Here is a 144,179-nt window from a genome sequence, read left to right as displayed (position 1 = left end):
CTAGCTTGGTTTGTTGTACAGAATTATAGTTTGCACAGCATATGGCAAACAACAACTCACATAGTCTTAGAGTTGCCTAGCTTGACTCCTGTGCCCAGCCATCAACCTGCTTGGCCAGCAAACAGTCTGACTGGGTTAGTATAATGAGAGATAAGCACTCTTCAAAAGCATAATAGCGTTACCTGAGAAAGACATAAGTCAGAAAGCACCAGCATCCTTGACACTCCTGGCCTAACATGGAGTTTAACCCAAGACTATGGTTCAGTGGTGCAGTGCAATCTTTACTGAATGGTGTTCAATCTGTAGTCTCTCCCCCAGAGAAGTAGATCCTCCAAACACGAAAATGCCCTTTTTCCAACCTTAGTTACTAACGTATAAACTAGGCATGCTACAGGACTGGGATCAAGCCAGTGGCCAAGGGCCAGCAGCAGCTCTAGTTTCAAGCTATTAACTTCAAACCATCACTGTGGCAGGCCAGCTGCAGCAGTGAAGAACTGTAACAGCCCTTTGTGTTCAGTCTGGGTTCAGTTACAAGACCCACAGTGTGGAGGGAGGAAATGGTCCAATTGACCGGTACTTACATCTATACCTCAGAACATCAGCACAGAACATGATCATTTACTGTAGAAGTGTAAGAGATATTTCCTATACTCTGTAGACAGGGGAGAATAAATAACATTTCGGGAAATAATAAAAAAGTGCATCTATCCCACACTATACCCAGCTACTCTTTGCCCCAGTGGTCTTGGTCTCTCCACCTCCATCATTAGCCCCATACAGTGACTGATAACAGTTCTCCTGCTGCGGATTCTGCTAACATTCCCAGCCATTCACCCACTGTGGTCAGCAGTCCCAAATCCCAGGGACCTAGTAAAATCAAAACTCTAGAGGCTTGTAATTTGTAAGCCAGATTTATTTCAGTAAAGTCTTATCCACAAAACATCCACACAATATACTCAGAGTCAATTGATATTGATACAAACTGCCCACCAAGATAAGACAAATAGCCCTATAATTATCCATCCTTTATATGATATTTATAGCTACCTGTGGCTATTTAAAGCCACACAAAATCTGGATCATCTTCTTTTTCCTCCATCTTCCTTCTCCTCCTCCTCCCTTCTCTCCTCTCTCCTTCCACCCACCCCAAACGTTTCCCCTCCACCTTCCCTTCCACTGCCTAATCACTGGCTCTACCCTTTATTTTACAAGTTAAGGTAGGGAGAAGGTTCACAAGAAGTCACCTGTGTATGTGATTCACTCCTTGTCCTCAGTCTCTCCTGGGAAAGCAGAATTAGCATCAATATACAAGCAACACCAGGGCTATCCACAACATTTCCCCCTTTCTGTCCAATTAAAAGACTCTTTCATCTCAGATATAAATTGAGCATAACTATTACCATTTTGTAATTTATAAAGTACAAGATAGAACTAACACCTAGCCCATCACTTTTGTCAAATAGAATAGAACACTCTGTCATCTATCCTAACTTAAAAGACTTATAATTCTACACCTGACTTATGTCCTGGCTTTTGATTGTATGCCATCTGAAAACTATCCTCTCCAATCTGTTCTCTCAATGTCAAACAGCCTGGGTTGGCTATGAGACTATAAGAAGTCTTACAACCCCATCAGAAATCTGAAAATGACCAACATTATCTGAAAATATAAGAAGCCTAACAGCTTCCAGAACTGAGACAAATTGTAGAGACAGCTGCCTACCTATACAGCCCCAGTAAGTCAGGAAGTTGGAGCATCAGTCTTCAGCCTTCTGGCCCAGGATATTCTGACAGACCTTTATAATGAAGAATTTTGAAGGGTTGATTATTGTGTCTTGGCGGAGATTAACAGTCGACTATTCCGCATAGTGTGTCCTTTATCTGGACAGTAATTTTGTCTGTAGATAAATTGAGGCAATTCTTGGCCACTAAGCCACTAGGTCATCTTACCACAACTGGAGCAACTCCATTGATCTTCAATTTCTTCTTTGAATCCAAGAAAGGAGTGCTGTCAGGAGCAGACAGGTCTCTAGTCAAATGATCTTTAATAAAGAAATGTCCATAAACATCATATTCTGTGGACTTCTGATGCCTTTGAGGACTATCTATACAAAGCATTTCTGTTCTGTTAAGCCTTGATTACTCTTGATTTCTAATTGAAATATCACAGAAACAACCTTTTATTTAACTCAGAACCATGAGTTTGCTGAGTTGGCCCTTAACTCATATTGCTTAATCATCTAAAAACAGTTTATAATAGCAGTTATAGAAGAACTAGGTCTAAGCCTTGTCTTCTTAAATGTGTTATATAAGTGCAATGCCTATATGGGAGTAACAACATTAATCCCAATTTTTTTTTCAAGACAGGGTTTCTCTGTATAGCTCTGGCTGTCCTGGAACTCACTTTGTAGACCAGGCTGGCCTCGAACTCAGAAATCCGTCTGCCTCTGCCTACCCAGTGCTGGGATTAAAGGCATGCACCACCACGCCAGGCTTAATCCCAATTTTATATCAATAAGTAATTCATACCAATGAAAACTTTAAATTTGTAACAAATACATTCTGTAGCAATATAAAAGATTATAACTTCAACTTCATATCAATTATAAAGATTTTTACAAAATGAGATTATGGCTACACAATCAATTCTAGCTACTTTCTACCTTTTCCAATTATGACCATTTCGCAATTCCCTAGAAAGGTGACCTTAAAATAACCACCTCCAGCCCCAAAGCCCAGCGAACTGGGACGACGGCTCTTCATAAATTTTTCAAGCTTAATGTGGATATTGAGATATTTTTGAAGGGGGTGGGGAAAGCGTAGGGAAAATAGGGGAGTTGGTTGGCCTTAAGACAGCCACACCAATGATTGTATTAGTCTCTGATGTCTGTGTCCTGATTAGATACATCTGAAAGTCCAAGAGATCAGTAGTTCAAGCAGGTCAGCTCAGCATGTCTGATGATGCGACACACCAAGGCTGTATATTTTGTAATATACAAATCTCAAAACAAAATTTTAGTATCAAGATAACGTTTTTTGTCTGATTCTTTGGAATCTAGTTCTTCAGGGGGTCTCCCTTCATCATATCTGATCCATACCACTCTAGAAGGTATATAGACACTAGTCATCTTTATGTAATTAGACAGAAAGGGGGAAGTGTTGTGGATAGTGCTGGTGCTGTTTGTGTTTTGATGCTAATTCCACTTTCCCAGGAGGGGTTGCACACTAGGAGTGAATCACATACACAGGTAACTTCTTATGAACCTTCTCCCCACCTTAATTTATAAAATAAAGGCTAGAGCCAGTGATTGGGCAGTGGAAGGGATGATGGAGCTGTAAAAGCTTGGGGGAGAAGGAGGAGAGGGGAGAGAGAGGATGACAGGGAGAGAGAAGAAAGGAAGATAAAGGAAGAAGAAGTGATTCAGATTCCATGTGACTTTAAATAACCACAGATAGCTGTGAATATCTCATAAAAGGATAGAATAATTGGGATAACTTGCTGAGAAGATACAAGCAGTTCTGAAGCAGTTGGAAACAGAGCTGGGAAGATGTTGGGGCCCAAAAGGCCCTGGCATCTCAGCCTCCATCTTGTCCCTGGGGATCATCTTTTAATTAATACTCTTTTGTTTCTTCTACTATCTTGCTTCTGTTGTCTTGGGACATTTTACGATAGGGGCTTTCCAGACATTTTAAAATGGGGGCATTCCTTTAAAGTCAATGTGTTAGCAAGTGATAACACCTGTTTGGCCTGTGCACCTGAGCAAATACTGTTTGTGGTTCTCAGCTTTATAAGCCCTCTGTTTCCCAAGAGTAAATGAGACTTGAACAGAATATTTGTCTTGTCTCTTTCCTTCCCATCTCCTGATCACAATTTGTCATTGTTGCTCCTTTCTCCGAGTCCCCTGTTGCTTAAGTCCTGCAGGTTTGGGCACCTGGTGCCCAACAGTGAGACTCAAGTACAAAGGGACCAGTGAAGATCACTGCAGTGTTTTTGGTTGGCTGACAAATTTTGTGTGGAAGAAGGCTTATGCGGAACCTGCCTCCTCGACTAAGGATCCTGGTAAGTTTGTGATGATCATGGAAAAGGCACCGAGGAGCCATGAATTACTTGTGGAATGGTTGAAAAAGGCTTTAAAGGCACGAGGGATAAAGGATAAAATATATGATTTGCTTGCATTTTTTGATTTTGTAAAAGAGATTTGTCCATGGTTCCCTCTTGTTTTGTTTTGTTTTGTTTTGTTTTTCTTAATTAGGTATTTTCTTCATCTACATTTCCAATGCTATCCCAAAAGTCCCCCATACCCCCCCACTCCCCCCCCCCACTCCCACTTCTTAGCCCTGGCATTCCCCTGTACTGAGGCATATAAAGTTTGCTAGACCGATGGGCCTCTCTTTCCGCTGATGGCCGACTAGGCCATCTTCTGATACATATGCAGCTAGAGACACGAGCTCTGGGGGTACCATGGTTCCCTCTTGAATGTACCATTGCTCTTAAAAGATGGGAGCATGTGAGTAGCGTTTTTCCAAGATTATTACAAAGATTCCGGCCAGCGGTGAATAAACCTTGAAGAAGGACAAAGTAATGGTAAAATGTGTTTTGTGTATGTCTTTAGAGCTATGCTAAAATCTAGAGAAGTGAAGGTAATTCTCATAGGTGCTTTTAGTCTTTTGGACCCAGACTAGAGATAGTTTATACCTGAGACGTGAGAGAATGGCTTTGAGAAAAGCAGTCCTCTCCGACTGTCTGGGGATGCTTTGGTGGAAGAGAAGGAAAATGAACATAAGCTGTTTCAGAGCTCACCTAGGGACAGCAGGAGGTTGGGAGACTTCCTGCCTCCTCTCTGGCTCCTACTAAAGGAATGCTTGGTTCTGGGTCTCTTAGGTAGGATATCTGAGTCCCTTTGGGGACGTCTAATTCTCTTCCCTCTCTGTCTATTATCTGTCCTTGGTGCACCAATCCATCCACATCCATCAAAACTGACTGTTTTATGTGAACTCCCTGTTTTCGTTTTGTGGTTTGATTGTTGTTCTGTGTTCATGTTCAAAAGACAAAACGGTTAAAACTTTATCTGCTGTAGCCCTTGATTTAGTTTTAACTCATTTTTTAAGACAGAGAGAGAGGGGGAGAGAGAGAGAGAGAGAGAGAGAGAGAGAGAGAGAGAGAGAGAGAGAGAGAGAGAGAACAGTCTCAATTGGCCTTTGGAGCCCTGCACCTGTAGTTAGGAGTCTAACAGCTAGAGAAGCCCTGCCAGGAGTTTCTCTGAAAAGCCTCTATTAAAGGGGCCAGCAGTTTCTCTCAAGTTCTATGGTAAGGGAACTGCTGGCTGTTTCTTCTAGAAAAATCTCTGTGCTTGTGATTATTGAATTCAGCAGGTGACAAGGTGTTCCTTTCTTGAAATTACAGCTAGAAAAATTAAGAATTTTGTCTTGTTTAAACAAGTAAATGTATGCAGCCACTTCGTTTTTGTTTCTGAAGCATAAATATGTTATGCACATCTTGGTTATAGATTATTGGCTTATAAGTTATTGGGTATGATTAGAAATTTGTAACATTAGTAACAGAAAGTTGGCTTAAAACTGGTAACTCCGGGTTGGAGTAATTCAGAACTACAGCATGTGGCATGAGCTAATCCAAGGAAACAGGTCTCTAACGATATGCTTCAATTGGGTAACATATATGTAATTCTTATCCTAAAAACCGGACTTATAAAAGATAGGATTTAGGGCAGTGTCTCTTTCAGGTATTAGAGGCTGCACTTTGTGTTTGTGTGCAGGAACGGGCAACCAAACTTTTTAACATTGAGGTGATTCATTTGGTGTTTTTGGAGAGACTGGATTTATAGATGTTGAGTTTTGCTTTACAAAGTTATTGCATGCTCTGGGCTGCTGTCTCAGAATGACCCAGGCTCGCTAACTGTAGTTCAAAAGTAGGGAGACAATTAACTTTGTAATGTAAAAGTAATGCTTTTGGTGTTGAATTTAAAGAGAATAGATTGTTTATACTGTTAAAATTGGGTTCTGCTTCCCAAAATTGTGGTTGTACTCTGGTGTTACAAGAGAAACTTAAAAATTATGGTTAAACTGTCAGTGTTCCATTGGCTGCAGCTGGCAGTTCAATCACAGGCTCAGGATTTTAACTCGCCCATATTTGTAGTTAAGATGGTTGCTAGAGTAATGAAAGTTAAAAACAACTGATGCCAGTATGGGCCTGCTGCACCCTTTTACACAAGCTTTATTGGATATAGTGGTAGAAACAAATTTAATACACACACACACATACCAAGATTGAAAAGGAGATCAAAGTGGGAATTTATTTGGTATTAAACAGGCTCCTGGTGAACTGTTTCAGGAATTTGTGGATAAACTACAAAAAGGGGGTTGGGGGTGGGGGGAAGCAGTTAGAATTTTTGGAGATCCTCAAGCAAGGGTTCCTTTTGTTACGCAATTGTCTTATGAGAATGCTAAATTAGTCTGCCATGTGGCCATCCAGCAAAGCAAAGACAGACTTCTATTCCACTTTGTGCAGAAATTGGACCCTCATACAATCAGGTTCTAGCTATGGCTTCTGCCTTGCAGAGGACCACAGTACACGCAATGTTTTCACAGCGCTGAGGTGATAAGGAATGTTTTAAGTATGGGGCATACATTATTTTAGGAAAACTGTCCAAAAAATTAAAGACATAGACAGACAGTAGAATAGCTCCCCTGCAATCTGTCCTTGCCACAGGAGAAGTAATCTTTGGGCCTGACCTTAGGTAATAGGTTCAAATTTAGAAATATTTACATTTGAGTTGATGCAAAGCTCAGAGCAGCCTCACTGAGTTTTGTATGGCACTGTCTTTGTCTTGCAAATCCCACCTGGGAAGTTTCAGGCTGGAACAGCATTTTTAACAGATCTATCCAGGTGTTGTTCAAAATATAGTTCAAACTTAAGATTTATGAAAGGTTAATGAGGCTATGGAACTTGTAGAGACATTAAAATCAGGCCAACCTACTCCATATAGAATAGTTATGGTTTTAGATTGTTTTTATTAATCCTTTGCATCCTGATAATTGTAAAGGGTTTGCTTCTAGTGAGCTAATTTTAAAGTTTTGCTTTTAGTGAGCTAATTTTAAAAGAACTGGTGAAAGAGATATGGTTGGAAAGTTTTGCCTCTAGGAATGGCTAATAGCCTTACATTATGTAAAAAAAAATTTTTTTTGTCTCTGCTTCAGTACAATAAATTAGGACTTTGAATTCCTCAGTGTATATTATTCATGGAGTTTTATTATAGGCCTTTGCTCTTATCCAATGGGCTTTAAAATATTTGAAGTAGTTGTTGATTAATAGACTTACAATTGCTTGAAATTGTTCCTCTTTTGGATGCTGCTAATTCTCAAATTTTGCAATTGTTTATGCATATAGAACTGAAATTGCCCATGTGTATCTGGGATTGCCTGTGTGTGCAAGTGTGTGTGTGCGTGCTCACAGGCATGCATGTGGTTACCTATCGAGGCCAACAGAAGGTACATGGGCTTGACGTAAAGTCTGTTGTGTGCTGCCCTGTGTGGGTACTGGGTACAAAACCGTGCCTGTAGCACTGCAGGAAGCATTCTTAACCTCTGAGCCATCTCTCCAGACTGACCCATTAGATTTTTTTTTTAATTGTTATGGAACTCTGATTTGTGAATTGCTTTAATAGATGAGACACTTTCCTTCATTTAATCCATATGAGGCATGTACATACACATTTTAAAAATCTGACCGGTTGTGTGGATAACAGAGACTCGGTTTACAACAGTAATATTTTATCTCTTCCTGAAATAAAAAATGTGTCAACCGATGGAACTTTTCTGAATCCTTTCACCGGAAGCTTCTTGGTCATAGAACTTCCTCGTGGCTTTGCTTGTGCAACATTTCTCAAATTTCTGAAACTCTCTTGATTCCATTATACTCTTTTTTTAAAATTGGGTATTTATTTCATTTACATTTCCAATGCTATCTGAAAAGTCCCCCCCACACACTCCCCCACCCACTCCCCCACCCACCCACTCCCACGTCTTGGCCCCAGCGTTCCCCTGTACTGAGGCATATAAAGTTTGCACGACCAATGGGCCTCTCTTTCCACTGATGGCTGACTAGGCCATCTTCTGCTACATATGCAGCTAGAGACACGAGCTCCGGGGTACTGGTTAGTTCATATTCTTGTTCCACCTATAGGGTTGCAGATCCTCCCCAGCTCCTTGGGTACTTTCTCTAGCTCCTCCATTGGGGGCCCTGTGATCCATCCAATAGCTAACTGTGAGCATCCACTTCTGTGTTTGCTAGGCCCCGGCATAGCCTCACAAGAGAGAGCTCTATATGGGTCCTTACAGCAAAATCTTGCTAGTGTGTGCAATGGTGTCAGCGTTTGGAAGCTGATTATGGAATGGATCCCCGGATATGGCAGTCTCTAGATGGTCCATCCTTTCGTCACAGCTCCAAACTTTGTCGCTGTAACTCCTTCCATGGGTGATTGTTCCCAATTCTAAGAAGGGGCAAAGTGTCCACACTTTGGTCTTCGTTCTTCTTGAGTTTCATGTGTTTAGCAAATTGTATCTTATATCTTGGGTATCCTAAGTTTCTGGGCAAATATCTACGTATCAGTGAGTACATATTGTGTGAGTTCCTTTGTGATTGGGTTACCTCACTCAGGATGATGCCCTCCAGGTCCATCCATTTGCCTAGGAATTTCATAAATTCATTCTTTTTAATAGCTGAGTAGTACTCCATTGTGTAAATGTATCACATTTTCTGTATCCATTCCTCTGTTGAGGGGCATCTGGGTTCTTTCCACCTTCTGGCTATTATAAATAAGGCTGCTATGAACATAGTGGAGCATGTGTCCTTCTTACCGGTTGGAACATCTTCTGGATATATGCACAGGAGAGGTATTGCAGGATCCTCCGGTAGTACTATGTCCAATTTTCTGAAGAACCGCCAGACTGATTTCCAGAGTTAAAATTGACTAAGAACTTTTTAAAATGTATGACATTTGTTAACATTTTATGAGAAACTGAGAATATTAAAAACGGTCTTTGTATATGGCATTAATTAAAATAAATAGCATTGATATTAGTGTATTTTGACGTGTGTGTGTGTGTGTGTGTGTGTGTGTGTATAACAACAATTAAAGAAAGAATCCATGAATTTGAAAGAAAGCAAGGGAGTACATGGAATATTTTGGAGGAGGGAAAAAGAAGGGATAAATGATGTAATTATATTATAATCTCAAAAAATAATTTAAAAATAAAAACACAAAATACTAACATTAAACACATGCTTCTAAAATAAAAGAAATTGGGAGATGAGAATGCATCAACTTACAATTTGGCTATTACTTAGTCTGGGTTAAGAAAGGAAAGCTGAATTTTCAGAATTTGCTTTTGACACATAAAAGTTTTGGTTGGGGAACAAGAAAAAAAATCCAATTACATTTGACACTGAAGGACTCCGAGAGGAGCCCCTCGCTCAGGCCTCAGGACAATAGCAGACACCCAAGAACTCACGATAGACCGAGCTTGTTGCAAACCACATGAGGCTTTATTCGGGGAAAGCCAGAGCTCTAGGGACGACTCATATCCCACGCAGGGGTAGAGGAGTCGACCTCGAGGGGAATGAGGTCCCAGTTTTTATAGGCTCTCAGGGGGGGAAGGAGAAGGGGGAGAGTAGAGAATTTCCAGATCTAAACAATGTCTAGTCTCAAGAAATGGGTATGAGAGGGGTACAAGGAAAGAGTCTGGTGCAGGTGTAGTAACTCAGGATTGGCCAGCCTGTGGTTGCTGGGGAGATTTTTCTGACTCTTTCTCAGCAACCAATATCCCAAACACCTGGCAATGGGCTTCATCAGTGGGCACACACATGGGTTCAAGGAACGGTCAAAACATTGGCAGACACACGGGTTCAAGGAGTGGCCAGAGCATTATGCGCCTCTATTTTTCTAAATCAGTGAAGCTAGTTCTGCTAACAGTGACATCTATCTTGCCAATTTCAGGGCTTCTGTGACCTTTTACATTCTGTCAGGATCTTTCAACATTTAGTTAGAAAAAATGAAGACTATTTTACAGTCTTCTCAGATAATTGGACATTCTTCTTTAGTCACAGTGAAACTCAACTGCTAATGAAAGAACCTAGTGGGGAAACTCCCACTCAACTCCCGATTCTGCGTGCACCCAAGAATTATAAACAAACAGACAGTCTTGATGTAAAAACACGAGGTAGTTTAATGGCAGAGATCCGGGTCGAAATGTGTCTCATGCAGGAGACAGTGGATTCAACCACGAGGCTTGGAAGCTAGGGGTTTTTATAGAAAAGGGGCTGGGGCTGAGGCTGGGGGAGGAATTGGCGCGGTTTCACATGATTGGTTCATTTAAACAACAGCAGGGAGGAATTGGCACGATTTCACATGATTGGTCCATTTAAACATCAGTACATGCAGATAACATTTAACTTAGGTCAGAAAGGCAGGAAATAGTGAGGCACCGGGCCAGTCCAGACATGTCATTCTCTTTATCTTTATGGCCAAGCAGCCTCAGGAATGTCTTAATGATGGGTCTGCCCGGGCATGTCCTGGCCTGTTCTACTATGTTCTCAGCCCCAGGTTTCAAAGCTCACAAACAACTCTTTGGGCTAATTGACATAAATTACATGAATCACAGGTCTCAAGTTCTATTTCCTTTCACTGGTAACTTCCAAAGAGTGGTTGCAGTAGGGAAATCAAAACTGTGAAGTCTCCTCTTCTTCCCATCAAAGCCCAATAGCCATACTTTAGATCCATGAGTGAGTTCATAACTTCCAAATGTTGGCAAATTTGATTAGAACCATGTTAAAAATAATTTGTTAAAATAGTTAATCATCTCATTAGTACTCTTTTAATTGAGAGAATGATAAGCTCATGGTTACATATAAAGTATTTTTAACTTTTCCTCTAAATTCATGGAAACTTAGTCTCCTGGAACCGTGGCATCCTGTATAACGAATGTTCCAATGTCCTTGCTTTAGTTGGTAAACAGATCTGTGGGCCTTCCCTTAATATTGCTTTATTATAAGTGGTTCTAAGGATTGAGTTTTTGCATATAGCTAAGTTAGATTCTAGGCAGCCAACCCTGGGCATGGATAGCTAAGTCACTGCCCTACACAGGAATTTACCATTATCTAGGAAGAAGGAAGGTTGTGCTCTAGGGAGGACCCAGAGTAGATACTTAGAACTATAGATAGCTGAGTCAAACCCATACACAGGAATTTACAATGGCCTAGGGGGAAGGTGGACTATACAATAGACTAGAATAGAAACTATGGCAAGGGCATGAAGCCCTTGCCCCTGACTTCTACGATTAAGTGGACCTTAGGTGGGGCTGCTTTTGATTCCCAGTTGTTAACATTGAATTTTATCCCAGTTGGTTCCTGCCAGTCCTTTGTGGACATTCCTCTATTTTGTATAAAAGTCACTTATAAGACTGGTGCTTGCTTTGAGACAAATTACATTCAGACCAGCACACTCTCTCATGTCTGCATCTGTCTGTCAATTTCTGCTGACTCTATGCCCATCTTCTGGAACCCCTGATTCCCACAGATTGGGGGGGGGGCAACTAGGCCCGGTCCATGGCACATATATGTGTATGTGTGTATGTATGTATGTATGTATGTATATGCATGTGTATGTGTTTAGAGTTTGCTACATCTGAGTGCTTAAGAAAGAATTTTCTACTGATTATTCCACATATTTGTTCCTACTGTGATTAACCATCGAACAAATTCTTTTTTTCAGATAAATCATTCTTTGTTCTATTCCTCTTTTTATGCAAAAAAGTTGGCTATTATAAAAATCATATATTTGGACTAAAGAGACAGCTCAGGGGTTAAGAGTACTGGCTGCTCATCCAGAGATCTCAGGTTCAGTTCCCTACCCACATGGAGTCTCACAATCATCTGTAACTCCAGTTACAAGAGATCCAATGACCTCTTCTGGCTCCCATAGGAACTTCAGCATGGAAACAGGGAACTCACTCATACACATAAAATAAAATAGTAAATAAATTTTAATGAACTAAAAAAAAAAAACTTGATATAGGTCCACTATATAAAAGTCAGGAAATAATGAATAAGCCATAATTCTAACAGAAGTTACCCTTTTCTGCTATTTTGTTTCAAATAGCCATCAGGCAGGCCTTCTTAGGAAGAGAATAGGCCAAGATAACTCTTGAAAATATTTTACATATTTTGTCCTAATTAAAACCCTTAGCCAAGAATTCTCTTTCTTAAAAGCAGTTCCATTACCTCTTTCATGCTAGCTTATATAATTGTTTCCTATTACTAACATACCAATTACACACATTTAAGGATTTAAAGTATTGTACTTCTGGACTGGGGATATGGCTCAGTAGTTAAGTGCCTATTGTAAAACATGAAGGCTGGAGTTTAGATCTTCAAAACCCACTGAAAAGCTGGATGTGCATGGTGGATCACTAGTAATTTCAGCCTCAGCAAGCAAAGTAAGGATTCTAGAGTGAGCTGCCTATAGAGACTAGCCGTAACTGTGAGCTCTGGGGTCAGTTGAGAATCCCTGGCTTGTTAGATACAGCCAAAGATGATTTCCAACATTAATTCCTGTTCTCCGCATGCACAAAAATGTACATGCCCATGCACACAGACAAAAGAAAATCAAAAGAGACCAAAAAAACAAAAACAAGCAAACAAAAAAACCCTTTGCATAGGGTCTTACTGAGTAGGCTTCTAGCAGGGCCACTTTCCTTTCTGCGGGTTCCCAGGTACTCTTCTTGAGTCAATACTGTGATTCAGCTACTGTTTTTGGTTTGGTTGGTTTGGTTTGGTTTGGTTTGGTTTGGTTTGGTTTGGTTTGGTTTTTCGAGACAGGGTTTCTCTGTGTAGCCCTATCCTGGAACTCACACCAGGCTGGCCTTGAACTCAGAAATCCACCTGGCTCTGCCTCCCAAGTGCTGGAATTAAAGGCGTGCACCATCACTGCCCAGCAAGCTACGGGTAATTTCTTAAAGAATGGTTGCAGTTTAAAACTGTATCAGCAGAGTTTCCTTCCTCTTTATATTAAAGAAGTTTTCTCTTCTAGTCTAGAAAGGCTGTTTAAATCTCTTGACTTAATCCTTCCTTCTCTACCATTAAAACTAGCTCAGGTGGGACACATCACAACACTACCATCTCAGGATTTTCTCTGCATAATCTTGCCCCACTCTGACCACAGCCAGAGCAGGACCCACCTGATAAGTTCATGAAGACGTGTACAATTTGTGTATCAAGTGCTCCCCACCAGCTCACAAGTTGAACACTTATTCCACAGTTTGTGCTATTTGAGATGTTTAAAAGGTGAAGTGTACCTGGAGGGTTTATGGGATTTCTCTTTCTCTCTCTCTCTCTCTCTCTCTCTCTCTCTCTCTCTCTCTCCCTCTCCCTCTCCCTCTCCCTCCCCCTCCCCCTCCCCCTCTTCCTCTTCCTCTTCCTCTTCCTCTCCATCTCTAAGTTCTCAGTAGTGCATTTTCCTTCCTGTCTGCTGTGCAGTAAACCACCTGTACCACATGATCCTGCAGCTGTGATGTCCTTCCTGACTGCAGGCAAATTAGTGTCAAATAATTATGGACAAAAATCTTCTGAAACCGTTGAGTTAAAATAATTCTTTTCCTTTTTAAGTTGTTCTCATAAGTATTTTAGTTCACAGTAACAAACTTAGAACTGTCTCAGGATAATTTCCATATATTAAATGCCTCAATTTAAACACATTTAAATTTTACCTGTTCATATAAAGCAAATATTCACAGGCTATGACAACTCGTGAGCCGCTATTATCCTGCCTTCTACAGTTACTGGCAGAAGCCTGAGACAGCTTCACCATTCTTGAAAGCAATTCAAAAAGTCATACACTATATTGAGTAGTCTTCACAGGTACTTACTCATGTATCAGTGATAATTAGATTTATATGTCCTTTTCTTCCCTAAAGATGAATTAGGACTTTGTTCTAATTTCTAAACCCTAGATGAATCAAAAAACTGGTAGTATATCATTTATCTTCATGTTGTACCTACTATTGGCCAATTGCTTTTAAATAGGTATATTTAATATGTATTTCATTTATCAAAAAATAATCTAGTTTAATTGGAACAAAAGGTCCCAAACACTAGGTAAAGTACTGTCTCTCATCCACACAGCAACAAGTAAAGTCTAAATTGATCTCAAAACCTGTGAAAAGATCAAGGAATAAAAATAGTGGTGCAGCATTTTCCCTCTAGCTTATTTAGATATGATCCAACACATAATAAACTTATCATTTAATAATTTCAAGTATACAGTTCATCAACTTAAATGCATCCCATAACATAATAGTAACGGCCATCATCCAACACTAGACATCCATTCGTCTAGAGATTTAGACGTTCCATGTCCACTAGGCAGTTACTTCCCATTGTTCCTTCCTCTGGTCTTTGTAGTTTCCAGTCCAAAATCTTTTTTTTTTTCTTTTATTCGATATTTTCTTTATTTACATTTCATTGTTATCCCTTTTCCAGGTCTCCCCTCTGGAAACCCCCTATTCCACCCTCTCCCCCGCCTCTATGCGGGTGCTCCCACACCCACCCACACCCACCTTCCTTCCCTGGCATTCCCTACACTGGGGCATCATACCCCCGCAGGACCAAGGGCTGTTCTTCACACCCTCTTGTGGAGCACATCAGGCAAACCCAGGCTTTGCTGACATACCTTTTACTCTGGAACCCTGGTGAACCACCATGTGAAGTAAAACACCACAAAAACTTAGTTCAGAAACAATGGTAACTCAATAGCTGAGTGTAAAAACTAGAATCCTAATCTAGTAAGCCATATTAAGTCTAAATCCTCCTAATATCCACTTATCAGTAAGTGCATATCATGTGAGTTCTTTTGTGATTGGGTTACCTCACTCAGGACGATATCCTCCAGATCCATACATTTGTCTGTCAATTTCATGAAGTCATTGTTTTTAATAGCTGAAATAGCAGAAATGTACTACATTTTCTGTATCCATGTCAGCACAGTGATTGAGTAGGTGAACAGTCATCAGTCTCAGGCAGTAGGGTAGCGGGATTGAGGACAGCAGGGGGAACAAAGGTCACTCATTCAGTCAACAAAAAGCACTGATAATATGTCATACGAGTATTGGTCATCCATTGGTCAGGGTGTCAGATAATGCTTTCAAGAGCGTGGGGTGCCACTAGAGTTATTTGCTGTCCCAGAGTGAGCTTATCAGCATCCTTGACATGCAGAGCTACGGCAGCAATAGCTTTCAGGCTAGAAAATCACCTGCTGGCAACAGGGTCTAACTTCTTGGCTAGGTAAGCCACTGGCCTTTTTCAAGGTCCCAAAGTCTGAATAAGGAGTCCTCTGGCTACCCCTGCTCTCTCTTCCACATAAAGAGTGAGAGGCTTGGTTAGGGCAGGCAAGGCCAAGGCTGGCTGTCAGTAGGGCCTTTTAAATTTCTTCCAAGGCTTTCTGGTGATCTGGGGTCCACACAAGCACTTCCCCTTCCTTGGTTAGTGGTACAATGGGGCAGCTAACAAGGTCACAAACCCCGGTATCCAGAGCCTGCAGAAGCCAGCAGTGTCCAAGAATTCTCTTACTTGCCTTGGTGTAGTTGGGGTGGAGATCTGGGTTAGTCTTTTTTCTGGCTTCCTTTAGCCACTGCTTCCCATCTCTAAGGGTGTTGTCCAAATAAGTAACTTCAGTCTGACACAACTGAGCCTTTTTAGCTGAGGCTCGGCACTCCAACTCACTTAATTCTGTTAAACACATTGGTCTTCTGTTGCCCAGGTTCCTTATCTGTCTAGGTCCTATCTGTTTTTCTCTCTCTTACCACTGCAGCCAAGATTCTGGTCAAATTTCTCTCTTGTCTATGATCCCTCCTGTTCTCTTTCTTCTGCATCCCACCTCTCTCTCTCTCTCTCTCTCTCTCTCTCTCTCTCTCTCTCTCTCTCTCTCTCTCTCTCTCCCTCCCTCCCTCCCTCCCTCCCTCCCTCTCTCTCTCTCTCTCTCTCTCTCTCTTGTAATATACCTTCTCTTACCTTAGCCAAATTAGTGGGCTGTTTTGAGGCACCTCAGAGAACGGAGCCTGGCGATAGATTTCAAGCTCTCTCTTTAGCCATGTTGTAGTCCCAACCGGGTTGAGTCAAAGGGAATCCCATGTCCACCTCATTTTGTATCTGTGTGTTTGTATCCCGGCTCCCTGGATATTTTTTCTAGCCTCTAACAGAATTTTCTCTCACACTTCGGTCGTGAAGAACATCTGCAGCATCTGTTGACAATCATCCCAAGTAAGCTGATGAGAGAACATAAGGGACTCATCCAACCCTGTGAGGCGCTGGGGATCCTCTGAGAAAGGGCTGGTTAGTTTTCCAGTTATAAATATCAGCAGAGGGAAACGACCAGTACTGAAGGGGTTGAGGGGAGGGTTGGGCGGGTCCACCTGAGTCCATCCGGACTCTGCGCTCTCCGGCTCCATGTACCCACAGAGGGTCCGCCTCCCACCGCTTGGAGGGGTTCAGGGTTCCCCAGCGGCGGGGGTTGAGGCTGTGGATAAGGGGAATATGGTAGACAAGGCCACTCAGGAGGCTTCTCAATCTTGGGGTAGATTTTGGAGGAGCCTAGCTGGTGGCTCGGTTTCAGGAGAAGCCTTAACTTTCAATTTTTCTTGTAACACCAGAGCACAACCACAATTTTGGGAAGCAAAACCCAATTTTAACAGTGTAAACAATCCATTTTCTTTAAAAATCAACACCAAAAACATTACTTGCTACAAAGTTTGGCTGCCTGTTCCTGCACACAAACGCAAGAAGGTGCAGCCCCCAGTTCCTCAAAGAGACACTGCCCTAAATCCTATCTTTTATAAGTCTGGTTTCTAGGATAAGAATTACATAGAATATTACACAATTCAGGTATATCTTTAGAGACCTGTCTCCATGGGTTGGCTCATGCGACATGTTGTAGTTCTAAATTACTCCAACCCAGAGTTACCAGTTTTAAGCCAACTTTCTGTTACCAATGTTACAAATTTTTAATCATAACTAATAACTTATGAGCCAATAATCTATAACCAAGACATAGAAAACATATTTATACCTTTAAAACTATTCAGAAACAAAAATGAAATGGCTGCATACTTGCTTATTTAAACCAAACAAAATTCTCAATTTTTCTAGCTGTAATTTCAAGAGAGGAACTCCTTGTTACCTGATGAATTCAATAATCATACACACAGAGATTTTTGTAGGAAAAACAGCCATCAGTTCCCTTACCATAGAACTTGAGAAGCTGCTGGTCCCTTTAAAAGCAGCATTTATAATCAGCTCCTAGCAGGGCTTCTTCAGCCACACTAGACTCCTAACTATATGTGCAGGGCTCCAAAGACCAACTGATACTGGGTTTTATTTTTTTTTTCCACCAAATTATCCCCAGATAGTCAGAGAGTACTGCTTTTCTCAAAACCCATTCTCTCATGTCTCAGGTGTAAATGATCTCTAGTCAGGGTACAAAGCACCTATAAGAATTACCTTCACTTCTCTAGATTTTCACATAGTTCTAAACACATACACAAAAACACACAAATCAGAAACCAACAGATCCAGACACACACGACCCTTTCTCGTCTTCCTCAAGCAGGGAAAAGAATTAGACGTTTTCAGAGGGGGAAGCTTCTGATATATCAACAGAACTTGGTCCCTTTGACCGATCTCCAGAGACTACCAGACGTCTCTGGCTCTCCCTACTTCCCAGAGCATCCCCCAGAGTGGCAGCCTGTGGTCCTCCTAGCACATCTGCTGTCCACAGTCCTCTGGTCCTTATGGCCTGAGAGGACTGCTGCAAATACAAAGCACGTGCATTTCAGAAAACCCCATCTTCTACAAACACTGTCTGCTTCCACCAGGACGACCAAAACCAGAGAAACCAAACTCAGGCTGATCAGTATAAACTCAGACAGATCAGAATCCAAAACTCAGGCTGATCAGTATCTAAACTCAGGCAGATCCAAACTCAGACTGCACTGTGCTTCAGAAACAAAGGGCAAGACACAGACAAACAAACCAACAGCAAGTGCATGTTCGTTTCAGAAAACAGACACTCAGACCAGAGACACTGGCCGGCACACACACATTCCAGAGGGGATCCCCATACCTCCAAGTTGGTTCTCAGATGTGAGGGGTGGTTGCGTTTCCCGGCCAACGCACCAAATGAAAGACCTACAATATGAAGACTCCCCCACGTTCTGACTCAGGAGAGGTGACACCCCAAATCACTCACAAGAAACGGTCTTGCTGCAAACTGCAAGAGGAGTTTCTTTATTTCAAGAGTGCCCACAGTCATACACCACACAAGGGTAGAGGACCGTGGCGCCCCAAGTAGCTGGGTAAGGGGATATTTAAAGGAAGAAACCACAACTCAAGGAGGTGGGGAGGGCGTTGTTGGAAAATACCAAAAATACCAGTTAAGAGTCATGAGGAAGTGGAAAGTCAAAACAGTTTTCTAGGGTTCCAGCAATGGTCAGGGTGGGTCAGGGTTACTTTCTTTGAATGAACACTCCTTGAACCCAGGAAGCAGGTGGGTGGAGGAATGTTGCTATCTGTTTTATGATTAGCATGCCTTGGAGCATTGAGTCACAAAGGTCACATTCTCAAGCCTGGGCCTAAAGGCCTAGGATTTTGTTTTTACATTATACTTTTTCAGGTTAGGGAAGTTTTCTTTTATAATTTTGTTGTAGATATTTATTGGCCCTTTAACTTGGGAATCTTCACTCTCTTTTATACCTATTACACTTATGTTTGGTCTTCTCCTTGTGTCCTGGATTTTCTAGATGATTTGGCATGGGACCTTTTTGAATTTTGCATTTTCTTTGACTGTTGTGTCAATGTTATCTATGATCTCTTCTGAACCTGAGATTCTCTCTTCTATCTCTTGTATTCTGTTGGTGAATCTATGACTCCTGATCTCTTTTCTAGGTTTTCTAACTTCAGGGTTGTCCCCTTTGTGATTTCTTTATTGATTCTATTTTCATTTTTAGATCCTTGATGGTTCTGTTCAATTCCTTCACCTGTTTGGTCTTGTTTTCCTGTAATTCTTTAAGGGATTTTTGTGTTTCCTCTTTAAGGGCTTCTACCTATTTACCTGTGTTTTCCTGTATTTCTTTAAGGTGTTATTTATGCCCTATTTTACAGTCCTCTATCATTATCATGAGATGTGATTTTAAATCAGAGTCTTGCTTTTTTTTTTTTTTTTTTTTTTTTTTTTGGTGTGTTGGGGTATCCAGGGCTTGCTATGGTGGGAGAACTGAATTCTGATTATGCCAAGAAGCCTTCGTTTCTGTTGCTTATGTTCTTACTCTTGTCTCTTACCATCTGATTATCTCTGGTATTTGCTGGTCTTGTTGCCTATGGCTGTAGCTTGTTCCTCCTGCAAACCTGTGTGTCAGCCCTCTTGGGAGACCAGTTCGATCTGGGAGAAACTTGGGTATGGAGAGCTGTGGTACAGGGTCAGCTCAAGGGCGCAGATAGAAACAAAAAGGACTACATCCCAGGCTGTTCCTTAGTTCCTGTGTCCTGTGAGCTCAGGCGGGTCCCTTGGAACAGAAGTGGTGGTCTTACCTGTGCTCACAGGTTGTGTCAGCACTCCTGGAAGACTAGCCCTCTCCTGGCGGTATTTGGGTACGGAGTGCTGTGGCATATAGTGTGCTCTGAGTGCAGACTCCAGTCCACTTTCTGACCTTATTCTTTTTCCATAGTTTTCCATAGTAAAGATGCTGCTACCCGCTGAGAGGCTGAACATTCTGAGACATTCGTGAATAAGCAACACCCCTGGAGACCAAGTGCTGACAGCCTGGTGACAAAGCATCAAGAACCTGGCGTGGTGGGGGATGGGCCTTCAGACTTCTCTCATTTTGTATAATGTCTATCACACTTCAAAACATTATGGAATTCCATGTAATGGGACTGCAATGCATGAATTATAACCACACAATTACACAGTTGTTACCATATAACTCTAGTATAAGTAACAGTATACCAGAAACCAATAATCTCCTGGAGGTGACATGAAAGAAAAGACAACAAAAGACACATACATAGGACTTTGTGGAAATTAAAAATATTTTGCATCAAAAAGGCAACAGAAGGAAAAGAAGTCCTACAGACTCTAAGAGAATACCTTGTATCGAAAAGAGTAACTAGAGTGACTAGACAGAGGGAGGGAGAGACAGCATTGATAGAATGAAGCAAAAATGTGGACAATTCAATAATTCAGGCTACATACAGACTGAAAAGATATACTACATGTGGTATGTCTGTGGAGGACCAGCTATAGTTTTGTGTCCTCCATTTTCACCTTTAGGATTTCCAGATTCTGCTGCACACCGGTCTAGAAGGATGAAGTCTGGAATAGGTTGGGTCTGCAGGATCCAGTCCAGCAGGGAGTGAGTGCTGGGGACTCCAATGATCTTCAGTGAAACAGCTCTCTTAGAGGATCTTAGCTTGTGTGCATATCTTTTTCAGGATGGGCTTATACAGATAAACTTTATTCAAGGTGAACCAGAGCTAGATATGAACCTTGGACAGTAGAATGGAGTTGTCAGGGTAAATGAAAATAATTGGCTAGAGTTTAAAGTACTGTGAATGCTTCATTTGTATGGAGAGGCATTCCAGGCATCCCAGGTCCTTTCTGGGCAGGTTCTTATCAGGAAAGAGGAAGTTGAACTTGTAGGTCCGACAAAGACTACTCAACATTCTTCAGGTTGAAGGTATGGCTCTCCAAACAAGATCTCAGAGAAGGGGAAGCCCTGCTGGTAAAGGGAGTCCTTCATTTTGTGCTGAGCTCAGTGGAGCAATCCAATCATGGTGGATTTTGACCTTAATTAGTAAGGTTTTTCCACAACATATTCACATATACACCTAAGTCATTGTATCTGGTTAAGTGGATTTATTAGCGAACATAAAAAAAAAGTTTATAGCGTACTCTGAAACTTGAACAAAATAAGTAAAGTAAATAAAAGTAGTAGACTAATGGAATTAGAAGTCTATTTTAAGTCACATTCACTAAGGAGATAAATGTGGAGTAGATACACAATAGCTTGAAAGCAAAGGCAAGATATTTTTTACCCTTAAATATCTCCTCTTAGAATAAGATGACCATGAAAATAAGCAAATAATTGTGCTATACTATGTTCCATAATCAGGATGACAATAGGAAACTTGACTATTGGAGGTTCAGTATCTACTCTGGTCAACTTAGGGTATGATTGTATAGAATGGTGGTTAGTGATACCTAAATTAGAAGATGAATTTTGACTTGAATCAAGAATGACAAATTGGAGGAATCACTTAATTCACAACAGCTTTGCAAAGTCCTGAGCATATAAATGACCTCAGATCATTTGGTACAGTTCACACCTCCAGCAAGACTTCCCTTTCAGCCTTGTGAATATCATGAAGTAAGCAGTAACCAGAAACCACAGAGTCATACTGCAGTCTTCTCCAGCCTTGAGCAGGCTGGTTCAGACCGGTTCTGCCACTGTGAAGGAGACCACCTAGGGTGGAGCCTTCTGACCTAGATAGGTCTATTATTCTGCCACCTCTGCACTTTTCTCCAAGATGCTGCTACCTGCTGAGAGGCTGAACCTGTCTTCCAGAATAAGCAACACCCCTGGAGACCAAGTGCTGACAGCCTGGTGACAAAGCATCAAGAACCTGGTGTGGTGGGGAATGGGCCTTCAAGACTCTTAAACTTTGGGCCTTGATCAGTATCTTGTCTTGATCTCATTATTTCTTTCAGCCATTTCTTCCCATGCAGCCCCAGCCTCCCCTTTCAGAACCCAGTTCGTGTAGCTGTGAGTGGCTATACCATACAATCAATCCCATATACTATTCTCTTCTGCTACCAGCTCTTCACATCCCATCTATTTATTTCTGCCGTCATTAGAGTCTAAGCTTCTGGGGTCATCATCCACAGCTGGATCCCACCCTCAATAGCTTCTTTCCGTTCCAAATCTCTAACTCTATGTTCCTCATAAACCTGAGTTCTAATGCCCCGAGCATATGATGAACAAGGGACAGCTGTCTTCCTGACTTCACTTGGCTGCACCTAAACCATTGCTCTTGCTTCTCCTGCTCCAAGACCTCCAAATTACTTAAAAGTCAATGGCATCAGGCATATAGTATAAGAATTGTCATCATTTACTGACAGCTTAGGAATTCCAACCAGTACATAGAAAGAAAACCATTGACTCTGGCCCACTGAGCTTCTCTTTTCTTTATCTGGTCCCCACTCTTCATAGTATCTGTACCTCTGTATCTGGCCCATCCATCATCCTATCCTGATCAGAGTTCTCTCATATCTGAGCCAAATGATAGTGAACCAACTAGTCCAGGGGCACTGGACAGGTGTTAAGGACTATTAAGACATATGAAAAGCTGTTAAAAATCACAAATCATAGTAATGATAAGATTTTTTTTTAACCTTTGACCTGGCTTAAATGATAAGTTTGAAATAGGATCTCATGTATGTTGGCATCAAATGCTATATAGTCAAGGGTGACTACCCTGTCTGGGTTTTATGTCACGTTGACACAAACTAGAGTCATCTAAGAGTAGGAAACTTCAATTAAGAGAATGCCTCCATAATATCAGACTGTAGGTCAACCTGTAGGGTATTAATAAATTAGTGACTAATGTGAGAGGTCCCAGGCCATTGAGGGTGGTGCCATTCCTGACCTGGTGATCTGGGGTGCTATAAGAAAGCAAGCTCACAATCTATGATGAGCAAGCCAGTAAGCAGTAACCTTCCATGGCCTCTGCATCAGCTTCTATCTCGACATTCCTGCCCTAACTGCTCCTGATGATGAACTGTTATATTGAAGTGTGAGTGAAATAAATGATTTCCTTTCCAGATTGCTTTTGGTAATGTTGTTTCACCACAACAAAAGGAACTTGAAATCCTCATGGTCCAGCCTCCCACTCTTGAGTGCTGCAATTACAGATGTGCACTATTTGGTTTGGACAGTGTAGGGTACTGGGCACAGATCTTAGAGTAAGCTATTCAAGGATGCTTGACCAGTGAGCTACATCCCAAGCCCTGGTGCTTTAGACTTTCACAGAAAACACTCCGTTAGATCTTTATTGTCTTATAAATAAGCAAAAATGGCGTCCCCTTGAAGCCAGCATGACTAAGGCCAGGACCATATTCCTCTTCCAATCTCTTCTGAAGGTGAGAAAATTATCTTTATGATCCCACTGATGAGTGTTGTATAAAGTTCTCCCTGTTCTTGAAAGCACTCCTTTCTAGAGCAGTGCTGTTGTTTGTAGCAAGAAAATGTAAAGTTCCTATAGCAACACGTGTAATTATCACTTTTCTCTGAGGAAATAAAGCTTGATTCACTGGCCCTGGCAGCCCCTGTGGCCAGTGAGAAATTCTCTGAACTCTTTAAACTCTTTGTGGGTTAGGCAAGAAGGAAAAGAGAAAAAGGGGAAATCACACACACATACACACAGGTGGGGGAAGGGAATAAAGCAAGACAAGCTCCAACAACTTCACACATGCACATACATACAGATATACATACAGGCAGACAGACAGGCATATTGGGTGGATAGAGCAAAACTCTAACAACTTTATGTTTTCCCTTAGCCCTTTTATACCACATAAAACCAAAGTTTCTAAGTAGGAAAAAGATAACTTCATAGCCATAAGTTATACATTCTCTGATTACAATCACCACAAAAACATATTCTTCAAAATAAGATTGAAATAATTATACAAAAGGAAATTATGACAGGATTATTGATATTCTATTTTTCTTTTGAAACTCATACCTAACTAAACATTGCCCATCTATTTTTCTCTCCACAAATTCCATGTTACCCCAAAGTAATAATTCTTTTGTCACTGACTAACAAAGTATAAGTAAGCTAAGTCTATACTAGCAAGATATTTTCTATGCTTAGCTGATGACAATTTGTATTTACAAAGAAATAGATCATCTAGGTATTAATTTTGATGTCCTATTCAGCTAAACTGGCTAATCATCTATTCTCTATTCTTATATTCACAATAGATTTATTCTTTATTCATAACCCTGTCTGTTTATGGTACACACCAAAACCTATGGCCACATCCCTAGATCACAAGATACCAAAACTCAGACCCAACCCAGAATGAATGTTTTCTTTGGTCATTAACTTGTCTCAAGCCTATTTTTCTCTTCAAAGTGCAGTTATGTGCTTATCATGCATAAAAACTTACTGTACTTTTTTAACCTATGTCACCCTCATTAATCTACAAGTGAGGGGGCACATTCTACATTCTACTCGATTCTAACTTTATTATTATCTTTCTGGTAAAACAACTTAAACTATTTCCCTAAGTTATCAACTTCCTAAACTATTTCCTAAATTCCTTTTTTTTTTTTGGTTTTTGTTTTTTTCAAGACAGGGTTTCTCTGTATAGCCCTGGCTGTCCTGGAACTCACTCTGTAGACTAGGCTGGTCTCGAACTCAGAAATCTGCCTGCCTCTGCCTCCTGAGTGCTGGGATTAAAGGCGTGCGCCACCACCGCCCGGGTTTTTTTAAAAAAATTTTATTACTTATTTATTTATTAGTTTTCCTAAATTCCTAAAACTAATTTTATTTAAGTCAAATCAGGAATTCTGTGAATTCATTAGTTTATCTAAACAATACTATTTTATGAAAATTCATCTTCATATTGATCTGCAGGAAAATTTCCCAATAGAGCAGGCTATTACCCAGGATATAATCACACCAGGCTATAGAGGCAGTGAGGGTCTCCCCGTGGACAACCATGCTAGATGTATGAGAAGCACAGCAATGACAAACATGAGAAGGCACAGCAGCAGCAATAAGCAATCCTGGGATAAAGCCTCTTATGCCTTGCCTATCCATGATACACCATTGCAGCTATGCAAAATGGTGGCCCATCTCCAGGAAGCTCACTTGCCCAGTACAGCTCCTCCTGCATGGTGTCTGCCAAGGTCCTTCCTAGGGACTGGTTGAAAATTAATATCTGTTGGTCAGAACATATATTTACCCTTTCAGAATAAATACTGCTGTGGTTTGAATATGCTTGGTACTCTTAGGTGTGGCCTTGTTGGATGAAGTGAGTCATTGTGGGGGTGAGCTCTGAAGCTCCACCCAGTTCACAACAGTCAGTTTTCTCCTGGCTGCAAACAGATCTAGATGCAGAACTCTCAGCTCCTCTTGCCTGTATGGAAGCTGCCATTTCCCCACCTTGATGATAATGGACTGAACCTCTGAACCTGTAAGTCCTTTATAAGAGTTGCCTGGGTCATGGGGTCTCTTCACCGAATGGAAACCCCAACTAAGACAAGTAGTGATTGTTGTTGCTGTAAGCTTGAAATCAGGTATTTATAATACAGTCCATCAAACAAAGAATCAATTAAACAAGGATAGCTGACACTTGTCCGTTCTTGTTCATTCTTGTCATGTGAAGAGGGAATGCTTTTGAGAGTAGGGTACCACACCTGAGTCACAAAGTGGAGAGCAACTGTGTTGCTAGAGGGAGAGGGCTTATCTGTAGCAGATGAATTGTGCTAAAAACAACAACAGTAGCAACAAAACAAAAAATTAGAGAGTGTGTCTGTTAGTTCTTTCTAAGAACATTTGGGAAATTAAAGTTCCTGAATTCAGATGTATTTCCGGGGTTTAAAAGGATCAGAGAAGCAGTTGGCTTGAAGCATCTGACCTGTGAGCCCAGAGTCAGATTTTAAATTATACTTTGTGATGAAATTAATAGGCATTTCAGTGAATACTTAGATTTTACACAAAACTAGAAATTGAATTATAGGATCTAACAATTATGAGTATATATTGATATTTTAGACCAAATAGCTTTGGGAGTAGTGACCTTGGTGGGAATTGACAACACACAGCCTCAGCTGAGTTAAACATTGCTTTAAATATGTCTTATTTCAGCTTCTAACACAGAAATCCTAAAGAAATCGTTTTGTAAGTATAGTTTTTTGAGTAGCATCAGAAAGCATTGTTGCAGAGATCTGAAACATGGAACAAAGCTCAAAGAAACACTGTAGAAAAAAAGAAAATATGAGGCTGATGTCATGTCCTTAATGAAAATGGAACCCCAGAAAAGTGTTAACAGTAGTCATAGTGCATAAGAAGCCAGGAGAGCCCCACCTCTCTGGCTACAGCTCTTTGGAGTATTGACCCTGTATGCACCCTGACAGCTACAGCACTCAGGTGAGTGAGACCATTCTACCCACCTTGGCAGCATAATAGAGCTGGCCCTGGTAGTATGGGCACAGGAGAGCTATCAGGCTGGTCAACTCAGACTCCACCTATGCCCAGATGCAGGACTCTTGTTGAGGGCAGCATACCATGACATAGATGGCATCTGGGACCCTGAGAAGAAGGAGACACATCCCTCCAGACCTGCCATCAGAAATAAGGAACTACAGCAGGCCTTGGTGGGGACATCTCAAAAGCCCATGGAAGCTCATTTGTAAAAAAGTTCTTCCCATTTCTCCTAACCTTAGCCCTGGACAATGACTGTATAGATTTCGGCCTTGGTGTGCATAATTATTCTATTATATCTTACTTTCCTATTTCCTTCTCCTTCTGCTTTGGTGAATTCTGTGATGTTCCTTGATGTAATGATTTTTTTTGTTTGTTTTTTTGTTTTTTTTTTTTTTTTTTTTTTTTTTTTGGTTTTTTGAGACAGGGTTTCTCTGTATAGCCCTGCTGGCTGTCCTGGAACTCACTTTGTAGACCAGGCTGGCTTCGAACTCAGAAATCCACCTGCCTCTGCCTCCCAAGTGTTGGGGATGTAATGATTCTTAAACAATCAAAAATTGGGGCATAGGGGCACAGCGCAGCATAGTCCTAATGGTCCAGGTACATGCTATGAGTTCTCATCTCAGAAACAATGCAATAACTGTACAATGGTAGTTCCAAATTAATGCTTGACTAACAAAGAAAAGTTTGAAGAAATTATGTTTAGAAATAAATTAAGAAAATGAAGCAGAGCCAATATTATGACCCCGAGAAATAAAAGCTATTGAATTTATGAAATAAGTTTTACACATTTGACAGTGGTTCCTGCTCTCCTTTGGAAATGTATAGATAATAAAATATAGAATGCAGAAAATTATATACTAGTAAAACTAAGTCAAAACACTGGGACTCTTAGGAGAGTCATTGTGTGCAATGTGCAGAAGCAGAAAGCTAGCGGAACTGCTGAGTTAAGGGTTAACTTGGTTCTTTCTGGCCACTGCCAGGCAGCTTTGCCCATGTGATTTATCATTAGAGCTTCACAGAAAAATGCATGTAGTTGGCCTCAGAGCTCTTGAGTTCTGAAGTATAATAAGCCAAAAGTTTAAATAAGTTTACAATTATTATTTTGGCCATGGGCCTGGGATTAGTGGAAGCTTGAAACTTTGGAGAACAATTGTGATTCTTACTTCTTTGTGAGATGTAATCATTCTTTTGAATTTGATCTGGCAATGATTATACAATAACTTTTTTCCTACCTGCTTTTGGAGTAATAATAAAAGACTGGGGCAAGTTAAAGACAAGGAGAGAGTGTGAGGAGAGAGGTGGAGAGAGAGAAAGAGAGAGAGAGAGAGAGAGAGAGAACACATGGGATGTGTGCATGTGATGTGTATGTGTTTCTTACACACCTTTCCAGATATCCCTGCTTCCAAATGAGATGTGTATGTATTTCTTACACACCTTTCCAGATATCCCTGCTTCCAAATGAGAACCTAGATCCTGTGTCGAGGCTAGACCCTGACAGGCTCTGAGTTGACAAGCTCCAGCATCTACCCCATCCAGGAGAAATTGCTACTGTTCACAGATTACCTAAATTCCTGTGGGGTTCTGCATTCTGGAGAAAGGATGCAGTTCATGGTTGCTAGAATTTTGTTCATATAAATGTTTAATGTGCAGATATCCTATTCCTTATAAAATTAAGCCTCTGTTAACCGGAAAAGTTTAAATACATACATACATACATACATACATACATATATATATATACATATATGTATATATATATATGTGTGTGTGTGTGTATACATATATATGTATGTATTTAAATATATATATTTATATATAATTTTGTTCATTGTTCATTTAGTACAAAAAATGTATGTATTGTCCATTTAGTGTTTACATAATCCTGCAATATAAAGTGATTTACTTAACACACCTGTTCTTTAATTTGGATATATGCAGTTAGTTTTCAAAATACTTTACCTGACAACTAAACACTATCAAATAAATGTGATCTATAAGCTCTCTGTGTATAAAGTTTTAATTATTGTTCTTGATTTAAATGCTAGTAATAAATACCTTAGGAACATACTTTTGTTATACTGAAAACTATGTCTACTTATATTTTACTCGCAGACCTATTTACTAGCATACCTGTTAAGCCAATTCATTAAAAATATTATTTTTTAAAGAATGCAAAGATGATACAAAGTTGCAAGTCATGAAAAATAAACATATACTTCCAAATGTCAGTCATTATAAAGAAGGAAAGGACTTTCAGAAGGTTTCAGACCAGAGGAGTGAGCAAAGTGGACAAGAAAATTAAATCATAGATTTCTGGAAAGTGTCTTTTGGGTTCTTGCTCATTGCGTTTCGAGTGGGAAGGCAGAGTCTCTGTAGGCAGTTTCAGTGGCTTCCATGTGGACTGCTTGAGGGTTAGGCCATGTCAGCATTTCAATGGTAGAGAGCAGAAGTAGTGCTAAGGTCATAGTACACAGAACATGCTCTGGAATCTGGAACAGCCACTGCTTGATCCTGGACAAGTTGAAAAAATACAGAGATTAAAACACTTGGGACTAGAAAGCCATCTTTTTATTTCCAGTCAGTGGCCACGTCGATCCTTTATTTCTTGGGGTTCCTCATTATTTGAAAGAGAAGTCACTTGAAGAGGAACTCTGAAGCCCAGCTCCATCTGGGACGGCTCAGCAGGGGAAGGTCCTTGCTTACCAGCCTGACAGCCAGTTCCATGCTTGGCACCCACAAGGTGGAAGGAGAGAACTGACCACACTCGATCTGTGGAATAAGAATAAATCTAGAAAATAATATTTAAAGTCTGTTAGCTTACTGTGAGGGCCTAGAATAGTTTAATTGATAACTTAAACATTAATGCTAAATGATTTCCATTTAAGAGAAGAGGAGGAGGACTAATAGACCGCACTGGATATCTGAATCAGGTTTTGCCATTGAGACTCCTTATCATTCTGCTGAATTACTTTTTTATCCATTTTCTGCAAAATATTTTTAATTAAATTATTTTTAATTTTTATTTTAATATTTAAAAATATGGTTTGATCATATGTAATGCTCCTCAACTTTTCCCAGATCATGTTCTCTCTCTCTTTCCCCCTCTCTTTCTTCCCCAAAAAGTAAAAACAGGAAACACAATAAAAGAACCAAAATCATAACAGGCACACACACACACACACACACACACACACACGAGAGAGAGAGAGAGAGAGAGAGAGAGAGAGAGAGAGAGAGTAAATGAATGAGGCAAAACCCACCAAGCAAACATAACAAGACTCATTAAGAGGTGCCCAAGGAAAGCATGGGGTTTGTTTTATGTGGGCGGCTACTCCTGGGCACAGGGCCTGTCCCAGAGTGTGGTTGATATAGCCAGTGACACTCCATAGAAAAAAATTATTTTGCCTTTCTCAGAGAGCATCATTTGCAAATAGCTTCTTGGTTAGTCATGGGACTTAGTGCCCACTTTTTCTTTTCAGTGCTGGGGTTTTATCTGGCTTGAACCAGTGCAGGTCTTGTATGTGTTGTCACCATCTCTATGAGTGCATATGTCTACCAGTCCTGTGGTGTCTAATTAACACTGATTCCTAGGGTAAAAATGGAGGAGCTACAAGACCAAGAGAACAGGAATGAAAGAGGAGTAGTGTCAGCAGAGAGGAGAGGCAATGATGGCAGGAGAAATAATGACAACAGAAAATGTGGTAATGGCTGTCTTTAAGGCCAAGGGTCCTAAGGACCTAAGCTAAGAAGCTGATAAAAACAAAAACAAAAACAAAAACTTCTGTCAAGAGCTGTAGTCTCTGGGCCCTAGGTCTGGAAGCTCCACCAAGCAATATTAATTTCTTGAGCCTGTACAAAGAGCCTTAATGTTGTGTGAAATACTGAAATAATAATAATAAAAGAAAAAGCTGTTCATTCCTGCGCTTGTGCCACCAGCTCTGCCCTGGCAGCCTGGATGGCCATGCACTGGTGGGCAATGGCTGACCTGTTCTTATCTTGTGGCCTGGAGCTCCCAACAAGTCCCCACCCCATCCACTAAGTTCCCGCTGCAGGCCATTACCACCCCAGCCCCAGTGCTTTCAATCTCCCATGGCCTTTGTGGTGCACAACAGGCAAACCCATGCTTTGCCACCATACCTTTCTCTCTTGAACCCAGATGAGCTGCCACATGAAGGAAAATGCAACACAAACTTAGTTCAGAAACAATGGTAACTCAATCTCTAGACACAACAACTAAAACCTTATCTTGTAAGCCTTATTAAAATCTGATTCCTCCAGTAGCAAATCCTTGTGGATCTGCCATGATATCAGGAAACTCTAGCAGCTATGTCTTACCCTTATGCTGTCCCCATTCCAAAAGTACCTAATTCTCTCCTGCTTCCTCTCTTCCTCTGTCCAACCCAGAATCCTACCTACTTGCCTAGTGATTGGCTCCTTTATTCATTAGGGGATTGGTTCACAAGAAGCCACCTGAGTGCATGATTCATCCTCATTCCTCATTCCAGACAACCTCTCTGGAAAGCAGAATTAACATAAAAATACAAGCAGCACAGAGCCACCTGTAACACCTTAACCCTTGCAGAGCTAAGGGTCCTAGACCTGAGGAGACATAAGAGCTATGACACATTGGTTTCACCCAACCGCACCCAGCCCCCTCTGGTCCCACTCAGAGTAGCCACCCTGGTGGAGCAACAGGATCCCAGAAAACAGATTGGTTACACTCTCACCTCTAACTATGGATCTCACTTACCCTCGGATTGCCATAATCAAATACCATAGACTTGGCAGCTTTACACTATTTTCTTATAGTTCTAGGGATGAGAAAGACCAAGGTTAGGGAACCAGATCGTGTACTGTCTGGTAAAGAATCTTGGTTTTTGTTTTGTTGATGATCACTTCTGTCTTCACAGGGTGAGAAAAAGGAAGTTATTCTCTTTCTCTTCTATAAGAGCACAGATCTATCAGATTAGTGTTTTCCCAAATGGCTATATTTAGCTATAATAATGTCCTAAATAACATATCTCCAGATAAAGCTTCCCTGAGGGTTAGGGCTGGGGGTGGTGGGTATACAAGCCAACCTCAGGGAGCATGTTTTTCCCAGGCCATCTTAACCCTTAGTCTTTGGAGCTCTTGTCACAGGATGCAGCCATTTTAAATGTAAGAACTAAGACTCTGTGAGTCCTGTTCACATCTATCTCTAGTCCTTACCATCACAGAATTACTAATGAGTCTCGGGCTGTAGTTTAGATTGGCTTTAAATTCACTTTTGTAGCCTCTGGTGGCTCCAAAATAATAATAATTCTTCTGACACTGCCTCTCACAATCTGGAATTTTAGATCATGAGAAATTCTTATACCATATGCCATACTACATAATTGCAATGTGTTCTGTAAACATAGGATATCCTCCAGACAATGGTTCCGATTAGGTGGAGAAACATACATCCTGACTGAGTGTCTTAGTTAGGGTTTTCCTTCTGTGAACAGACACCATGACCAAAGCAACTTTTATAAAAAACAACATTTAATTGAGGCTGGCTTACAGGTTCAGGCCACTATCATCAAGGCAGGAGCATGGCAGCATCCAGGCAGGCATGGTGCAGGAGGAGTTGAGAATTCTATATCTTCATCTGAAGGTGGCTAGCAGAATACTCCCAGCCAGCTAGGATGAGGATCTTAAACCCACAACCACAGTGACACACCTACTCCTACAGTGTCACACCTCCTAATAGTGCCACTCACTCCCTGGGCCAAGTATATCCAAATCATTCCACTGAGATCTACATCAATGTTAGAAGTATATCCAAACCATCCCACTGAGATCTACATCAATGTTAGAAGTATATCCAAACCATCCCACTGAGATCTACATCAATGTTAGAAATATATCCAAACCATCTCACTGACATCTACATCAATGTTAGAAGTATATCCAAACCATCCCACTGAGATCTAAATCAATGTTAAAAGTATATACAAACCACCCCACTGAGATCTACATTAATGTTAGAAGCAGCTTTGTTCATAATACCTAAGAACAACAGACTCAAAGCCATCAACTGTTGAAGGGGGAAACTTGGTTTAGCTGCTCTTGTAATGGCTAAGGAAACTCTATTTTGCACCAGGTACCCTTTTAGTAGATGTTGGCCTCTGAACTAAATTCCTGATGATGAGCACCTGGCAACCTGTCTCCACTCCAAAATGGAGTCACTGTGGTGAAGTGACTAACTGCTTGCCCTGGCTTCTGTAAACTCACTTATCACTGTGTGCAGGGGGAGTGAAGCAGTTTCTCACGTAGCTGCAAATTCTGCAAAACTGAAGTAACTGTTGTCTTCACTTTTAGAAGCCCTACCCTCACCTGCTTCTGCATGATATGTCTGATTTGGCTTAGAGGTTGCAGTCCTGCTAGCAGTTTTAATAAATTTGTCTAATTACAATCTGTACTGAGTCTGGTGGTCTTTTCTTGGTAGTTTTAAACTACATCACACTCCGAGTGTCATTTCCAGCAATAAAAATGAACACACGTGTGTCCCACATATCAACTGTGTGAAAATCTGGAAAAAAGAAACCTATACTGACTGAAAGCAGATTGGGGTGGCTTCTGAAGAGAAGGGACGGCAGGGATTTCTTGTTATAGGGCACAAGAAAACATGTTTTGTATCACAATTGTGGTAGTTATAAGACTGCACACATCTGTCAAAACCCATCCAGTTCTCTCTGAAGAGAACCGGAGTCCAATTCCCAGCACCCACATGGCAACTCAGAACTTTCTGTAACCCCAATCCTAGAGGATCCAGAACCCTCTTCTGGTACTCTGGGTACCAGACACATATAGGATGCACAGAGATAAGTGCAGATAAAGCCCCCAAGCACCAATAAAATTTAAAAATGGACTTGCAAGTGCAAATTATTCTAAATGGCTACTATGAGAAGCTCAAGAAGAGGAAATGTTAAGATTGATATCACAAACTATCGCCTCTGTTGCGCCTTCAACCTTTCTTCAGGATTCCCTGTTTCCAAGAAAATATTTGAGATGACTGAGAAGGGTTAGACTTTTATCTCTTAGCTACAGGTTTTTGAGACCTCCCTCAAATGCACAGACAAAGATAGAACACCCTCCCCCAGGAGGCACTTGAGTGATTTACTCCAAGCAATATACTCTGACTACCATCACATTCTTTTTAACCTCAAAATTGCTGCTGTAAACAGTAGGAAAATAGACCTTAGATCAGACACTCATGGATCAAATAACATCACTGCCACTTACTAACTGAGTCAAACTGTGCCTGTTATTAAATTCACAAAGCCCGAGTGGGTATCTTCTGATGTCTGGAAATAACAAAATGATCTCTCAAAGTGACCTGAAGGATTTGCCAAGAAGCCAAGTCATTGCTAAGGAGCAGCAGGTGACAGGTGTTTGGTTGGTTGGCGAGACTGTGGCCTTAAATGGATTTAGACAGTATGTGGCTGCTAGCCACCAGGTACCAAGAAGAACTTTCCCAGGAAGTCAGTTTCCCTGGCCCCTTAATGTATTAGTTTCCTATGACAAAGTGCCTGAGAAAAGCAAGTTATGGAAGCAGGGACTTATTTCGTAGCGGTTCATCACACCCAGAAAGGTATTGTGCAGGAGCTGGAAGCAGCTGGTCCCATCGTTTCTTCACTGGGAAGCAAAGAGAGGACTACTGGTGCTTACCTTACTTTCCTGCCACTACTCAGTCCAGGCCCCCAGCCCATGGATGGTACTGCCCACATTTAGAGTAGGGTATGCTTCAATCACTTCAATCTAGAAACTTCTCACAGACATGCTCAGAGAGTTGTTTCCACAGTGATTCTAAATGCTATCAACTTGACAATTAAGATTAACCAGACACTCAGATATCATAGGGTAAAACAGAACCCAGGCGCATCCTATACACCTGATCTTGTCACGCCTGAGCAATGCCAAGGATAAGAAGCCTTTACCTACAGAGACGCTGCTGCCAAACTGCCCTATAACCTTAGGGAAGAAGTACTGTGAGTGTCCCTTGGGATACTAGCCAATGTTCCCTGGTAGGTGAAATTTTCATCTTCACTACCCTAAAACACAAGGAGGGCGAGAAAGAATGATGATGGGAGAGAGGGAGGGAGGGGAGGAAGGAAGGAGAGAGGATGTCAGGCATTAGGGATAGGGATGGGACCAGAGAAAGAGCAAGAGGGGTGGGGAACAAAAGCAGGAGGAAGACAGAGACTCCTGGAATTTTAATGACTCTGAGCTAACTGTTGATGTTTAGTTATGGAGAATAGTTATGGAAAATATTCTCCTACCAGGATCAAAGGAGGAAAGAATGAATGCAAACAACTGTTATCAATGTTTGCCAAAACTTAAGTCCAGAGTAAATTCTGGTAGCGCCGATGTTAGTAATTATGAAGCAGCTGCAAAGAGAAGCATAGATTTTTAAACCTTGGACCAACAATCCTTTAAAGAGGATCTTATTCTGATGCTGTTGCTATAGCAGAATGTCACTGACTAGATAAATAATAGCAGCCTCTGGGGCTCCAAGCATGGGTACAGCCAGGTCTGGATAATGACTGTTGGCATCACTAGCAGCATGGGCTCGCATTTCTAGGGGCTACTTCAGGTGACTTGTGGATTTAACTCATTTCCAGTTATAACCATTCTGTGATATGGTTACTGTTATCTCCATCTTATAACTAAAAAAAACAAACAGTGTCATATGTCTCAGGAGGGAAGAGTTACAACTAGAAACAGTTGTATCTGGATCCAGAACCCAATCACTTGCAGACTATATTATGACCCTCCTGAAGACCGCACAGAGATGAACTGAATGGGCAAGCCCTCTCTCCTTCAGTCTGGCCGAGTAGGAATTGCAACATCCTTTTGCACTCTACCTTTGATCCCATCAGTGCACTCAGGTGGACATTTTCATTCTTTATAGCTCTTGTTTGCCACATAGAGATACCAACAAACCAAGAAAACTACAATAGCTAGCTCTGGTAACTCAGACAGAAACATTTTTGTCCTTCTTTGTTGTCTTGAGACAAGGTCTCATGTAGCTCAGGCTGGCCTCAAACTTACTGTGTAGCAAAGACTGACCTTGAACTCTGAGCTCATCTTCCTTCTACTCCAAACAATAGGATTATAGATGCACAGATGCCCACTGCCCACCTGCAGTTTTACAAAGTGCCAGGAAACTCTAAAGCAAGTCTCGAGATCCCATTTACTGCCTCGGGGCTGGGACTAAAACTCTGTGGGCCAGTGTTTGCCTACCATCCATGAGGCCCTGGATTTGAACTCCAGCCCTGCACATAAAAGTAAGATTCTTCTGTGGGTCCCTGCTGCTTGCTATTGAAATGGGCAAGTTCATGACACCTGGGAAACTACTCAGCACTACTCAGGACACAAAGCTATTATGTGTTTTGGCCCGAGGGACAGTTGAACAGGGTTTGAGGAATTACCTGTGGAGAGAATGAGAGGCGAGAAACACAAGGATGGACAGCAGGTTTGATTGATTAAGCTGTTACATTTTTATGATTTTCAGGCAGGTTTTATGCCCACAGAAGCAGGGGATGGGGAGGGGAATGACACAGAATTGCTTTGTTTTGGGGAGAACACGGCTGTTTTTAAAAGCAGGATATTGGCTAGGTAAAAAGCTTAGCAGAAGAAACAGGACAGAATGGGTTGCTAGGTACCTGTTTACAAGATTTATAGCTACTTGTTTTTAATTGGGGGTAATATTTTTCCATAGAGGCCTTAACACACATGTCCCATAGGAGGAACATCAATATGAACTAACCAATACCCCTAGAGCTCCTTGGATCTATACCACCAATCAAAGAAAACACATGGTGGAACTTGTGGCTCTAGCTATATATGTAGCAGAGGACGGCCTAGTCGGTCATCAACTGGAGGAGAGGTCCTCGGTCCTGTGACGGTTCTATGCCCCAGTATAGGGAATGCCAGGACCAGGAATGGGAGTGGGTGGGTTGCAGGGGGGGGGGGGGGCAGGGAAGGGGATAGGGGATTTTCAGAGGGAAAACTAGGAAAGGGGATAGATAACATTTGAAATGTAAATAAAGAAAATATCTAATAAAAATTAAAACAAACAAACAAAACAAAACAAAACAAAAGAATGAATTGAAGTCAGTTCCTGGGTCCAAGCTGAGGTGACTTTCCAGGCTTTCCCACTCTGTGTGTGTGTCCTGCTCTAGACAACTTTTTCTTGCTATTCTAAAAACTCTCTGGTTGAGACAGCTCTCTCTGCTAGTAAAAATTCTAAAAGCTATCTGGATAACTCATGCCAGGAAAGTCAGGAAAGCTCCTATAAAAAACTATTGGATCTTCTGACCAAGTCAGATCCTGCTAGAAAAATGCTAACAGGGAGGACATTCCTCAGAAGGAATGTGACGTATGTACATTAATATACAAACAAGCCTTACATCCACAGCATTGAGCTCATACCCTGTGCCTTGTCCCAGGGGCAAGTACCATGTCACTCTGTCCCCACCAAGGCCACACACACACTGGGCCTGGCAGCTCCTGGAGGCTCACACCAGTGCTCTGTCTCTGGGGCAGGAACCAAGTTACTCTGTCCCCACCAGGGCCAAGGTCAAGTAGAGGAGATGTGCAAAGCAGGGAAGAACAAGTGTTTTCTCCAAAAGCTTTGGTTATATGTGTATTTTTTGTTTTTAATAATAATAATAATACATCTATACACACACAAGAAGGAATTGAACATAGTAGAACAATACTAGGATCCTAGCACACAGGAGGCTGAAATTGGAAGATTGTGAGTTCTGGGCCAGCCTTGCCTAAAAGTCCCTGTCAGAAAAACAGTAACAATAAAGCAAACCCACACAGTTTTGAAGAACTTCTTTTCCAAGCCTTGAAGAGAACAGCTCCTCTTCTCTTTAGTCTCGGCATCAACCCAGGAGAGCTCACATTATACTGCAAGTACAAGTGTGCTCACAGAAAGTTTGCCTCCTACTGTGATATTAGTGATCCCACCAAACCTTATGTTGGAATCTTAGTTTCCACTGCAGCCACATCAAAAGCAACAGTGAGTTAGCATGAGTGGATTATACAGGGGTGGATCAGTTTTGTGTAGGTTTGTAGCTGATAAAAGAATGGGTTTGGCCGGGCAGTGGTGACGCACGCCTTTAATCACTTTGGAGGCAGAGGCAGGCAGATTTCTGAGTTTGAGGCCAGCCTGGTCTACAAAGTGAGTTCCAGGACAGCCAGGGCTATACAGAGAAACCCTATCTCAAAAAAACAAAAACGAAAACAAACAAACAAAGAACGGGTTTGGTACACTTCTCATTATATTGCCAGATGCAGGTGTTGTGTTCTTGAACATCTCAAGTCTAAGCCCTAGAAAGAAAAAAATGTCATGCACCAATGTGTTTTGGGAAAATATGTAAAGAGAAGAACATGGCCAAGCTTGAAGAAACAAATCGTAAGGGATATGGGGTGTTCTGGAAGTCACAAGACCACACAAGCTAAACTGAACACTCAAGACCATAGAGGGAGAGGCAGAGACGCAAGCAGCTTAGCGAAATGGTCCTGAGCCAATAGTAACTCATGTGTGAAGCCTTATCTGGAATCACAGTCAGTGTCTGGTAATCAACTAAGGAGAAATAGGGAGAGCACATGGGATATAACCTACAAAATGACTATTTTTCTGAATAACAGAATGAGGGGTAAATTCCTAATTCAGAAAAATATACTGTTCTTTGAAAATATGTAGAAGTATAATGAAGAAAACACAAAATCTTAATCTTCCTATTCAAAGATAACTATTACAAAAATTTGCTGTATTTTTATTTTTAAAGTTGATTGGTAGTATTATATAAAATAAGTGATTTCATCATTTTTTTTTTTTACAAATAGATTGCAGTTATTTGCTTAGGTAATTAAATCTTCATTAGAAACAGACTTTTAAGTGGACATATAACAAATATCTTACTGAATATCATCATTGGTCTTTTGTTAATACTAGATCACTACTAATTTTTCACACACTGAAAAGAAAATGATAATGAATACTTAGTTCATAATTCTTTATGTAAGTATATATTTTAGAGAATATATTTCTAGACATTACTTTGGTGGGCATGATACTTTATGTTGATTAACACTTTGACAGGATCTAACATCATGTAAGAGACAACTCTGTGCGTATCTCTGGGAGGGAGATTCTAGACTGAATCAATTAAGTTGGGAGATTGTTCACAACTTCCACAGTGGTGTCCAAGAACCTAAGTTGGGTCTTCAGTCTACATGGCAAGGGTTGAGCCATCTAACTGAAGCTAAATGTCTGCATTTGGAAAGAAAACCATATACCTCTAAAACATACATACATTTATTTAAATATTATTTTATGGATATTTTGCCTGCACATAAATCTGTTCACCATGTGCATGCCTGGTACCAGTGGAGGCCAGAAGAGGGTATTAGATTCCTGGAACTGGAGTTACAGATAGTTATAAACTATCACATGGGTACTGGAAATCAACACAGGTCTTCTACAATAGCAGTAACTGCTTTTAACCACTGAATCATCTTTCCAGCTCTACATGTTTCATTTACAGTTTCCTTCTTGTGCTAATTTTTGATGGACAACGTGCTGTTTAAAAATATTCTGGATCTATAAAGTACAAGGGTGAAGATCAGAAATGAAGTACGAATCTAGAAGATGCACTGATGTCTCTATTCCTGTGAGGAAGACAAGCTGTACAGATGACAGATAATAGGCACCTCTGACAGCCATGCAGAACTCAAGGAGTGAGAGAGCTGTGTGAGACGGGTTTAGAGCAGTGGTTCTCCACTTTCCCTTTAACATAGTTCCTCATGCTGTGGTGACCCCCAGTGAGAAAATGATTTTCATTTCCACTTCACAACTGTAGTTTTGCTACTATTGTGAATCATAACGTAAATATCTGTGTTTTCCAAAGGTCTTAGGCAACCCCTGTAAAGGGGTTGAGCCTCACAGGCTGAAAACTGCTGGTTTATAGAGTACCCACTTTTATTTCTAACAGTTGCACATTAAAAATCAGGAATGGATGTTGGCAGTTGAGAGACTGTAGGGATCATGTGAGCTCATGAGTTTGAGGTTAACCTGGGCAACATAGCAGAACATCTCCTCTCCATCTCAAGAGAGAGACTGAGGGAAAGGGAGATGGTAGGGGCCACCATCTGGTTCTGAGAATTTCAGAACCAACATTAGCTGCAAGTGCAAGTTTTTAAACATATTATAAATGAAACTTTGGAAATTAAAAATTAAAATTACATACTGAAGTTAACCAAACTGTACATCTTAATGAACTTCTATAGTTAGAAGAGCTATTATAAAACTGACAATTCAGGTTGGTTTTGATACTTTCACTATTAAATATATCCTATATACTTACCCATCCAAAAAAAAAAAAAAAGAAAAGAAAAGAAAAAGAAAGAAAAGAAAATCCATGCAGTGGCTTGAATAGGTTTGGCCCCCATGATGGACTGACTCGTGTGTTTGAATGCTTGGCCCATAGGGAATGGCACAATTAGGAGGTATGGTCTTGTTAGAGTAGATGTAGCCTTGTTGGAAAAAGATATTTAGTTTCTTAAACAACAGACATACACAAATATGCACACACATGCATGCACACACACACACACACACACACACACACACACACACACACACCCTAACTCTTAAATAGACTTACCCAAATCTTTGAGATGTTTACCCTAAGTCAGAACAAACAGCTTCAGACTAGCAGAAATTTCTGTCTTCAACACCCCTTCAATTCCTTCCTTACAAAACTGGTTAAGTTACTAGACAGTCAACATTATGAAATCCAATGTGAGGGTGGGGGCAGGCAAAGGGACCCAGGAGCAGGGTGTAAGGGAGAGAGAAGCAAGGGAACCATGGAAGCTTGGAAGCAATTGGGTAGGTAAAATACTGCAGACAGCAGCAATGTTAAATGCTGCTTTAGTATGCTGAAAGTGACCAGTGAATGTGGAGATTTGACATTGTAGAGGAGGTGTGGTAATGGAAGTGCAATTGAAATGGATGGAACTGATTGCAAAGAGGAAAAAATGGAGACAGCATGTGCAGATAAATATGTCAAGAAGTCCTGTGAGGAATGAGATGCTGGAAGCAAGTACAAGATAGGGGAAAGCTTATTTCAATCTTAAAAATATGTTAAACTCCCACCCAGAGCTCAGGGAACCCCACTTAAGAGAGTACAAGAAGAATAAGAACCAGAGGGGTTGTTCCATATGGTTAGTTTCCACTCCTTCAGTCCCAGCTTGCTCCTTCCTTCCAGTCTCCTGAGCATCTCCCACAGTGTCTCCCTCGAATCACTCCCTGCATCTCCTTTTATTCTTTTATTATTTCCAAGAATCCTCTCTTCCTGTCAGTGTCCCACTTCCTATTTCCTGCCTCAGCTCATTGGCCATAGGCTTTCTTATCGACAGGTGTTGCCTATGAGAGATTCTCTCTACACCCTCTGAATCAACTAAGCAAGGCCCATATCAGCTCCAAACACAGGGCCTACCTGGGTTTGCAATCATGTCCTCTGCGTATATATTGTAGCTATAAGCTTGGTATTTTTCTAGGCCTCTTGATTCTGAGAACAGAAGCATCTCTGACTTTTGTGCCTGTTCTTGGGACTTATTTCCTCCTGTTAGGTGGTTATGTCCAACTTTGAAATGATGATTTTTGCTTCATGTTATTATATTTTATTTGTCCTGTTTGGCTGTTATCTCTTAGTAGCTTGTTCTTTTCTAGTGAGAGACAGAAAGGGAATGGATGGGGGAACCTGGAGGAGTGGAGGGAGGGAAAACTTTAATCAGAATACACTGTATGGAAAAAATAATATATTTTAGTAAAATGAAAAAAAAAAAGTTACTATTCAGATGGGAAAAATCCAATACTGACAGAAGATAGATTGGCTAAGAGAATGACAGAAGAAAGCATAATTTCAGATTCTTGATTGCTGGGAAGAAACTTTGATAGAAACCAGAACATCTTTTATACACACACACACACACACACACACACACACACACAGAACACAGAACACAAGAGAAGAGAGGCCAGTGAGGTAGAGAGGTGTCAGGAAAGTGAGAGACTGCCAGCTCTCAGTTCTCTTAAATTCTTGTCCCTAACAAACTATTATAGCAGAAATCTCTCTCTTCAGAGCTAATGTTAAAGAAAGACCCTTTGAAAAATATTTCTCCCTTCTTTTTGTCCAAGAAACACCTAAAGTAGGAAGGACCACTTATAATCAGAAGTGCGCTGTTACAATAGGTGTGGGAGCTGAACTGAGCTCTGATGTGTGGAGGAGTAAATACTCTGAAGGGACAACTCAGGAAGGGCTCAGTGGCTCAGGAGAATTAGGAAAACAGAAAACTACAAAAGGCTGGTCAGGCAGCTTGTCTGCTAGCAGCAATTACAAAAGTTAGATTCTGTCTTCCCACACCCATTTCAAAAGAATGGCTTTCAGGACCTTGAAAGAGATACTTCTGAGCTGCAGGAGATGCATAAACATACCAAAGGAACAGAGGAGTGATTGGCAAATGTAAGCAGCTTGGGAGTGCTTTGTTGGTGGTGTGTGTGTTATAGGTGTGGAAATGAATTCATAGCTGTATGCTCCTGGGCTGTGTGCCCTTGGGAGACCAGGCATCAAAGCCAGGGCTTCTCACAGAACCCAGCACTCACTAGCCATGCTAGCCAGTTAGTTACTGCCTCAGACTCCCCAGTGTGTTGGGGTTACAGGCTGGACCTGATATGCTTCATTATTTTAATTGTTTTTTTCTCACATGGATGCCCGGATGCATATTCAGATCCCCGCCCACATGTGGCAGATACTTTGCTGGCAGCTATCTCCCCAGCCCCACACGAGTTCCAGCCTATGTAGACAGTAGTTGAGGACAGCAACAAGATCTCTTGGCAGCTTTGAACAGGTACTGAAAGGGGCTTAGGGCCATCCGGAGGAACCCTTAGAAATGATGCCAGAGCTTTAAGGCTCTTAATATGGAGAGGGAACGAGATGGAAGTCCCCCGTTTTTGTAAGCTAAGATCAAAGCTTGAGAGAACTCAGGACCTGGATAGAATTTGGCCAAGGAGAGACTCTGTCACTCTCCACCACTACCAGGACCACATCTTTCCTCAATGTTTAATGAAAAGAAAACTTAGATTCTGGTCTATTTTTTAATTACTTTATTCCAGCCAAATTAATTTCTCTCCTTTGAGTCCATAGCATCTACTATACTATTTGCCACACAGAAAATTTTCAGATGGTATCTTAGCCATTCTCATAATCTTATGTCATTGTGCACACATGCACACAAGCTCGTTCCCAAGGACCATTAGGGTAGTTACAGAGTCTGTGCAGCACTCGGATAAAAGGAAGAGATTCACTGACATAGGGTACTCAGGTCTCTTCAGTTATGACTTCCGATCTTCCCCCACATGCTGCCAGTGATGAAGGACAGCTAATTGTTGCCATTGTTGTGCTTTTTTTTCAACCCTGCAGAACTTGATTCTTAAGCCAACACTAGGAGTGTTTCAACACACACAACTTAGAGGCTTGTTATTTGAGAGTCCCTTAAAGGTAAGCAATATCCAGCGTATTCTCAGGGTATTGAGAAATCATAACCCCAATGAAATACGAGTCATAGTTGGCAGGACAGAATATAAAAGGTAAGTATTGTTGAAGGTAAGAACCTTTCTTTACTGCTAGTGGGAGTTAAATGGATACTTTGAAAGCACAGTAGCAGACTTTCAGAGTTCACAGATGGACTTATTAAAACAGTCTAGAAACTCCACCCTTTGATTTCGACTTCACTCAACAGAAATGAAAGCATTTACACACATAAACGGGTACGTGAATGCTTATAGCCAAAAGGTGGGAACACTGCTGTGCCTGGCAACTGTTGAATATATTAACAGGAATGCAGTGTGTGATACAATGGAATACACTTCCGTGATAAAAAGGAATAGAATGTTGACTTGTGCTATACCTCAGACGAACCTTGGAAGCATTGTGCTAAATGAAAGAAATCAGACACAAAGACCACATATTGTATGGATGTTTTTATTCTAGATGTCCAGGCTAGGCAAATTCACAGAGACAGAAAGTTAAGTACTGTTTTCTAGGGCAAAGGTTTGTGGAGATGCACCTAGGAGTAGTGATTGCTAAAAGGTAAAGGTTTCTTTTTGAGATAGTAAAAATATCCCATCACTGTGATAATAGTTGCAACCTAAATATGAATATTACTAAGAACCGCTACACCATACACGGGCGAAAAAAATAAAATAAAATCCCATCGATTATTTATTTCAAAGACTGAAATTTGGGACTAAACATCCAAAAACCTTGTTATTTCAAATCCCCGCCGCCAACGAACTGGGGGGCTCCCGGGCAGGTCTCAGGCTCACGTGGGAGGTATCCTCGCCGCAGCAGCGCTGCAGAGGTTAGTCGGGGCAGTGTAGGACGCGGCTCCCGCGGCCTCAGGTCACTGCGCGCCCCTCCTCCGGGCCTGAGTCACGGCGTCGCCCGAGTCCCCACGCGAGGATGCTGCGGTGAGCGCCGTCCGGACGCCGCGGGCCCTGGGGCGCAGCGTGGGGCTCCCGGCCGCCCGCCCGCCTGCCCGCCCGGTGCGGCCGCTCGGGACTGCTCGGGACAGTCGGCGGCCTGCGAGCCCTGGGCCTCCATGGCGTTCACCCGGAAGAGGCAGCGCGAGCAGCAGCTGCAGCTCTACTCCAAGGAGAGGTGCGCGGGGCGGGAGGCCGGGCCGGGCGGCAGCCGGGGACTCTCCTGCAGGCCGCGGCCGCCTCCGGGGCCGCAGAGCCGCGCGCGGGTGGGCCCGGCTGGCGGGGGCGCCTGGGGACGCGAAGGCAGGGCGGTCCCCGCGCCCGCCCGCCCGCCGTCCCACGCCGGCGTCTCCCCACCGACCCTCCGCGCCCTGCATGGGAGGCTGTTGGGGAAGCGCGTGCGGCGGGGCGGCCGCGGTCAGCCGCGGCCCAGGGAGGACGTGGGTAGAGCTCCGGCCTCCCTCAGATCCCGTCCCCGCACAGGAAAGCGCACTTCCGCCCCGTGGGTCCCTCCCAGGGCGGTTGGTTTTGTGACCCAGCTGTGGTTCCAGCGGGAACGCGGGCTACATTTTTGTTTGTTTGTTTTGAGATGCGGGTTTGTCTGTGGGAGCCGGGATCCGACGGTCACGTTGTTGCTGAGTGGATCCAGCGAAGCAGGCTATGCCAGGAAATGCAGGTGCAGCTTTTATTCTGGGTGCTCTGCGGAGGCTTCACCTGTAGCTATTGCTCAACCCGCCCTCTTCCCCAAGCCCCGCATCTCTCTCTAAGATGTAGTGGGCTGGCAGGGTGGTCCGCGCTGAAATTACCTTTCCACCTCCGGAATTTAAATGGAATTTCTTTGTCTGGCACCCGACGACTTGTTAAGACTTGTTGGTGCTCTGTGTTACATTGAAGAGCATTCAGATTAACATTTGAAATGTTTTAAACGCGTGGCCTGTCATGTTTCTAGGACTTAGTCATTTGTAACAATCCTGTGATAAACAGCGAAATCGGACAGGGGGTGTTTTGTCGTAGATTCTGACTTATTTTAATCGTCTTACGCTGCTCTGTAATGTTAGAGGAACTCGCTGCCCCGGTTATTTCCAGCAAATGCTGGTTTGTTTACATATTATGTACATATGTTCACAGTACTCCAAGGTAGGAGTGCTCCCAGCCCAAACATTTATCAGCTGCCAGCATCAACTCTTCCCTACACTCAGCACCAGCAGCTGATTTCTACTTCCTGATCACCCCAAATTTTTATTTTGAACGTAAACCAAGCAGATTCTTTATAAATCATAGAATCCATTTTTAAAAAGGGGAACTTTTAAAAGTTAACTTTGGAAAACCAACCTTACAGAGACCCAGATCTACCATTTCTGCCCACGCGTTTCTTGGCTTATCTTTTGGCAACATTGGCTTCAAATGGGCAACGTGTTTATAAAGGTGTCGGGTTTCAGCTATCTCAGGGTTTCGCTATCTCAGAGAACAGTTCTTTCCCAGAGCTTGAGGCTAGCTTCAGAGATAACCAGGGGCCTCTCTGCTGGGTGTACTCACAGAGGGTTTAGATTTCTACAGCTACCAAACACTGAACCCAGAGAAAGAGAAACTGAAGTTAGCTTGTGTCTCTGACTGCTGATTCAGCTGCAGTTAGAATACGGTACATTTTCCACATAAGTAGAAGCTCCTGCCTGGGAGATTCTGCCGCAGTGATGACAGAAGACTGGAGAAAAGTCGGTATATTCCAGATGTTTAGTGAGATAGAGATGAACAGCGCTGGTATTGTATATGGCATTTAAGAGGGCCGGAGAAAGAAACCGGCTGGAATTGTTAGGTACGATATGAGACTCGGTTAAATATTAATTCTAGATAATTTTTTAGCAAATGTCACATGTAGATTTGGGGACATATTTATACTAAAACCACAGTACAGACTAAATATATTGTTTATCTAAAATTCCACTTCCATCTGGACATCCTGTACTGTTATTTGCTAAACAATACAACCTTGCACTCTGACTTAGATTTCAAATAACCGTGCACTGGTGCTGTTTGATGACGTTTATGGGGGCGGGAAGCTTAAGTTTTAGGACTAGAAAGGAAATAGTTCAATAAAATATTCTTGTATCCCTACAATTATGTCAGGAGACATATTGACTTTACTGGTTATTTCAAAAGGCCACGATTAGATGCCAATGAAGGCAAATGAAAAGTCAAGAGACAATTCCAATATATTCTCTGAAATACTTGGGCATGGCAGAAATGCTCTGTGGGTAAGCAAATGAGGATGCTCTACAAACTACCACTGAAGATATCTCCACTTAGGAATATTTCTGTTTAAGTTTTGTTGTCCCAACTCTTCTCATCTTAGGTGATGTAGAGGTTTAGATGGCTGAGATGCCCCGAGCCTTCAGAGAGAGAGAGAGGAGAGAGGAGAGAGGAGAGAGAGAAGAGGAGAGAGAGAGAGGGGAGAGAGAGAGAGAAAAGAGGAGAGATGTATTCTGTTGGTTTGTAAGCCGTTGTTTTAGCTCAAGCATTATTGATTATGAAGTTTCTGTTATGCCTGTATGTCACAGTCATTTCACAAACTTCCACTTTGCTCTAAATAGTCCATGGATGTGCAGTTCCTTAGTTATGCTGATATTAAATTTCTTTTACTCAGCATATTTGCTTATCAATTTAGTTTGCATTTATTTATAATACGTTTTTAGAATACGAAGTGATTTGTTATTCTCCTGTGTAACTTTCCATTTCTAATATGGAACATTCTAGTTTTTTATTCTCCGTTGTAGGTTATGCTAGGCATTAGAAACAGATATAGATAGCAGAATCAGGGCTCAGTTAATCAGGAGTGCTTTTGGATCACAAAATTGTGCCTTTAAAGAAATTGGCTCATTTTTTTAAACATATAAATCTTTGAGTGAGAAAATAAATATTGCAAATATTTGACTAACTTAGAATTTACATTGGCTTCATCAAAAATGCTTAGTAGTCCATTTCCTTATTCCATTATTATCTCAAATTAACTTATTCCCAAACAAGAATCTACTCATAAATAGAATTTGAGGCTTTTTTTGCTGTATGATTTGCATTATCTCTGTCTTTTAAGTGTGGTAGAAATAGCAAAAGGCATTAAGGATTCAGTACTTAATTATAGTTTCTTCCCTCCATCCCTCCCCCACCCTCATTCTTCCTTCCTTTTTTTTTTTTTATGAGCCCATACTTCCCAAGAGCTGTGATTACGAGCATGCATCATACCTAAGACTGTATTAACCACTGTACAATATTTTCCTTTTTTGCTGTTCTTGATACACTGGGGATGGAACTCAGGGCCATGCATGGTAGATAAACACTTGAAGTCTGAGTTATATCTTTGGCCTGGTTTCTTCTAAATACCACTGCAGTCTCAATTTTTATCACCAGATTTTTAGAAATTGCCTAGCATTTTAACTCAAAAGATTTTGAAAATTAGCGTTTCATTTTGTTTCTTTTTTCCCCTAGTGCTGAGGATTGAGCACAGTGACTTTCAGATGGTAGGCAATATTCTAGCCAGCCCCGTTACTTACTATATATATAGGTTTTAAGCTGTCCTGGAACTCACTCTGTAGACCAAGTTGGCCTCGAATTCAGAAATCTACCTGTCTCTGCCTCCCAAGTGCTGGTATTAAAGGCATGCGCCACCACTGCCCAGCTTAATTTATATTTTATGAGAAGCTTTGAATTGTTATCTTTTTCCTAAGTGTATCTTTTAGGAACATATAACAACCTCACTGTTTCTAGTAATATTTTTGGTCTGATATTAATTTAGCTATACTGGGAGTTTTAGGTGATTTTTGTTATACAAAATTTTCCACTCTTAATTATTTCTGTCTTCCCTCACTTGACTTTATCATTGTTTACTAGTAAAAAGCAGCATTGCCAAATAACCCCTGATTTTCCACTATGGAAAATGCGATGTGTAAGCTTTTCAAGTTGTAGGTTAAACCTCCTGTTGTTATCTTTGCTGTTTGTGTTGTTTCCTTCTATCTGGAATGTGGTAGCCACCTCTTTAAACTTATTTTAACCCTTAATTCAGTGACTTAAGGTTTGGAGATACACACTGGGATTTTGGCTAAGAGACTGACAGTTTTGTTGTTTGCATAATTATAATCGGCATTGTACAGAGAAAGGATAAGGCTACCTTTGTTAAATCTGCACTTTTTGAATATCAAAAAACAAAAAAAAACAAAAAACAAAACAAAACAAAACAAAAAAACACCCAAAGGGAAATGGAGTATAAATCAATTTTTGTATAATGTGTTTGAAACCTGAGTTTTATTTGCTTACTATTAGGGCTTTGTCCCCTTTCTGTAAGTCTCTTGGGATCCTGTGTAGGAGCTGTTCTCATTAAACATCAACAGTTCAGTCCATTCTCTGGTACTAGCTACAAATTCGGTTTCATACTCTACTTAACAATTTAAATAAACTGAAATATTTCTAGATGGTCTACTTCTGTTCATATAAAAACAAACCTGATTTCAAAAAAAAATTATTTCTGTAACCTTGTTTTGTATATGTTTCTTGTGAATAATGAATTATCTAAATTTTAAACTTAAAGCCATTACATTTTTTTCATTCATATTGTGCATATATGCATGTGTGCATATATGCATGTGTGCATGTGTGTGTATGTGTGCATGTGTGAGTGGAGGTCAGTTGCAGGAGTCAGTTTTCTGCTTGTACCATGTGGACCCAAGAGATCAAACAGGGTATCAGGCATGGAAGCAAATACTGAGCTGTTTGCCAGCCCCTTGTTGTTGGCCTTGTTGGCAGGTCAGTTTGAGTCTTTGTGTTAGACAAAGTTTATTTATTATTATGACAGAGTTATTTCTTCTGTATTCTTTGACTGTATGCCCCCAGTCCCTTTTCCTTTGGATTAAGTGAAATCCCTATGTCTTCTTTCTATTTTCCCGCCAAGTATGGGGTTCTATATTCTAACTTTTTCTTTGCTTTGGTGCTTATTCGTTGACATTTAGTATGTAATTTACTACCTGAAGCTAGCCATTCTCCCTAGCTTCCTCTCAGTCAGTGCACAGGCCCTGGAACAGCTCCTCCTGTTGCCCCGTGATAAATTATAGTCCGCTGTAGTTGTTAAATCTGTACATTAGGATTGCCTGATTAATAATTGCATAGTTTTATGGGCATACTTGCTACAGTCTTTGATGGGTTTTCTTTCTTGCATGTCATGTCTTCCTAATGAAAATTTTCTGCCTTAGTAATAATATCCTATAAATGTTCCTCCGAGCAGGGTCTGATGATAGGAAGCGGCCATAGTTTCTGCGTGCCTACACATATCCTTATTTTGCCCTTGCTTTGAAAATAGTCTTGCTGGCATTTATCATTTAACATTTCTAGACAAAGGCAGATGGCCAGAGGATAGCTGAGGACTCGCTGGAGAAGCAATGTAGGTCATGATAATACTATTAGAGAAATGGTCAGTCACTGGTGTGCCCTGCTCTCCTCTCAACAGCACTGCGCTACTCAACTTTGCCACTTAAGATAGGGAGAAACTTGAACCCTGCAGCATGACCAGGCTTTGCCATGCCTTACCCTCACTGGCCTGAGGGGGGACTGGCTAAATCTATAAGATCTGGCAGGACTCGAGGTACCCCGTTTGTAGTTGGTAAGCATGAACATATTCCCTGGCATCACTGCGGGGCGAGTAAGGTTTACGCCTGTGGACAACCAGAACTAATGATCTTTTTTTTTTCCATTTTTTATTAGGTATTTAGCTCATTTACATTTCCAATGCTATACCAAAAGTCCCCCATAGCCACCCACCCCCACTCCCCTACCCACCCACTCCCCCTTTTTGGCCCTGGCGTTCCCCTGTACTGGGGCATATAAAGTTTGCGTGTCCAATGGGCCTCTCTTTCCAGTGATGGCCGACTAGGCCATCTTTTGATACATATGCAGCTAGAGTCAAGAGCTCCGGGGTACTGGTTAGTTCATAATGTTGTTCCACCTATAGGGTTGCAGATCCCTTTAGCTCCTTGGGTACTTTCTCTAGCTCCTCCATTGGGAGCCCTGTGATCCATCCATTAGCTGACTGTGAGCATCCACTTCTGTGTTTGCTAGGCCCCGGCATAGTCTCACAAGAGACAGCTACATCTGGGTCCTTTCAATAAAATCTTGCTAGTGTATGCAATGGTGTCAGCGTTTGGAAGCTGATTATGGGGTGGATCCCTGGATATTGCAGTCTCTACATGGTCCATCCTTTCATCTCAGCTCCAAACTTTGTCTTTGTAACTCCTTCCATGGGTGTTTTGTTCCCAATTCTAAGGAGGGGCATAGTGTCCACACTTCAGTCTTCATTCTTCTAATGATCTTAAACACAAAGACAGAGCTGGATTCTGGGCAGCTTTGCAGGCTACCACTTTTTCATGTGTAACAGAGCAGCACTGCTGCTATGGAACTATTTATAAGTAGACTGTCTTCTCTGGAAGCGTTGGAGGCCTCCTCTCTGTGGTGTTTGCTGCCATTTATCCAGCCCTGCTGATTTCCTTAGACTCAGGTTTACTTGGTCTGTTTTCTAAATAAGCTCACCTATTCAGTATCTCCACTGCGTTTTGGAGTTGAACTTAAGTAATTAAGTAAATGTTTGACAAGGTCACTGAGCTTAGCCATGTGTGATGGTTGGTTGTGTCACCTGGATGGCATTGGGAAGCACCTGTGGACATTTCCAGAGAAGGTCGACAGAGAACAAGGCAAACCCACAATGTGAATGTCCATTGTGGGTTGAAAGAGGAAGGAAGGAAATGTGCAGGGACATTGATGCTAACTGCAGCCGATGCCTCCCTACCAGGAGATAGTAAAACCTATGCACTCTGAGCTACAAAGAGAAAACTAACACACCGTGATTGAGCAGGAGCTGGCACTAGCACCGAGGTCTTGGGCCCAAGTTCAGCCTTTGTCCCACTGTGACTTACTGATTCTGTTTTAAGCACAAAGTATCTGAACTGTAGGCCAGTACTTACTGTTATGGTCTCTGAACTTCAGTCTGCAGTGATAGAAGCCTAGTTTATGTAGCAGCGGAATCGTAGCCTCTCTGTGTCCTGCAGGTAGCAGAATGAGCAAGCCTGGCGCTTGCAGGCCAGGTCCACATCAGACTCCAGCTGTACTCTGATTTCTAGATGATCGTGATTGTGAGCACCCGAGGGTGGCAGAAGCTCGTGGTTCTGTCAGTCAGGTGTCCAGGCTTTCTGTTGTTTGCTTGTTCTTTCCAACCACTTCTTTACATCTGTCAGGTCCCCAACACTCCCCGGGCTATGGTTTTGTGTGTGTACTGCAGATTGTCTGCAGGGCCCCGAAGGTGCTGGGTAAGCACTCCCCCACACAGCTTTATCACCCTGCACACTGGCCAATGGCCTGGATGAGTAAGGAAGCCCAAAGACTTTTAAGAGCATTGGCAGTGTTTCTCCCTTTATCCTCATAGCTTGTGGAGACTTGAAATTAGAAGCATCAGGCTTTATGGGTTGTGTTGGCGGAAGGGTTTTGTTAGCTGATCTGGGTCAGGATGTAATTTTCTCACTCCGTTGAGAAGACAGTGTAATTTCTTAAGAGTCGGGCTAAGTAATGGAGCAGTAGACTTGCTGTGGAGGGGAAGGACTACAAAAGTCAGCAGAAGTAGTGACATTGGTTTTGCTAGGAGCCCACAGCTTTTGTGGAGGAAGAGGAACCAGTCATTTATATGAGCCAATGAATACCAGGACTAGAAACACTCTTTAATCACTTTAATCACTCAGACATTTCTATGCAAATTTGTAGCATATGGATAACTTGACACTAATTAGAGACACCTGGGGAGAGGGAGCCTCAGTTGAGGAACTGCCTCCATCAGATTGGCCTGTGAGCTGTCTGTGGGGCACTTTCTTGATTGCTAATTGATGGGGGAGCGCCTGCCCAATATGGGCAGTGGCACCCTGAACAGGTGGTTCTGGGTTGTTCAAGAAAGGTAGGTTGGTTTTTTTTTTATTAGATATTTTCTTTATTTACATTTCAAATGTTATCCCGAAAGTTCCCTATAACCTCCCCCCACCTTGCTCCCCTACCCACCCACTCCTACTTCTTGTCCCTGGCATTCCCTTGTACAAGAAAGGTAGTTTTACATGAACCTGGAAACGGCGTTCCTCTGGGAGGTATCCTGAGTTCCTGCCTTCAGGTTTCTCCAGATCAGTGGTTCTCAACCTCCCTAATGCTGTGGCCCTTTAATACAGGTCCTCATGTTGTGGTGACAGCCAACCGAAACTTATTTTTTTGTTGCTACTTCATAGCTGCAATTTTGCTACAGTTATGAGTCATAATGTCAATGTGTGCCTTCTGATGGTCTTAGGTGACCTTTGTGAAAAGGTTGTTTGTGACCCACAGGTTGAGAACCATGTCTCTAAATGAGACCTATAACCTGTAAGCATACATAAAGTCTTTTCTCCCTAGGTTGTTTTCTGTCATGGTGTTTATCACAGCAACGAGAGGCCAAGTGGAACAAGGGGTAATGGGTGTCTTGGGGCCACTGAAGCTTGAGGCGATGGGAGGTTGAGAGTACAATCCAATGCTGAAAAGCTGCAGACTTGTGTGAAGGTATCAACCTGCCAGGGGAGGCAGTGGGTTCTCCTACTGAGAAGATGCAACATTCCCGAGTCTTGAATTCAGGACCACAGTGGGCGGGACCCCCCTTGAGGAGCTTTGGGAAAGAGAAACAGAGATAAGGTACTTGTAATCATCACTGCAGGCCCTGTCAGTGGACTGGAAACGGACAGATGTGTACCTGGGGTAGACCAGGAAACAGGATGTGAAACAGTGCCAGATGTGTACCTGGGGTAGACCAGGAAACAGGAAGTGGTAACAGTGACAAGTGTGGAGAAGCTTGGTGGCGCTAATGACAGCCCCTCACTTCCCTTCTGACACTTTACATTTACCCCAATGCAGAGAACTTGGCCAGTTTGCTGAATTCTGAACATTAAAGAGAAACCAGTGAAGCAAAGAGCAGTGGAAATCTTCAGAAGCTGCAGTTGTCCAGGGTAACCCGTTTGAGCCAAGGGACCGAGGCTGCAGCCTTACCTGAAACCTAGATTTTTTTTAAGGAAGCAGAATTGAAAGTTTCAAGTAAGGAAAAAAAAAAAAAAAAAGACAACCACAAAAACCCCCACCATACATATATATGTATGTATGTGTGTGTGTATACACACACACACATACACACACAAACATACACGTTCTGGAAAACCTTTTCATTCAAGAACTGTGTACATCATCAAAAATATAATTCAGAATTTCTAGTCCAAGTTCCCTTTCCTGAAGAGCTGCAGAAAGGAAGACAACCAAACATTATACAGAATGGCTATATACTAGTGCCACCCGCCCCTCCCCCCAGCTGTTTTCCAGATCTGAGTCTAGAAGTTATAACTGGCTTCAAGAAAGTTGGAGCCTTCCCTGAAAGGAGGCTTTGAAAAAGGCTGTAGGTTAAAAAAAAAAAGACAAAACCAATTTTTTAAAGTTGTGTTTGAAATGAGGTTGCATATAGCTCCTCGGCAGGACCACGTGGATTTAGGACAAAGAAAAGGTCTCTTCCTTTGTAGTCTTCTCATGGCAGGGACCTTGCTCTAAAAGAGAATTTCATTTTGTAAGATGCAGAGGACGCAGGTATCTGCCGACATAAAAATGCAGGGAGCTTCCAAGTAGAATTGCCGTTGTCTAGTGATGTAGGGACTTTGAGAGTCACTGCAAAAGCAAGCATGCACTAGCTGCTGGCAGTTCTAGATAGACAGATGGTTCGCAGACCATGGAGAAGGAAGGAGGAAGTTGTCACCATTTACCACTGTGAATTACCAGTGAAGTCCCACCCTGGTGCGCTAGTCTTCTGATTGGCAGGTAAGACAGGTAGTAAATACCAGTCATCTTCACTTGGGCAGAGAATAAAGATGGGGAGACGGACGTGCATACAGTTAGATGGAATCTAAGCGACTGGTTAGAGTCTGAAGAGAGTACTGCAGAGCCTGCTCTTAGCATGCTGAGTACTTTGAACTAAAGAGCTGAGAAGGCTTCGGAAAGTCTGACCTCTTGCCTCTACACCCTTCTAAAGTGAGTCATGAATCCAGAACTCGACTTCCACATACTGTGTCATAGAACTAAGGCCGTCTCCATTAAGCAGCCACAGAAACTAGAAAGGTCAATTTCTGTTCCTCTCATGAACACCTTCGCTGTGAGGGGTCCTGAGCACACCCTGGAGGTGGAGGACTCTGAACAGATCTGCTGTTGGGATCCCTGCCCACACAGCCCCTCTGTGCTTCAAGTTTCTGCACAGCTGGCTACTTTGTTTGTGTCTCAGGGACTTAAGCCTAAAAGGAAGGCAGTTCCCCTGGGTCTTTGGAAGGCCCTCCTGTCATGCAAAACTTTGATTAAATAAATTTGTTGAGCTTTTCCCTTGTGTGCCTGCCCTTGTTACAGGAGAGTTGGGAGTGGCCTACTGTAGACCTACTATCGGCATGATTGGGAATAACTGAGTCTCTGAGCATGTAGGGTTATCCTTCTGGCTGGCCCCAGTGGAGCCAGGTCAGGTGTTAAGCATATTAGAATGCTTTAAGCGTCAGGTGACGTGAAGCTAGAACAACGTGGTTAATATGATAACTTCCTAAATGAGCGAATGTATCTAGAAAATGACCATGCTCTATAAAAGTGGGTCACACAAGTCTTCTAAAGAAGTAATTCATGCTTTGCTGTAATACTAGTGCATGGGAGCACAAAATTATGAAACTGCATAACAGTGACTTTAAGATTTCTCAAGCATTAGGTTTTTTACCCCATAGAATATTGTTTGGAAATTATTGTTGAAAGTTAATTGAAATGCTTTTTACATAGAAAATATTTAAAACATACCAGTAAACACTTGAGTGAAAACAAGCTAAACAGCTGCTTACACTGTTAATGTTCCTGGCTAAGATTTGGTCAGAGCCCTTCTCTGTAGGTTTGCATTTCTTGTCAAATGTATTGATAAACAAAAGAAGGTACTATTAATTTCTGATAGATATGGTGCTAAGAAGTAGCTATACATATATCTTAATTACTATGTGGAAGAACACTTGTTTGGGAAGGTGCTCTGTATTTGCTGGCCGTAAGATGCAAGTCTTCAATGGGTGTGCCTTGTTGACGACCCTTTGTTTCCCCTTTCTGTGGAAGCTATGGGGGCAGGGCAGCAGGGGAGGAGTGCACAGCAGCCACTGGGTGCAGCTGGAACTAGGAGTGGGCAGGCGGTCAGTAGTGCCCAAAGTAGACAGCAGGTAGTGAGTAAGTTCCTGACTGGTGCCTTCCTGGACCTTACCTGACACATCAAAGGAATGCCTCCGCACTCCTCGATCTGGTGACTACTGAATTCAGATGGACTGGGGAACATTTCAGGCCATGCGCTGGCAAGTTTAGCTTATGACTAATTAAAAAAATAAATAAATAAACTGGAGACTAATTCGAATTTATGACTAATTTTTGTTTAGAAATTTTAAACTGGAGGACAGGTCAATAAAACTTAGATGGTAAAACTGGTTCCTGTATTCATTAATTTTTTTTCTTTTCCATTTTTTATTAGGTATTTAGCTCATTTACATTTCCAATGCTATACCAAAAGTCCCCCATAGCCACCCACCCCCACTCCCCTACCCACCCACTCCCCCTTTTTGGCCCTGGCGTTCCCCTGTACTGGGGCATATAAAGTTTGCGTGTCCAATGGGCCTCTCTTTCCAGTGATGGCCGACTAGGCCATCTTTTGATACATATGCAGCTAGAGTCAAGAGCTCCGGGGTACTGGTTAGTTCATAATGTTGTTTCACCTATAGGATTGCAGATCCCTTTAGCTCCTTGGGTACTTTCTCTAGCTCCTCCATTGGGAGCCCTGTGATCCATCCATTAGCTGACTGTGAGCATATTCATTAATTTTAATCTTGTGAGTCAGTCCTTTGGGGCAGGGTGTTTTTGAGTGCAGGACATTATGAGTTTGGTTATCACTCTGCCCCTTTTGTCTGTGACCTTTCCTTCTGACCCTGCATTGTCTCTGGTACTTCAGTTTGTATGTTTATGCCTGTTTGAGGCTTGTGTTTTCATATCAGAAGCCGCCTGTGTGGGAGTGACTTCTGCACAGTGACCCTGCAGGGTCCGCGTTTGGGGAAGTCCTGCTCTGTCATTGGCTTTCTGATAAGTGATTCCATCTCCGGAAACAATGATTTCTGTGCGGCTAATTCTCCCATCTGCTTTCTGCCTCCTGCAGATTGGCTCACATCTCTTCCTGGCTTAAATCTTTCTCTAGTTTGCTGATGTCTTTGGGTTTTATCATTTTAAAATATTTTATTCACGCCTTAGCATTGTTCCAGGAAGAGGCAAAGTAAACAATATTCTGTGTGGTTCACATGTAATCTAGATATCTCCCTCCGGGATAGCAGAGCGTCTAGGTCCATCTAAAGTCTGACCCTGCCTGAAAGCTTTCTGGGGACTCTAGGTGCTGCCAGTGTTCCCTGCCCATACTCTGCAGCCAGTGACACGCTTCTATTCATTTTTTGGTTTTATACTTATTTCTGTAGCAGTTCAACTAAATGATTATTTTTTTAGTTGTGTATGCATGGGTATGTGCCATGGTAGGAGTGTGGAGGTCAGTGGGCAGGTCATCAGGCTGGACCAGGAACTGCCTGCCCACTTTACGTCTCTGTCCTGTCTTCCTTTTAAAGTTCAAAGCCCTTAAAACTCAAGGAACTATTCAACTCAGTAGATTTGTCTTGCTTATTAAACATGTGTGGTATCTAAAGCATCAGGTTGGTTATAACCATCTTCACGCCTGTCTCGTAGAGCTCATTGGTTCTCAGGAGTCACAGAAACTGAAGTCTGTGTGGGACATGGTGTTGGGGTATGGCAGGGTAGCTTGGCTTGTGGCGTCAGGGGACACTGACATGAAATTTTCCTGGGAGTGGGAGAGAGAGCTTGGGGGACGCAGTTGGGGACTTGTTTAAGGAGAGCGCAGTTAACTTGAGAAGGACTCCGTCTGGGGCAAGGGCGAGAGGAGCGTGGGCTTCAGGAGGGAGTGCTGCCTGGGGATTTGGGAGCAGGCATTTTATGTGTAAAGCCTTTAACGCTTTCTGTAAACTAGATGCCACACAAGCTGTCTTCCTCTTCCATGCTTAGGTTTTCCTTACTGCTTCTCAACTTGGAGGAGTACTACTTTGAGCAGCACACAGCGTTCCATGTCCAGCACCAGGGCAGCCAGGAAGAAAGGTGAGTGAGCTCAGATAGCTCTGGTCACAGGACTCTGAGGCCTGACGTCTTTACACTAAACACAGGGCTGCATAGCGGCCGCTCTTCTCTGCTTGTAGTTAGGCAGTGAGATGGGGACACAGCTAACAATGGTTCTGGCTCCCATGAAGCTGCTGAGCAGGCCCGTGGGCTAGCACATCACTCTGTTCCTGTGTCTCCTTGTCACGCGGTGCCCCCTGCTCTCAGTCACTGGGTTACAGTCAAGTACTGCTCATAAACCATGGAGCAGTGAGAAATGTCACCCTCTTCAGAGTGAAGTAATAATAATAATAGTGTGAACTGCAGGCAAGTCTGCTTTCTCCATGACTTTGAATTGCTCCTGTAAAGACCGATCCAGCGCTTTGATTCATTTTTTGAAAGCTGTGCATCAAAGCCTGTTTTTGTCTTTGAATTCTTGTTTTCCTTGTACAAATTGTACTTCAGTGTCATTACATTGCTGATTAATATGAACGTATTCTTATCTGGAATATTCTAGCTAGTGGATATAATGGAGTGACACCCTTTAAACCCCTGATGAAGCCATGGGTCTGTCTGCGGGGCCAGCAGACCACGGAGTCTTTGGACCCATGAGTGACCTTCCAATTTTATTGGTTGTTTTGGAACAGCCACTGCCATTTGTTTCTGTATGGCCCATGTTTGATCACCTGTGTCTGTACGATCTATAAAGATACCTTTGTCTGGCTCTTCATAGAGACTGTACCATAATTTTGGTGGATCATAATCTCCAAGGGCTGCTGAAACCATTAGGGGAGAGGTTACAGAGAGCTTTTGTAGGGGGCACGTTAAGATTAATCTCATCTCAAGTCCCTTGTGTCTGCTGTAGACACTGTGTGTCCGTGCCTTGAGGCATTGCCTGAGTAGGGAACAGAATCTGACCTATCTCATAGACACTGTAAAGAAGGACACAGCAGAGGAATATCACACAGATGTAGTAAGCAACATTTATGGGGCTGGGACGTGAGGTTACTGCTACAGTGGGAGGGCCCTTGTCTAGAATTTTCCAGAGAATCTGGGTTCTGTCCTAGTATTGCAAAAAGCACAATGAAGATCATGGTGTGGGGAAATTATTTTAGACTAACAAATGTAAAAAGTAAGCTAGGAGTGGTGGTGTACACCTTTAACCCCAGGCAGAGGCAGGCAGATCTCGGTAAGTTCAGCGCCAGCCTGCTCTACAGAGTTAGTTCCAGAACACCCAGGGAGAGAAACCTAGTCTAAACAAACAAAAAACCAACCAACCAACCAACCAAACAACCAACCAACCAACCAACCAACCAAACAACCAACCAACCAACCAACCAAACAACCAACCAAACAACCAACCAACCAACCAACCAACCAACCAACCAACCAACCAAGCAACCGTAACAGTCCAGACAGAAAGCCATGGAAGAACTGAAGAGAACTCTTAAAATCGTGCTGAGGTACTGAGGTATAGCTCGCCACAGTTGATGGCTTCTAACAGTGGTACTGGCAGGCAAGGACTCAGTTTTCTCTAAGTGTCTGGCCACCAGAGTCTTGACCATTCTCCAGTAGGATATGGGCAACAGAAATTGGATTTATTTGGGTATTTTCCTCCTTTTTTGAGGGAAGAGGAGATCATTGTGTAGTGGTGGTGGGCAGCCCTGGGGGGACTGGGAAATGAGTATGCTTAGGGTTCGCGATGTGGAATTCCTAAAAAATGAATAAAAATGTTATGTTATAAAACAAAGAAGAGAAGAGAAAAGGAAAGAGAAAAGGAAAGAAAAGGAAAGAGAAAAGAAAAGAAGGAAAGAAGAAAGGAAGGAAGAGGTGCTTCTTTAAAGACTTATATGGAAGTGTCTCTGGTTATAGGCTGTATGTAGACCAGCAGGGCTAAGGAGAGGTTCATACAAGAAGCAAACATAACCACATATTGACAAATGCTAAAATCCCATGATTAGTATATGGGTGGGCTTTTTCTATTTTATTTGCATATACTTAGAAATTTTATACTATTAAAAAGTTTTACTCTTGGGTATGTTCACATATTAAAAGCAAATGGACGTAATAACATGAAAAATGTAAAATTTCAAAACTCTTTGAGAAAGCAGAGTTGTAAGCTGAACTGTGGCCCCTGTTTGTTAGCCCTGTTCATCCGTTCAGTGGTGTATTGAGTAGTGAAGGTAACCAGGAAGTTCCAGCAAACGTCCTCCACACAAGAGGAGAGAGTGTTGCGCTGGAAGTTGGGAGGATGTCCTCAGACTAAACGACCATAGTTTTAGTGGGATTTTTGTTTGTTTGGTTGTTTGTTTGTTTTGTTTTTGACACTTTAGATATGTTCTAAGTTATATACAGATAGAGACTCACAGATTTTTTTCCTTAGAGTCTCATAAATCCTTGAATGCTCAGGTCCTCATAAAGTGGTGTAGTATTAGTTTGCAACCTTCTAGTATCTTCCTGTTTACTTAACACATCTGTGGTTATGTGGAGAGCGGTTGTGAAGATTCAAAATAACAATAATGATAATGTTGATAATTGTTAGTAATCAATGGGTTCACGGGGTTGCACTTCAGCCCGTGCGTATTTCTCCAGCCTCCTGAGAGTGGCGTGCGATAAAGGGTCGTGGTGGCCGTCATGGTCACCGCTCTGCCACAGCCTTTCTCTCACTGCTGAGCTTTGACTAGCTGACACCTTAGCAATCCATGTTCTAGTTAAAGTAAATAACTTTTGAGGTTGTCTTGGTATTCATCAGATAATCTGTCTCTTCTCCTCTGGCTCCAGGAAAATCAGAGGCTCCTTAAAGATATGTTCAAAATCAGTGATTTTTGAACCAGATGCAATATCTCAGCCCATTCTTAAGGTAAAGGTGTTTTGAATGCGAGCAGAAACATTCCTAATTGTGTGTGTCTGTCTGTCTGACTGACTGTGTACTTTCATCTTTACTTTTTTTTTTAATAATAATCTCTCTCAATTTTATCCAGATTCCTTTGAGAGACTGTTTAAAAATAGGAAAACATGGAGAAAATGGAGCCAATAAACACTTTGCAAAGTAGGTCATTTTTCACTTTTAATTTTATTTCAACAAAAGATGTTATATATCTGATGATTTTTATCTTCATTTCAGGGCAAAATCATGGGGTATTTCACTCATTTTCAGTCAGGTAAGAAAGCATTTAGTAAAAATACTTATTAAAATGTTAGTATGTAATTTTTCAAACTTGTGTGAAGATTTTGATGTTAGTGTGTATAATTTTTTTGCATGATGAAATTATTCATTCATATAAATCTCAACTGAAAACACTTGCAATAGATGTTTAAATGCCTAGAGAATTTGATCATTGAGAAATAAACTTTTTAAAAACTAAGGTTTTTCTCACAGTAGCCTCTGTACTTTTTACTAAGTATAAGAATTGCAGTTGGTCCTCAGGAGCCCATTGCAGGAGGTTTGGAATGAGCGCACAGCAGTTCCTTCTGTGGCCTCCAGTGTAAAGGTGGGAAGCCAGGGCCAGGCTGCCTCAGTGACCTCAGGCTTACATGACAGCCCAGCGTGCCTCAGGAAGGGGAGTCCCTCCTCTCAGGAATGACTACAGGATTTGTTTTTGTTCATTCCGGATGCATGCCGCATTTGGCATACTTATGCATCCACAGTTGAACTCAAACCAGTATTGGCATCACGTTAGAAATTAAAATGTAGTTTTCTGTTGGCATATCATTAGTTAGTTTGTAGACTGAAAAAACTAAGTAAAGAAAGGGCAGAGGTCTTCCATTGTTCCTCTGACTTGCAACGTCACATACTTTGTCTGAGGATGTGTTAGCTGGGTTAAGTCCTGTGCATTCTAAAGTGTCCCAGTCATCACTCATCATTCTGTGCTCAGTCGGGTGCAGGACGCCTCTGGGGACATGCCTGCTCTTGAGCACTGGGTGCAGAGATTTGCACAGCACAGTGCCTGGAGCATCTCAGGAGTAGAGGGAAAGAGCGACCCCAGCTGTCTGAATCACTGACCCCTTCCTTCCTAGAACACTGTGAAACATGTGCTGACATTTATCTTATGAAATCTGTTAGATTTTGGCTTAAATAACTTTCTGTTAGTGCCTTCTGGAATTCCAGTTTTAAGGAAAGCAAAGATTCATGAACTATCTTCAACTCCATATTTAATGCTCCAGGTGCAATCAGCTCCTGCCATGTGCTTCGTGGGGGGCGCTGTTATTAACCCTGGCTCTGTGTGCACAGTGTGTATTTCTTAGTACATCCTGAGCTTATTGCAGGCCTTCCATAGCTGGGAAGGAAAGGGTACTTTTTCTAGTTCGAATTAGTGATGAATGTTACAGAGGAAGTGGAGGCAGGGCGGGAGTGGGGCAGGTTAGGGACTGCTGCGGTGCTGTTTTAGATAAACAGGCTAGGAGACACAGGAGCTGGTCAGTCAGAAGATTCAGAGCAGAGCGAGTACTACAGGAAGACTGGGGTAGGAGCAGGGCCACTGCTGTGGGGAGCTCTGACCCAGCGGAAGGCTGGAGAGTCAGAGCAGATAAGGAAACCACCGGGAGCTGGAAGAGAGCGGCTCTGACCTGGTTTGTGTGTGTTTGCAGTCTTTCTGATGATGGTCCAGAGTGGAGCCATGAGAGTCTGGGGGCACCAAAACCCTGGTGCTTTGTTTAGGTCAGGATGGTGAGAGTGAGTCTGCAGAAAAGCCTGGCAATGCACACAAAACAGGACAACCCAGAAAGACTTCTGACCAGCTGGATCGGGCTACCTTTTACTGAAATAAAAGGCCAGGGCTGGGGCACATGGGGAGGAAAAGCTTGCTGGAGATTTGATGAATGGGGTGTATGTAGACCTCCCCGAGACTTGGAGCAGACGCCAGGGTGTTCTTGTCTAGGTTTCATGAGGCTGAAGCCAGAAAGATAAAGGAAGAGTTGGGGTTTCTAAGGAACTTCAAGTCCTGGGGCAGGGTAGAACTTCCCATGGCAGCCACAGAGGCTAGACAATTGATTATGAGGTTTGGTGACCTGGAGGTCTCAGAAGGAGTGGCTTCAGTAGTTTAGTGGGATAAAGGGTGGCTAAGGGCCCAAAGAAGTTACAAATAACTCTAGCAAAGAGTCTTGCTACACAACGGTCAGACAAATGGCCAGAGGATGGTGTGATACCATCAATGTGGCTACCTGTTTGAAATGGAAGAGGGTGCCATTCTAGCTCTCCTCAGAGCAGTTAGTGAACACACAGGGACAGAGCAGTGTCTGCATTCTGAACACTGCTAGAACAACTGCCCTTGAGATTCAGGAACAGTGGAGAGGGGAGGAGTTACATATGAGGGGAAAGGCAGGAAATAACAGTCCAGGTATGATGCACTCTGGAGATGGTGGTATTGATTCTATAGTTTTAAGATGCAGGTGGAGTGGTGGCCTCATGCAGACACCATGAGGCTATGCTCCTTGAGGGAGGTGACATCACTTTTTGATGTCTTTGAATGTGTCATACCTCCATGCCTTTGCTTTTTCCATTTGTTAGAGAACTGTCTCCTGGATTGTCAACTTCCTAGCCTTATGTGATTGACTACTTGGTACAAATAATAACATTTACAAGATGTATTGTATCCACTTATTGGTGATTCACTTTTTAATATAACATTTGTGATTTCAATGTCAGTACTTTAAAACCATACTAATATAAATATGGGTACCTTTGCAAATAGAGATTGTGTAACAACAATTTAAACCTCGAGTTCATAGAATTTTTATAGGAATTCTTTTAGTGAAAGCTTTTGATTATTGTTTCAATGTTGCCTTGTCTTTCTCAGATATACTTTATTAAGGAGCACAACATTGTGGCACCGTATAAGATAGAGCGGGTAGGTAAAGCCTCTCATGTATTATTGAAGTTTATGTAGTGATTTTGATGAATAAGATTTTTATGATTTTGTTAACATCTTTAATCAAATATGGTAATGCTGAGTATTTCAAAATTCATTAACAAACAAACAAAAAAACAAAGTTCATTAACAGTTATTGCAAAAGTACCCCTGCACTCCACAGGCTTTAGTCCTAATAGCAAAAGCTTAGAGATGGTGTTAGAAGGGAAAGAAATGGAGAGAAGGCTCAGGGTTAGGCACTGGCTGCTCTTCCAGAGGACCAGGGTTTCTTACCTATCTGGCAGCTAAAAACCATTTGTAACTCCGGTGCCTGTGGCTCTCCTGCCCTCTTCTGGCCCCTGAAGGCACTGCACACACATGATACACATGTGTGCAAGCAAAGTATCCACACGCACACAATAAAAACAAACACATCTTTTTTAAACAGAAAGAAACTGAAGCTTCAATGTGTAAATTTGTAAGCATATTTACTATGTGTTGCTGAAAATTTTTTGCTTAACATTACTGAAAATTTATTTTTAAGAGTATTCAAGAAATATTTACAGTTTTCGATGTATCCTATATTTGATCCCAGTCTTTGCTTTCTAAGTCTTAACTTTGTAGACGGTCTAAGGCTTTGTTTTCAGGGACGCGTAGGCACTTGTTGGGCTCTCCTGTTGGTATCCTTTGCACTTAGTCCACTGCAGCAGGACTGTGTCCTACTAAAGGCGGTAGTACAGCACTAAGGGGCATATGCAGCTAGCTCCTTCTAAGGACACTTCTGTGAACTAGGAAAGCCACGTTGTCTGTGCAAACCCAGCCTCACATGCTGAGTCAGCTCCATTTGCAGACCAGCCTGTTGTATCTTCTCCAGTAGCATATGAAACATAAACTGCTTATGCAGTTTATAGACAAGAGAACGTGTAGTGCAGTTCATATCCACTGTGTGTAACTGTCCCTTCCTACCTGCTAAGTGTGTCTCACCTTGTGACTGTTCTCTTGTTGTGACACTGCCTCTACTCTTTGACAAAAACCCCTATGAGCAATAGACTACCCTCCTTTCAAGTCGAAAGCATACCTGGGTACCCTTCACCAGGTAGCTTCGCTGAGACTATCCAAAGTACAGAGCTGTATTTCAACTGCTAGCCACATAGCTATTGGTTCATGGGAGGGTTCTCTAAGAACACATATTATCAGGATATTATATTTATATATTATGAGCATGTGTGTGTATATGTATGCGTGTATGTTTGTGCACATGAGTCCTTGTGCATGTCTGTGTACACATAGTACATGAGGGAAATTAAGGCAGAGAGTGATATAAGGAATTTATTACAAGGAATTAACATGTGAGGTGAGGTGGACTTCCAGCCTCTGAAGAGCCAACAGTGTGAGAACTCTGTGTCTGAAGGGAAGGGAAGCCGGTGTCCAGCATGGAGACAGTCACAAAGGGGGAGATTTTGGTCTTTTCTTCTCCTTGGCCCTTGACAGACAAGACTCACATGGAAGAGGTTAATCTGTTTGACTGACTCTAGTGATTTGGGTGTGAATTCCACTCAGGTACTCTTTCACAGACATACACAAACAATACGCTTGCATTTTTGTGACTGACTTCATATGTTGACGTGATTGGGCCACAAGAAATGCGGAGGGAGATTGGCAGTTGCTGTGTAGATGCTCTTACAGCATCAGGCTGACAAGCTGCTGCTTCTGTCCTGCTAGGGAAAAATGGAGTATGTCTTTGAACTGGAAGTTTCTGGGAAGGTGGAAGATGTTGTGGAGACATTGCTACAGGTAAGCCAGCCTTCCACACTAGCACCGGCAGAACACAGAGCAGAGCCAGTCGGAAACCTTTGGTTTAGTTTTCCCTTTTGGTTTTTGAGGCAGGAGAGCTCAGGTGGCTGAGCCTGGCCCCCCTCCTGCCTCCGCCTCCCTTGTACTGGGACTAAAGGCTCAAGAAACCTTGTATTTCATAGTGCACAAGTAATCGTCACTTTCCTATACATGCTGCAGATTTACTTGAATTTGTTGAATTTGAAAACTTAAGAAGGAAAAGCTAGACATATCAGAATCTTCACTGTTTCTAAGTCAGAATAGTCAGTATTTTTACAGCGCTTCTAAACAAATACTTGTCACTATCTTCAAGAAAAACTAATGGTGTGTATTTGTAACATTGTAGCTGCACAGAGCATCCTGCCTTGATAAACTTGGTGACCAAATGGCCATGGTGAGTGTCCTGAGCAATTGCTATGTTTGGTTAGGAATTAACTTTTGTTTATCTCACTTAGACTCACATCCATATTTTTAAAATGGTTTTCTCATAGATAACAGCTATCTTGCAGTCACGTCTGGCTAGGACATCATTTGACAAAAACAGGTAAGATTTTGATATATATTTTTTTTCTGATTAGAATGCAGTGAACAGGCTGGGCTGTGAGAGAGGAACAAGTGAGGCTGTGAGAGAGGAACAAGTGAGGCTGTGAGAGAGGAACAAGTGAGGCTGTGAGAGAGGAACAAGTGAGGCTGTGAGAGAGGAACAAGTGAGGCTGTGAGAGAGGAGCAAGTGAGGCTGTGAGAGAGGAGCAAGTGAGGCTGTGAGAGAGGAGCAAGTGAGGCTGTGAGAGAGGAGCAAGTGAGGCTGTGAGAGAGGAGCAAGTGAGGCTGTGAGAGAGGAGCAAGTGAGGCTGTGAGAGAGGAGCAAGTGAGGCTGTGAGAGAGGAGCAAGTGAGGCTGTGAGAGAGGAGCAAGTGAGGCTGTGAGAGAGGAGCAAGTGAGGCTGTGAGAGAGGAGCAAGTGAGGCTGTGAGAGAGGAGCAAGTGAGGCTGTGAGAGAGGAACAAGTGAGGCTGTGAGAGAGGAGCAAGTGAGGCTGTGAGAGAGGAGCAAGTGAGGCTGTGAGAGAGGAACAAGTGAGGCTGTGAGAGAGGAGCAAGTGAGGCTGTGAGAGAGGAGCAAGTGAGGCTGTGAGAGAGGAACAAGTGAGGCTGTGAGAGAGGAGCAAGTGAGGCTGTGAGAGGAACAAGTGAGGCTGTGAGAGAGGAACAAGTGAGGCTGTGAGAGAGGAACAAGTGAGGCTGTGAGAGAGGAGCAAGTGAGGCTGTGAGAGGAGCAAGTGAGGCTGTGAGAGAGGAACAAGTGAGGCTGTGAGAGAGGAACAAGTGAGGCTGTGAGAGAGGAACAAGTGAGGCTGTGAGAGAGGAGCAAGTGAGGCTGTGAGAGGAACAAGTGAGGCTGTGAGAGAGGAACAAGTGAGGCTGTGAGAGAGGAGCAAGTGAGGCTGTGAGAGAGGAACAAGTGAGGCTGTGAGAGAGGAACAAGTGAGGCTGTGAGAGAGGAACAAGTGAGGCTGTGAGAGGAGCAAGTGAGGCTGTGAGAGAGGAACAAGTGAGGCTGTGAGAGAGGAACAAGTGAGGCTGTGAGAGAGGAGCAAGTGAGGCTGTGAGAGAGGAACAAGTGAGGCTGTGAGAGAGGAACAAGTGAGGCTGTGAGAGAGGAGCAAGTGAGGCTGTGAGAGAGGAACAAGTGAGGCTGTGAGTGCTGGTCCCAGCAACACAGACAGAGCTACACTCATCTCATCTTACACCAACCTGCTCCTCTTAGGGGATGGTTCAGCCTATGAATGAGAGACCCCAGAGCTTCCTCTGCCCTTCTCCTTCCTGACCTCTGCCACTATAAAGCCCGTGCATCCCCACTGTGACCGTCTCTCTAGCCTGTCCACTTGTCTTCTCCACTATGATGGCCTCAGTCCATCTTCTCAGTGCTCGGCTTCCCTCCTCAGTTCCTCGTCATCCCTGAACCCAATGACATGCTAAGTTTTGCCCTGTGTAAAGAACACGTTTATCCCTTGACTGTTGGAACTTACAATGTACAAGATTGTACATGGTCTTGTATAATCCTGGCATGGTCTCAGCCTCTCCCGTGGTGGTGCTTGCTCGCTGCTCACAGCTCCAGACAGATGTTTGCTCTTGTGAGTTTCTGGGCTTTGGCTGCTTGGAACCGAGCAGATCCTGCTGGTCACAGACTTCTTGTTTTCTGTTCCCTCACATTCTCTTTCCTCTGCTCCCTCCTCTTAGCCCCTTGTTTCTCATGACTAGGACGTGTTCCTGCCTCTTGCTCCTGGATAACTGGGCTTTCTGATTTTAGCTTAGCTGTTAGTTCTTCAGGAGAGTCTTTCTTTGGCCCTTAGAATTGACTAGAGTACTTTCCTATCATTCCCACAGGGCCAAGAAAGTACACTTACTGTTCTAATGGTTTTCACATTGATTTTCTTAGCTTTATTAATTAAGCATGCAATACATTTTCTGAAAATAATGGTGCTTCTTTATTATTCCAGTCTGGGGATATATTTCATTTCTTGCCTTATATTAATTAGATGTGGGCTACTTGCCTATATTTTTATGCCATACTCTTCTGTATTTTATCTTTATAATAACTATTGATGCCTGGTGGCACAAACTGTCTATAACTCCACTTCTAGGGGACCCGACCTCCTAGGGTATCAGGTACACACGTGCAGTACACAGATATATATGTGGGCAAGACTCATGAACACCACAGGGGATAAATGAATCTTAAAAAAAATTAAAAAGTGGTTCACTTTGAAAGTTTTGATTTACTTGTCCTGAACCCAAAATGTTATACTGAGGGATTTAGAGAGGAATTTTTGTAGTTATAAAATGAGATATTCTAGTTATGTGCATACTAGAAATGTATAAAATTTTTAGAATGTGCATTTCTAAAAAAGGAAAGTAAACTCGCAAACATAAGCTTTCATCATATTTTTGAAGAAATGCCTCTTATTGAAGAAATAGGGCTATATTTTCCCTACTTTTTATGTTGAAAAGTTTCAAATTCTGACAACCTTAAAGGATAATGTAATGAACACAGATATCCTATGACTTATGAGTTGTATGTTTGTTAATGCATTTCCAGTCTCCTTTGGATCTTGCCATGCTCCTTGGCACATTCATGCCACTGCTCTGCTCCTCCATTTTATTTAAAGCTTATGTCTGCTTTTCTGATTTCTTTCTCCAGCTTATAGAGCACAAAGGAGGCTTCCTGTAGCTGCGAGGAGCAAGGCTGTAGGAGCAGGCATCAGACTTTTCCTTGTTATAGTAGCACTTCATCTTAGAAGGTCCCCACTTAGAAGGACTTAGAAGGACTTCAGGACCCGTCTCAGTCACCCACTTTGTAATTAATGCTGCCAGTTCTTCCTTTGCCCATAGGTGATTCAAAGTATGTTGCTTAGTTTTCACACAGCTGAGGATTTTATAGCTATCTTTCTGTTGCTGGTTATTAATAATTGATCAGTAAATATGTTTTGTATTTCACTCCTCTGGTGTGAATTTTGAATTTTGAATTTGTCTCATAGTCCAATACATGGTCGCTCTTGGTGAATATTTCCTGGTTCCTGGTAGGAAACTTATACAGTTCTTGAGTCCCTGTCTGCAGTACTGGTTCCCTTTTAGTTGGCTGAGGGTCCTTCCAAGGGTGCAGACCATTGTGGTGCTTGCTTGATTCATTTGTCATTTGCTGGAGAGACACACTAAAGCTGACAGCGACAATTGTAGAATTACTGGAGCTGTCCAAGCCTAGAGACTGTCTCACCACTGTGAAGCCACCCTCCTCCTGCCTCTGACCTGTTGGTCTGTTTCTTCCCTCTTGCAGTCAAGGTCATTTAAATAAGTTTGCATTCTTGGGTTTCTGATTGGTTCTAAGGACTCATGAGGATGATCCACTTGCCAGTTGATTTCTATCATTGGGCAAGAACTTCAGGGGTCCCTTCGCGTTTTCACATACTCAGAGGAAAGTTTGTGCCAGTGTCACGCCCTGGAAACAAGATTCTTTCCTTAGTTATCTCGGTGCCAGGACTGAGCCAGGCTCCAGCATGATCAGCGCTGCTCTAGCACCGAGCTGCACTTCTAGACCCTGAGATTTACTGTTAATCCAGTTATTTAACAAAGTAATCATCCAAGAATATTGATAATTTAGTTGTTTCCACACTACTTTTTAAATTCACAAATCAGAAATGGAGTTATTTTTTAGTTAAGCATTTTAGGAGTAGAAAAGGCATCTTTGAGTGGTTTTATATGGAGAAATGAAACTGACCTAAAAGCAATTGTAATTATGTGTTCTAACCCTGATAAAGGAAGTGTGCTAAGGGTAGGGTCTTTCTCTGTGGCCCAAGCTCCTGTCTCAGCTTCCTCCTAGTGCTGGCATAAAACGTAGCACCGCTGCTCTTTATGTAGGCTCTAAAAGTCGGTCTTAACAATATAAAAGTAGGAAGTCACATGATGGAGAAAGAGCTTCAGGACTGATCAGTTAGGAGACATTTGTTTCTGTGATATGTAAGCTCTTCAATTAATAAACAAGCCAGGCCTCCATTGTGCCATTTGAAAGCATGTCAACCTTATTTAAGCAGCCACTTGATGACTGTAGTGTTTCGGCAGGTAAGCAAGCTCACTCACACTGAGGTTAAGCCGAGGCAGTGGATTGGTTCCTAACTTTTCTTACTTTTGCTGGAAACATCTTTGCAGGTTCCAAAGTGTTTCTGAAAAGCTGCACATGGAGTGCAAAGCAGAGATGGTAACACCTCTAGTGACGAACCCTGGGCATGTGTGCATTACAGACACCAGCCTGTATTTCCAGCCTCTCAATGGGTACCCGGTACGTAGATCTCGGGGCCATGTTCAGTGCTTGCTTCTGTCTTTCAGCTAAATTTTCCAGGAACCTGATGTTATAGTTACTATGCCCTCACATCTTGGGGAAGGTCAAAGTCGTTTGACAACCCTGTGTAGCAGTGTGGCTTCCTAGTGCCCTGTGTAGTTGGAGTAGATGCACACTCCCCCGTATTTCAGCCATTCTGAAGGACCTTGTACCCAGTAGTGCGTAAAGAAAGTCCGCCCCTCCTGACTATGGATGAGACTTCTCCTCCTGCTGGGAAGCTCGGGGTAAGACACCCAGAAAAGGCTGTGGTGAATGAGAAGCTGATGGTGAGAGGGGGACTGCTTGCTTCTCCTTCACTGCAGACAGTGGGTCTCTGGCTTCCGTGAGTGCTGGTGTAAGGTTCTCACAGCTAGTGTGGCATCATGTATGATGCCACAGTCAGCAGCTGTAGGACCGTCCCCTCCCACCATCTAGGAAATCATCTTCTCTTTGAGAACACTAGACCTAAAACTATGCCAGGAAGTGAACACAAACTCAGATCTCTACACCACACTAACACTAGTAGAGACTCACTGCTTGCTTTTCCAGAGATGGGCCTTTTCTGTGTGGGCCATGCTAGCAGGACAAGTCCCGTCTCTCTGGCCACACAGCTGTGCCGTTTGCAGGGAACCTTAACCACAGGGGGCGGGCATTTTCTGTGGAAGAAGAGAATGCTCTGGAAATTGTCTAGGCTTCATTGGCTCTAAACACCTCACTCAGACATGGTGTCATAACACTTTTGTTCACTAGATGGCGGCACATACTGGGCAAAGCTTCCAATGACATGGCACATGGCTGGCTGGCTTGGTGTTCTCTGATACTGGCTGCTACTGTTACTATTTTTGGTCAGAAACTTGCAGAAAATGTATGGCACCACAGCCTCAGGGGACACAGTGCACATGTGTTTATTCCCAACTCCTGGCCAGGCTTCCTCACTGATGCATAGCCTGGCTTTCCTGTCACCTGGGAGCAGGAATGTTGGAGCTCTGCCCTTTACCTAAGCATACAATATTTTCTAATTTTGACTCTCTCTTATTACTGTTTATTATTATTATTTCAAGTTCCAGAGAATCAATTTTTTTTCCTTTAAAAAAGTAACAGCTTTAATTATGTTTTAATTTATGAGCTTTAATACTCTGTAATATTAAGGAGATGAAAAACATAATTCTTTAAAATAAAAAAGATGATAGGGAAAAGCAAGCCCTAGAGAAACTCAGGGCTGGAGCAATGGTTCAGTAGTTAAGAGCATGTGCTGCCAGCCATGAGGACCAGAGCTAGAACCCTGGCACCCACAGCACATGGCATCCCATGCATCCCAGAAACCTCAGCGCAGAGCTGGGTGGAGACAGGTTCAGGGAGAGACCCTGCCCCAACAGATAGGTGGAGAGAGAGCAAGAGCGAGAGAGAGAGAGAGAGAGAGAGAGAGAGAGAGAGAGAGAGAGCAAGGGGCACCTGATGAATCCTCCTGGCCTTCACATATGAGTGAAGATGCATGTAGCCCTACATACTTAGGTGCCTGCAGACACTCTAAGGTACATCGACAATCAGACAGACAGACAAATAATTTTCTAAAAGAACAGACTTTTTGAATAGCTATTTATGCTCATTCCTGAATGTTCCACACTATACACTAACCCTTGTGATACCTGAAAGATGAAGGTACCATTTTCATCTGAGATTACTGACAAGGGTTAGAAACGTGTCCAAGCTAAATGTGAAACCAGGTATGATTTGTCCAAGATCTCACCTAGGTGTTCACCTGCAGCGCAGTGGGAAGGCAAGGATGGGCTTCTCTTCCTCCCTACTGTAAGATACAACCAAACAGTTTCTAACTGAGCTACAGTTGTGACACTTGACACTGTCTCTGTGCTTTTTAAAGAAACCTGTGGTCCAGATAACACTGCAGGATGTCCGGCGCATTTACAAAAGGAGGCACGGCCTCATGCCTTTGGTGAGTTCGGTTGCCTGTGGGGGAGTCAAGTCTGCAGTGTAGCGGCTGAATGACTTGTAGGCCCCTGCACAGGCCTGGAAGCACACATGTGCAGTCTGTGAGCATGTGGAAGCTAGAAATTGATACAGGAATTACATTTCTGGAAATAAGAGGTTCTATTGCAGAAAATATTTTTTTGTTCAAAGAGCAAAACGCTGGAGAGTTCTCCAGCTTCTTGCTCGTGAGTTTTCAGAGCTTCTGGCCTGAGGCTAGACCAGTGTTTGCAGAGCAGTCCAGTGTGCCTCCACCTTGTACCCACTGCAGGTGGGTCTCAGAGTGAGACTGGGAGGACCCTCAAAGTCCTTTAGTACAGGGAGAGCGAACAGGCAACCAGCCACAGCGTTTAATGTAGCCTTTGAGCTCAATGAAAGAGAAATAGGGAAGACAACCATTAAGGCATTGGGCTGCCTCTTCCCACCACGTCCCTCACCGTGCACAGAGCACACTTACCTTGGTCTCTCATAGGCATCTTAGAAATGAATCACCACTCAGGAGATGAGGCCACGGTGTTTTGGACTGACGTCAATATAAATTCATTTTCTCTTGCTGACTATAAGTAGTTTGGTTTTGTATTTTTAGGTTGTAAAATTCAAGCACTTTGCTACCTATTTTCTGTCCATTTGTAATGTTGGGAGAAAACCAAGGAAAACAGATCTGACTAGAAACCTGTGCTCTTGCTATAGGCCAGCAATGCCAGCAGAGCAACGAGATTCCTATTGGTTCGGCTTCCTGGCTGCCGGCCCGCGGCCCGAGGCCCAGCTGCTGCACAGACACAGAAAGCAGCCGTGAATCCAGGCTCTCCTGGCTGGCCTTTCCCATCTTACTTTGCCAGCATGGTGTCCAGGAAGCTTACCATTTTCTTTTCTCTCAAGACTTGGCCTTACTGTACTGACCAGATGGCCCAGAACTCATGTTCTCCTGCATCAGCCTCCTGAGTGCTGAGAACACATTCTGCTCATAGGTTTTTTTAAAAAAATAACCATAATTGAATGGGCTATTTGATTATTATTTTGTTACGTTTCATGGTTATTTAATATATGCAAGAAAGCTAAACATTTATATCCAGGAAAGAAATGTGGGATAATTGGCCATCTAATTTTAAATTTCAGAATTGTAAATTCATAAAAACTACTGTCAGTAGCAGTATTTAGTACCAAAGAGAATTACATTGTTTGTCTAAGGTATATCTCTTCATCTTAAGAAGTTTTAAGACCACAAAGATGAATATAGGGACACATATCCTTGAATCAAATTATAAATGTAAACAAGGTCGAAAACTCAAGTGTATAGATGCTTACCTGACTTTTAAGATTATGTACATATGTGATTTCAGGATGAACATGGTACTATTTGTTTATTTTTTCTGAATCTTTAGGGCTTGGAAGTGTTTTGCACAGATGACGACCTGTGTTCCGACATATACCTAAAGTTCTATGAGCCTCAAGACAGAGATGATCTCTATTTTTATATCGCCACGTACCTAGGTTTGCTGGTCTCTTTGTGTCTATTTATTGAAGGTAGATAAGCACCTAAGAAGCTGGGACAGCAAGTAAGAGAACAGACACCATTTTGCCATAGTTATACTTGTTTGTTCTCTGATATAATATCTTAAAAACAAGAGAAATGTGAATTTATTCTGGTAATAGTTCATTTGTATGTTTTTAGAGCACTGGATGAATGTGTTTAAATAAGTCCCCATTTTAATGACCTCCAACTTGAGTGAGTTACAAAGAGTCTACTCAAGTGTTTTTATGTCCGATCACGTCATGATTTAATTTTGTTCTAAGGTGGGAGAGGATGTTTGTGTAGGTGAATGCCCAGGTTACCACCAAAGCCGCTCCCTCCCTCTGCTCTCCAGCCACTGCTCCTTCTGTCTGAACTCGCTTCTAAGTTTGTTCAAGCTTTGCCCAAAGGGCCAAGAGCTAGAATAAAGAAATGTTTCATGTTTTAAAGCCTTTCCTGGTAGTTAATTAGAAACTTGGTTAAAAGGAAGTAAGAATACAGAAATAGCCAAACAGCGTAGGAGCTAGTTGTTTGATACATCCCTGGAAGAGGTTAGATTCAGAAAAGCAGAGTTTTCTAAACAAAATGGCAAATCTACTCATTTGTGGGAAAGTTGAGTCATCCCAGCCTTTCTAAATCCAAAATTCTCACTAACAGGCCATTTTTCCTTCCTGTTTGTTCTGGTTTGACACTTAGTCCTGCTGCAAAATCCCCCTTTTTCTTTGGAGTTTTGTTTTTCTGGAGTTCATAGAGAACATGTAGCGGACAAACTGGCAGCGGCCCACCTCTTCAGAATCTATAGAAAGCTTGATTAAGCCTAGGTGGTTTTGTTATGGCTTCATAAAAAATGTGGGGGCAGTGTGTGCAAGTGGCCATGTTTCTTTTTTCTTTTTTCTTTTTTTGTTTTTTTGAGACAAAGTTTCTCTGTATAGCCCTGCTGTCCTGGAACTCACTTTGTAGACCAGGCTGGCCTCAAACTCAGAAATCTGTCCCGAGTGCTGGGATTAAAGGTGTGTGCCGCCACGCCTGGCTGGCCATGTTTCTTAAAACTGTCCAAACCCATCACGTTCTGTAGAACTCTGTGCTACTCACTGTGGACTTGTCATCTGTTGTCACACAATACTTGTGTATTCACGGCATATTCTCAGTAGTTGTAAAGTTATGTAACGTCTGGGAGTGGCTTGATAGAAGTTCAATATACTTGATAACTTCTTTTCCTGGATCTGTGTGAGAACAAATGAACATTTGAGAAGCTGGTAGAAGGAGCCACACTCAGTAGGCTTGTTCCGTCCGACACATTAAGTCAAAGCTAGCCAGTGCCCTGCGAAGGGCAGTGACTGCCAAGGCCTCTCTCCCCTCAGAACACCACGCTGCAGAACACACTGCGGAGAGCTACATGCTGCAGTGGCAGCGAGGGCACCTTTCCAACTACCAGTACCTGCTCCACCTCAACAACCTGGCCGACCGCAGCTGCAATGACCTGTCCCAGTACCCTGTGTTTCCATGGATAATAAGTGATTACTCCAGCCCAGAGCTAGGTGAGTGCAGCCATGCATGGGTTCCAATGCGGAGCTGCTTCCAAAGGGAAGCATGTTGTCTTAGTTAGGATCTACTGCTGCGAACAGACACCATGACCAATGCAAGTCTCATAAAGGACAACATTGAATTGGGGCTGGCTTACAGGTTCAGAGGTTCAGCCCATTATCATCAAGGCAGGAACATGGCAGTATCCAGGCAGGCATGGTGCAGGAGGAGCTGAGAGTTCTACATCTTCATCTGAAGGCTGCTAGTACAGTACTGGCTTCCAGGCAGCTAGGATGAGGGTCTTGAAGCCCATGTCCACAGTGACACACCTATTCCAACAGGGCCATACCTTCTAATAGTGACACTCCCTGGGCCAAGCATATATACACCATCATATTCCTTTTTATATCATATTTTATTATAGGACAAACTTGGGCTCATTTCAGTTTTCTCAACAAAGACTGCCAATTTCTATTTCAAAATATTAGACAAATGTTATATAGTGTTTTATGTGTATTTACACATTTGCGAAGGTCATACATAAAAAATAAGTGCATAATTTTAATTCAGTCTTCCTGTTATTATGTGTTGTAAGTGACAAGTTTAAAAATATTTAAGTTTCTCACTATAAATTTTAAGTTAGTTCATTATTTTAAATTTACATTGTAATTTTAAATACCAAAAAAGGAAATTAATAATCAGGCATCTACTATGGAGCATTTAATCACAGGGGGAAGTGGAAGTCATCCATAGTCATTATGAGGGGTGACTACACTCAGGCCTCTGTTCCTATGAAGAAATACCTGAGGAACCCACGTTACAGGAGGGAAGATTGATTTCAGCCCATGGTTTCAAAGGGTTCAGTGATCATAGCAAGGAGGCATTAAGCAGAGCCAGGAGGCATGGCAGCCAGGAGGCATGGCAGCCAGGAGGCATGGCAGCCAGGAGGCATGGAAGCCAGGAGACAGAGAAAGGGAATATGGCAGAGGGCTAGGAAAAACACAGCCTGGAAACCATGTCCCTAGCCACCTTCTCCTCCAAAGGCCCCGCCTCCTACTTTTCACTGCTTTCGAACAATGACATCTTATTAGGAATGAACTAAAGGGTCAGTCCATTCATTAGTATGCAACCTCCTTATCCCCATCTGACTGTCTCAGGAAATGCCAGTGCAGACCCATGCAGAGGCATGTTCCCAGGCCACTCACGCTGGCACTCAAGACTATCAACCACAAGTAGCACTGTCACATTTTTATGGCATTAACACTTCTTTCTTTTTCCCTTAAATAATGTTCCTAAAATTTGTTAATATTGTAATTTTATATCATAACATTTTAAAATTATGTATTATAAACAAAGAGTTCTTTTAACAATTTAGTGAGTTGAACCTTGTCATTAAAAGTGCTAACCAATTGTTTAGGAATATATTCTTGGTTCTATTTTTTGGTTAATTTTCAAATCTTTGATTTTCTAATGTTACTGATGGCACAGTGTAATTCAGACATAGAGCATAAACCTTAGCAGACAAATATGAGTTTAAAATTTGTTTTGGAGTTTTATTTGGAATTAGCCTTTCTTTGATTTTGATTAGAAAGTAATTTAAAATGACACTTTTTTCTTTCTTTTTCTTTCCCTATTCCTTCCTTCCTTCTTTCCTCCCCCCTTCCTTCCTTCCTTCCTTTTCTCTCTTTCTTTCTTTCTTTCTTTCTTTCTTTCTTTCTTTCTTTCTTTCTTTCTTTCTTTCTGTTTGGAGGTTGGGGTGTGTGGGTGCATATGCCACGGAGAACCCATGTGGAGTTCAGAGGACACTTTTGTGTGAGTCCGCCCACGCCTTCTACCATGTGGGTCCTAGGGATTGAACTCTGGTTGTCAGGCTCCATGGCAGGTGTCTTTACCCACAGATTCATCTGGCTTGTTGCAAAACATAAAAACCCAAAAACCTTATATTCTGGGTATCTCATATTTACAAATGTTACTTTTAAGAAAATGTAGTTTTGTTTCTGGATTTTTTTGTTTTTGTTTGTTTATATGTTTTATTACTTTTGTTTGTTTACTTGTTTGGGTTTGCAGCTTTATAAATGATACAGGTACTTACTACGTGTGGATTTATCTCAGGTTTTAGAACTACTTTATAGAAGTAGGTGTGAGCTTGGCTCATTTCAGGAGAGTAATGGTATAATGCTACTGTGTTTATATTCACAGATTTGTCAAATCCTGCAACCTTCCGAGATCTTAGTAAGCCAGTGGGAGCCCTAAATGCGGAGCGACTGGAGAGACTGCTGGTATGGTGTGGGGCTCTTTGCTTCTAAGCAGCACTGCAGGACATGGCCTGTGCTTACTCAGTAAATGAAGCCCAGTCCCTAGACTTAGGTGTGCTGTGTCAGGACACCCTCACCCTTTTGCTGCTGTGACCACTGCTCCTGTGTGCTCTGCTTTCATTTGGGAAGTGGGAGGATAACCTACTTGAATTATTTTCATGCAGATCTTGTTTGACAAATTGCAAAAGCAATGCACAAACGTAGCAGCGTGTATTTTCATATTCTACTTGCCTTTAGCTCTGGGAAGTGACTGCACTACCAGCCTCCTCCCACCTTCCCTTGAATCCAAAGATAAAAGATACACACAGTTTTTTCTTTACAACTTGCCTTCTTAGAGCAATTGTTGGGTGCTACTATCTCTTACCGGGAAAAGCGTGCCCTTACTAATTTCTTATCTCTGTCTCTTCCACCTGCCCTAAACTTCAGTTGCTAAACTCCCCTGGCCACCCACCAGTAGGAGTAGTCTGTCTGGCCACTCCGTTTTGAGATCTCACATGGTTGCCTGGTTCTCCTCTCTCCAAAGCAAGGTGAACTCTATCTCCTGCCTTGCGTCCCATTCCTAGCTCCAGGGACCCGGAAGTCCTGCTTGTCACTTCTGCCCAGCAATTGACCCATGACTTTCATTACTGACAGATCAAGAACCAATTGGGGAACAGGACCTTTGCATCAGACCCTCTCCCTACACGCAAAATTACATCTGTTTTGTTGGATGTCAGCACCATCAAAACCTAGAAAATCAGAGTCCGCCTTCTCATTGTCCCTCTGCTGTTACTAAGGCAGGAATGGGGAACGTAGTGTATCCGGATCTCTGCTAAGGGTTGACGCCTCGGGCAGTTCCTGTCTCAGAGTCAACATGGAGCTGTTTATTCTTTTGTTGTAGACTCGATACCAGGAAATGCCTGAGCCAAGATTCATGTATGGGAGTCACTACTCTTCTCCAGGCTATGTGCTCTTTTACCTCGTTAGGATCGGTAAGGCTCAGGCATCAGTGGTGTCTAAGCACTGAGCCATCTGTAAAGCCCTAGTGCACTGTTTAATGTTAGTTCTCAGATAACTCTACAGTCTGATTTAACCCTGACTTTTTTCCCTCTAGCACCAGAGTATATGCTGTGTCTACAAAATGGAAGATTTGATAATGCAGATAGGATGTTTAACAGGTTTGATAAAACACTTCACCATTGTTAAAACTTTCTGATTATATATGTACAGTATGCTTTTTAAAAATTGTATATATAAACAAAAGTAAGAAATACAAAACCTGAAAGATCTGGAGCCATATACCTTTAAGCCTCAAGAGACATAGTCAGTCAGATCTTTGTGAGTTCTAGGCCCACCTGGTCTACATACAGAGTTCTATGACAGCTAGGGCAACCTAGTAAGACCTCTCTTAAAAACAAATTGTTTCTTTCAAACTTTTCGTAATGTGTGTGCATATAGGAAAATACATGTTTTTAATTATTCTAATTGTATTTTATGCATATGAGTGCTTGTCTGCATTGTCTGCATGACCACCATGTATATGCTGTGCCCACAGGAGCGAGAAGATTTTTCTGGAACTGGATTTACAGACAGTTATGGGCCACCATGTAGGTGCTAGGAATCCAACCCACGTCTTCTAGAGGAGTAGCAAGTGCTCTTAGCCACTGAGCCATCTCGAAAGCCCTAGAACAGAGTTTTGTTTGTCTTGTTTTGTTTTGAGACAATTTCTCTGTGTAGCCCCGATTGTTTTGGAACTCAATCTACCTTAGGCCAGGGTGGCCTCCAATTCTGAGATCTGCCTGCCTCTGCCACCCAATTGCTGACATGTGCCACCATGTGAGGTTAAAGAACAAAGTTTTAAATGTAGATTTTCCTCCTGTCCTGCGCAGGCTGAGCAGGTTTTTTCCCATACTATCTTGAAATAATGCTTTTAAAAATCACTATGTCATGTTTTAAACTATGCCCTAATTTACTCTAACTATTATTCTCTATTGGGCAATTAGATTAGTCTCCCCAATTTTTATTATTCTTAATAATTCTGCTATGGTGAAAGTGTTAAAATTGGCTTCACATTTATATGATTAACATTTCCCTACCAGAATACAAAAAGTGAACAAAATCCTTTTGTGTCTCACCATGACTGTGGTCTGATCTTTTCTGGCATCACAAAGCAGTTGCTATGGTATCATCTAGGATGTGCACCTTCCACGGCAGTGTGCATGTGGTGGTGTGAATGGTGTCCCCTAGGGCCTAGCGAGTGTAGTTCCCATGGCAGAGTGCTTGTGGTCCTGTGGGGTGGGCTTGGTTCACTCTTCTGTGGTCTAGTGAAGTGCCACCAACCCACTGGGCCATACTTTTCTTTTTGGTCACATGGATGTTAAAAGTTGTGTCCGTGAGAAAGCTAGAGCAGCAGAGCCTGGAACTGTAGGGGTCAGTGGAAGGGTGCAGAGCGGAGCCTGCAGCTGCTGCCATCTCCATAGCTCGGGTTTATCAGCACAACACTCTTTTTCATGTCTAGTATTGCAGAAACGTGGAAAAACTGTTTGGATGGTGCAACGGATTTTAAAGAGGTAAGTAGCCTAGGAAGCTGGTGATCTATAGGGTTAGGGTTTCTGAATGCTTTAAAATACGTTTGTATAACCCCGACCTGCACCTTGCAGTTGATTCCAGAATTCTATGATGAAGACGTCAGCTTTTTGGTCAATAGTCTGAAGCTGGATCTGGGAAAGAGACAAGGCGGGCAGATGGTTGATGACGTGGACCTTCCAGCCTGGGCCTCAAGTGAGCCTCCTGAGCGTGCCAAGTGCAGTGCGGTTGTGCTGTTATCTGTTGTGGGGTGGTGCTTGGGAGTTTTAAATATTCCTACCTCATTTAACTAGAATCTGTCTATCCCAGCCAGAAGTGTGCTGAGTCTACATTGCAAGGAGATTGATATATATTTGACAGGTCCAAATGTTGTAAAAATGGTTCCTGCCACTTTTTTTAGAAAAAAAAATATGTAAGATGAAGAATAAAAGTCATTAGAAATATGTATATCTTTAAAAGGAAAAAAACATAGAAGTATGCATGTCTTTCCAAGTTTTATACACACATGGATAAGTATAAGAAATGAAAGAAAATACAACAAAGATGGCCTAAAATTCTGATGACGTCTCCTCTGACAGGTCCCCAAGACTTCCTGCAGAAGAACAAGGATGCCTTGGAAAGCGGTTACGTGTCTGAGCACCTTCATGAGTGGATTGATCTGATATTTGGCTATAAGCAAAAAGGGAGTGAGGCCATAGGGGCCCATAACGGTATGTGATATTGGCTGACATTTCACTTACTGTCATGTGAGAATGTGGGCACACAAGCTGGAGTCCCAGACCTCAGGAGGCTGAGGAAGGGAGAGCATGAGCTCAGAACCAGTCTGGGCTATGTCCAGACTCTGCAAACCAAGTAGACTCTGTGATAGAAGAGTGCCAGCGATGCCTGTGAAGACCAAAGCAGTCTGCCTCACCGGCCTCAGCACTTACTGCCTCAGTTTCTCCGTCAGGAACGAGGTACTTGACTGACTCAAGTGAGGTGCAGGCACTCCAGTACTGTGACTCACGCTTCTCTAAAGGAGAAGGTAATGCTAACTAAGGAAGGTACAAGATAACAGCCCAGCATGGCTTCCAGTACAGCTTTGCTCACAACATAACAGCACGTTAACATTTACTTAGTTTGAACATTAATCTGTTTCACAGATGAAAATAATTTCTTTGAACACAGGTTTAAGTTGCTTACATTCTGGGCAGAGTATATATAACTAAATGTACACTTTTTTCAATAGTGTTTCTATCTCTCCTTCAGTGTTTCATCCCCTGACCTATGAAGGTGGTGTAGACTTGAACAGGTATGTAAAAGTTTACAAGGGTTTTTGTTTCACTATAAAACAGTTCCATCTGAATTATTAATATATGTATTGAGAAGTTAAATTATGAAATTATTTATGTCTTGCTTTCAAGGTGCTAAAACACAGAAAGTGGGGGCCAGAGAGATAACTCAGCAGTTAACAGCACTGTTAGCTCACTGCTGTTGGAAAGGATTTGAGTTTGATTCCTAGCACCACCCATGTTTGGCAACTCAAAGCTATCAGGGACTCCAGCTCTGAGGAACCTGGTGCTCATTTCTGGCCTAGTCAGGCACCCGTACATGTGTGGCCTTCCCTCACACACATTCACAAATAAATAAAAATAATAGTAATCAATCATTTAAGAAAGAATGTATTACGGAAAGGTGTGTGAAGTTTAGTCCTTGCCTATAGTGGCTTTGTGAGGTTTTGTCTCCCAGCTGATCTGCATTGTTTGGACCTGAACCTTGTGCTTTATGTAATGTTCTGTAATTCTCCCTAAAGCATTGAGGATCCTGATGAAAAAGTAGCCATGCTGACCCAAATTTTGGAATTTGGGCAGACACCAAAACAGCTGTTTGTGACACCACATCCTCGAAGGATCACCCCCAAGTTTAAAAGTTTGTCCCAAGCCTCCAGCTACAACGCTTCTCTGACAGACTCCCCAGGTGAGCCTTGTAAAGAGTGAATGTAGAGAGGCCTTTTGTCTGTATTTATGATTAACATGATTCTGAAGAGTTTTGAAGCAGAGATTAAACATGGACTCCTGAGTTGCTCAGAGATGTCTGCCTTTGTAGGAGGTGTTGGCTGCTTCAGTGGCAGAGGCCTACCCTGTAGTACATGCCCAGCCTTGGGCTCAGCCCCAAGCACCACAAAACAAACAAACAAACACACATATTTGTTCTACTCCTGTTTCTGTTCTAGGTTGTTTGTTGAAAAGAATGAAGTCACTTCTTTTCTGGTCATGTATTATGACTGTGATTTCCCTGGCTCCTTCCTTTTCTGCGGTTTTAAAGCTACTGCCCCGTGCTTTGCAATACTGGCAGATATATACTCCCAGACGTGCATGCTTTTACAGTCACCTACACCACACTTGTCTAGAAGACCTGCCCTGGCCTTGACTCTGCCAAAGCCACATACAGGTCTTGAATTCAGCTCAAACTGCTTTGCTTTTTAACTTGGATCTCATCTCTTCTCTTCTCTTCTCTTCTCTTCTCTTCTCTTCTCTTCTCTTCTCTTCTCTTCTCCTTTTCTCTCTCCCTCTTTTAACAATTTTCTATTAACATGTGGCAAGTGTATATAGAGGATCTCCTCTCTCCAGGCCCCCGTGGCTGCTGAGATAAACTTTAAGAAAGGAGGGGTCCATGCACCTCCATCCACATAACCACGTTCTTATCTCATAGAGCCTCCCAGGAGGAGCCACGTGATGTCCCACAGCCTCTCATCAGCAATGCATTTTCTTTCCTTCCAGTTTTGTCTCATGACACCCAGGCATGCTGAGCCTTTCAGGCATGCTGCTACAAGAATAGCTAAGCCCCCTCTCCAGCCCCGCCCGTCCTGTGAGGGCTTGAGAAGGACAGCCTAACGTGCCATGTGAAGACATCCAGGGTAGTCAGGTTACTGTCCTCTTCCCTTAGTCACCAACCCTAGCCACCATCGTGTGACCACGTGAGACAGGGTAAATACTCCAGCTTCTCTTCATGCAGAAGTGAGAGTGCTACTGCTCCCCTTGAGGAACGAGAACCCATCTTTGAGTTCTCGTTTTCTTTCTCCTTCTCAAAACCAAAATAAAGCATCAGGGTTCCTAAGCAACTGTTGGGTTGTCCAAAGGAAGGGGCTGAGAAGGAAGTGGCCACTCAGACTTTTATTTCCTGTCATGCCTAAGCAACTGGTCAAGTCAGGACTTTGCAAACACTAGGAAGCCTGGAGCTCTCAAGGCAATGGTGGATGTAAAATTGTTTCCTTGGCTAGTATTGGGCTGTATGATAAGTGCCTTTGAAAGTGTATTTTCCTTAACATCGATAGAGTATCCTGTGGATCTGAAACAGTTGCCATTCTGTAGTTTCCTGATTCGCTTAGCACCTGTGTCATGTAGTTTCTCCAGGGGAGGAGTCGTTTGAAGACCTGACTGAGGAAAGCAGAACTCTGGCCTGGAGTAATATCGCCAAGCTGCAGCTACATGAGCAGTACAAGATCCACAAAGAGTAAGAGTGCCTCGCCAGCTTCTCATCCTGCAGTCCGCAGCCTGTGGGCTCGCAGCTCAGAGAGTTACATTACAGTTCATAACAATACCAAAAGTGCAGTTAAGAAATAGCAATGAAGTAATAACAATAATAAAATAATGCTGTAGTGGCGGCCACCGACACTTGGTGAACTGTGTTAAGGGGTCGCGGCCTTAAGAAAGTTGAGACCACCTAGTCTGTTTAAAAGCTGGGAGTTTGGCATGGGAGTGAACTGTAAAAGACAGTCACATGGGAAATTGTCCATCTAATGTTTCCTTCATTGGTTCTGGCCTTCAAAATGTCTATGCAGATTTGTGAAGTCAAGGTAGCAAAGGGAAATGAGTTTGGGTCGCCATGCTTGCCCGTCTTATCCCTGCTGTCATATGGTGTTCTAGGATGAGGTTAGCCGCACACAGCCTGGAGCGTTGTACCTCTAAGCTGTACATACCACCCCTCAAACCTTAAGAAGTGGGAAATTATAGAACAAGCACGTTTGTCATCAAGCTTTGAATTTACTGGTACTGTAGGAAAAGGTACATCTTAAAAACATATTAATAACAAGGCCAGCATGGCCATGCAGTTGTTGAGGTGGGAATTTAGGTTCCTAGAGGCCAAGTGAAAGCCAGGCAGGTAGGGTGGCCATCTGTAATCTCAGAACTCAAGAAACAGAGCCAGAGGGTCCCTAGGCAAGCTGGCTAGCTGGAGAGTCAAGGAGAGACCCTGCCTTAATAAAGTAAGTGGAGAGCCATCAAGGGAGACATCTGACATCAACTGTGGGACTCCACATGCACAGACTCCCAAAGATACATGCTAGCTTCTCTTAAACCCCGCCCCCCCAAGGCATCTAGGAAGTGACCATGTAGTCCAAGACAATGCGGTGAAGGTGTGAATAAACCTCTAGTGCTTATACAAGTAACAGTGATTGACCTCAGATGTTCTTTAAAGGGGCCTACTAGACCCACATAGATACACATTGGCAGACATTAGAGACAGTGTGTTCTGATGGAAAGAAGCCAGCGAAGGTAGAGAGTGAGTGTCACCACTTTGGGGATGGTCAGGTAAGGCAGGATTGTAGGAGAAACAGTTTCCACTTGCCAGACACATGTTCAGCATTGTCTGCTGCAGCTTGGAGAGCAAAAAGGGGGAATGTTTTATAGTAGCAGAGTAAAGGTGGCCATTGCTAAGGATTGGCTTGTAGTGGCAGGGACATGTGGAAAACAGTCCAAGTGAAGAAGCTACACAGACAAAATGAAGGAAGCCTAGAAAAAGTGTCCTCACACACAGCCGACGGTAATCTATGAAACTTTGCTTTTCAACAGGGCGGTTACAGGGATAGCAGTGTCTTGCAATGGCTCTTCAGTCTTTACCACCTCCCAAGGTATGTATGTCTTCCTGCCTGAAAAGCTCGTTAGCTGCGAGCACAGAATCGGAGCTAAGCTGTACTGGCATGTGCTGCTCCCATAGAAAATAGACTAGGAAATGTTTGTTGTAGTTTGCCAGAAAAGGGAAAGCTTCCTGATGCTGACATGGTTGCCTGGATGAAGTCACAGGCAAGAATTGTCTCTTGGCTATGGTCTGGCTTACTTCTGGCTACCTTACTGCAAGAGGTTCCAGGTCTGTTGTGTGGTGTATTAGTCAGGGTTTTACTGCTGTGAACAGACACCATGACCAAGGCAAGTTTTATAAAAAAAAACAACATTTAATTGGGGCTGGCTTACAGGTTCAGAGGTTCAGTCCATTATCATCAAGGTGGGAGCATGGCAGTATCCAGGCAGGCATGGTGCAGGAGGAGCTGAGAGTTCTATGTCTTCATCCAAAGGCTGCTAGTGGAAGACTGACTTCCAGGCAACTAGGGTGAGGATCTTATACCCACACCCACAGTGACACACCCATTCCAACCAGGTCACACCTATTCCAACAAGGCCACACCTTCAGATGGTGCCACTCCCTGGTCCAAGGATATACAAACCATCACATGTGGCCTACAGAACTCAGAATGGCGTGGAGTAGTAGCCAGGGTGGAGGCTGACCTGGGCTGTTGTGGTGGTGCATGTTAGCTTGTGGAGTGCAGGTTTGCTGCTAGCTTTACCTTGATATTCAGCATATAGCTCTAATTTTTTTGTAGGATATAATATGACATTGAATTCTAATATTGATAGTTTACCTGTGCCTTATTAATAAGACTTAAAACTATATCTTAATGGTACATTAGACTTTGGTTACCCTGATCTGTGAAAACATTAGCAATATTCATCTCATACAGCACGTGTGTTTTCCTGGAGGTGTGTTAACATCACTGATTGAAGTGTGTCCCAGTGGGAAGGGAATATAGTGCTGAGCCTTAGCGTCAGCACAGCCGGTTCTGACAGAGCTAGTGATTGTTTCCTTGTCTTCAGTCCTGGATTCCCACAGGAGACTGTAGTTCCCACACATGGCGTTTAGAACTGATACTGTACAGCTAAGTGCATCCAGGTAGATGAGTCCCCGCTACCACGTTCTGTTACTGTGCTGTGTTATCTACGGCATTTCATTCTCTTCACATGCCACCTGGGAGTCTGTAAAATAGGACTTTGCACAAGGTATACAGAATGAATGTATAGGATGCCACACTGAACACGTCAGGGAACCAACTGTGGAAGGAAGAGGACAGCTGGGTTTTGAAGATTTTTCAGCACTGTGTTGACCATTAAGCAGCCAGCAGACAGTTGTGTCCTTTAACAAAGGCTCTAGTGAAGTGGTTCTCAACCTTGTGACCCCTTTGGGGGTCAAATGATCTTTCCACAAGGGTCATACACCAGATATCCTGAATAGCAGATATTTATAGTACAAGTCATAACAGTAGCAAAATTATAGTTACAAAGTAGCAGCAAAATAATTTGATGGTTGGAGTCACCACAACATGAGGAACTGTATTAAAGGGTCACAGCGTCAGGAATGCTGAAAACTAGTGGTTAGCAGACTTTCTCTGACATCGTTTGTCAAGTCTTTCAGATGTTTGTATCCATGCAGCCTCGTGAACCGTGAGCTTTATATTTACGACCATCAGGCTTCAGGTCTTCACCAGCTTAGTAAACACTCCCACTGCTTTGTGGATTTGCTAAGTAAAAAGGATGAATTTTTGTACAAGTCAAAACTGTGTTTTTGTTTCGATTCCTGAAGTTTTAATTTTCAGGATTCATATTACTGGCTTATATACCTACTGATATTTGCCTCGAGGTTAGGATTTCTTCCTCAGATGCACAGTAGGCTTAGGTTCTGTGAATACTCATGGGACACCACCACCTGTGAGACTAGTACGTATGTTGTCTTTAACCTGGCAACCTCTAAGTAGGAGAACATCCTTGGTTTTGAGAAAAGTGTCGTGGCTGCTTTTGGTTTTGAAAAATGATCCAATTGTCTTCAGTAGATTTTGTGGTGAGTGCTCAGACCTGCCTAAAAGAATCAAAAGCAAATTGGAAAGGTGTCCCAAGATTAATGCCATCCCTCAAGAAAAGGTCCCATGCTGTTGTGTTTTATCTTCTGTGTTTGTTCTCAAGTTAGTGACCAGGAAAGCCTTACAGAGGTTTCAGGTTTATATATTTTCATGAATTCAGTTGCAAAGATTAGGTTGAAATATGAAGTTTTATTGTAGAGAAGAAATTTATTCAAAGTTCGTTCTGAGAGTGGACCATGTTGGCTATCTAGAAAGTAGGTTATGCATGATGGAATATCTGTATCAACATTCAAGTAAGTTGTAAGTCTTGGGTTTTATTTGTAGAACTAAAGGTTATCTCTGAGACTTTTGCCCCATGGTAGGTGACTGCTCTGTCATTGAGCCTCTCTTCTGGGTTCATAAGAGTTTGTGTTGGTGAATTTGCACAGGATCTCTTAGTCAAGGACATTAGACATTTGGGTAGCTTTTGTTATTTATTTTTTTTTTTCAAGACAGGGTTTCTCTGTGTAGCCCTGGCTGTCCTGGAACTCACTCTGTAGACCAGGCTGGCCTCGAACTCAGAAATCTGCCTGCCTCTGCCTCCCCAGTGCTGGGATTAAAGGCATGGGCCACCACGCCTGGCTCGACATTTGGGTATCTTAATTCCTGCATTATTAATTATTATTACAATTCTTTTATAAGTTAGTGGTTCTCCCAGCCAGTGTATGCACTTGATTGGCATCTGATCTGCCATAGGGCCTAAAAGCATTTGACAGGCACATTTACAGCTCTTATTGTGTCTGCACCCCGTATCCCTTCCAGGTTTATCTTCAACCTTACCTTTCTTTTCAGCTCCATCTGGTAGCTTTATAAAACAGGAGAGTGTTGGGCTAAGCTCAGGATTTTCAGTGCCTGCCTTAGGCACTGTTCCCTATACAACAAATCATTTCTCTTCCTCAGTAGAAAGGAAAAATAAATAAAAATACTTCTTTGGAACAAGAATGTCACTCTAGAATTAGGCTATTCATTTTTAAAAATTACTTCTATTGCCAAAATCTTTGTTTTCTTAAAATAAAAATCGAACCTGCAGAGATGGCTCAGTAGTTTAAAATACTTGCTACTCTTTAGAGAACATGGGTGTGGTTCCCTGCACACACATTGTAGTCTGTGTAACCATCTAGAACTCCAGTCCTAGGGAAGCCAACACTCTTTAGGCCTCACACACAGCGGGCACACATGTATTATACACATACATGCATGCAAAAACAAAACAAACACACAAACCTGTGAATCTTTCTTAAGCTTTGTTTTGATATTAAGGTTTCTGCCTCCCTCTTCTGTAGCTTTGCACTCACTTATGTGTGGGGCTTCACTGAGTCTGAAGAAGGCCTTTAGAAATGTCCTACTATACCATATCTGTGCTGCAGTTGTGGGGTTTCAGCTGATCATGAAGTTATTATACCTACTAGAATCTTACTGTTGGCAAGGTCTCAGACTATTCTAAACTAACTATATACTTAGTTCTCGGTGAAATGTCACTGATGCTGCCCTCTAACAGTTAGTAAGGGCCACTATCCTTTGGCATCTTAGGAAATCTTTCATGTCTATGTTCTGACTCCTAGATTCCACTTTGAAGATGTTTTCTAAGGAATCCAAAATGCTACAAAGAAGTATATCATTTTCCAATATGGTAAGTTCATTTATCAGTGTTATGGTAGAAGTTCATTGAGGGTTTGAGCATTTGCCTAGAATGTGCAAGGCCTTGCCTGAGTGAGTCTTGGATGTGGAGGGAGGCTTGGCATAAGGAAGGGAAGGGAGGGAGGCAGGAAGGAGGGAGGGCTTGTTTCTATGTGCTTCTTTCTAATACTAGAGTGATTTCATTTTAACCAAAAATCTTGAATACTCATAGAATTCTCCTTAATAAGTCTACCTTTTCTTTTAGCTATTCGAAAAGTAATATTTCTGTACTACTTAAATACTTTAGGTTCAGTGCTATAAAACAAGTTATTAAAGAATGTGCCTTATTTTTAAGGTCAATTCTCCAGGAGATTTTGAAATTTCATTAGGAACTGTGTATAATTTGCATAGCCACATGTCTGCAAAACAGAGAGGGGTATTTCATTCTTATGAATCTATTCCACATTAGCCACATTACTCCAGCCCTGTGGGAGCACAAGAGGCATCAAGATGGGTCAGTGTATTTCTGGCAAATTTGAGCATTTGGGAGAAAGCCCTACATCCAGACTTAGCCAGCTCTGAGCCCTGGGTAGTTTTGAGGAAAGCCATTATAGAAAGAATTTGGTATCAATCTTATCATACTAGTGAAGGATCTACGAATTATTACAAATGATTGATATCAACTCTTTTATATTTCAGGCTTTATCCTCTTGTTTACTGTTGCCGGGAGACACCACTGTCATAAGTTCTTCTTGGGATAACAACGTGTATGTATCCGCGCCTGCTTGTTTGTGATTAATTCTGCATACTTCGTGGCTGTCTCCCATGTGGATGAGAGGGATAAAAGGCCTTTCACGAGGAGACACACACTGGAGATGAGGACAGTATTACTGGATTCAAATGCCATTGTTTTAGTGTAAGAGTTTCTCCAGTTAGAATCTATTTTTCTAACTTTTAAACTCAGGTGAAATATAGCTAAGACAGTTGAGAAATAATCTAATTTCAAATTCAAATTTTGAATTTTTTTACTTAATAATACAAGAACAAGAAATTTGTAATTCCAGTAAGCTTCAGCAGTATAGAATTTAAGAAACAATATTTGTTACTTAAATGCATGTTTAAGAATCTTAAAATTAAGCTTGGATATTATTTTAATAGTTGTTGTTATCTTTTAGCTATTTTTATTCCATAGCATTTGGAAGACGCCAAGATACACTGATGGGACATGACGATGCTGTCAGTAAGATCTGTTGGCATAACGACAGGCTGTACTCTGGATCTTGGGACTCTACTGTGAAGGTTTATATACACTTAGTAACTGATAATGTTGGATCATAAACTATTGCGAGCCATTCAGCTTCCTATCAAAATAGTCAATCACTTCACTTTTTCAGAAACTATGTAAATAATATATAAAGATATATTATTATTGCCTCTTCTTAAATATTTTTTTATTTTTGATAGTTTGATACATGCAGATAATGTATCTTGATCATATCCAACACAAATCTCCTTTCCTTTTTACCCTGGACTCTCCCAGTACTTCCCCCTCCCATCTTCAGCTCCTCCTCCTCTTCTTTTAAACCCAGACTCCAATTAGTGTTTCCTGCATGGAAAATGGATGTAGGCCATCCACAAGAGCTTGAGTAACCCATCAGATGCCACACCCGGGAAGGAAAATGGCACCCCCACCCAACAAGTTGCCAATAGTTTCTTAGATAAGAACAGAACCTCATGGGGACCCCTCTTATTCATGATGGAATATTTTAGAAGTCTCATGCAGGTAACCACAGCTGTTGTGAGTTCATGAGAGCCATAGCCACGTCATATCAAGAAGACAACATTTCATAACACTCCTGCCTATCCTACAGACTGTTAGGACCTTTTTGTATGTCAGGAAACATCTTCTCTGACCCAGGTTGAGGGCAGCACCTACCAATGGGTCTAAACATATATTTAGAAGGCAGATTGGCAACTTGGATCTTCAGCAAAACAGCAATATTAGGCTTTCACCTAAGACCCTGGACTTCCCCACCTGTGGGCTTTTGACCAGGTTAATAGGACAAGACATGAATTCCTCCCTCTAGAGTAGGCTTCAGATCTAGTTGGAAAGCCATTGTTGTACAAAGGTCAGTCTAATAGCACACAGGGTCCACTGTTGGAAAAAAATCTGTTCACCTCCAGTGACTGACACTAAAAGCTAGCCAGCAAAGAAGAAATTTCTAGGTCGTTTCCAACTTGATTTCCTATATCCTTCAATACAAGTGTGTTGTGTCTTCAATAATAATAGGGTTTTACTATGCATTTATGCGCAGTGTGTTCAGCCCGGTGTTGACAGGCATGTTGTTCAGAAACAGAATCTGAAGAGAATCTTGTTTGATGACTGGAACTACTAGTTGATCAGTTAATCCTATCAGTGCAAGTGAAGTGGAAGAATCATTGAAAGATCAGTGCGTTTAGATGTGGAGCAAGCATCCGTGCAGCATTCACTGTTTCTGTGCTCCAGGATACCACAGGCCTTTTCTTCAGACTCGTCTAAGTCTTCCCATGCAAGCCACTCCAGTGCTCCTTATGTTAGGTTTCTAGTTTGAGTCTGTGGACAAGAAAAAAGAAAGAAACAAAAACTGTTATGTTCTTTGCAGAGTTTGTCAGAATTTTTTCTCCAACCTTATAGATATGTTTCCTGTATATAATTTTAGTAACTTGGAGGTTCAGGTTAGTTACTTCTTGAAACATTATTAGACACCACCACACTTCCGAATTCACATTCCCTTCATTCACACAGTGCTTCAGCTGCACGGAGCAGCACATTCAGGGGCTGGGCATGGACAGAGGCGGGTGTGTGCTAGCGGGGAAGGGCCCACGGGCGAAGCTGGACCTGGCCCAGCATCCACTGGCAGGCAGGCTGGATGGGAGGTTTTCTCAAATGTGTTGAGAATTTTGTATTAAGGTTTAAAAACCCCTTCTGCAATGTGCTTTGTCCTAGGTGTGGTCCGGTGTTCCTGCAGAAATGCCAGGAACAAAAAGACACCAGTTTGACTTACTGGCTGAGCTTGAACATGATGTCAGCGTGAGTCCAGCAGCAGAGCTCTAGGTCCAGAGCGGGGTGGGGAGGAAGTACCTGGCTTTGTGTGTGGTTTTCCCCTTCCTTTTTCATATTAGAGACTATAGGCAAACTCTTTGGAAGACCTGCTAGGTATTTGATTCTGCCTTCCATTCCCTCTCTAATTTGTTCCTTTGTACATTCCCCTGAGAATTAGCTTCTGTTCCTAATTAATTTTCAAAATGTCAGCTCTAAGGTGGGACATAGTATCTTCATGCTTTCTGACCTAGAATGTGAAGGGACCATCTGTTCAGGAGACACAATACCCAAAGCTGAAGACAGTGACAAGCTGTCTAGGATGGCCAACAGTGCACAGACTTGTAGCAGAGCCAAACTAAAGCTTGTTCCTGGTTTGTTTGTTGTCGGTGGTGGTTGTTTGTTTGTTTGTTTGTTTTGGAGTCATTCTGCTGTTTCCTGGGCTATAATGTACAGTACTGCTTTGTTCAGCAGCCATGAATTGATGCTAAGTTTTCAGTCTTCAAATACGAGGGTAAAGATACTTAGTATTCAATTCAAGAAGGTATTCAAATGGAGAGGTTCTTTGTTCCATAAAGCCTTCAATCATGGATCAGTCCCACTGCAAGCAGTTTGCCACTTCCGTATGACTTATTACTCAGAGATAACTTTTTAAAATGTTTTTAATTGAAACAGAATCACATCATTTTCTACCCCCTTTCCTCCCTTTAATCCCTCTCATCTAACCTCCCTTAAGTCCCTATCAAGTTCCCCCTTTCAAGTTGATAGCCTCTTTTTAAAAATTGTTAATACTCATATGTATATGTGTATGTACAAAAATATATAAATTCATCCTGCTGAGTGTGTTTTGTTGGTGGAGTGTAGATGGGTTCAAGGCTGACTGCTCTGCATTGAGCAACCAACCACACGAGGCTCATCTGTAGGAGAGGCTAGTTCTCCCTCTCCCAGCAGTCCTCAGTTGCTTGTAGTTCTTCGTCTAGTCATGAGACCCTGTATAATTTCCGTTTTCCACATTAGCATGTCCATTGCTAGTGCCACTGTTCCAACCTTGTTTATGTAGCCATTTCTCAGAGAGACGATTTCACAGGCAGCTTCCTGGTATCTTGGCTCTTACACTCTCTGTCCTATCTTCCCTGATGTTCCTTGAGCCATAGATTCAGGAGCTGGGATATAAATGTATCCATTGTGGCTGGGTTCCTTACAGTTTATTTTCTGTGATGGTCTCCATGTGCTGTAAAGAGAGGCTTCTTTAGTGAGGGTGGGAATTGTACTTATCTTTGGGTATTGGGATAAGTTTAGAATGTAGTAACAAGTTGCCAACAAAGTGGTAGTAGTGGATTCTTTTCTAAAGTTATGGCCTCACTAGTCCCCTACTTTAGGACTGTCCCAGCAGGGCTTTCCCCCTGTTAAGAAGGCCTTAAGTCTAATGAGATAGCTGTTGGTTGGCACTGATATGGGAGTGCCACTTACTCTGCTCGCTCATATCTTACCATGCCAGAATTGTCTTGGTTCCCAGGCGCTGCAACTGGGTAGAACTATTCAATGGCTTCCCTCCCTTGGCAGCTTGTATAGTAATTTCTGGAACTGTGGAAGCAAGGCCACAGGAAAGGAGTTTTCAGATCAGATCCAGCTCAAGTCATCTGAGTTATGTGTCTTACCTACAGTTTGGAGGTGTGGCGTCTTCAGGAATAAGAGTCCACCCTCAACCCCTGAGAGGCACCCAAGAGCTATATCAATAATCTGTATTATTTGAACAGTCACTTGGACTACCGTAACCATTCAAAAGGCAATTTCTCATGCCTGGTACTAAAGTATTTGTTAGTCTATGATTCTTGTGGGGAGTACTGTCAGTCCAGGTGGCTTAATGTGTGTGTGTGTGTGTGTGTGTGTGTGTGTGTGTGTGTGTGTGTGTGTGTATACATATGCTTTCGTATTGTATATAATATTGTATATAATTTTATGTCAATATAGTGTAATATTATTCCTTTATCAAACCACCTTGGTATTTGCCCCTTGTCTCTTCTTCCCTATTGACCTCCCTGAGCTGGAGCAACTTCTTCATATTCTATTCCGCATTCCACCTATACCTGCTATCCTTCCCACACACCTATGGTTCCTTTACATTTCCCTGGTTTCTGTGTTATAGACTCACATCTGAAGATTTCGAGATAGGAACTGCATATGAGAAAGAACACGTGCCATCTGTCTTTCTGGGTCTTGGTTTCCTCACACAATATAATCTTTTCTAGGTCCATTGATTTACCTGCAGAGTCATCTTCCTTTACAGCTGAAAGTATTCCATTATATAATATCACATACGTACCATGTTTTCATTATGATCCCATTATGTGCTAAAGGGCATTTAGGTTGTTTACATTTCCTACCTACTGTGAATAGGGCACTAAGGGCACGGCTGAGCAACTGTGTGGCACAGGATGTGGGTCTCTTTTGGGCATATGCCAAAGAGCTTGGTCATTTAGTTGATGAGTTTTCAGTTTCTGGAGGATCCTCCACACTGATTTTCAGAGTAGCTGCACCAGTCTGCATTCCACCAACAGTGAATGCAGGTTCCTTTGCCAGTTGCCTTGTTGTCTCAGCCATTGAGATCGTGGTGAGATGAAATCTCAAAGTCGTTTTAAATTTTCATTTCCCAAATTGTCAAAGATGACATATACTTTTTGAAGTCTTTTTAGCCATTTTTATTTCTTCCTTCTCTGTTTAGATCCTTAGCCAATTAAGTAATTTGTTTCCTTGACTCGGTTTTTTTAGTTCCTTTTATATTTTGAATATTAATCCAAATATTAATCTGAATATTAATTTTCCAAGTTGACTGTTTCCTTAGCTATATGGAAGCTTTTTAATTTTATGTAGTCCTGCTTTTCAGTTGCTGGCCTTAATTCCTTGGCTAATGGAGTCATGTTCAGAAAATTCTGATACCTGTATCTTCTAGGGTACTTGCCTATGTTTTCTAGAAGTTTTAGCATTTCAGATTTAAAATTGAGGTCTTTGATCTACTTGAATCTGATTTTTGTGCAGCAGGATAGATATAGTATAATTTCATGGGTAGACATCTAGTTTTGCCAGCAACACTAAAGAAGATGCTGTCTCTCTATAGGAAAACATTTCTTGCCTTTTGTCAAGTAATCAGATGACAGTACTTACGAGTACTAATATATTTATATTTGTGTCTTCTCCTTTATTCCTTTGGTCTACATGTCTGTTTTTGTGCCAGTACCAAGTTTTATTACAAGTCTGGAATAATAGTCTCTCCTTGATTCTGCTTTTTGCTCAGGATTGTTTTTAGCTATCTGGGGTCTTTTCTGGTTCCTCTTGAATTTTAGTTTTTAATTCTTTTTTTTTTTTTTTCCTTTGAAGGATGTTGTTGTGGATATGTTGATTGGGATTGAATTGAATATGTAAATTGCTTTGGCAAAATGCTCCTTTTCATAAATTGATCATGGACATGGGATGTCTTTACATTTTCTAATGTCTTTCTCAAGTTTTCTTCAGTGATTTAAAGTTTTCATTGTAGAAGTCTTTTACCTCCTTGGTTAGGTTTATTCAAAGATATTTTATTATGTTTGATGCTACTGTAAGTACACATACCCATGATCTATCTATCTATCTATCTCTCTCTCTCTCTCTCTCTCTCTCTCTCTCCCTCTCTCTCTCTCTCTCTCTTTCTCTGTGTTTGTTGATGTGTAGAAAGGTACTGATTTTTGTAACTTGATAGTGCATGCTGCCACTTTGCTGAAACTGTTGTTTCTCCAAGTTTTATGGTAGAATATTTGAGATCTTTTATGTACAGTACCAAACCATGGGCAAATAGGGATCATTTAGCATCCTTTCCTATTTATTTCCCTTGCATTTTCTTCTCTTAGCTTATTGCTTCAGCTAGTGTTGCTAGCACTGTATTTAAGAGGACTGCGGTATAGACAGCCCTGTCTTCTTCCTGACGAGGAGATTGCTTAAGTTTTCTCCATGTAGGATGCTGACTGCAAGCTGATCATATATCGCCTGTATTATGTTGAGGTGTGTTCCAGCCAGTTCCCCACCAGTTCCCATCAGCCCTACTCTGCTAGGACTTGTATCCTGAGTGCATGGTGGATTTTTGACAAAGGATTTTTCTGTGGCCATTGAGATTATGTGCTTCTTGTGTTTTCGTCCATTTGTATGACATATTCTGTTTATTTACTTAAGTGTGTTGAACTAGCTACATTTCCAGGATCCAACACCAACACCAACTTGATCTCTTGGGTATGTGCTTGTATTCAGTTTACCAATATGCTATTGAGGATTCTTTATTTTATGTTCAAAAGGGATATTGGTATGTAGTTTTGGTTTTTGTTGTGTCTTTATGTGATTTGGGTAGTAGAGTAATATTGGTTTCACAGAAAAGCGTTTAGGAGAGATCCTTTATTTTTATGAAGAAAAGAGGGTTGGTGTGGTTTTGTAAATCTGGTAGTTCTGCTGTGAATCCACTGAGCCTGGACATTTTCAGTCAGAATGATGGCTTTTTATTACCATTTCAATTTACTGCTGTTTCTATGTCTGTTTATGTTGTTGCTCTCCTCTTGCTTTAACTTTGATAGTTTAGATGAGTCAAGAAATTCATCCTTTTTTGTTTTTTAAGATTTTACAACTTAATGGAGGACGGATTTTTAAATTATTGACATAATGTTCTGTATTTTGATTGTCTATTGTAATTTTTCCTTCATATTCTTGATTCTCTTAATATGAGTCATCTCTTTTGGTTAATTGGGCCAAGGGTTTGCCAAGTTTCTCAAAGATCCAGCTCTTAGACTCATTGATTCTTTGTACTGTTTTGTTTCTATATCATTAATTTCTGTCTTGATTTTTATTATTTCTTACAAAACACTTGGTCTCCTCTTGTTTTTCTAAATTCTTGAATAGCATTAAGTTATTTATCTATGATTTCTGAATTTTTCGCTTTTGTTTTTCAAGACAGAGTTTTTCTGTGTAGCTTTGGCTGTCCTAGAAGTAGACCAGACTCATAGAGATCTACCTCCCTCTATCTCCAGAGTGCCGGGATTGAAGGCATGCACCACCACTGCCCAGCTACCTTCTGACTTTTTAATGTAGACACTTACATATAAACTCCCCACGTGGGCCTACTTTCAGTGTGCCCCACAGGCTGTGCTTTCATTCTCACTTATTCTCAAGAATACTTTCTTTTATTTCTGACCCATACATCATGGAATAATGAGTTGTTAAATCTCCATGAGTTTGTGTACTTATTAGAGTTTTGTTTGCTGTTTTGTTTTATTACTTAATGGTTTCAAAGGATACAGTGGATTAGTTCAAAGGTTTGCTTTGTGTGCCAGCATATTTTAGAGAAGCTCTTATGTGCTGCTGAGAGAATGTATATTAATTGGTATTTTTGGTAGAACATTCTATAGATATTTTAGGACCATGTGAGGCAAGATAACATCCTGAAGTTTCTCTGTTTTTTTTGTTTTTGTTTGTTTGTTTTCTCTTGTTTGTCCAGATGACTTATCTACTGGAGAAGGTGGGTTATTAAAAATTATACTGCGATTGTGACTGTGTTAATCTGTCCTTAATTACATTAGTGTATTTGTAACTAAATTGCGCACATCAGAGTTTGGTTTATACATGTCAATATTGTCATATATTTCTGACTAATTAATGTCTTGATTAAAATGAAGTACTCTTCATAGTATCTTTGATTAGTTTCCATTTGAAATCTATTTTTTTCTTATGTTAGAATGGCAAGCCTGTTTTCTTCTTTACCCTACTTACTTGGAATACTTTTTCCATTCTTTCCATGTGTGGAACCTATTTTTAAAGCTGAGGTTTTCTATAGACAATATATAATGGATTTTGATTTTTAATCCACTAATATTTAAAGTTATTATTGAAAGGTATGTGTAGACTGCAGTCAGTTTGATTTTTTCTGGTTTGTGTTTAGTTGCTTCTTGTTTTGTTTTGTTTTGTTTTTAATTAGGCTTCATTTCTTTTCTTCCTAGAAAAGAAATGCTGTACTTCGTGTCCCTCCTCTCCTCCAGTCAGAGTTTTGCTTCTAGCATTGTTTAGTGGTTTGGTTTTGTTCTTTAACTAGGGCATTTTTGTTCTTCAGGATGTTTAGACCATGGAAAGATTTTCTTTATCCTGCAATTATGGCAGACACTTTTGCTGGATACCATAAAAAGTTGGCAGTTGGTCTTTCCGAATGTGTACTGCATTGTTCGGAGCTCTTCAGGCTTTCAGAGTTTCCATTGCAAAATTAGGAATTGTTGTGATTTGTTTTCCTTCGCATGTGACCTGTTTTTTCCTTTGCAGATTTCTCTGTTCAGTACGTTCAGTGTCTTCATTGTGATGCACTGGGAGGTGTTTCTCTTTGGGTCCTGCTTAGCTGAGGTTCTCTGTGCTTCTTGTATGTAATGTCTTTCCTTAGTTTCAGGAAGTTTCCTTCCATGATCTGGTCTGTGCTACTCTCTTGGGATTCTTTCTTCAATATGCCTATAATATGAAGATTTGTTCTTTTGATGATGTCCCATATTTCCTGTAAAATCCTTTCGTGTATGTTAGAAAGTTTCGTTTTCTTTGCTTATTTAATATACATCCTCTATCTCCAAGTCCTGATATTCTGTCTTCTGCTTGGACGATTTCCCCCTGAAGTTTCTCACTGGGTTAATTTTCCAATTCATCTTGGCTTGTATTTCCATCTCTTTATTAAATTCAGTTTTGAAATCTTAAATTCTCTTTATTGAAGTTCTTGGATATTTCTCAGGTGTTTGTTATTCTCATGTTAGACTTAAGTGAAGTATTTATGTCTTCATTAAATTCCTAAATGAATTATTAGGTAAAAATTTGATTGTTCTTTTAAATTGTACCCTGGGGTTCATCTAGGGAGGTCTGAGTAGAGAGCACTTGTATGGGTTAGTGAGTGAGAAGACATAGTGCTGTGGTCTTTCGTTGTTTGTTTGATTTGACCTCAGCATGTGGACTTCTTGGGTGTGTCTGGTGTGTTCGCCTGGCCTTCCTTAGACTGGGCCAATGCAGGAGATGTATCACCTGAGCTAGACCAAGTAAAGCTGGAGCAGCTGTTTAATTGGACCAAGAAAAGAGTGCTTCCAAACCACAGCTCTAGATGTAGGCCAGGAAGAGGGGCCACAGGTGAGCTCATCGCTTCAAGTCATCGCTGTAAGTTATTGCTTCAAGTCTATAATTAGGATGATGAATTTGCAGACAGCAGGTTGGAGGGAAGAAGTTAACTTTTTAAAGATTTTGTGTGTGTGTGTGTGTGTGTGTGTGTGTGTGTGTAAGAGAGAGAGAGAGAGAGAGAGAGAGAGAGAGAGAGAGAGAGAGAGAGAGAGAGAGAGAGCGCGAGCGCACCTGAGTGCAAGCATGCCTGGAGGACAATAGGGCATTAGATCTGCTGGTGATTCGAGCTCTAGGCGTCGTGAACCGCTTGATTTGGGTGCTCAGAAGCTCCCTCTTACTAGGAGCAGTGCATGTTATTAACCACTGAGCCATCTCTACATTCCCACAGACTTAATTCTTTTTTTAGATTATTTTAGGCCATTTGAGAACAGCACTAAAACTCCCTGAATTATTTCATATACTTGTATTTTTTTTCTAGCATCCTTAGACCTTTACTTCATTTTAAAACAAATATCCATTTGATAAAATGCTACTGTTATACAATCACATTAGCTGTACCAGCACATTGCATAGTAGTTTAATTTTTATCTTTGTGGGTGGACATTTTAATGAGCCTGGGATACATAGTTAATGAGTAATCCGACTCAATTATTTATCACTATTTCTCCTTAGGTCAATACTATCAATTTAAATGCTGTGAGCACACTGTTAGTTTCTGGCACCAAAGAAGGCATGGTGAATATTTGGGACCTCACTACAGCCACTTTATTACACCAGACTTCATGCCATTCAGGGACAGTATGTGATGCTGCTTTTAGCCCAGGTACGTGTTATCCTTTTCAAGGGTCATCTCATTATAGGGGCTAAGAAACTGAAAACAAAACAAACCATTTCAAGAATACAAGCTCAAGGAAAATGAAACAGGGTGTAGATTCAGAAATAAAGGCACTTTCTGAAGCAGCTCCATGTGTGTCTTTCTGGCAGATAGTCGCCACATCCTCAGCACGGGCGTAGATGGATGTCTCAATGTGATTGATGTGCAGACGGGCATGCTCATCTCCTCCATGGCCTCAGAGGAGCCGCAGAGGTACAGTTGCCAAGTGGTGATGATAACATTTACAATATATTTGTGATCGTTTGGTCACACTTGGCCAGGGTCACATACTTTTTATGACAGACTGTCTCCTGATCATGCTCTTGCAGGTGCTTTGTCTGGGATGGAAATTCTGTCTTATCTGGAAGTCGGTCTGGTGAGCTGCTTGTTTGGGACCTCCTTGGAGCAAAAGTCAGTGAGCGGATTCAGGGCCACACTGGTGAGTGGAGTCCAGCTATCTTCATCTGCTGACTTTTGACACAGGCCCTCATTTCTAACAGGGAGGACTCTCTTAGGCAGCCACCACCCCATGTGTTCTCTGTGTTAACATTTCCCTTGCACATTCTGATTGGCCAGTGGTTATGTCCTTTGGTTTCTTTAAGGTTAATATTTGTTTTGGCCTCTGAAAAAAGTCTTTACTTTCACATAGAAAATTGCAAACTATGGCAAAGCTGAGTAACAGACTTTTTAAAATAATGCAGTCACCAAGACAATGCAAAAGTAAAGTACCATGGAAACTAAGGTCTCCTACCTACTAGTGTCAGGCTGCAACTCCTACATCCCAGGCTTGAGTGGCAGTTTGGCAGTGAGTCCCATATGGATCTTACTGAAAGCACTGTGTGCATAGAGCTACACAATATGCACAGCATCGTGTGAAGCTCGTCGGCTGCCTTTCCCTTCTCCCTTGCACACTGCTGGAGATCCAGTGTGCTGTGCTTACACTGCATGCTCCCCTCACCCTGCAGAGGTGAGACTTAACTGCCTACCTTAACTCTCTCACTCTTACACATATAATTTTCATATGCTCTATTTCTTCTTAAACCTGTATCTTAAAATTATGTAGCTATGTTCTCCCCCTCAGTTTAGTAGGTTTCTTTTTTTTTTTCCTTTTTTTTTATTAGGTATTTTCTTCATTTACATTTCCAATGCTATCCCAAAAGTCCCCCATACCCTCCCCCCCACTCCCCTACTCCCTTTAGTTGGTTTCTTAACAGCTACAATTTTTATGTGAACCTTTCAATGAAAAAGACATAAAATCACATGGCTGGCTACAGGCTGCCCAATTCCCTTTCCATACATTTCTCTATGTGTCTTTTACCGTTCGCCAAGGAGTATGTTTCCATCAATCATTTTGTTTTTAGATTCATAGTGAGATAGTTCACTCCTTGTAAGTTCTTTGTAGAAGCAAGTTTTTCTCTTGTGAGGCTATTCTTGGGCTTGGCAAACACAGAAGTGGATGCTCACAGTCAGCTATTGGATGGAACATAGGGCCCCCAATGGAGGAGCTAGAGAAAGAACCCGAGGAGCTAAAGGGGTCTGCAACCCTATAGGTGGAACATTATGAACTAACCAGTACCCCGGAGCTCTTGACTCTAGCTGCGTATGTAGCAGAAGATGGCCTAGTCGGCCATCAGTGGAAAGAGAGGCCCATTGGTCTTGAAAACTTTATATGCCCCAGTACAGGCGAACGCCAGGGCCAAGAAGTGGGAGAGTGGGTAGGGGGGTGGGGAGGAGGGTATGGGGGACTTTTGGGATAGCATTGGAAATGTAAATGAAGAAAATACCTAATTAAAAAAAAGGAAAAAAAATAAAACCCTGAATTGACAAAACAACAACAAACCTTTACATAGTGTATAATAGGAGCGCGGGTATGCTGATTACCTCCTATGGCAGGCAGCACATCTGCATTTGGTTGACCTGCTAACAGAGATGTCTTTCAGGTGCTGTGACATGCATGTGGATGAACGAACAGTGTAGCAGTATTATCACCGGAGGGGAAGACAGACAAATTATGTTCTGGAAATTGCAGTATTAAGTGCCTTTTCCTCTCCATCAAGTACAATTCTACTTAATGTATTTTAAACCAGACTTTAAACTGGTGAATGTGCAATGATAGTACTTAGAAGTTTTACCACATGAAGAATGTGTGGTTTCAACTTCCTAAATCATGGTGACTTCATTCAGAGCCATTTGTTGTCATCCATTAAGCAGATATAACATGGCAGTGTTAGGGGAAAGGACAGAGAACTATCAACCATGACAACAGTTTGAAGACTACTGGGTGTTCAGGATAAACCCAGTCGGACTGAGGAACACTGGCCAGCACTGGCCAGCTCAGTCCCCAAGAGGACAGTCTGTATTCAAGCTGCCCAGGTTCTGACGGTAACACGGTTCTTTGATGTGCGGTCATGGACTGGTTCCTTTCGGCAGTGCTGCGTGCCCAGATTCTTAATAACATTAAGTCTGTTACTGTGTATAGCAATGGTTTATATTTCATTATGCTACTAAAGGTTCATCTTTTCTACATTAAAAATATTTTTCTGTAATGAAAGCACTCTTATCTTATTTAAATAACTTAAGAATCACAAGTATTATTCCTTCTACAAAACCATACTTAATGAAACAAACACAATTTCATTTCTTTTGGACCTATATTCAGAACCAAGTCCAGAAAGCAAGGTGGATAATCAAACTGAGAATTATAAATTTCCAACAAGGTAGCCTATATAGAAACTGCAATGATTTTCTTACATTCAGTCTCTGACCAGCAACTACAAGATTACAAATTTTCTGAAGCATGTTATAGAGAAAAGGAAGCATGATATAAACATGTTATAGAGAAAAGGCACCAGACTAAAGTAGTAGAACCTTGAGTTAGTTTTAAGTGTCACTAATACATGTGGATGGTCTCGGGATTCACTGGAGACGCAGCAGCCTTTCCAGGTTCCTTCACTGATGTCAGTGCGCAGGGTGAAGGTAACCACAGGCTGGCCAAGAGGGATGCCCAGCAAGTGTATTTCCAGGCAGTCTCCGCTAAAGCTTCTTAAAGAACCTAGTGTTAGCCTCACAGTAAGGACTGATGCAGGCACAGACAGACGGAAATTTCACATTTTTATACATTTAATAATATCACATAAAATAATAGGATAGGCACAAGCTAAGAAAGAAAAAATCATAAAGTGTCATTGCCATTTTTGTTTATAGGACAGAGTCAGAAAATGGAACAAATTAAGATGACTAGGGAAACATTCTAAAACGACCCCAACCTAGCTAAAGTTACATAATGTTAGGACTCAAATGCCAAATTAGATATTACCCACTAGAGTGAAAAAGAGACTCCAAAATTTATTCTATTTAGTATAACAACTTTTACATGAAATATATAGCAATTTGTTTCTCAGAAAGCAATACGGCAACTCTTAGGCGTTTCCTTTATGCAGTGACTAGAAAATCTTGATACAAGTAGGCAGCTCTGCTTTACCAGTGAGCTGCTCAGGGCTAGCACAGAACAGCTTAATAGAGAGCTAACATCTCAAGTTTCAGAAGGCAGCAATAATTCTATTTTGGCTTTTATTCTAAATGCTTACTGTAGTTAAGGCGACAATTGAAGCATATTAAGTGAAGGTAGTTAAGATTAGTGACAATCATTACAGTCTCTTGCAACCTACACACAACTGTGTAATGCTTTTGTGGAATGAAAACAGTGTTGATTAATTGGAATTTTACACACTCACACAGAGAAAACTTAAAAAAATAACTATCAAAGGCAATCATTCTAAATGTACTATGCTGACGTACTAAAGTCCAAGAATGCCACAGAATTGAAGCACATGACTAGCACTGTGCTTTGTTCTAGGAGAAAGCTGACCAGGTCTCAGACACAGCTAAGCCTATACCAGTCATCCTAATCACAATGGCTTATATAAAAACATCAGGTTCCCAGTAAAGAACCCAGTCTAGGAAAGTCAGTAAATCTTTTGGGAGTCTCACATCTGTAAAACCAGGCTAAGGCTACACCCATCTTAAAATCTGAAGCCAGTATCAGATAGAGCGGGTTCCCAGCTATGAGAGAAGAGAGAAAGGTCTCCATGCAGCATATTCTCCCTGGCTCCGGGAAAGCTTCATGTGCGAAATAGACAAGTTGCCGAAGAGGAAAACTGGAAACATTCAGCCGTGATGCATTGTACAAGGGTTTAAACTTCAGGAATGGTGTGATCCATCAGGCTTTTCATAATGCTGGGAGCCATCCTACAAGAGAGCAACTCATCATGTAACTCACATCTAGTTTCAAGAAGGCCATGGTAATTTAAGACAACCCCAATTCCAGCTTAGCCCTATCCTATTGTCATCGATGAATGATCTCGGATCTAAGGAACTGATAATCAAGTTGTCAGAAACTGTCCAGAAAGAATAGCTATTTACATCAGGGATGGCTGTTAGAGAAGGTGTGCATCCTTTACACTACGACTGGCTCTTTCATTGAAGCAGCAAGGCTGTGACGAGTCAGAAAGGGGCATAAGGAACCTACCAGTAATTTAAAAGAACAAAAGACTGTAAAATAATCAACCCCTTTCCCTACTCCGAGGGTAGCTAGCTGCATTCTACCCAAAACCCAAAAATATAGACAAAAATTGCATTACAAAGGTTATGTTTATGTCTATTCCAAATCTCACTTTCATGTGCTATATCAGGACTTTGGAAGAAGTTTCCAAGGTAGCATGGTAACAGCGATGAAGGAGCATAGGAGCTGAAAGGCTCTGGAATGAATCACCCTTGCCGGCCTTTATCAGCTCTCCTGGACTCTACACTCCTCAGTTCCAATAGATAGATAGCAAGCACCGGGTACCGCTCTACTGGCTAGGATACGGGAAAGAATAGCAACAGCCACTCTTACTACCTCACAGGCAAGCAATCCGTCAGGAACCACCATGACTAGATTTCTAATATGCACAAGACCTGCAAGCTCAAAGCACTGTTCACATTTATATCAGGTGCTGGAGATCATAAAGTTGAAGAGCTATTCACTTACCGTTTAATAATGTGTTCGAAGATAAAAGTAGGCATGATTGTGATGGTAACCACAGTCCCAGCTGTTGACAGTATATCTGCAATCTGAGCATCCTGACGAAACATAATAGAGTTACATTTCACTAGGCCTTATTTCATACACAAAAACTCTTAGGTAAGAAACACACTATATTTTGATGTTGTCTTGCTGATATCTCTGACATCCCAGTCCCTGGTATGTCTAAATTTTAATTTTAATCTTACAGATAAAATTTTCTTAAGCTAGTAACAAAGTTGAAGGTACTGACCAAAAGTCCTTACTTGGGAATGGCTTGTCCCATAGACAGTTAACTGTATTCTAGAATTTATGGACTAAATTTTAATCAAAGTCTATTAAAAACAAAGTATTACGATATGCCAAACTTATTCCTTTTCTATATTTCTGGACTGAAAAAAACTGGACACGCATCCATTCAGAATGTCTAAATATTTCCCTGCCCATATTTCTATAGAATTCTAGCTCAAGGGATTCCAGGGGGGGTCAACACAAAAGTCCTGCCACCTAAATGATGTTTTCTACCCAAAAAAAAAAAAAAAAAAGATATCGAAACCAGGGTCATGTGAGTCCCTTACCTTCAAGCCAATGACGTTCTGTCCGTTGATCTCACAGATGTGGTGATCAGTGAGGAGGCCGTTTCTGGCAGCAGAACTATCTTTTACTATGGATGTGATTTTTCCACTTTTAAAGATAAAGCCAACATGTCCACTGCTGTCCTTATGCATAGTAACTGTCCGTTCAAAGGGCCTGAAGCATAAGGGTTAGACTGAAACTTCAATTTCATGTTTCAATAGACATGACATACCTACAAACTCTGCCACATGGGATATTTTGATACAGAAAGTGGTGTTTCTAACTATTATAGCTATACTGTTCCATATTACTCTAGAAGGTGTACAGACACTAATCACTTTTCTAAAACCACAAAGACAAGACCTTTCTCCCAAATCAGCATATCCTTGAGCCAGTGACCAGAAACCCTTTATATTGACCTCTCTCCCAGAGGAGTAATATAACCACAGAGCTCCAACTCACACCCATGTGAAATTAAAACAATCCACAACAAATGAAGTAAACTAAAATGCTGTATGTGCCTATTCTTAGGCTTTTTCTATTTTGCCATGTAGGATAATAACCCAAAATTCCCGTGGAGCCCACATTAGAGAATATGAGTTAGTTATCCTGCAGACTTTATTATACCATCTTTAAAACAATTGATTCACACTTCTATCAACACCTGCTTATAAGCAGGCAGCTAGTCCCTAAAGCCAGGAAATAAACCCAAAATTCCCATGGAGCCTACGTTAGACAGAATTTGAATCTCCTGTAAGACTTACTAGAGCAATATATCTTTATACCATCTTTAAAGCAATTAATTCAAACTTTCACTAATATCTGCCTATAGGAAGAAGGTAGTTGTTACTTGTTAAGCGCTCTGCCTAAAGCAGCCGACCTCTTATACCATCTGTTGGGCTCTCTACCTGGAGCCACAGACATTATTAATTAATACTTGTTAATAGCAGGTAATTATCACTGCTCTCTCTACTTGGAGTCAGTGACTAATTTTCCCTATCCTAGTTCTGAACTGCGGGTGAAATTCCCCACATGATTTGGACAAAATCTGTATATATCCTATCCTAAAAGCAAATAATGCCAATATTATAAATTCACAGTTAAATCAATATCTGCCTCAAGATGTAGGCAGCTTCCATTGTCCAACTCTCTGACTCAGAGCAGCCATCTTGTCTCTCTCCACAGCAAGGGACCTCAGAGCCCCTTTCTCTGCTTCAAGGTTCCCGTGCTTGAGTCCACGTGACTCATCCTAGCGCCACCTTTCTCTCACTTAGAAAATAAAGTTTTCCTGTATAGGGCCAGGAAGCGGAGTGGGTGGGTTGGGGAACAGGGCAGGGGGAGGGTATAGGGGACTTTTGGGATAGTATTTGAAATGTAAATGAAGAAATTATCCAATAAAAAATTCTAAAAGAAAAGAAAAAAGAAAAAAATTCTAGCTCTCAGGCTAATAATCTTAAATTTCTAGTGGATTCTTCCCCAACACATTGGTTTGCCACTTGTTGCAGGAAATAATAAAAAATGGCACCAATCTGCCTATCACTGGCTACTCTCAGGCCCAGTGACCCCACTGCCTCCATGGCTAGCCCCAAGCAGAGATGGTCCATCTCATGGTTCTCTTGACACAGATTCCACTCCCATTCCCAGCCATCCACCCCCTGTGGTCAGCGGTCCCAAATCCCAGGAACCCAGGAAAATCAACTCTAGAGGCTTGTGATTTATATCAGTAAATCCTCACCCCACAAAACGCCCACACAATGAACACAGAGCCAATTGATATTGATATAAATTGCCCACCAAGATAAGACAAAGTGTCCTGTAATTATCCATCCCTTATCAGATAGTCATAGCTACCTGTGGCTATTTAAAGCCACGCCGAATCTGGACTGGCTTTCTCTTCCTCCATCTTCCTTCCTTCTTCCTTTCCTTCCTTCTCTCTTCTCTTTCTGTCCCTGTCTCTGAAACTCTTATCTCTGCCTCCCTTCTCCTTGTCCAATCACAGGCTTCTTCTTGTATACTATTAAATTAATTGGGGGAAGATTCTGCTACACATATGGAACCCTCAGTAGCCTTTATCCGTCACATGGTTTGACTGACTCACTCCCAAGACCTCCTCCCGTTATGAATGAGAGAAGAGCATAGTGCTCTGTGGAGCTACTGATACACATTTCCTCTATAGTCCAGTTACCTTACAGTAACAGTGAGACAGCTTTTCCACTAAACCACTGAGTCCCTTCAGCACTTCTGATCTTAGGACACTGACATCTTAAAACTTCACTGGAGGCAGGTGGATTTCTGAGTTCGAGGCCAGCCTGGTCTACAGAGTGAGTTCCAGGACAGCCAGGGACACTCAGAGAAACCCTGTCTCAAAAATCTCAAAAAAACAAAAAACAAACAAACAAACAAAAAAAAACCCAAACCTTCACTGTGTTTGTCACATCTCAATTTTGAAATTTTTAATGACTTTTCATTTGTTTCATTTATTTATTACGTGTACATATACATAAAGTGTAAGTTGCAGGAGTAAGCTCTCTCTACCGTGGGAGCTCAGGGACCCAAGCCAGGTTGCTGGGATTACAGGCAAAACTTTGCTCTAATTTGAAGAGAACAGGCCTCTAGTGTCTGCCTCAGCAGCTGTCACGCCACTTAACACTCGCTGACTTTCTAGAACCCTGCCATGGTGTTACTGTAAGATTTTAAGGCCATCTGTTCTGTTTACAATATGAAATTCTGTAGCTGTACCTTCCTACTGGCCCAAATCTTTTGGAAAAAAAATTACCAAAAAAATTCATTCAAAATAACCTTTTGAATTATTTAAGAATATATCTAGTCAACGATGTGAAAGGCCTGTCTATACAGTGACAGCCTCTCCCAATGCAGAAGATGCTGGGAAGGAAATCTCAGAAGACAGTTGATGACGCAAAGTCCATGCAACTGGATTGGCAGAATTACTATAAAAATACCTATACTACATACAACAAAATTAACTTATAGATTTAATGCAATACCTATCAAAATTTTAATATTGGATTTTACAGGTTAGAAAAAACAAACCAACAATTCCTTTGGAACCTTAAAAGAGCACACACAGCGAAAGCCATGCTAAGGAGGAGCAAGCACTGCTGGGCTTCACACGTGCAGCAGGGCACCCACTGCTGCAGCCCTGAACAAAGCCTGCAGTGGCCATAAAGACAGGATCACTGCAACAGCGCAGAGAGCCAGACAGATGCTAATGCTGTGGCCACAGAATTTTTGGCAATGAAGTCAAATCATATAACAAGGGGGAAAAAACATCAATTCAAAAAATAACACTAGTAAAACTGAGTTTCTACTGTGGATGAGGGAAATTAGATGAACTTGGTACAAAAATAAAAATAAAAAGGGACCAGAATTGCAAAACCTAACGTAGAGGAAGCCACAGGAAGACCATCAAGCAGCTGGGGTCAGCAATCCCTCCCTCTCGGTAGAGCAGCGGTAGTAAAGGAAGGAGCCCCAGGCAGGCATCAGCAGCTGGGACCGCACGGAAACAAAGTATTTCCGTGCACCAGAGGAACCAATCAGCAAAGCAAAAGGCCATGGCATGGACAGCCTTCACCACACTTCAGGCAAGCAGCTAATAGGCAGACTTATAAATAATCGCAGAAGTTAAATACTAAGGAGATAAAACTACCAATCGACAAATGGCCAAATGAACTAATAATTTTTTTTCAAAATAACTTAAAATGTCCAGTAACCATTTTAAAATGGGAGGGCTGGCACATGCCTTTGAATCTACCCTTTAGTCCCTGCCCTTGGGAGGCAGAGGCAGGCAGATCTCTAAGTTCAGGGACAGCACGGTCTACAGAGTGAGTTCCAGAACACCAGGGCCACACAGAGAAACTGTCTAAACCTCTCAGACCACAAAAAGATGTTCAATATTACTAGCCATCAAGAAAATGCAAAACAAAACTACTCTGAGATACTATCCCACACACACTCATCAAAATGGCTATTATCAAAAAACAAGGGAAAAATGAAAAAAGCCACTGTGGAGGTTTCTCAAAAGAACATTAAAAACTAGAATTAACAGAATACCTTACTACTTCACCCTAGTCATACAGTACACGCAGAACTCCACACCCTGCTACAGAGATACGTGTGCCCCTACACTTAGTCCTGCATTGGAATTAACCTCAATGTACGGATAATAAAAATTATACATATTTTAGCATACTATTCAGCTCTAAAGAAAAATACATTCATAAAATTTGCACAAAAAATGGATGGGCTGAGAATGCATAGTACTACACAGAGTCACAAAATCTTAGGAAACAAGCACTTTCCTCTTATTCGGAACCTAGCCAATAGTGCATGCATATACACAAAGGTACACGTGATACAACATGAAAAAGAACAAGGAACGGTAAATATTACGGCAAAGGACCAAGGACTAAATGCAGGAAGTCAACGTGAGTTATAAAAGATGATGAAATCATTTCATTTTCATTTTCTCTCATGAATTTGCCTATAGTGGTGAATAACTCAAAAAATATATTCTATAGTGAAAATATAAAATCCACCATGAAGCTCGACAGCTTCTGTTCCAAATAGCTACACTATCTGTATAGAGATCTACTGAGACTTATAGTCTTTGGATCTGGTTAATTTCAACATGTGATGCCTTTTTCCTTGCAACGTTACTGTTTTTTAAATAAATGACGCAGGTGGGTCCTGCCCACGTGAGTGCCGGTGCCTATGAAGAAAGAACAGATATCGGGGCCCTGGAGCTCAAACCCCAGGCAGATGTGACCTGCCCACTTGTGGTGGGAACCAAACTCGGGCCATCTGGAAGAAGAATGCGTACTCTTGACAAAAGCTGCCTTGCCAGACCTGGTCCAACTTTCCCGAAATTCTGCTTTACACACTAAAATAAAAAAAATTATAGACTTTTCCATGCTTCATTATATTTAGGAGTTTAATAAACATTTTTTGATCAATGTCATTTTTTAGTTCAAGAAACTCCCCCTCTTCAGGTTTACTCTCACAGTGTGATACTGGTCTTAGACTTTGTGGGAGCTTGGGAGGAAATAGGCACATCACTTTTGTCACTTTTGTGCACAGTATCCAAGGTAAAAGCAGCCCCCTGCCGTGCTTTCACTTAATTGCACAACCACCTAAGAGACCAGATTTGGTTTCAAAACTGATTCCTTAGGAACTCTGTGACATTCAGTCCTCTGACAGGGGCCCTGGCACTGGATGCTTAAGCAGCATGCTGCAGAGTTGACCCCACAGCTGTCTTACTACATCACTTACTTCTCTAGCATATACAACCTTTCCAGAGAGACAGACAGGAAAACCCTTGCTTAGAGGACACAGCCACATAGAGAGTGGTAAAATGTATGTCCAAAACTAGAATTCTATGAAAAGACTCTACATAGAAAAACACATAAATGCAAGACTGTAATAAATCAACATTTTCCTTTAACAAATGAAAAGCAGATGCACCCAACCAATGGGCAGAAGCAGCTGACGCCTGTGGTTGAATGAGGGAGGCTGAAAGAAGCTGAGGAGAAGGGTGATCCTGTAGGAGGACCAGCAGTCTTAAATAATTTGGACCCCCAAGGTCTTTCAAACACTGGACCACCAAACAGACAGCATATACAAGCTGATATGAGGTCCCCAACACACATACAGTAGAAGACTTCCAGGTCTGTGTTCATTCAGAGATGATGCACCTAACCCTCAAGAGACTGGAGGCCCCAGGGAGTTTAGAGGTCGGATGGGGTACAGGGTGGGGGCCTCCAAGTGGAGACAGGGTGTGGTGGAAGAGGTGTGGGATGTGGAGCAGTTGGAGGGTGGGAGGGGAGGGGAATGGAATATGGAGTGTAAAAAAATGAATTACAAGTAAAATTAAAATTAAAACAAAAAGGTTATTTGAAAAATCAAAAAAATACAATTAAAAAAATACAATTAAAAACAAATATAAGATACAAAAAAGAAACATTATGTGGACTCAAATGGTTATAATTATAAATAAATATTGCATATTTCATAAATTATTATTTTAGATAGGTATATAATAAACAATTAGTAAAATATAAAACTTTTAACTCATGTAACAGTATGATAAATATAAGCATATGGTGATTGCCAGTGAAAAAAGATGCCATGAATTTGAAGGAGAATGTGGATGGGCACACACTCAGATTTTTACCAGGAAAGGGAAGTTTCAAAATGGTGTAACTATTTTAAAATGTCAAAACTAAACAATAAAAAAGTAAACAAATAGGAAAATCTTATATCATGTTGTAATAAAGAAAAATTTATTTATTTCCAGCAACCCCGCCCCCCTCCCAAATAATTGAGAAGTAGAAACTGTATTTACAGAGCCCTGAAAGGCAGGAAACTGAAGTGTCACTGGTGGTAGCAGCTTACCTGTCACGGATCGTCATGGTGATCTTCTCTCCAAACGCCTGCTTGAGCACCTTGTGTGCCTTATCAGAGCTCCAGCCCGCACAGTTTTCACCGTTGATCTGGAGCACCTGGTCCCCAAATCTCAGTCCAACCAAGGAGGCTGGGGAATTAGCCTGGACGAGTTGAACAAATATACCCTAGAGAACAAGAAAATAATTTATCGTTCATCAGTGCTATGGGTTAACTCCGGTTCCTGGGGATTTGGCATCATTTTCTGACCTCTAAGGATATCAGGCATGCATGTGCTACACAGATATATACGCAAGCCAACACTCAACAGAAACAAATAAATTATAAAAACAATTAAGTGATACTTTGGGGTAACAATTCCATAATTTTTTAAGTCAAAGACAACTTTATTCACCTCTTAACCGATGAAATTGGGGCTAAACAAACAAACAAACAAACAAGAAGTACCTCTAACAATAAACTCACAGGATATTCACATTTATGTAAATTCAATCAGGTTTTGAACCAAGCACAAATAGAAAAGAGGAAGGCTAGGGAAACCTTTCCTACAGTCTATGGTGGACCAGACATGAAGCACTATGAACAGGCAGCATCCCACTGACTTCTGCCAAGCAGGTAAACTAGAATGGTGCTAACAGACTCCAAGGCATCTCTGCTGAAATACACTGCACTCGAGCGTCAGTGAGGTCAGGACTTTATAATGTGTCTTCAACACACAATCATGCCCTCAGCTTTTTGAGTGGAAAGGCAGTGTTGGCTTTTCCTGCCTTCGTCAGCCTCATTCAGTTAAATAATGTAATACTTATTTTCTATGTGGAAAGCTGGAATCACTGAGCTAAGGAACATTTATTAGACTGAAAGAGAATCCAGTAAGATAATGGTGGAGGAGGAAGAGGAGAAGGAGGAGGGAGAAGAGGAGGAGAAAGAGGAGGAGGAGGAGAAAGAGGAGGAGGAGGAAGAAAAAGAAAAGAAGAGAAAAGAAAATGATAAATTGAGGTAAAGACCCAGCACGTCGTTAACCTTTTAGGATGTTGTCTGAGGAACTGGTTTCATGTCTTTAGTGTGACAAGGGAGGGATTCACAGACTCAATCACTAAGACCTGTTCATAATTTAAGTTCAAAGTTTATGGACAGAGATAACTTGCAGAACCATCTCATAAATGATTATCACTTAGTTTAAAAGTGTACCCCCAATTCTCACTGGTCCATTTCCCTTTACTTTCCCACATGCTGGCTCATGTGAGGGCCCGAGTCTGATCACACACACTCTTCCACATGGTTCTATAAGCAAATGGCATCCTTGCAGTAAGGAGGATCAAGAGAAAAGCTTGGTGTCTGCCTGCAAGTTCCAGCATGGCTTCGTCTAGCCGGTGTCTCCAAGTGAAAACTCTGGATTCACACTATTATTCCCCACTGTAGATGGGTTATTACAGCTAGCCAAACTATTTTCATTTTAATGATTTGACACTAATATTCTGTGATCTATTTAGATAAATTCAAAAATATACTTACATTATCTATTGACTTAAGTCTGAGCCCAATTTTTCCATCTTGATCCTTACACAAAATAACTTCACGGATCCCTTGCTTAATTTCTGCTCTCCGAATTCCAGCATCGTTACCTGTCACAGGTGCTACCATATAGTTCACACTGGATGGTCTTGCTACCAACTGCTAAGAAAAATACAAATTTGACAGTATTTAGAAACACAGCAATTAACTGGAACACACTCAGTTACAGTTCTTATAAATATTGCTCCATTAACAAATTCCCTCTAGTGAAGTCTGATTCCCACAATAATGCCAGTGGTTTTCTTTCCCCCATTACCCTTGGATAGAGAAAACTCAGTGACTTGTTACTTAAGTCAACTGGTACCCCTGTGTATGGGATCTGCTGCTGAACTGCATCAGCTAGCAACCACATAAGTGACACCAGCTGTCTCAAAAGACTGCATTGCCCAACGAGGTCATGCGACCTTAGACTGGGTAAGTGCACTTCCATGAAGCTGGTGCAGCAGGGAAAGCAAGCATGAATCATTTCTCAGAAGATATTCTGTCGCCAACAACTACACTGCAGTTTGCCTTGATTTCAAACATATTTTCCTAGAACTTAAACGTCACACTAGACTTTTGCAACTTTCTTTTTTCAGGGATTTTCTGTGATATAATCATAAAATTATCAATTTAAAAATAAGTTAATATGAACAAGGCTTTAAGTCAGGAATGAAATAAAAAGACAACATAAAAACATATTAAACTGCTCTTGACAAAAATCTCCGTGTGTACACATTGGGATTAGGAAAACCGAGGCACCAAGAGCAGGGCAGTAGAACTGTGGCTGATCTCATACAGAAGGTAAGTCAGCTCCAAATGGACTCCCAAAGCCATAACTGTGGAGATCTGCACATAAAACTAGGAGAAAACGCAAGACAAATCTCTCAATGACCTTTGTATGTAAGGAGAGCTACATCCGACTTAATGAGATCCTTCACAGCCGGGGTGGGGCCCAGAGGTGGGTCGTTTGAGAACAGCCTCAAAACCTATCTCAAAACAAACAAAAAAGTTCTTCACAACAAAAGCAGCATTCACCAAACTGAAAGCAGCCCATGGAATGGGAGAAGTTATTTGAAAATCATCATGTAGTAAGTGGCAAATATCCAAATGCATAAATAACTCAAAACTCAACAGCAAAAACAGCACACTCAATTTAAAAATGGGCAAAATGCCTACATACAAGCTTTTCCCAAAGATAACAAGAGGGTGGGTGGGTGACAGATCATTTATCATTAGAGAATCACAGCCAGAGAGATGACATCACCACCCCGTGTGTCAGTGTGCTGGGAACAAGCACAAGACTGACTCCAAGTACTACCACTTCATTGTCAGACTCCATTTAATCATAGGGAAAAACAAAATTCAGGTCCCAGACCCTAGGGGAGCTGGGGACTTCCCGATAGCTGAACAGCCTCCATTAAAAGGAAGCAGCTGAAAGCGTCCAGACATCTCCAGGACAACTGCTCCATGTTGCTGGTGGGGTCAAACCAAGTTCATGTTCACAGACCCAAGAACCTCCTCCAATTGGTGAAAACTCCCTTGCTAAGCCTTTATGTCAAAATATGATTGAGCAATGGTACAGCCCGCCGCACTTCTGCTTTACGCTTTCTTCCTTTAAATATGCCCTACAACATCCTTTCAGGCTACTCAATCAGTAGTGGCTTGATTGCAATAAATTTTGTCACCTACATTAACCTGGTGCTTGAGTCAAGTTGAATTTATGTTGGATTTAAACAGACCCCTCAGCAAGTATTATCTATCAAAAAAGACAAAAGTGCTGAAAAACGCAGGGGAAGGTCTAGGGGAAGGTTTAGGAGTACCCAGCCTTTAACGTAGCCAAGATATTTTAAAATTAACTGAGGGGTGTGTGTGTGTGTGTGTGTGTGTGTGTGTGTGTTCCATCCCTGAATCCAAAGAGTTCCTGGGTGTGTGGCTGGAAGCATGCAACCCAACAAGAGCACAGAGCGGTGTAGCCCAAACTCACTGGTACAGTATACCTTCTGTATAAAGCTGTATAAAGCTGTATACCTTCTGTATAAAGCTGGGGGGAAAAACTAAGTGGAACACAAAAGCAAAAACTACACGGTATGTGAAGTGAATTATGTACTAAGTGAAATATATGCTAAGAGAAATGTGCAGAACAAATTAAGTAAACAAAACGATAGAATAAGAACAGAGTATACCACAGAGCCTTATAAATGCAGATACTTCTAAAGTAACTTCAGATTACCTTCAAAGCAAGAAATGTACAAATGGGGAGGGGACACTTGTATGATGCTCACATAAAGGGATCAAAGTATACAGACCTGGGCAAAGGAAGTCAGATACACTGAAATAATAGCTATAATTGGCTTTTTTTCTTTGTTAGAAGATAAATTTTCTATAAACATAGCAACTAGCATTTTTGTTTTCTCCATGCCTCTTTTTACTTTACTGTTGGTTGACTTTACATTTTTTACTTTAAATTTTTTAAGATTTATTTTTATATAATTCATCTATATGTCTGTATTTGCCACTTCTGTGGATGCCTGAAGATGTCATATCCTCTGGGGCTGTCTTCTGGCATAGCAGCAAGCACTGTAGCCACTGAGCCACGTCTTACAACTTGCCTAGCCGCTCCGAGGCTGCAACTATTAGAACCCCTCCCCTAGGTCCAAGCTGCAACAGGCTGCATCCCTAAGCGTTCTGGCCCCAGCACTGATCCACTCCATCCTAGGGCAGCAGCTGGCTTTCGCCACTTCTATCTGGGTTCTACTTTTTCCTTTGAAAATCTTTGACCATTTATCTAATTTCTCAAATCACTTCAGCTGAAATACCGTTTTATCAACTGGATAATTGTTGAGAATCAGTTCTAATGTTCTGTCTTATTTTGGCTCCCAAAGTCATGCACTGATAATAACCAATGGCTGGACAGAGCGATGGAGGCGGGACATTTAGATTAGAAGATTGTGTGCAAGCCGGAGACTGAGAAAGAAGGGAGAGAGAGAGGGTAAGGAGAGGAGAACTGCCATGACGGGGAAGCAGAGGGATCAGACTAAGAGCTACAGGAAAGAAAGGAACCAGCATGTAAGGGGGAAAGTGGTCCAAGGCTTGCTCTCTCAATTGGGTCTTGGGTAGCAGAGATGAAACACTCATTTAGCAAGTCGATTCAGGAATGTTAGAAGAGAGAATGTGCTAGCCCCAACCTCGGGGAGGTTTGAAAGTGTCTAGCCACTGAGCAAGTTAGACATATTAAAAATAATGCGCTCTCTCTCTCTCTCTCTCTCTCTCTCTCTCTCTCTCTCTCTCTCTCTCTCTCTCTCTCTCTGTGTGTGTGTGTGTGTGTGTGTCTTTCATTCGAGAATCTAGACAGCTCTGGCAGGTAGCTGAAGCATGACCTGCCAGGAGCCAAAGCAGATTAACTAATTTACCAGTCAAGACCATAAGTAATGCAAGTTAGCTTTCAATAAATATTGAAGTTTCAACATATAAAAGCCAGGTACTGCATAAGCAGTAGCAAGAGGATAGAAGTGGATTCAGTCATGAAGCTTGTAACTATAATTACTGCAAGAGCTATGTGCTACATTCAAACCTAGAATCTCAGTCTAATTACAAAAAAATAAAAATAAAAATGGCTTCTAATTACAGGAGGAGGAATATTAAGAACGTGAGCAAAATAATATGTCAGTTATATACTTCAAGTGACTAACCTATCCAGAATGAAATTATGTCTGGAACAAGACTTGCTGTGAAATATGTTAAGAAATAATTGTACTACTTAGTAACTCTATGTCAGAATTCCAAACCTCAGTGCAGTTATACAGCTAGAAAGGATAAAAGTAACTCAGAAACCCGGCAGGGGCCGGGTTAGGGAAGGATAAAATGCACAAGACAAAGACCTAATCAATTCACCAGTGGATGACAATGTTCAGAAATACTTCTAGAAAGAATTTTATAATCTTAGGACAGTTCAACCCTAAAGTTATGAACATGTGAGTTTCCTATAAATGGGTTTACACCTATGTATAAAGGACATTTTGTGGGACTTAAGATCAGACTGTACATACCCCTTGTGCTGGTGCTCCAGAGACCATGGGCATGCTCTCACATATTTCAGCTTCATTTAAAGACAGTCCCATGTATTGAGAGAGCTCTGGATACAGTTTAGGATACAGATCTAATATAAACAAAGAAAAAGGCATTGGCAGAATATTCAAAATAACAACTTAGTATGAACTTGCTGTGTTCAATTTAAAAAAAAAATAAGGCACAAAGATTTAGATGCATAAAATGGAAGGATATCTTCCCATCTCTGACACAATTAGAATGAAAAAATCCACAACCACTTGAATGCAAAAGCCCTAACCTCTGAAACCCATCCGAAGCCGTCTTAGCTTTCTAACCCAGAGTCACCGTCTGCGGCCATGGTGCACTTCAGGACCCACCACAGACCACCATAGTGTGCAGGTGTCCAAATCCTCATTTAAAATGGTCTCAAGCTGGCCATGGTGGCAACATGGGCTTAAGCCCAGACTCCAGTTATGAGGCAGAAGCAGGAGGATTACCACAAATCTGAGACCAGCCAAGGCTAGATAGCAAGACCTTAAAAGCTGACGGTCATCTAGCCATCAGTAGACCTGTGCGAGTCATGCGGTCTGCTTTTGACCCCTGCTGGAGACTCATCCTACACAATACCACTCAACACTGAGAGCTGCTGATTTCTCTTAAGAAAAATAGCAAAAAAGTTCACAGTACAAATATAAAATATAGAAATGGAAATAAAAGACACAGAGAGGTAACTACTCAAAGGTAAAAATAATTTTCCAAATAAATGACCTTGCCCCCCCTCTTTTTTAACATAATCCTAAAACCTTAGAAAATTGGGGGGGTTATGGCACGGACTCTTCAGTTCAGAATCCCCGAAGTGTTTAGTGCCTCAGCCACTTAACTCACTCCACACACAGCGATGGGACAGGATGGGATGGTTCCCTCAAGTAATAGGGGACAATGTCAAAGCCTGGGATGGACTCTGTCCTACCACTTTAAGATTGACAGGCTTATTCTAACGAAATGAGACAAACAGACGGTTTAAACATTACTAGTTAACTTTTTTTTGAAGTGAGCTTCTTCCAAAATCTTTTTCTATGATCTATTTTGATTTCAGAGTAGAGTCATTACAAAGAATAAAGTGAAGAGATGGCATGAGAAGAGGTAAGGCCACCGGGACTTAAGTTAATCATTTCCTTAGTCTCTTCATGTCTTACAGAGAGGCTCTATCCTGAAGCCTCTGATTCAGGGTGGAAGGAGGACAGGCTATGGTTTATCCAGTCTGAACAGCAACTCCTAGTTTTGAAAAATATCCCAAAAAGAAGACAGTTGGAAACTTCCTGAGTTCCCCGGCAAAGTAAGAAAGAGGCATTTCAGGATGGATGCGGGAGAGAGCGGCAGTTGGGAAAACTGTAGTCCCATGGAAGAGTGTGTTTCCCACTAATGAACAGACTATGTTAAAGATTATGAATCAAACTAAGAATTTTATTATGCCCTAAGACTCACCTTCATACTCAAAGATCACTCTTTTTTTTTTAATTAGGTATTTTCCTCGTTTACATTTCCAATGCTATCCCAAAAGTCCCCCATACCCACCCCCCCACTCCCCTACCCACCCACTCCCCCTTTTTGGCCCTGGCGTTCCCCTGTACTGGGGCATATAAAGTTTGCCTGACCAATGGGCCTCTCTTTCCAGTGATGGCCGACTAGGCCATCTTTTGATACATATGCAGCTAGAGACATGAGCTCCCGGGGGTACTGGTTAGTTCATATTGTTGTTCCACCTATAGGGTTGCAGATCCCTTTAGCTCCTTGGGTACTTTCTCTAGCTCCTCTATTGGGAGCCCTGTGATCCATCCATTAGCTGACTGTGAGCATCCACTTCTGTGTTTGCTAGGCCCCGGCATAGTCTCACAAGAGCAAAGATCACTCTTAATTAAACAAGTATTTCTTCAAAAAAAAAAACCATAACATGTCAAAACAAAATCCCAGATTCTGAATTTCAGGGGAGAAGAAGGCCTTTATATTTATCTCTGTCCCTCCACCCCACCAAGAGCAAAGTATAAACCTACTTCCATCTGGAGGGAGAGCAGCAGAAGCATCCACCAGAACAAATGCTTGGCTGGCGGGATTGGCAGAATAAGCAGTTTGAGCCTGGAAAAGAAAAGAAAATTTTAGCAAATAACAAAAATATCTACATCTTTCTTATACTATTTACATGTTAAATCTAGTACTTTACAGAACAAACTAACAACTGAAGTTTTACTTAGAGTTTCACTTGAAACAGTTCAGAAATCATTTTCACCCAAAGGAAACCTGTAAATTAAAAAATTGTGGAATACCTTAAAAACTGAATGATACCACTTTCCACATCTCACCGTCAGTGCCTAACAGTGTGCCTGCAGATACATCAACTGCATGTTCTTTTCTTTCTTGGTATTTGAAACCAGCCTCAAACTCATCACTTAGCTGAGTGTGACATTCCCATCAAGTCTTGACGCCCCTGCCTCCAGCTCCCCAGTACTGGATGAGAGAGAGGCATATGTCACTATGCTCAGCTTGGTTAGTGCTGGGGATGGGCGGATCCAGGGCTTGATACACACAGTCAAGGACAGGCTGTTAAGATTCTGGAGCTGAAAGAAGTTCTACAATAATGTGGTGCTGAACGCAATCATAATGTAGCAATCATAAGTAAGCAATCATAATGGCTACTGCAAAATAATTTACAAAATATGAACTGCCAGTTCGCTGCTGAGGTGAGATGGGCCAGACAAGGAATGTTATACTCTTCTGTAACTTCTTGCCAGGGCATCTCAAGATCAAAACCACACGTGTCATCCATCTGTGGATCCGAGTCAGAACCTCTTAGCCTGAGTGGCTGGACCAGGAATATTTTAAAATCTAGCAGGGACAGAAGAGCCACCCCACTTCCTGCCCCTGCCCATTCCATCTCCCAGCAGCCAGCTCTCTGCTGGAACATCATAGGACCTGTGAGGGGACTCTGCTTCTCTTAGGTCAGCTGACATACTTTCCAGTCTACCCTTGAGCTCTCCCTCCTGCTCTAATAGCAGCACTTACCTCATTGCTTCTGTACACTTTATCCTCAGGGAGGAGGCACATTTATTCTAGACTCATCACACCTCCTAAAGACCTCAAAAACCAACCAAACAAACAAACAAAAATGCTCCAACAAAACTACCACTATCTAAAGGGCTGGCATGCATATTATATATTCCAACAACTTACATGTGTCTTCTGTAATTTAAACTGTACTAAGAAAATTAAGCTATCTTTGAAAATTGTAAAACAAATTTAAGGAAATACTATCTAGGTCTGGAGAGATGACTTAATAGTTAGGAGTACTGAATGCTCTTCCAGAGGACCCATGTTCAATTCCTAGCACCCACAAGGCAGCTCACAACCATCCATAATGAGTTCCAGCAGATTTGACACTCTCACACAGACATTCATACATACATACAACACCAATGGGAAGGAAGGGAGGGAGGAAGAGAGTAAGGGAGGGAGGGAGGGAGGGAGGGAGGAGAGAGAGAGAGAGAGAGAGAGAGAGAGAGAGAGAGAAAGAGAGAGAGAGAGAAAGAAACAAAGGGAGGGAGGGGGGGGAGGAGTGCTCTTGGGCAGGCCCAAGTTCAGTTCCCAGCCCTGGAGCCTAGCAGCTCACAACCGTCTAACTCCAACTACACTACCAACAGATCTAATGCCCCGACTTCCAAGTTTACTTTCAAGATGCATGTATACAAACATACACACACATATACAACTTAACTTCTGTTTATCTAAGAAAGAAATTTTACCCCAGGGCTAATAGATACAGAGAAATAAAAACGAATTTCTAATCAATGTTTTAGTCTACAAGAGACTTAAACAGACTTAGGAATATACCAACTAATGAATATCTCCTGTTTGATTTCAAAGAAAACATTATGAAACATTTTTTAAACGAAAAGCAAACATACCTGAATTACTTTGTCTACCTTCAAATCTTCAAGAGATGGATAAAGAGACATTTCTGCAGATATTTTCTAAAAAATGAAAAAAAAAGTATCACACAGTATGTACAGCCAACAATATGGATATAAACATTTAACAAATGTTTAATACAATAAAAAAGCTTAAAAAACAAAATAAAAATAAAACAACTACAACAAAAATAATGGGACTATTTAAGGCATATCATAGTTAGTAGACATTTAACAGCTGTTACCAAACTGTCTCTCTGTTCCCACAGCTACCCAACTACATTCATCTTGGATTTTAAACATCAAGAAAAGCTCCCTTCATTTCACAAGTTGTGAAAATCAAAGAAGAAAAGCACGTGGCTTACCCTCAGCTGACACAGTACTCCTCAGCTAAACCAGGGTCAGGAAAGAGCCTTTCACAAAACACTCTTGGGCGTGGACAGACATATTACCTTCTACCAACAGTGCCAACAGAAAATAGTATGCAGGCAAACTGCACTAGGAAGATACTCATAGTATATGGAAAAACTTAACATATGCCATCTATATTTTTAGCAATGGTTTTAGCTAGAGGGAAGGGATGTAAAAAAGGAAACTATTGCCTTTCATTGTTAGCATTTCTATATATAGTTCAATGTTTGTTAAGCTACCATAAATTGCTTTTCGTAGCAATTTAAAATAAAATTATCTGAAATATTACACAGACACATGTTTTAAGTTTTGTTTAGCTATTCTGAGGTAAATGCCTGAGACTTCCACTTAGCCAAATAAAACAATTACTAATTACTAATAGGTTTGGCAAATCACTGAGCCTGCTCCATCACCTCCCACTTCCAAATCTATTCTTTATTTCCTGCTCTCCAAACCCAGAGCTGAACCTTTTAAAGCCTGCCTGCACTGCTTAGAGGAGGAGGCTGCTGAGCTCTTGGCCAGGGCAGCCAGCCTCTCAGCCATGCTGGAGCCAGCACACTCTCCAACCAGGCTCCTACAGAACCTGCTTCTCTAGCAGTTCCCACCACGGGGAGATGATTCAACAAGCTTAGCCATGCTATAATGAGCAGAAAAGCAGGAGAAAGCCATCAGGCTACTCCGAAGGAACAGTTCACCCAGAAACCCTTTCCTATGGATTGGTAGTAAATTCTAAACTGTGACATGCTAAAGTGAAAAGTCACTGTAAGTTCGTTCCACCATGTCTCCTAAGAAGCGTCTCACAAGACCCAGAACGAAGCCATCAGCAGGCAGTCTGTCCCTCTGTGCACGTTCTCAGTCCCAGTGATGGTTACTTACTACAACAGCACCCCAACGAAAGACATGAGTTATTGGCCAGGGCTGTCTTAAGAGACCCCCAAAACATACACCCTATGGCTACTGCCCCAGAGATGAATGGTGAAGACACCATACATTTCCTAAGTTAGCTAACTACTCAGTGCTAGTGAGGTTGCGGATACTGGAAGAACACAACCACACTTTACTAAACTAGCATAATTCTTAACTACATTCTAAGTATCTGTATCACAAAGTGTAGTTTCACCCCTCAGCAAGAAAACTTCGAAAAACAAAAAACAAAAACAAAACAAACAAAAAAAAAAACAAAAAAACCCAAAAAACTTCTCTTTGCAACAGATAGAAACCAATACAGAAAACCACAAAACCAATCAAAATGCAGTTGTGAGGCCCAGTCCCAGTGGATCTGTCTACAAAACACTCCTGTACCCAAGGCTCAGAAACACTTCAGAAGAGGGGTGGAAAAGCTTGTAGGCATCAGAAATCAGGGAGCTGCTGTAAGACTATGTATCCTAGTAATGTTGAAAATACGTCCATAAAAGTCTCACCAACACAGCTGCCTATCCATGAGCTGAATATGGACAATAACATACATGCCAATGCAGACAGGCAAAGACCACAAGGCCTCAACCCTACACAAAGAAATACAGACGACTAAAAATGCTGGGGAGTGGGGGCTCTTCCCCAGGGAAGAACATACTAACTGGTTATTCAACTTCAAATGGTCAGCCCTGCAAAGTATATTACAGACTGTGCGGGTTACATTTAGGAATATAAATATAAAGACACACACATACATGCACATGATAAGATGAAAAAGGATGTCCTGAATTTGAAAGACGGCAGGGAGGGTACATTGGAGGGCTTAGAGGGAAGAAAGGAAAGGGAGAAATGTTGTAATTACTTTATAATCTCAAAAATAAAAAGCTGGATGTGGAGAAGCAGAAGAAAGCAGATCATGGGTTCCAAGCCAGCCAGATCTACACAGCAAGTTTCAGGACTACACAGAAAGAACCTGTCTCAAACAACAAAAGTAAAATAAATGGATTCCTGTTTACTAACCAATCACCATGTATTTAATCATGCTATAGGTACTAATACTGTCCATTACATTTTATTAAAAATCATTAGAGTTCTATGTCTTGGGTGGGCAACAATTGACATACAGAAAAACTCAAATCCTTTTTAAGAATTTATTTTTCATATCAACATGAGCTATTCAATCATTCCACTTCTAATACTGGAATATTATTATGCACTCAAATGACTCCTCTCCCCTTCCCCATGCCATCCACACTCCAGCTTCAGGCATGTAGGCCGCTTGCCTCTGGATTTACATCTGTGGACAATTTAACTGAGATTAATGGAATGCATGGCCTTTTGTCGGCTTCCTTCCTACCATATGGTATGCTAAAGGTCATCGATGCTGCGGCATTCATCTATCAGCATTTTATCCTTTTAAAGTGAATATTTTAGATTGTTTCTATACCACTTTATGTTTAGTCATTCTCATCTGGACCTTAGGGCCATAATGAATAATGTTCTTGATAATTAATATATATGCTTCAGGAATTTTTGCATAAAGATATGCCTTTTATACTTTTGATATGTAACTAAGAACATGACTTCTAAATCAATACATTTAACGTTTTTGTAAATGATCAAACTGTTTCTAAAGGGATAACACTATTTTTATACTCTCAGAATTCTTATTTCTCCATTTCCTTACTGCTACAATCTGGTTTGGCTAACGGCCACGCTAGACGTGAAATAGCATGTCAATGTGCTCAGAACCGCATCCTCCTAACAATGATGACACTGGCATCCTTTCATGCACTGGGCCACTTGCTACCTTACTACACCTACATCCTCCATCAACGAAGAAACGCCTACTTAAAGCCCCTGCCTGTTTATTTAACTGGAGTGTTTAGAATGGTAACGGTTCTGCTTAAATTCTAGGCATCAGGTTCTAAATTCATTCAGGTTTCAAAATCAGTGGAACTGGCTAGTTTATAAATACAAATTTAATTCTCAAAGTTCTGCACACTAGAAGGTTCGAGAACAGGGAGAAGTATCCTGTCCTGTGCCACAGACAGTCACTTTCCATTGTGCCTTCACAAGGCAGAAGGGACAGGACAGTTCTGTGGTGTCTCTACTGTCAGGATTCTAGCTCAGGTTGTAAGAGCAAAGCCCCCCAAATCTCACTCCCCAAAACTCAATTTCACCTTCATGTTTGCAGAACTTAAACAATGAATTTTGAAGGCGGGTATACGTTCAGACATATCACATACTCCTATCTGATAGATTTTCAAACATTTTCCTTCCATTCCTTAGACTGCCTTTAATTTTGAGTGTTCTTTGTAGCACAAAAGTCTTTTCTTTGATAAAGTTAAATGTGTTTCCCCTGGCTAGCTGTACATTAAAGACAACATACAGGAACTGACTCATGGTCATTGAAACACTGCTTTGGTCTATGAATTTTACAGATTTAGCTATTATATTTGGATCTTTGATCTAGTTTGAATCTTCATTTTTTTTTTTTTACCACAGTTGAAGCACTGATGCAATTTAATTCTTTCTACCTACATGTCAAGATGTTGTTTCTAGCACTGTTTCTTTAAAAGAATAGATTTCGAAAAGAATAGAGCTCTACTTTGAGAAGAACTGCTTTGGTGGCCTAGCTGAAAATCAGCTGGTGGTTAGTGTGTCATCACTTCTGACCTCTGGTACCACTTCCTTCTGACCTGCCTTCTGACCTGCCCCCTGGTCGTTGCTGGACCTCTACAATAAGCTTTGAGTATGAACTTTCCCACGCCACTCTTTTTTAAGATTCTAATTGTTATTCACTCTCTATATATATACATTTCAGTTTAGTGTGAATTTAGAATCTAGTTACTCTCCCCACTCCTGACTTTTTAACACATTTTAAGTATAGAATTGGGCACTAATAAGCATATACTTAGATCTAGGGGCTAGAGAGATAGCTGAGTGGTTAAGAGCATGCACTGCTCCTGCAGAGGATCTAAGTTCAGTGCCCAGCACCAATGTTGGACATTTGTAACTGCCGGTAACTCTTCCAGAAGTTTAAATACATTCTATTTTATTTTCGTCTCTGATATTTTCTATTTTCCCCTTCGATTTCTTTTACCCTACAAAAGTGATCAAGATTGTATTTTGATTTCTACTTTTTTTAAAAAAAGATTTATTCATTTTATGTATGTGAGTACACTGTTGCTGTCTTTAGACACACACCAGAAGAGGGCATCAGATCCCATTACAGATGGTTGTGAGCCACCATGTGGTTGCTGGGAACTGAACTCAGGACTTACGGAAGAGCAGTCAGTGCTCCTAACTGCTGAGTCATCTCTCCAGCCCTTGATTTCTACTTTTACTGTCATCAAAAAGATGCTTCCTAGTTCAGTATTTTTAAAATTCTTAAGACGAAATGACCTGCACACATACTTGAGAAGAAAATATCTTCTGTGAAATGGATGGGATGTCCTGTTGATGGCTTTAGGTCCATTTGGTCTACAGTACTACTACTCAAGCCCTCCACCGCTTGCTAATGCTCCATTTGGCTATCCTCTCCACTCTTAGAGCTCTGATAAGGAAATCTATTATGCTATTACCTGTTTCTCCTTTGTCCTAATTTACTCTATGTATTTTAAGGATCTGAGGTCATATGGGTGGGCAGGCAGGCAGATAACTGTTTACCTACTGAGTAGGTGCTTTTAGCATTACAGAGCCACACCTTTGTTTTAGTGTCCTAAGCCAGTGGTTCTCAACCTTCCTAATGCTGTGTCCCTTTTATTCAGTTTCTCATGTTGGGGTGACCTCCCCAAACCATAAAATTTTGTTGCTACTTCATAACTGTAATTTTGCTACTGTTGTGAATCACTGTGTTTTTCAATGGTCTTAGGCGACCTCTGTGAAAGGGTTGTTCAACTCTAAAGGGTAACGACCCACAGGTTTAGAACCACTGGTCCTATGTTACCACAGGAAACAGGCTCAATCTATTATATAATAGTAATACATATAATAAACTGGGAAGGATTAGTGGTATTTTGCTGAAGTTTAAGCACTTCTGTCAAACTAATGAACTTAGAGGAAGAGGTCAGAAGGGAAGGGTTATGGTTCATGCGGAGAGCAGATAGAAGGTAAAGGACTTAGAGCAGTTTCTCAACCTGTATGTCAAGACTCAACCCACTGGAGGTTGCATGATCCTTTCAGAGGAGTCACATATCAGGTATCCCGCATATGAAATATTTACATTACGATCTGTAAAAGAAAAATGCCTCTAAGTGTAAGCACCACTTGCCCAAGGACAGAAAGCTTCCTGGAATGACGGGGGTTGTTCACAGCATAACAAACAAGCCAAGTGTTTCCACTGCGGTAAACAAGGTTGGCTGCCCCAACTGTGCAGGATATGCTTGACCACACATATGCAGGAAGTATATCAGGATGTATGCCTGCCTCTGTTGAAGGTGGGAAGTATATAGCCTTATGGAGTTTGCCTCTTTAAGGACCTGACTAATGTAACACACAGACATTTTCTAGGAATCTCAGGTATAGACCTGGCCAGTGGCCATCATTCTGTCTAGCATTTAATAAAGCTTGCTTCAAATTTGCCTCAAAAGTTGTGGTAGCAGTGTTATTCTCCCACAGTAGGATTACCAAGTTCTGTATCTGCATGATGGCTACAAATCAAGTGCTTCAATAATTTGATAGAACTACTCTAATCTCAGTAAAACACGACTTATTTCCAGTTTATAATAGAGCATACAAATGGAATAGAGATGCAGCAGATAGGAGAAAGGGCCTCAGAGCAGGAGTGGCTAGCCGATCCCACAAGCAGCTATGGGAAACACTCTTCCATCCGTGTGTTCTTCCCTCCCAACACTGCAAACAAGCCCCTCTGCATTAGGACCAGATGCTCTCGTTTTAGGCCAATCACAGCCTCCAACTGTGTTTTGTTTCTTTTTTCTATATAAGCAATTAATTGAATAGCTTCCTTCTAGATGAACAAAAGTTTTCCAACCTCTGATAACACTGCTCCTTCCCTCAAGCCTCTGCACTTTGCTCTACTTCTCAGCTGGAGCCAAGGGTTAGCCCTTCTTTCTGGCCCCTTCCTTCCCTCTAAGAACTGGCTGAGTCTGCTACATTCCCTCATGCTGGCTCTCCATGCTGTTCTCACCTTGTTTCTCCTCTGCCTAAAAATCCAGTCAGTCTTTTTTGACCTAGACCAAATGAGATGTCACAGATCTCATGCATAGCAATTGCTCTAGCAATTTTCCTCTAGAATAAAGTCACCTTTAACTGGACAGTCTAGAAGAGAGCACAGGAGAGCTAACACCCCATCTTCCCTCAGAAATCCTAGTCTTCTACACAGCCACCTATGCACTCTCCCCAAGCAGCCCCAGCTTCCCGGCACCACATAAAATTCCCCCCACAATTGACAAGAGCAGGAGTGGACACAAGCAGGAGGCTCCTAGAGAGAACTGGGCCTTCAATGACCTCCTTTTGCATGATCAAGACTCGCTCCAGCCTCTCTGCACCCTCCAGTTTTTAACTTTTGCATAAGAAATAGTGCTCCAAAACGCCAACAAAATCACACAAGCTCAGTGTTTATCATTACAGGGGATGAAACCAGAGGCGTTTTTTATCTTTCATACAGTAACTGGAAAAACAAACAGGTCCTTTTCAAGTTGAAGTGGGTCATTTAGTTGCTATTTCCAGAGCAATCAATTATAAAACCACCCTAAGCAGCCTGTACTGCATCCTATAAATTACTGCATCCTTTGCCATAAACTGTTGCCTGGCTTTCCACCATCCCCAGTCACAAGGCAGAGAGGAAGCCCCTGCTCTAAGTCTCTGATCTAATTCCAAGTGTCAGAAGTATTTAGCTCTTTTTTGCAGAACTATGACTACTCTTGACTCTTTATAATAACCAATGCCAATTACAAGATAATACCAGGGAAGAGTTCTCATGTTAATCCTTTAGAACTCCTATTAAAGCACAGAATTCTGCTGCCAGGTCTTCTATTCAGGAGTGATGGCATGATGCATCACCCAGTGCTCCTGAAATCAAAGCAGCCCCAGAAGTCCTTGCCATCTGTGGGGTCTGCCTGCAACCTCCTGCTCTGTGCTCATCTTATCCCTTGGAAAGAACCCATCCTTTCAGCAATCAGCCCTTCAGGCATGTGTGGCCTACCCCAGACTGGTCGAAACCATAACACTCTGCCATGGCATATGAAGAACCCTGAACCCATGGGAACAGTAAGGCCTTAGAAGATAACTCCCCAAAGACTTTCTGTTAAGAAGATTCTTTTTCTCCTAATAATTTGGGCAATACCAGAGTCTCCTCACAAAACATGAAGACAACAACAACAACAAAGAAAGACTACAAAAAATATTATCTCCAGATAATATTTGGTGCCTTCTAGAAAGGACGGTTACTTCAGGTGGGAAACCTGAGAGTGATGCTCTATCACTACCAACTGCTCTGCTGTTGTTCGGAGCAATCCTATTATCCCTGTAGACATGGTTTGGAAAAACCAAGCGTCTGATGAAGTAACTTCTAGATTAGTAAGAACTTTCTATCTGTCCCCCAACACCCTCAGAGCAATATATGTCACTTAGGCCCACACAAAAATTGAAATAAGGGAAGTGATATTTTGGAAGAACTAGGATTTGGTTTTTGCGGCTACTGCTGCTGCTGAGTCTAATAAGAAAGCCAAAATTCTGCTCTTTCAGCCACAGCTGCAGAGAAGAAAGCTAAGGAGAAAGGTGGTGCAGGTGAGACCAGCTGGTGAATTCTAGGTCTAACATGAAGAACCCGATCATATACACTGGGAGGTTTTGGATGGAATCCTTCTAAGCAAAATTCTTCAAGCCTGAGAACCAGTGAGTAAACAACTTAGTTCTTTTAGTTGGAGAAACAAATCCCGTAGTCAGCAGGAAGAGCTCTGTCCTGCAGCACTTCCAGAAAAGTCCCAGCCATCCTCTCTCACTAAGATGGTACGGGTTTTTTTTAACAACTTTTATTTGTATTCCAAATTTCCTGTGCATCATTTGTAGAGGCCAACTGTAGATAAATAAGAGAGATGACCAGAAGGAACTAGTAATGTAGGCACTTTTAAAAATCAACTGCACCAATTATTCTATTTAATGTTTATAAGCCTAAGTGAAAATTCTCTTTAAATAAGAACAATAATGGGTACTCCCTCACCATAATCCTAAGCCACTCAAGTTATTAAAGATACTGTATTTGACCACAGAAATAAAAAAAATTAACGAAAAGTATTGACATAACTCATTGATCGTTGTGATCTGGAATTAGTATTGTGTTTTAATGACCCAAATACAAGAAAAATCAAAAGCAATGATGTGCTGGAACAAAGATAATAGTTGAAATCTTCACAATGGTTAAAAGATAGGACCACATATTCTAATTGGGGAAATTAGCGCAAGTCAAATATGTGGCCCATTTCAACTATGTATAATCAAACCCAAATACTTTGGAATGGCTTAGTTTTCCTTCGTTGAAATCACTCTTAAAATTTCCGGTAATGTTCCACTGTGGAACTTTTCACTTCAGACAACTAAATACAAATAATTTAAAAGCATAAATAAGAAAAAGTGTTGTGTTGAATTCAAATAAAATAATAAGGACCTTGGTTGTCCAGAGGGACAAAAGACAATCCTTGTAGTTCATATAATGTGTCAAAGAACATACCTGAATCAATCCTAACAGAAATTCTGTGACCACATGGAATGAACACACCACACACACACACACACACACACACACAGTGAAAGAGAACTCACTTAGGTCAGGTCCCAAGAGAAGTATTTGACTTTAGCTAATCTTCAGATAAAAACTACCTCAGGCATAAAAAAAAAAAAGTTCCCAGGAGTGGGGGCAACGACTGGACTGTAAAAAAATAAATAAACCAAACATCCCAGGGGCTTCTGATGATCAGCCACTGAGACCTGCGCCCATATGTGTCACAGGTTAGTATAGGGTCTATAGAGGGGAAGCGGTTACCCTTCATTACAGCTGTAAGAGGAGCTGGAGCTGTTGTGATCTGTTGTGATGTGACAGGAGTCTTGCAGGGGGAGAGCCTTCAGCTCGGAAACGTGGAAGGAGGTTCTGCTTATTCTCCGTCAGGAGTGGGGCCCAGGAAGGTTCAGACCATGTACACTAGTAGGGCACACTAAGAAGGTGACAAAGTTAAAACTGTAGAGTTGTTGTGAGTCTGGGCCCCAGGGGCCTAGGTTCCTGGCAGGTCTGTATGCAGGAGCTCCAAGGAACACATGCTGTTCAGTTCCCAGCACCCATTCTTGGGGCAACTGACAAAACCACTAATTCAACCCCACAGGCACGCTGACTCTGGCCTCTCCACTCCCTGCACTCCCCATCCCACTCCCACGTATGTACACACACACATACACACACACACACACACACCATTTTTTAAAAAGCTAGCGGAAAGAAACTATCATTTTTTAAATATAGTTGTTCAAAGCCTTTTACAATTTTAAGAAAGTTAAGTATAAGAGGAGTAACTCCTACAATTTAGACATCTGCTCCAATTATAACTCCAGACACAGTAAGACCGCTTCATGTCTTTAGTTGACATGTACTTGCAAAGGGTGACAATCATACCTACTAGCTTGGTCACAGTGACACTGACCAAAACACAGCCAAACTTAACCATAACTGAAAGTTATAATCCAAAATGTTATTACTAACTGGAAAAACAGACACATACAGCAGAAAATCATGCCTTCCTCAGTGTTAAACTGAGGGAAACATATTTACATGTCTGACCATAGAGGCACTATCTGAACCAGTACCTAAGACCGTAAAAGAACTGGCCTGCCAGAGGAAATATGGCTGGCTGGTGGGCACAACCAAAGCCTATGCCAAGCACAGGGGAGGTTTTATACTGTATGCTCTACATTTTAAATGCTTAAAATTTTGAGCCATATGTTTACTAATTACATCCTTAAAAGCTAAAATTTTCAGTAAGTGTTGCAACATTTGGCAATTAATAAGTACAAGGAGAACGATTATTAAATGTATAAGTATTTTAAAGTGTGTGGGTGTCTTTTACAGTCTCTGGATGTTTACTACCTAAGAGAAAGTGGCAAAAATGGGGGGAAGTCGGTGAGCCGTGCTCATTTTAAAGGGCTGCTTAATTCAAAAGTGCATCAAAATCTTAATCAGCCCTTTCTTGTTCATGATTTTTAAATCCTCTTTAATAGATCCAGCACAGCTAAAATCTGCTTCCAAAGTTAAGTGACTCTGGCTATAATGGAGTAATTGTTTACTGAGCCTTCTCGTCATTCCATTTCCTTATTTCCTGGTGCAAGTCATCTGATCAGTAATACTTACGTACCACTTAAGACCTACCAGTTTAAGGACCTAAGTTGTTAACAGGATGAAAAGGCATATTTTCTGCTTTGTCCTATCCTCACATCGGGAAAATGAGAGTACAAATCTGCTGAACTATATCACCTTGACATTTCAAAAGTAAGACAATTGACCAGGGCAGCAGCTATTTTCAATATAACTTTCGTTCTTAAACATTTGTTCTCGGTGTAAAGCGTGCGTGTTAAGAATTTAAAACTCTACACTTTCTAAGTAATTTACCTAATGGAAAACAAAACAAAACAAGAAAAAAAAAAGCTATGTGTCGAAGATAGGACGAATACAACAAACGATCCCACACACTCCACGGCTCCATAACTGCACTTCTGAAACTGGAAACTTTCCACGTCTGTACGCCTCCCTCCGCCCCGTATTAGAAGGAAATCCTCCAAGGAGATCTGAGTCACCAGACCTCCGGAGACCGTTCCTGGTGCACACACCCCGCTGCAAGCCCTGGCCCTCCCTGCCCCCTTCCAGAGCAGCGGCTCCGCAGCTAACCGTTGTCACCTCCGGTCCGTCGCGCCCTGCCAGCCGTCCGGAAGCCGCTGAGGACGCCACCGAGTGCGGGCGAGGACCCGGCCAGACCCACCCGGGGCCCGAAGCAGAGCGCCGGACCAGCTCCGAGACCTGCCGGGGCCCGGGACCCCCGCGGCCACTCACCTGCCCCGAGGACCGCGCCGCTCCTGCTGCCCGCTCCAGCTCCACACAACCGAACCTCGGGGCCCGCCCTGCGCGTCATCACCGCCCCCGCCTTCCGCCGCGCAGGCGCAGGCGCACGCGCCGTCCCCATGACAACGCGGCACAGCCCGAGCGACCACCAGCCCACCCTCCCTCTACGAAATCCTCCCAACTCCCGGCTCCAGCCTCGGTTCCCTGGCAGCCCCCGCCGCCTTTTACTACCCTTTGTTCCCAGAACGAATGCTCATTGGCTGCTGACTGTTACTCTCGGTGTTGAACACACACACACACACACACACACACCCTGAAATAAATAAAACCCACATTCTAATCTTAAAAACACGGACTATGTGCTTTCTGAGAGTTGATGGTGCTGATAGGGGAATCCAGATGTTTGGGGTGTACATGAATATGTGAAACTGACAATATCTACACCAGTCCATGGCTGAGGCCATTTCCTAGTAACAGTATATGACATCATTGGCATGCAAGCAATTGTCTATCTAAATTATTCATCATCACAGTCATTTGAAATTTTATCTCTGGTAAAACAATAAGCATTACATGACAAGAGGAATGAAAATGTGATGCTCCAGGGAGAATATGGCTTAACTGATGAACAACTTGTAAAACGAGTTACGGGATGGAAAAGGAAGAAATACAGTTCTATTCACAGCTGGCAAGATTATCTATGTAAACAAAGAGAAAATAAACACCAGTAAGCAGAATAAGCAGCTACAGCAAGGTTGCTACGATACACGGTTAATATACACACGAGTCAATTACTTTCCTATCTGCACGAAATGAGCAATTGGAATTGAATATTAAAAATATATCAAGATAAAATACTTAGCTACAAGCCTAGTTGAATGAATATCTGTGTGAAGGAAAACTCCTAATTAGAATTTCATGCTGTGGAAATAAATAGGTTGGAATGTCGAAAGTCCAGAGGAAGATCACCATATCTTGGGCTAAATCCTGGCCCTCCAGAACAGCCATTCCTTGTTTCCCTGTGTCTAAACTAACATCTTGTGACAATAAACAACAGGTCTTTAGAATCTATTGAATTAGCAGGCAACTAGCTTCTACCAATCCAAATGCTTAGAATGCCACCAGAAAACACCTTGCGTCTTACAGAAAGGTTCCCTGAACCTCACCCCCACTGCCTTGTCCTGCCTCTCTGAAGTAAGCGCCTATGTATTGTAAGCTTGCCTTGACTGATGACTTCCTCTGTCCTGTAAAATGGTGCACGCCTTTAATCCCAGCACTTGGGAGGCAGAAGCAGGCAGATTTCTGAGTTCGAGGCCAGCCTGGTCTACAGAGTGAGTTCCAGGACAGCCAGGGCTACACAAAGAAACCCTGTCTCAGAAAAACAAACAAAAACAAAAACAAAAACTATGAGAGCTACTTGAGGCTACTTGTTGGAACATAGAATTTGAAGTAACCTAAATCTGTGTTCCCAGGCCATGGTCACTCAAAATGGTTCCAAAATCAACTATCTCTTATCACCTTTAAGATGAGAGCTGCGGTTTCTTTGTGTTGACAGGGAGTTCTAAAGAAAATGAAAGATCTGAGTAAAGTGGGGGACGCCCACCTTTATACATAGGAAGAAAGATTTTATGGAGATGTCAGTTCTGCCCACCATCTATAGATCTCATCCAATCTCAGTCAAAATCCTATCAAGTCATAGATACCAACAAGCTGGTTCCACAGTTTGTGAGAAAAACAAAACACCAAGGCGGGCAAGATGGTTTAGTGGAGTGAAAGCATTTGCTGAAAAACAAACAAAAAAAACAAAAAATACTGTCAACCTGGAAAGAGAGAGCCAACTGGAGATGTTGTCCTCTGACTTCACATGTTTGTGCTGTGTGGCAGGAGAACTGTACACATATACATGGGCACACACACAAACAGTAAATAAACTAATCATAAAGGATGCTGAAGAAGATAAAATATGTAGCTTGAGGGTGTTTTACTGTGGCTACAAGAACAAATTACCAAAGGCTAGGTGGTTGGAGCAACGGAACAGGGAATACCTGTTATATCTTGAGTTACCTAAAGACTTTGGATCTAACAAGGACCCACCTCCTAATGTGCAGATAGCCAACTTCTCATTGCAACTAAAAGACAGGAGAGAAAAACAAGGGGCGATGAGGAAAGAAGAGGGGAAGAGGAAGGGAAGAAGGGCAGAGTTCATGAATCACACTACAGAGTGGGCTTCCTTGTAGGAACTAGAATTAGAGACACGAAAATTCTGTTCATAACAGCAGTAACTCAGTACAAAACTCCTTTGATGGTATAGCATAGTAATCAAGGGAGAGTAGAGATGACAGGCAATGAAGCAGAGAAATAGAATCAACAAATGCACCGAATAGATCTTGACAAAGAAGCAAAGTCACACAGCTGTGAGTTCGACCCCTCTGTATCATGAAGGAGAAGATGAAGAAGAAACAAACCTAACAGCAGCCATTTTACAAGCCTTTAATCTCAGCACTCAGGAGGCAGAGGCAGGAGTTCAAGGCCAACCTGGTCTACAAGTAAGATCCTGGACAGCTAAGGATTACATAGAGAGAGAGAGAAACCCTGTCTGAAAATAACTAAAAGCCGGGCAAAAGTTCTGAAAGATACAGATGGAGAGCAATTTGAAAAGAAATTCAGAATCCTGTAAAAGTAGGAGACTGCAAATTTAAAAATGAGACCACCATCCGCATCTATCAGAAAGCTAAAATTCAAAGCACTGGTAACACCGACTGCCAAGAAGAATGGTAAGACACTCATGAGCCCAGCCACTGGACAGCAGTGTAGAACTTCCTTACAAATCGAACTGTGGTTCTCTCATAGGAATGATGTTCAAGAAACATTAGCCGTGCTTCTGGGCACGTAGCTGAAAAGTTATGTTCGCAACACAACTGCCCATGAATATTTATATCAGAGTATTGATTATTACCAAAGCAGGTCACAAGATGTTCTTCAAGAGATAGAGAAAACGTTGGGGAAGGGTTCCATCGGTAAAGTGCTGCCTTGAAAGCACAAAGACCAGAGTCTCAGCCCCAGAACTCACAGCAAAAGAAACTTGGGGTGGTGGTACAAGATGGCAATCTCAGCACTAGGGTGGCAGAGGCAGCTGGGTTCTGGAGGTTTCCTGGCCTGTCATCTTAGCCTAGTCAGTGAGTTCCGGACATTAAGAGATACTATCTCAAGAAACAGAGTGGACAGTTGCCAGGCTGCGTGTCTGGCTCACTGTTAGAGTCCCAGGAGTGCTGCCCGCGTGCTGCTCAGGGTAAGCAGATACAGTGCGTAATGGAGATCCTCAGTTCGTGCTTTTCCCCAATGGGAAATAGCTGAACACTCAGGGCCTTTCTATTTCGGGTTAGCATGGAGAACTCCAGGGTTTCATGCTCCTTGACTTCCCTCAGATAGAGGCCAATGTGGGGGACAAGATCAGAACTGGAGAAAACCTGCACCAAGCTCAGAGCCTTAGAAATTAATTAGCAGAGTTTTCCTACAGACAGTATCTGAGGAAGGATATGGTACCCATGGTTGACCTTTAAGCTTCCCATGCATGGATGCAAACGTGCATGTGCAGCTGCATACACAGGTGCCTGTGTGCACTCCTGTGTACATGTGCAAATGCATGCACACACAGACACACAGGGATACACAGACACATGTACACACACACACACACACACACACACACACACATGCCTAATGAGCTATAAAGCCACAAAAAGACATGAGAAAGGTCACTATATCAATATGTGGCTTCAATGCCCCACTAAGAATACAAGGATAGGAGGACTATAAGTTCGTTCGAGGTCAGACTGGCTTACCTGGTAAGTTCTTATTTGAAAGACAGATACTTCAATGCATTTTAGAAACTAACCTAAAATGACTACAATGCTGTGTGATCCAACAATACTCACTTCCAGAAACAGCAAAATTACAGACAGCCAAAATACCAGAGATCACCAAGAGGTTGAGGGAGATGGAGAAATGTGAATTACCGAGATCTGTAGATGTTTTTATGTGATACCTTAACAGTAGATACATGCTATTAAGCATTTGTCAAAGAACATAGGACAGAACACTGTTTTATTCATGTGTGCATGTATTTGTGTTATCTGTTTTTTATAATGTAATATATGATATAATATAATATAATATGTATGTATTTTTATGTAGTTATCTATGTGCTTTTTTGGTCCCCAGCTCCTATCGCAAATCTTCAAAAACCCTTAAGCTGTAGCCTTCTGAGTGAGAAGGTTTGTTGTTAACTAAGTGAGATGGCTTATGGCTGGACTGAGGTGGAGGGCTCTGAAGAGTTTCAGGTTGGAGGTTGTCACCGAAAGGCTAAGCTTGGGGTTAGGGCTGAAGCTTTCAGCCACAACCCTTGGCATCCAAAGAGGAGAGGTCTGAAGTCTGACTCCCTGCACATGAGCAAACCATGGAATCCCGAACAAAACATCTCTGCATGACGGCTCCTGGGGCCTTGAGTGGGAAGGCAGTGCTACACGCAGGCCCGTTCCACGAGGGTAACGGCCTTTGCTAGTTTGATCTCCAGACCTTAACGTTGGTACTTTTTCATCTGCCCAGCTGTCTCCCCTCTAATAAAACTACTCTCACGAGTCTGGTCCTCCGGGTGACTTCGGTGAGTCATCTCCTAGCTAATCATTGAGCCTGGGTGGGGGACGGTGAGTACTTTCAAATGTGTGCTCTAGTTAGAAAGCAGTGTGCGCAGCATAGGAAGATAGCACAATTTTATTGGATATCTCTCCCTAGCTGGGGTCTGTTGTGAACTGGAAGCACTCTGAGTCAAAGCTGAATTGAATACTGGAACACTCAGTGTGAGAGAATTGTCGACAGAGCAGACATGCTGTGTAACACACAGAGGGCTCTGATGAAAACTATGGTTTTCAGTTAATATTATATCCATCCTGACTATGAGTTGTACTAAATTACTGCATAAATGTACATTTTGTATGAAAAGCTGTGTTCAGAGTAGAGGGAGTATATGTGAACTCTCTATACCATTAGGGTCACTTTTCCTGTAAACACAATAGACTGTTGTTTGTTTGGTTGGTTTTTTTGAAGCAGGCCTTTTTTGTATATTCCTCGTTGTTCTGTAATTCACTCTGTAGACCAGGCTAGCTTCAAATAGATCGAACTAACCTCAAACTCAGAAATCCACCTGTCTCTGCTTCCTGAGTGCTGGGATTAAAGGCATGAGCTCTAGCACATGCCTCAAAGCACTGCTTTAAGGAATAAAAATAATACAAAACTAAAATAGCTATACAAAGCTCTGATAGACATTTGATAAAGAAGAAAACCTCAGGTACTACAAAATGATGTTGCAAGGGAATTGATATTAGCCTAGAAGTTCACTAATGCCTCCTTGGAGAGGTAGCATTTAGCCTGAAGGGTAGGAATTAGCCAAATGACTAATGGAGGAAAAGTGTCCCGGGCAAGGGGGAACATACTGGAAAAGCTCTGCAGTTGATGAGCAGAACCTTGATGCACTAGGCAGCTGAAAGGCAACTGTGCTTAGGGCACCAGGATAAAAGACAAATGGCTAAGATGGGGCTGGGCAATAGGAAATGCTTCCTGAACACAGTCGCATTAAAAGCACTGCTTCTGCTGATGCATGGAGGACAGATTACAGGCAAGGACAAGCCTTCATTATGACTGTCAGGTGGCCTGGCCTCCAGACGTTCACTGCTGATCGCCAATATAGTGGGATTCAGAGGTATTTGGAAACTTTAACAGATGGGGCCTCGTTAAAGGTCATCCATCAGTGGCGTTCTCCTGGGGAAATGTATGCCTTGCTTGTGGAATTAGTTAGCTGACCTAAAAGACCAAATTTCATAACCATGCTCTGGCTTCTTGCTTGCCCGTGTGGTCTTCCTCTTCTGAAGCTGGTGAATTCTTTATATTTAGGTTAAATTGTGACACAGCCACGTAGATTCTCACCAGAGCCTAAACAGATGGGACCATCTGATATGTTGGACTTTCAGCCTCCAAAGCTATGAGCTCATTGAAGTTCTAAATGCCCAGCTTTAGGTATTTTGACGTAGCAACTGAAAGATGAATGAGTACAGGAGACCTCTCCAGCAATAGTTATGTTTCAGTTACTGAGCATAGACATGTAGACAATTCTAAATTTAAATAACTTAAGGAGATAGAAAGACTTCATGGTTGGTCAAGTTTGGATTAATTACAGGGAAGGAACCAATTGCCAGTGTTTTGATATAAGCATGCTGTTGACAGTGGCAAACTTTCTGAGGTAGAGTACACTGAAATGAACACAGAGGGGCAGGACAATTGGCAGTTGGTAAGATTGATTAGATCTGAAGGCAGATGTGCATTAATCGTTGTGAGTTTACTAACAGGTGCCTGAAAGATGTCTGGAAAGGTGGCTCAAAGGTTAAGGGTATTTACTATACATGCCCCTCATATTTGGATAATCTTTATATAAACATAGTAAGATTAAAGTATTATTACTTCAGGCCCAAACATGATCATGTTAGAGTACCAATGAAGATCCATCAATGGAACACTCCTTGGTCAAGAGTCTTTGGACTGGGTGAAGAGTCAATCACCTAGCCAAGGGGCCACCACTTAAGAATAGACCTCTTCCCAAGAAAGTAGGTTTACCTTAAGTCATGCTAAAGAGACAGACAAAATCATTCTCCTTTAATGGGCTAATATACTTTAAATTTCCTCAATTCCTACCTCCACCACAAACTCTCCCAGAGCATAGCCATGCTGCTTAAATCTGCCTGCTTTTCTGAATTAGTCAGAAAAGTGTAGCTTTTTCTTTTCTTCCTTCTATCCCTAGCACTGTTTGGACTTCAAAACGCCCCATCTCCATCATGGCTCTGCCTGTCCCACATTACTGATACCATGCCAGCTAAGAAGCAGAGCAATTTCCTTCCCTCTTCCACTCCTCTCCTCTGAGTAGCATTTGAGGTTTATAGCTGACTAAATTGAGGGAAAAAAAAGAAATAATAATTTTAAAAAAATGACTGTCCCTATGTATGGTGGAGGAAAAAGTTTATGATAGATACATGGGAGAACATAGCCAGAGACAGGGGCATCTGAGAGTCCAGCATAGACATGTTCCTGAGCTAGGTGAGAAGGGAGAGAGGAAGGAAGAGAGGGGGACCAGGTGCAGCACCAATAAGTCCCAAAAGAGGAGGGGTAACCAAATTGGCTGAATTATACAGGGAAGAGCAGCTGGGGGGTGGGGGGGGGGCAGAGAAGCCCAGCCTCTTGTGCTGGAAATGTTTAGGGTAGGGTATATCAGCCAGGAGGGCCTTGTGACAGGATGGGCCTGAGGGAGAAGCTATGACCAGGTTTGATCTGATAGATTAAGTAGGCAGGACTTGTGAAACTAACTCCTACCCTGTGATATTTTCTTTTGAATTCTAATAAAATTGTCTCAAGCTTCTGCTTGAATCTATTTTAAAACTCTTTTATTATTTTATTTATTCTTACTATTTTATGTGCATCGGTGTTTGCCTGCGTGTTTGTCTGAGAGTGTCAGATCTGATGGCACTAGAGTTATAGACAGTTGTGTGATGAGCTGCTATGAGGGTACTAGGAATTGAACTCAGATTCTCTGGAAGAGTGGTCAGTTCTCTTAACCACTGGGCCTTCCCAGTAGCCTCCTACAATTATTTTATTAATGGAACTAAGAGGTAGCCCTGGTTACCTTGGAGTCATCTAGTGATCCTAAAGGGATCCCCCCCCCAAAATCTAGTATCAACCACGGTTTGGCTACAGATAGGATTTTCAGTAACTTGATGTAAAAGTAAATCTGTAAGTGTATATTACTCTAGCTACCATTCTGGTAGAGCATGACCAACCAAGCACATAGCTGCTTATAAAAGTCACCTTGGTGTTTCACGGTATGCCTGCAGTACAGCAATATCTTCCTAGTATCTCATGCTATGGCTACAACGGTATTTATTTGAAGGGAGTAAAACTGCAAGTAATTATCAGAAAAAATCAATCTTTAGAACTGAGCATTTCCTCTGTTCAAGCTGCATGGAGCTACTAAAATTGGCATTGCTGCTCTCCGAAGGTTTCCTTTTACCAGAAAGCATGAGTGGATCACCCGTAGGTCACATGTTCTGAGTGATATAACTTCCTCTTGCAAAAGTCTCAGCCACAGGACAAAGCGGCTTCCTGAAAGTCCTTAGGTCAGCCTTTGTTCTAGAGCACACATGCCTGAAAGCGCTAGTTATAGCAACAGGATTGTAAACATTTTGTTAAACAATTGACCACCTAAAACATCTCCTAGCTGCCTTGGGGGGTATGCTGTTTTATTTTTACATTTTTCATTTATTCTGTGAGAATTTCATACATGAATACAACAATGTATTTTGATTATAAACCCTCCAACTCCTCTCAGATTCCTCCCACCGATCCCCCTGCTAACTTCATGTCCTCTTCCTGTTTTTTATAACCCAGTGAGCCCACCCATTGGACGAGACACTGCATGACGAGACACTGCGTGAGGAGACACTGAGCAGCGACAGCAGCAGGAGTGCCCGTTGAGATGACCCAGCAGGTCTCAGTCCTACTCTGTCCTTGCCCTTTACCCAAGTTCTCCTGTAAGACCCCCGAAACTGGGGAGACCTCCGCTCAAGTCCCAGATGAGCTGGCTGGCACCCCACTAACTCGAGAGAAAACCATACCTGATGCAAACTGCAAGAGGCTTTATTGTCAGCTAGCTGAGGAAAGGGGAGTTTGACCCCAGCAGTAACAGGAGGGGGTTTTTAAAGGAAAAGTGAGGAGCTAGGAGGAGAGTTGGGAGGAGTTGGGAGAAGTTTGGCTACAGCTCTTCTCTGGAGGGTATCCTTGGTAAAATTACAAGGCATTAGGAGTGGGGAGTTAGTTGTAGCTCTTCTTTGCGGAGTTTATCTCTGTGTCCTTGGCAAGCGCCTGGCTAGGTCTTTTTACAATTATCGCATCTCTGGTTGTAAAGTATAGAAACAAAAAGGCTTTTTTCTGGCTATAGAGAACAAAGAGCTTCTTTCTGGCTGTATTTTTTAGAGATCAGGGAAAACAAGCTTGGGGAACATCCAGGGGCTTTACCTTCCAGGGAGAAACGCTCTAAGTCGGGGTCTCACACTCCACCCTTTCAGAACACCTAGACCTCTAGGATGCCACAGCAGTCAGAGCTCACAGCAGTGTGAATGCTGCACTAAGATTGTAGAACCTGTGTGTTCCACCTGTTAAATCCCCAAACATAAGTACGTGGGTCCAGGGCCACCCACCTGAGCAAGGCAACTTCCTTTGAGAACACTGACTCCCCTTCCCCCAGCTAGTCATCAACTACCAATAGTTAGCAGAGTGGGGTGGGGCCTCCCACATTCATCCTGGAATTATGACTGATTAGATCTTGTACAGGTTTAACATAGGCAACTACAGCTACTGTACAGTCTAGAGAATCTCATGGAGAAGAGACTATGGCTCTGTAAAGAATTACATTGCGTTATCTTTTGCATGGCACTCTAAATGCATACAGGTGGCACCACATTTAAAAGGAACACTAAAGATTGGTACTGCTGCTCTGTAGTAGAGCGCTTACCTACCATGAGAGGCTGTGGGTTCAATACATAAACAAACAAGCAAACAAACAACACAGAGAACAGTGGAATAATTCTTTGTGAGAAGCCTAGGTATTTATGAAAGTGAATAATTATTCCTTAATATCATGTAAAAGATAGATGTAGCAGAGATGATACTTATGTAAGTTATTACAAGGCTATTTTAAAGTTGTTCTATCATAGCATATGTTTTCATTGTGAAACATTAGCTATTCTATGGAGTCACATAACCCATACCTCTTACAGGTGGTAAAAACAGTGTTAATCAGTGGAAGGCATGTTAAACACAATTTGTACAATATAATTTAATTTGTACAACACTTGAGTCCCAAGACCTTTTCATCAAAATCTCTTCAGAAGTAATGTATTAGCTTCTGTCACCCCCTGTACCCTGCCCCTACCACCTCCTGCCAGGGATTGACTGAAAAGGCCTCATGCATGTGAGGCAAGCACCTTATCACTGAACTATACCTCTAGTCTGGCGTCTGCTTTTCTTAGAAACTAAAATAAAATTTACTTAGTTTTGAAATACCTTCCCTCTATGAAATATATTTCTAAATATATATTAAAAAGTTTAAGGCAGTGTCACAGTAACTTGTGACTTTCTCTAAAAAGGAAGTGTCAGTCATTGCATGGGGTGATGGTGACTCAGTCACTGTCTCAAAAGTCTCTCTTGTCCACTTGGCTGTCTCGAATGATATTCATGGGAAGAGGAAGGTGAAGATGTATTAGCCCATTTGAAACAAGATTCCTGTGACAGAAAATAAAAAGAAGCAATCAATAATGTGCAAGGATGAGTCTTCCACTAGCAGCCTTTGGATGAAGACGTAGAACTCTCAGCTATGCCTGCGCCATGACAGCCTGGATGCTGCCATGCTCCCACCTTGATCATAATGGACTGAACCTCTGAACCTGTAAGCCAGCCCCAATTAAATGTTGTTTTTTTATAAGACTTGCCTTGGTCATGGTTTCTGTTCACAGCAGTAAAACAGAAGTTGGTACCAGGGACTGGGGTATTGCTGTGATAGGCCTCACCATGCTTTTATTTGAAAGAATGTGGATTTTTGGACTTTGGGTTTGGAACTCAGTGGAATGCTTTAAATGGGGCTTAATGGGTCATCCTAGTAAGAATATGGAAGACTTTGTTGTTGGGAGTAATTTGAACTGTTGTTGACCTGGCCCAAGAGATTTCAAAGGAGAAGAATTTCAGTATGTGGCATAAAGACTGTTTTTGTGGTATTTTGGTGAAGAATGTGGCTACTTTTTGTCCTTGTCTGGAAAGTCTGCTTGAGGCTAAGGTGAAGGGACTTGGATTAATTGCATTAATTGCATTGACAAAGGAAGTTTCAAAAAAGCCCAGCAAAGACTTTGTTCTCCGGTTAAGTTTCACAAAGAGAAGTTTGAACAAGCATAGCAAGCTTAGAAAGGCAAAATATAAAATATATGGTTCGAGTATTAAAGGCATACCAGGAAGTGAAACGGAGCAAAATCCTGTGTTCTAGGAAATAACAGATTAAGGGAGTGGGACCTTGGGGCAAGATCCTACCCAGTTTAATTTAGATCCAGGCATGGTGGTACACACCATTAATCCCATGAGACAGGCTTGTTGATTTCTGCATTCAAAGTCAATCTACAGAGCAAGAACCAGGATAGCCAAGCTTAGGCAGTGAAGGATTTAGAAAACATAAAGCCAGTGATAATGTAATAGTACAAGGAGATTATGTTCTAGTTCCTGTAAGCAGCAGAACTCGGCAGCTTCAGCCACGTGGCTCTGGCTCTAGAGTTAAGAATGGAAGGAACTACTGGGACAATTGATGCTGGTTAGCTGGAGCTAATACATTTTTTTTTAACTGATAGAATGTTTTATTTTACTTTAAGTGTTTACATTTTCCTGATTACTCTGTGTAAGGTGAAGCTAGAATGTTTAGACATACACGGATCCAGCACATCAGTAACTGGGGTTTCTTTTCTTTTTTGCTACACTATTTTCACAATCACGGGTGTGCTTGCTAGGCAAAGAGAGCCACTACAGAAGCAAACATTAGGCAGAATACTGGTAAGAGAAAAAACAAAACAAAACAAAACAACCAGAGCAAAGAGCTACCAGATATACAGACAGGCTTGGTTGGTTCCACACTCACTACTGCATTGTCAAGCGCCAAGTATTAACTGCACTTTTTTTGTTGTTGTTGTTCAGCTAGAAAGAGATTTTTTTTGTG

At 41.9% G+C, this 144,179-nt stretch overlaps 2 protein-coding genes across 12 annotated transcripts; one reads left to right on the top strand and one right to left on the bottom strand.

Moving 5' to 3' along the window:
* The first annotated feature begins 43,244 nt into the window (after positions 1-43,244).
* Positions 43,245-101,878, top strand: Nsmaf (neutral sphingomyelinase (N-SMase) activation associated factor). 8 transcript variants are annotated; one of them, XM_006537662.4, is made up of 33 exons: positions 43,245-44,100; positions 44,512-44,598; positions 57,096-57,185; positions 59,964-60,042; positions 60,164-60,231; positions 60,307-60,343; positions 62,978-63,028; positions 64,751-64,822; positions 65,208-65,255; positions 65,353-65,405; positions 69,564-69,693; positions 71,612-71,683; positions 73,098-73,206; positions 74,587-74,763; positions 76,949-77,028; positions 77,945-78,035; positions 78,158-78,221; positions 79,562-79,613; positions 79,704-79,824; positions 80,208-80,339; positions 80,878-80,920; positions 81,422-81,585; positions 83,013-83,121; positions 84,459-84,517; positions 88,174-88,241; positions 88,928-88,995; positions 89,404-89,527; positions 91,215-91,298; positions 96,817-96,837; positions 99,126-99,276; positions 99,438-99,540; positions 99,657-99,766; positions 101,268-101,878. In XM_006537662.4, the coding sequence occupies exons 1-33, from the start codon at positions 44,042-44,044 to the stop codon at positions 101,360-101,362; spliced, it is 2,871 nt and encodes a 956-aa protein (XP_006537725.1). In that variant the 5' UTR covers positions 43,245-44,041; the 3' UTR covers positions 101,363-101,878. The 8 variants fall into 8 exon arrangements, 7 of the variants coding, with proteins under 7 accessions (XP_006537725.1, XP_006537727.1, XP_006537726.1 ...); XR_390314.4 differs by lacking the exon at positions 96,817-96,837 and having other exon boundaries at positions 89,421-89,527; XM_006537664.3 differs by lacking the exon at positions 44,512-44,598.
* An 84-nt stretch (positions 101,879-101,962) lies between these two features.
* Positions 101,963-132,405, bottom strand: Sdcbp (syndecan binding protein). 4 transcript variants are annotated; one of them, NM_001098227.1, is made up of 9 exons: positions 132,326-132,405; positions 120,943-121,008; positions 119,038-119,119; positions 116,986-117,095; positions 112,898-113,059; positions 111,377-111,552; positions 104,968-105,139; positions 104,357-104,448; positions 101,963-103,575 (listed from the first exon to the last, which is right to left on the bottom strand). In NM_001098227.1, exons 2-9 carry the CDS (start codon positions 120,991-120,993, stop codon positions 103,521-103,523), a joined length of 900 nt encoding a protein of 299 aa, NP_001091697.1. In that variant the 5' UTR covers positions 120,994-121,008; positions 132,326-132,405; the 3' UTR covers positions 101,963-103,520. The 4 variants fall into 4 exon arrangements, with proteins under 4 accessions (NP_001091697.1, NP_058087.2, XP_006538147.1 ...); NM_016807.2 differs by having other exon boundaries at positions 112,898-113,056; XM_006538084.4 differs by having other exon boundaries at positions 102,426-103,575; positions 132,164-132,351.
* Between the last annotated feature and the right edge of the window lie 11,774 nt (positions 132,406-144,179).

The sequence above is a fragment of the Mus musculus genome, chromosome 4, assembly GCF_000001635.26.
Source record: "Mus musculus strain C57BL/6J chromosome 4, GRCm38.p6 C57BL/6J".
NCBI lineage: Eukaryota > Metazoa > Chordata > Mammalia > Rodentia > Muridae > Mus > Mus musculus.
The sequence above is the reverse complement of the archived record's forward strand: the minus strand, read 5'-3'. Positions and strand labels throughout refer to the sequence as shown.

Coding starts and splice junctions, on each gene's coding strand:
- Sdcbp (NM_001098227.1), bottom strand. CDS start 120,993: ATGTCTCTTTATCCATCTCTTGAAGATTTGAAGGTAGACAAAGTAATT. Junction 111,553..112,897: donor GACTTAAGTCAATAGATAAT/GTAAGTATATTT, acceptor CTTGTTCTCTAG/GGTATATTTGTTCAACTCGT. Junction 103,576..104,356: donor TTCGAACACATTATTAAACG/GTAAGTGAATAG, acceptor GCTCTCTTGTAG/GATGGCTCCCAGCATTATGA.
- Nsmaf (XM_006537662.4), top strand. CDS start 44,042: ATGGCGTTCACCCGGAAGAGGCAGCGCGAGCAGCAGCTGCAGCTCTAC. Junction 44,599..57,095: donor GGCTATGCCAGGAAATGCAG/GTGCAGCTTTTA, acceptor TTCCATGCTTAG/GTTTTCCTTACTGCTTCTCA. Junction 99,767..101,267: donor GCGGATTCAGGGCCACACTG/GTGAGTGGAGTC, acceptor GATGTCTTTCAG/GTGCTGTGACATGCATGTGG.